This window comes from Solanum lycopersicum, chromosome 1, assembly GCF_036512215.1.
Source record: "Solanum lycopersicum chromosome 1, SLM_r2.1".
Lineage (NCBI taxonomy): Eukaryota > Viridiplantae > Streptophyta > Magnoliopsida > Solanales > Solanaceae > Solanum > Solanum lycopersicum.
In genome coordinates this window covers 79,588,230-79,696,480 of record NC_090800.1, presented here as the reverse complement: position 1 = coordinate 79,696,480, position 108,251 = coordinate 79,588,230, and the positions used below count along the sequence as shown (strand labels likewise).

The 108,251-nt window shown below is 34.1% G+C and overlaps 7 protein-coding genes across 11 annotated transcripts; 3 read left to right on the top strand and 4 right to left on the bottom strand.

Annotated features, from left to right (window-relative positions):
- Nucleotides 1–1,006: 1,006 nt before the first annotated feature.
- On the bottom strand, nt 1,007–13,339 carry LOC101249311 (protein SIEL). Of its 2 annotated transcripts, none has more exons than XM_010327043.4 (10): nt 13,131–13,339; nt 12,560–12,613; nt 11,748–12,447; nt 10,119–10,196; nt 9,286–9,519; nt 8,978–9,169; nt 8,378–8,518; nt 3,849–3,938; nt 2,645–3,168; nt 1,007–2,393 (listed from the first exon to the last, which is right to left on the bottom strand). In XM_010327043.4, the coding sequence occupies exons 3-10, from the start codon at nt 12,384–12,386 to the stop codon at nt 1,484–1,486; spliced, it is 2,808 nt and encodes a 935-aa protein (XP_010325345.1). In that variant the 5' UTR covers nt 12,387–12,447; nt 12,560–12,613; nt 13,131–13,339; the 3' UTR covers nt 1,007–1,483. The 2 variants fall into 2 exon arrangements, with proteins under 2 accessions (XP_010325345.1, XP_010325343.1); XM_010327041.4 differs by having other exon boundaries at nt 12,549–12,613; nt 13,131–13,337.
- An 891-nt stretch (nt 13,340–14,230) lies between these two features.
- Nucleotides 14,231–18,242, bottom strand: ADI3 (AvrPto-dependent Pto-interacting protein 3). The gene is made up of 3 exons (NM_001247682.2): nt 17,900–18,242; nt 15,951–17,230; nt 14,231–15,101 (listed from the first exon to the last, which is right to left on the bottom strand). The coding sequence occupies exons 2-3, from the start codon at nt 17,180–17,182 to the stop codon at nt 14,231–14,233; spliced, it is 2,103 nt and encodes a 700-aa protein (NP_001234611.1). The 5' UTR covers nt 17,183–17,230; nt 17,900–18,242.
- An 11,997-nt stretch (nt 18,243–30,239) lies between these two features.
- On the top strand, nt 30,240–54,357 carry LOC101257108 (protein VASCULAR ASSOCIATED DEATH 1, chloroplastic). The gene is made up of 18 exons (XM_004229697.5): nt 30,240–30,593; nt 30,794–30,853; nt 32,014–32,064; nt 32,242–32,307; nt 33,353–33,448; nt 33,557–33,655; nt 37,095–37,189; nt 37,263–37,447; nt 38,235–38,275; nt 38,397–38,484; nt 38,623–38,709; nt 38,795–38,849; nt 41,013–41,079; nt 45,847–45,946; nt 51,813–51,874; nt 51,965–52,007; nt 52,115–52,374; nt 53,799–54,357. The coding sequence occupies exons 1-18, from the start codon at nt 30,399–30,401 to the stop codon at nt 54,048–54,050; spliced, it is 1,902 nt and encodes a 633-aa protein (XP_004229745.1). The 5' UTR covers nt 30,240–30,398; the 3' UTR covers nt 54,051–54,357.
- A 3,082-nt stretch (nt 54,358–57,439) lies between these two features.
- On the top strand, nt 57,440–67,737 carry LOC101256805 (uncharacterized). 2 transcript variants are annotated; one of them, XM_019215742.3, is made up of 8 exons: nt 57,614–57,863; nt 60,694–60,732; nt 61,303–61,440; nt 62,014–62,150; nt 62,253–62,359; nt 63,238–63,332; nt 64,553–64,587; nt 67,019–67,737. In XM_019215742.3, exons 1-8 carry the CDS (start codon nt 57,723–57,725, stop codon nt 67,080–67,082), a joined length of 756 nt encoding a protein of 251 aa, XP_019071287.1. In that variant the 5' UTR covers nt 57,614–57,722; the 3' UTR covers nt 67,083–67,737. The 2 variants fall into 2 exon arrangements, with proteins under 2 accessions (XP_004229744.1, XP_019071287.1); XM_004229696.5 differs by lacking the exon at nt 64,553–64,587 and having other exon boundaries at nt 57,440–57,863.
- A 1,400-nt stretch (nt 67,738–69,137) lies between these two features.
- On the top strand, nt 69,138–70,490 carry LOC101249029 (phospholipase A(1) DAD1, chloroplastic-like). The gene has a single exon (XM_004231097.5). It carries the CDS (start codon nt 69,195–69,197, stop codon nt 70,488–70,490), a length of 1,296 nt encoding a protein of 431 aa, XP_004231145.2. The 5' UTR covers nt 69,138–69,194.
- A 178-nt stretch (nt 70,491–70,668) lies between these two features.
- Nucleotides 70,669–72,680, bottom strand: LOC101256519 (U-box domain-containing protein 35). Its single transcript, XM_004229695.5, has 4 exons — nt 72,008–72,680; nt 71,378–71,496; nt 71,156–71,271; nt 70,669–71,070 (listed from the first exon to the last, which is right to left on the bottom strand). Exons 1-4 carry the CDS (start codon nt 72,384–72,386, stop codon nt 70,830–70,832), a joined length of 855 nt encoding a protein of 284 aa, XP_004229743.1. The 5' UTR covers nt 72,387–72,680; the 3' UTR covers nt 70,669–70,829.
- Nucleotides 72,681–73,540: 860 nt separating this feature from the next.
- Nucleotides 73,541–107,077, bottom strand: LOC101256217 (glycine--tRNA ligase, chloroplastic/mitochondrial 2). Of its 3 annotated transcripts, XM_004229694.5 has the most exons (36): nt 105,325–107,077; nt 104,427–104,477; nt 103,905–103,972; nt 102,973–103,054; nt 102,773–102,836; nt 101,670–101,725; nt 101,351–101,428; nt 101,071–101,145; nt 100,621–100,691; nt 99,975–100,091; nt 99,769–99,870; nt 99,126–99,252; nt 98,702–98,785; nt 98,391–98,477; nt 97,436–97,537; nt 94,876–94,939; nt 93,213–93,268; nt 89,344–89,415; nt 88,775–88,857; nt 86,740–86,788; nt 83,491–83,553; nt 83,309–83,398; nt 83,146–83,232; nt 82,418–82,489; nt 82,268–82,326; nt 82,021–82,114; nt 81,035–81,253; nt 78,787–78,881; nt 77,728–77,818; nt 77,550–77,654; nt 76,749–76,787; nt 76,226–76,315; nt 75,819–75,920; nt 75,237–75,318; nt 74,969–75,054; nt 73,541–73,941 (listed from the first exon to the last, which is right to left on the bottom strand). In XM_004229694.5, the coding sequence occupies exons 1-36, from the start codon at nt 105,547–105,549 to the stop codon at nt 73,843–73,845; spliced, it is 3,186 nt and encodes a 1,061-aa protein (XP_004229742.1). In that variant the 5' UTR covers nt 105,550–107,077; the 3' UTR covers nt 73,541–73,842. The 3 variants fall into 3 exon arrangements, with proteins under 3 accessions (XP_004229742.1, XP_025887357.1, XP_010325310.1); XM_026031572.2 differs by lacking the exons at nt 103,905–103,972; nt 104,427–104,477; nt 105,325–107,077 and adding an exon at nt 103,593–103,803; XM_010327008.4 differs by lacking the exons at nt 102,973–103,054; nt 103,905–103,972; nt 104,427–104,477; nt 105,325–107,077 and having other exon boundaries at nt 101,351–101,431.
- Between the last annotated feature and the right edge of the window lie 1,174 nt (nt 107,078–108,251).

Genomic DNA, 108,251 nt, shown 5'->3' with positions numbered 1-108,251 from the left:
ATTTGTTTTATTTTTATTTTTTTTCTACTCCTTTCTTTATCCCTTTTTTTAAAAAAAAGAAAATAGTTGATTTTTACTCATAGGAGGCTTCGAGATCTGAAGGATATGTAAGAATCTTGTTTTATAATAAAACATTTGATAATAATGTTGGGTTTTATCAGTGAGATAGGTTTCTCTTTGTTTTTCAGTAGTATTAATGATGGTTTTTGTGTTTTGCTAATTATGTGTTTATTTGTTTTTTAAATTTTTATATATACTTTAGAATATTTTTCCCATATCTTGATGTTAATTTTTATTTTCTTTTTCTTTTTAAATCTGTTTTGATATGAAATACTTGTATCGAATTTTTTTTTGGAATTAGTCCCTCTATCTCCATGAGATAAGAATAAAATATGTGTATGCTTTCGAAACTTCATATTATCTAATGACCTCTTAATTCATTATTGTCACACATACCCTCCATCGATATGATCCAAGGTTACTATAGTTTTCCTTTCACTATATATGAGCTATGTAACATTATTGTCAAATGCTTCTTCACTAAAAACTAGTCTTGGCTAGCTCTTAAAACATGGAAATAGCAAAATGTTCAATCATGTAGTGTGACGTTAATTTTAATACAATAGTAACATGAGTTGAGCTAAATGAATTGAGATGTAATTTGAATCTAACTCGACCTCAAAAATAGTGCATGAAGTAAAAATTGTTCAAGTTCAAATAAGCAAATCACTGATCCCTTCACCAATCAACATCATAATCTAAATTTTGGAATAATTTAATGATCCTATTCTAAATACAGAAGCAATTTTCTGTATTTATTGTTATACCAACGACAAGAAATATTTAAACTACAATTTTCAAAAGTGTTATAACACCTATGCTTTTGACATGTTAGACATCATAAGTTTTGAAAATCTTTCTTCTTTCTTAAACTATGTGGTAATCCAATTGGTTCACTTAAATTGAGATAGGATGGAGTGTAATTTAAGAGTATCAGGCACAAAGCTCACTAGCAAAAGTTCTATTGGACAAATATTGGAGCTGCACTATAATTTCTTGTTCTTTTTCCTTTACAAAACTCATCTCATAATCTATCCATTCTGAAAAAGCTACATACCAGTTTCAACTTCATGTATACACTATACAACATGGGATCCTTCAATAGCTAAAACTCTCAGAACAATGTACTCGATACCAAGATGATCAAAATGAATACCAGTTTAAGTTCTGCACTTCACTAAATTCCTTGGTAGTGCCTTGCTACTCCTACTCCAGATCTGCAACCTGCTAAAAATGAAACACTCATCGCTCTACTCGCTTAGAACTCTTGGTTCTATGGGTAGGTAGTCCATGGTCATCACTACTTCATAAGGAGAAAACTTTATAAATCCAGCAACTGATTGTACCAGTATTTGACAATGAGCACCATAATTTAGAAAACTATAGCCGTCTTTGGATCACACTTGATCAAACTGGAACACAATTACCTGACTTGAACGGAAAAATACACTGCTTTTTCTTCACAAAGATGAACAACTTCATGCTTAGGACCTCCGTAGCCCCTGAACAACTGATCACTGTCAGATATGCACTCTAGAACAATACAGATCTTCAATGAGAAACAGTTTGCCTTGGGGGTTTGGTAGAAAGGTGCAACAAATGTGAATTTCCTCACTTCATCGTCTCCTTCGATCTCATGCAAATCAAGGAAAACAAACTGAGTTAGTTTCTCTTCACACCTCATTTTTATCCATAACCTACTCTCGTTCGAGATGTTATTGAGTTTGATGTCTAAAGATAAACCAACAGGCAGCCCAGAGATGAAAGGAAGAGGATTTTGAAATTCATTGCCTTGACACTGCAGTTCAGCTTCCATATATTTGAGATTCCCTGACGAAACTACCATTCTTGGAGTGAAATGCTCTAGAGACTTCAGAAGGAGATATGGATTGTCCAAGATTGAACAACTAGAGGTGTCAATCTCACTCAACGACTTCTGAACTTCAACCACAAAATTGGATGATTCAGTGGATCCTTCTCCACAAATATGTTCAATACAAGACATGACAGACTGTAACTTCTTTAGAGTATTCGCACAGGCTTCCATATTACAAAGCGTCAGTATACTGTTTGCAATTATTAACTCTAAGATAAGAAAATTGTCCTTTTTGGTTAAACCTATTAACTTATATCTCATGTCCCTCAGGCATCTGTCCAGTTTTTTCAAAGAACACTCCAATTTCCCCCATTTATGGAAGTAAAACTCCTTGGAAAACACCAAGTGATGCCACAAGTGTCCAAGTTGTTCCAAGGCATCTATATATTGCAAAGCAAACACTAACTCACCCCTATGATTGTGATCTGATCTCGTTCCCAATTCTGCCTTCAAACTCCTGCATAAACCATACAGTTGAGTAACATTAGCAACAGACATAGTATTTGATAACTTGACAGGAATATACCTAAAATTTACAACTGACAACAAGCAAGATACGTCTGAAAAGATTTGCCAACCATTGCAGAAGAAGTAAACTATGTCTATAAACTATAATAGGATCCTGCAAGTACTCAAAACAATAAAATGAAAGAAAATAAATAACAGTTGTATTCAAGGGTGGTCATATTGCTACTAGAGAATTGCTACCTCAGTGTGCAAGTTACTTCATTGATCAATCCAAGTTTCAATGATGGCCAAATGTCTATTACCACCTGAAGGACGATATTCACACAATTTCTCTCTTTACAATGCTCAACCTGGAAGTCCAAAAGCGAGCTTTCCGCTTCCTTCAGTTGTAATTTCCTCCAAATGTCGTATTCAGAGATTTCACATCTTTGTGTCAATTGCACATCACCTTCCTCTGGATGCTCTTCCATTTTGTTGTTTTGATGAGGTAACAGACGATGCTCTTCCATTTTAAAAAACTCTGATGCAGAAACAAATGTGAATCTACTGCAACAAGAAAGATAAGCCAAAAATGTTCTCTGGTCAACTATATCTGCGAAACTGCGAGAGACTCTCCCTAATAGTGTGACTGCATAAGAGAAAATTCTTGGTGGAATGCTGCAAGTTTGCTGCTTCATTGATACTGGAGCAGAGGTGGCTAATACTAGATATGAAGCTTTCCTCACATTGTCATAACCCAACTTGCCTCCAGAAGAGGGCTCTATCTGTGCATATATTAGATGGTGACAGAAAAGACTTGTATAAGTGAAATTGACAAAATATAAAGAACAAGGAGATTAACATTGGGCATTTTCAAAATTTCACAACACCAGAAAGAAAGCCTAAATTTTGACTGGAAAAGCTATGCATGACAAAAACATCTAAGCTCTTCGATTTCCTTACATGTGCAGTTAAAATGTCTAAGATGCTGGCCTTTAAAATGACCTATTGCACATTTCTCACCACCCAAAATAAGTTGTTCACCTAGACACATGTATTGTGATATGATAGGGTCATGCATGAGACTCCTCCTACCAAAGAACCTTACTTACTTTTCACTTTTGTTAGTTACGTGTATCCTACATAGAAGATATAATGGAGTCAAATTAAATGAAATACTCACAAAGTGAAAGATATGAGCTGACAGCACAGGAAGATCCTATTATATAATCTAAACTGCTAAAGTAAACAAATATAAATGCTCATGTTCAACATGATTACTTATTTAAAAAGTCTGGCCAATTTGTTGAAAAGGCTAACATATAGAACTCATAACATCTTAAACGCATAAAGAAGCTCAGCATACTAATAAATGGAAATGTCCATAAAACCATCAAATGGGCTAATGTACTAGATGTTGAAAAAAAGAGGTAATGTACAGGACGATACAGGGATCAGTACTTACCAGTTGGGAAGCTTCATTAATCAGTCTGACTAAAAACTCTCCGTGGTTTTGACCAATCATGAATAAAGCAGAAAAAACTTCGGCTTCATCCTGAAAATGATTTTAAAATCTTAGAAAAAACAGCAAATTCATAAAAATAACTAGATAACAATTGTATCCTAGCTTTTCATATAAACTATCTTACTAAAAAATAAAAAGGAAATATCATAAATGAAATCCCCAAATTGGGATTTCAAAAAAAAATCTGCTTATCCTAAAAAAGTTATGCAGAAGTATAGAAGAAATGGTGTACATATCCCCTCCAAATAGAACCCTTTTTCCAAAGAGATACTGGAACTTCGTGAGGGTCCTTGTATTCCCCCAAACCAGTTTCAAGTGATATTATTACCCCATTTCTCAACCAACCCCAACTTTAACAAGGTGTAAATCACATATCAATCAATGATTGATCATATTCCCTTTTATTTATATTTTTTCTTATTTTCCATCTTTTTTTGAAGAAGTAAAGAGTTGTCATTTAAAAAGCATCAGGCAGATGTTATGTGAGCAAGAAGATACAAAAGTTAATTAGCTCTGCTCCATAACATAATAAAGTCTAAAATAAAACCAAGGAGCTAACGAAGTCCAAAAAATTGTCAACCACTATTTACAAGGGAACTGAGTACCAACTGGACAAATGAACTTGACATCTAGATATTACTGACTGAATTGAAGTTGAAATCCCATAAAGCAGCACTTGTGCTTCCTTTCATTCCGTACATACCAAAATTTTCTGCTGGAATCATTCGCCGGATCTTCTTGATGGATTTCTCAGCTCTCCAAAAAAGACTCAACGTGTGAATGCATCCTTGATAGAATGTAGAGTCACCCACTGTAGACCAGAAATTGAAAGAAGAAAGTTCTAGATATCCGTTGCAAATGAGCAATGTAAAAGCAGATGGTTGACACTCTAAATCATGGAGGCACATATAGCATCTGTTGACTAAGGCAATGTGTCTTCTATTGAGATTGTCCTGGGTTAGAGTTGCTTCACTAAAAGCAATTCAAGTGAAACAGGTGACCTTTGAAGGTGTTATCTTCCAGACATGCTTCCAAGGCCACTCAGAGGATCAACTCAATAGGAGATATTCTTGAAGAAGTCTATATGGTGGCTACTAATATGCATCCATGAACACCACAGGCTGTGGGTTCCAAACTTGGCATCAATTACAGTCCTATATATTGTTGTATCTTCATGAGCATATCTCCATAACAATTTCATTAGCATGCTCTTGTTGTGTAGTCTCAAATTTCTGATTCCAATGCCTCCTTGTGCTTTTGGCTTTGTGACCTTGATCCACTTTACCAATGAAAACTTGTGAGTCAGACTTTTAACCTCCGATAAGAAACCTTAGTTAGTCTAGCTGCTTCAACACTGAACTAGGCAGTGTACGGTGACATGAAGTATGTGGGGATGCTATTGAGGACATAGTTTTCTTACTATTTGACTGCACCCAAGATAACTTTTCATGTCAATTCCCCCTCCTCCTTCTGCTAATCTCTCTCGCTTAACCCCATATTATTTCTTCTTTTTTTTTTTTTTTGAAATTGGTAAGATTGTATTCTTCAGCATTAAAGGCATGCTGGTCACCACCAAAAAGTGTTAGTTACAAGCATCCTATCAAAACTACAATCTCGTCTGTATCTACTATACGCAACTGTTTACAAAAAAAATGTAAGGATACTATGGAATTGGATCTACTTTCAAAACATCTATCATTCCTTTCCTTCCAAACTGACCACCAATGTTGTGAAAGGCGCTCGCCTTTCGCCTTTGGCTATAAGGTGAGGCGAGGCGAGTCATCTTTCGCCTATTTGCCTCGAGGCGAGGATGAAAATGGCGACCTTATGGCACGCTTTGGCGACTTTCTGCGACAAGGCTGGTGCCGCCTTTTTATTTTTTTAACTTTTTAAGGTCTGATTTATAATTAAAAGCCATAATTAGGGTTTTTTGGGAACATTCCACATTTTCGATTGCCTCCTCTTCTCCTCAGTCGCAAACGCTTCGTGTTTGCCTCCTTTTTGCAAACACCGACTTAGTGACCTTCTTCTTCAACTGACTTCGCGACCATCTTCTTCAACTGACTTCGCGGCTACTGCTCCTTCGCCGCTTCGTGACTGCTGCCATGTATGTTTCTTCTTCTTCTCTTATTATTTTCTTCTTCACTACTTTACGCACTATTGTGCTCGGTTTTCAGTGTGGTAGGAAACAGGATTGTTCACTCACTCGGTGTTTTGTTCACTATTAGTTTTTAAATTTAAATATTTGTTAATATATGTTATTGCTATTAAGATTTTGGATATTTATATGCAATTAAAAATTTTAATTTTGGTATTAATTGGCGCCTTAATTCAAAAGGCGAGTGGCGAGCCTCGTGGCGAGGCAGGCCCTTGTCGCCTTTTGTCGCCTCTCGCCGTCCAAAACACTGCTGACCACCACATACACGATGGTATTAACCTCCACCATCTCCTCTGACTCTTGCTGCCTCCTCTCCTTACCCAGTTCTCTATCAACTCTGATGTATGTTCTGGCATTTTCAAATTCAGATTTGAAATGCCAAGGAATAAATTCCAGACTTGCTTGGTAAAGTTACAATGCAAGAAAAGGTGGTTGTTTGTTTCTCCTGTCAAATTGCATAAAAAGCATCTGAGAACCAGTTGTCTACCCTTCTTCTTCTTCTTCCTTGTTGTGCACCCACACCATCCCACAACCACCTTCCTTCACCCTTTTCTCCATCACTAAAACATCATAGCCATTCATTTGACCCCAACACTACCAACCGCCACCACTCCTGGCTCCTTCTCCATCATATCTCCTCCTCTTCTAAAAAATAAGATGAGTACTCTTCTGTTGAAAGGGTGTTGGCTTTGATTCTTTCAATTTGAAGAAGATATGGGGTACGACTCCTATAATTGTGAAATTTTGCGACAATTAGATGTGCTTCTTTAACTTTTAGGGATAGTATTTTGTATCTAAGTACTCTTTAGTATAGTTTTGATGTGTATCGTTCTTGGGATTGAATTTGTAATCAAGGAAATGATTTTACGAAGGGGTGTATTACTTGTGGTGGTTCCTATGGAATCTGTTTAAATTAGATTGAAGGTGAGAGATGGAGGAATGTGGCTATCTCTATTTTGAATGAATTTTAGTATATACATGTGAACTCACAAGAGGGGGTTGTAGTTATGAAGAATGGATGGAGTTGTGGTGGAGATGGTGCCATCGAAAGTGGTGGTGGTGCAGTAAATCCAGATTCATGAAGAAAAAGAAAAAGAAAGAAAACAAATAATACGGAAAAAAGTAAAAAACCACTATAAAGAAATCTTGCAAAGTTTAATCGTTTTCTCTTTGTTCCTCCCACTCAATATGTCAAGTGGCCAACTTGGATCATGCAAAATTATCTCCATGTTACCTATATGTCACCAACACAAGTTGGGAGTTAGCCACTGATGTTTGAGTCAAGGTATGTTGCCTAATTAAACCCTTTTGAGGTGCGGCCTTTCCCAAGACCCTGCGTAAATGTGAGATGCTTCATACACCAGGCAATCTTTTTTTACAGTGTTGGCCTTGGATGAATTTAAACGAGGAAACATGTCAATGAGGAATCATTTGGCCAACCCATACTCATATGGGATTGAGGCGTGATTGTTGCAACTATATGAAGCGGGCATCTAAAGGGAGAGGTAGTATTTGCAAAAGGTGGAAGAATATCAATAAGCTGTATTCCTGTTTTGACTTTCAAAATTTCATTTATTTGGAAGGTATATAAGAGTAATGTCTGTGAAATGAAGGAAATGATCTGCAATGACTGTTCAAGAAAAAGGAAAAACCTGGGATGACAAGACTATTGTAATAAAATCATTAAATTTGTAGAGAAGGTCACAGAAGAAAGAGAGGTTCAAGGTTGTATGAAATTGAGTTACCGCTCATGTGTCTTAGATTCAGAATCAGACAAGCTCCATTAAGTCTAGGATCGGCTACCTGCATAGAGACTTAGAGGGGATACAAAATTTGAAGCTTCTAAGTTCACACAACGAACTCAAGTTGATACTACAATAATAATTGTGTTCAGGTCAACTATTCATAGAAACTCAGTATATTTCTAAATATATATATATATATATATATAGGGTTCAGGCAAAGTTTGTAAGCTATTAGGTTTGCGTGAACCCGTAACCGACCCTCTAGATCCACCCCCCATAGATATTACTTGGGTGCTTTCCAAAATGCTGCTCCTAGCAAATGGAAAATCAAAACATGCTACCAAAAATTGGAAAATTCTGGCGGGAGTTAATTTAAAGAGTAAATGGGATTCTCTTCTTGTTTGAATTCCCAACAAGGAGAGAAGCAGAAAGAATAAAATGGGTTGCTATTCCTTTGAGAATTTTGAACTTCATATTGAATGGCAATCGCAATTGGCACCCTAACCATGATTTTGGATTTAACTGCTCAGTGAATAGCAATGTGAAACAATCTTTCTGCAACATACCTGAGGATACAATTCCAAATCTCTTATAAGTCCATCAACACACATTTTGAACATACCCAAGCTCGGCAGTTCTGTCAGTTTTAGTACCTTCCTGGCTCTACATCTTATCAAGCTGCAACTGTCTAGTAGAATCCCAAGAAACTGCAAGATAAAAAATAAAAGTTCAAGAGGAAATCTCAGTGGACTTTCCTTTCAAATGAGCAAAAGCAAATAGAATGTAACATATTTAGACACTACAATAGTCAATACTTTCCTTATAAGTAGAAGCAAATACAATATAACATATTTCTACACTACAGTAGTTAACATTCTCCTTATTAAGTAGCTATAGCAGTTGAATGAAAAAGAGAAAAGCATCAAATTCCCGGTCTCTGAAGGGGCACAGCAAAATGAAGAAAGGGATACATCAAAACTTAACCAGACTGCGAAGTGAATGATCAAGACGAGAAGAAATTTTAACCAGTTTATCCCAACAACAGTTAATAAGTTTGTACCATGTTGGATTAAGCTGGAAAACAAGCGCTACATGCAGCAATATAGCAAGATATGGTCCAGGTGTAAAATTTGAACGAGATAGCAAGATATAAATCAAAGATTTACCATGTGCAGATGTGGTTGTTGAACCTTCAAAAGGCGAAACATTGTCAAATGATGCAAAGTATCTAAAGCTTGCAATTTTACAGCCATTGAATCATCATTAAGTATGCCCATCAACAAGTTCACAACCATATTAGAAAAATCAGCAGAATGGATTGCTAAAGATTGCAAAGCTCCACAAGCAGATACTCTTACCTTCAATTAAACAAAAGGGAGTTATAATGGCATATTCCTTATTGAAAAGTTTCTTAAATTAGAGAAAGAGAAATAATAATTGACTCTCAGAACTTGTCAAACGAAGAAATTGTTACCACATCAAATTCATCCTCCAGTCCATGTAGAAAAGCAAGAACAGCGCTCGCTGCTGGTATCCTGAACAATGTCTCAGAGTACTGGCCAGGAAAATTCATTTCTTTTGTTATAGATGAAGCTTTCTTAGATAGTGTTTGTAAGAGAATATATTCAGAAACAGTTTCAATCTTCCCAATGGCCTTAAAAGCTTCAACCCTGACCTTGACACTCATATCTCTCACCATTGAACATAGCTGCAAGCATATCATGTAGAATGAAAAAGGTCAGTCAAAAAGATATCTTGCATTATAGTTTATATGGCCATTGCACGAAAACAAAATCAAAAAATTATTTTTAACATCTTATTCTAAAGCATTTGAAGCATTTACCAGGTATAATTGAAACAAATTCTAAAAATGAGAAGGGAGAGAGAGAGAGAGAGTACACACTGGCTAATTCAGTTTCAAACAATTATGATTCACGAGATGTTCATGCCAAGACACAGACACCTCATGGCAACATTGTTGTTAAATTAATATGAGAAGTATCTCCAATGGTTTCTTCTGATCTCCCCTCCAGAACCTAATTCAGCAAATGCAAATGCAAATGACTCATTATGAATATTAAGTCTATAAAATTTTGTAGATTGTTCTACAGCAGCCCGATTTGGGTGCCATCTACCTCTACAAACATCAAAAATAATCATTAATTTTACTTCTTGTTTTCCTTCTTTTCTTCCATGTAGGTAAATACCATATACCCATTTTCAAGTGCAGGAAAGCAAGGGTGAGATATTAACAGAGATGACTTCCATGTGAAACCCAATTAGGCAGATGAGGAGAAGAAGAAAAACCTGCAGAAATAATGCATCAGACCAGTCCCCTTTACTTTCTTGTTTAGATGCCACAATCAACTGCCCGCATGCACTAACCTGGATAAGCAACAGGAGTAAAATGAATGTCATTGACTATAAATGTCCTCTAAGCAGGAAAATCAAAATCTTTGATCTATAATTTTCCTATAGCAGATAAAATTTAATGCAGCATTTTGTACGATTAAGCGTCCACAAAAATGAACCGGTTGGACAGCAACTCTGTGTTCTTAAAACAACTTCAACATTTATTTCAGCAAGAAACCTGTATGGGTTGTTTGGTTGCACTAGTAATATATTAATTTACATAATATCTTGAATGAGGGAGAAGAAAAAGTTATCACACAACCACTTTAAAAACTCTTTTTTTTGTCCAACTAGATTCTAGAGAGGAGATCTAATCTCCACACGAAATCCAGCATTATTAATGCAATGTTCGATTTGCTACTTTTGTTTTTTCTCCGAAATCATACTTGCATAAGTCATGTACGAATATATATATCTTTTATCCGGCACAGAATATGGAATAGGAATGCAGGTATTTGTAATAGGGGTGTACGGATTAAAAAATATTTAACTTTTATTTTGCCTTAAAACAAAACACATTTAAATTATAAAATATGAAATTGCAATATATCAAATTAAGCCTCCAAAAAAAGAAGATATGTACATTATATCCTTTGCATTAGTAATCACTGCATTGCAATCGCTACATTACTAATCCTTGTATACCCAGTGTCTAAACCAAACAACCTCTTAGAGCATGAGGAGCTTTTCCCAATTTCTCCAGCCACAGAATAAAAAAGGAAATTTTAATTCAAGAGACACCCGTCTCGCCCCAACCATCCCCCAATACTAAAGGAAGAACCTTACACCAAAAAATCAACCTTCAACGTAAAAAGTTACCAATTTCAAAAAAAAAAATCAAACTTCAACGTATTAATTGCAGAATATTAAAATAGTATAATTCATACCATTTACTTACACTATATGCTAACAGGTTTTCATCAGTGCAAAACCCACAAAAATCTTTGGTCAAAGAAATTTTATAAATCAGAGTTAAGTTGTCAAAAACTTACAACTTAACCCTCTCAACTTATTTCTAGCACAAAAGAACCAGTACTTGACAACACTTATTTTTTTCTAGTTCCTAGACACAACCAAAATTCAGAAACGCAACTAAATTAACCCAAGAAGAATATATAGTTAAGTTCCACTGAAAATGGCCAAGAACAATTCATATTCAATCACAAAATAACCTCTTTCTAGTTAAATCCTCATCATACTTTATAAAATATAAAATAGAAAGAAAACAATAGCCTCATCATAACCTAAAGTAATAAGAACAATTACATTTTTTTTATCAGGTTAGTGGCACTTACAAACAACTACTACTACTATTATGCCGCTATCGAAACTTACTTGGTTCTGTCATATAAGTCTTCAATATCCATTTCGCTCCATTTACACGTGTTTCATGCCAATAGTAAACAATTTGGATTCTTTAACACTATAGGTTCTCTATACCTTTCCTACTGACATACGAATAATACATACATTTCAAGTGGTAACATGTAAACATAGGACTTATTTAGCACTTGGAAATCTTACCGCATGAACTGCAGAACATCGTACCAAGTCCTCAGAATCAAACAGAAGCTCAACAGCTCGAAAATAGCAACCTTTTATGAGACTTTCATCTTCCACAATAATGCACTCACACAAATCAGCTAATCCACTCAAAGCAACATTTCGAATACACGGATAGGGGTCCTTTGTAAATCCTAGCAGAACCGTAAGCAAAACCGACGGCCGTATGTCAAATTTACTCACATTTAAAAGTAACCAATGACGAACAGAAACACAAGGACGAAAAACAAGAGAGAGGAATGTTGATTCATCATTAACGTTACTATCTGAGATGGAGAGACATGTGAGGGCATCAACAAGTAATCTTGTGGAGGTTGAAGGGAGGAGAGAGAATTCACGGATGGCAGAGATGAGGTTATGGTGGAGATGTGGACAGCGATGTAAAAGAAGAGAAAAGAGGCGGAGAATGTGATGGTGGATAAAACGATGCGAATTAGACTTAGGGTTCGGGTATTTCAGAGAGGTGATTAAGACTTTGGCAATGGATGAAAGTGTGGAGTCAGAGGTGGAAGGGTTAGAGATGAGAGAGAGAGCTTGTAAGTTAGCTTGAGGATTGTTGTTATCGTTGGTCTCCAAATTAATCCGAAGAAGGTGTTCCATAGGCCAATGGGCGGTGATCCGTCGCCAGCGAGGCTCCTTTTTATTGACTAGCAACTCCAAGCTATAGATTAGAAAGAGGAAAAGAAGAAGAAAAGGTAGAGATTAAAATAACAGGGGCCAAAAAATGAAACAAAGTTTTTAAAAAATAATGAAAGTTCTTGCCAATGATCAACCAATATTCTTTAGTAAAGTCTTCACCGGTTTCTACCCTTGTTCATTTGCTTTACCTACAATACCATCAAAATATCATTATCTATCAGATTTGATTACATAACATTTAAATAGAAAAAATAAGTTATATCGGTAGTTCTTAAAGTAGAGTTTGATTCGATCAAGTTAATACTAATTCAAGCTAAAAGATAAGAATAGAGTTAGTGATTAACTGAGCAAAGAAAATACACTTCCTTCTTAATATTTCAAACCCAGTTAGCAAATTACCGGATAGTTCTAAATACTTCTACATCAATAAGACAGAAAATTTCTTCATAACTTCAGTTCAGATGCATATAGCACTAACAATTAGCTATTCAATATTCACTCCAAAAGCTTAAATCGTCCTTCCTCAAAGCAGTAAGATAGGATTGTGCCAGCTCTTTGTGATTTCAAACACAAATATTATAATCTTACATAAATGTTAACGATTCTCTAAACAAAACTGAAGACAAATACTTCCCTCTCTTACTCAATAAACGCAAGAAAGAGAAAATTGAAAGCACCATATTTTTAAAAAAAAGAGAACATTACCAGAGAAGGGAAAAGGAAGGAGCAGCGAACAGATTCCAACGACAGCCTGTTGGTTCAGTTGGAAAGAAAGCCCACGCCGGATAGTTTGCCGGAGGGTTTGGTGGTCGATGCCGGAGGAAGTTTTAGGGTACAGTGTTAATTTGGGGATTAATTGTAAGAAAAACTATATATCACTTCATGTACTGAATAGTTGTCTAAATTTGTATATACATGTAATAATTGGGCGGGTGTTTAAATTATAAAAAATTGATTTTACACGTAATTAAAAAAAATAATCAAAAAAACTTTTAATCTTTGGTATGTGCGTGAGAATAATAAAATTTGAAAAAAACTTTATTTCATATTTAGTTTAGGATATTAATTAATTTTGAAATAGTTTATCTCATTATTTATATTAAAATGACGGGATTAATATCTCATAAAAAAAGTGGATTAAATAAACTCACGGAGTACTTCAAGTCATAAAAAATTTTTGTTTATCCCATCCCACATACCAAATAACTCCTAAGAATTTTAGGCAAATTGAAGTAGATCTTTCGAATATAACCTCTCTACCGAGATAAGAATAAAGTTTGTATATAATTTATCTTTTCCAATTTACACCTGATATAATTGTTGTCGTAGTTATTGGTTATTGCTATTATAAAAAACTACACATTGTACCGATGAACATAATCATTGCAATAGATATATCTATGAGATCGTTCAGTAGAGTGCTTATACCGATGAACATAATCGTTGCAATAGATATATCTATGAGATCGTTCTGTGGAGTACATCATGCATTATCTATTGTGTATTATTAGTATCTTATTTGGAAGAACTAAATATAACGAGACTCGCGTAAATAAGTACGGAGGGAGTATTATATATCCAAATGCTTCTTCATTATAGTCTTTGGCTAGCTCCTAAGACATGGAAATAACAAGGCATTTTGTTTCACCTTTCTCACACAACCCACTGGCCAGTGAGTTTTTCCCAGTTCTTGTGTATTGCAGTTCATCAATTGAACAAATGATAATAACTAGAAGAAAGCAGTGCTGACTGCTGAAGGATCAACTAATGTTATATTACTGATACAAGAATCCTATTTCCTAAAACTAAAAGAACTCAAAGTCAAGATATTTACCCCCAGACTTTGCATCTGCCCCTACCACTCTTTTACTGGTATTGCCAACCCCAACAGGGTTCACTTGCCCGTACTTCGCAGGGTAGTCTGGCTCCACGGGTCTTGGCACTTCAGGTGGTGTACTGCAACGTATTAGAGCCCAATTAACACCTTCAAAGAAAGGATGTTGCTTGATCTCAGTTGCTCCTCGTTTCACCCCAAGCCGGTTTTGAGGCTCTTTAACAAGCAAGCCACGTATCAGATCACGGCTGGCATAACTGGTTGCAGGAGAATCTGGAAATTTAAGTTGTTGGCCAACTACATTGAAAAGAGTTGCCCTGTTTCCTGATCCCTTGAAAGGGGTCTTTCCATAGAGTAGTTCATGAAGGAAAATACCAAATGTCCACCAGTCAACTGCACTGCCATGGCCTTCTCCCTTGATAATCTCGGGGGCCAAATATTCATGAGTCCCAACAAATGACATTGACCGTGCTGAAGTAGGTTCCGCAACTAGCTCAGGCATTGAATTAGCTTGAAACCCAGAATCAGCTCGAGGCTTAGGTGTTTTTTTCTTGCTCTTTTGAGGAAATAAACGTGGAAGAAAGCATGCTGGCTGCATGCATACAGTTGTGGGCTCAATACAGGCTGGCTGCACACAAAATGCAGCTCCTCGTTTAGAAGGATCATCAGATGAGATCCTTATGAGCGTAGGTGAAACTGCACATCTCAAGGAGAGGTCAAAATCTGAAAGCATAATGTGGCCATCGTCACGCACAAGAACATTTTCAGGTTTTAAATCCCTGTACACTACACCAAGCATATGTAGATATTCAAGCGCCAATAGAACTTCTGCTGCATAAAACCTGTGGCAGAAACCGGGGGGTTAGTTAAAGTTTGATTAAAGAACTCAAAATTTAAACATAAATGCAAAAAATTCTGAACTTTTTTTAGTGCCAATCTAGAAACTAAAGTTCTATGATCCTCACACCAGAGCGAACTAGAATAGTCTCTTTATTTTAGGGAGATCAAAATGAAGTCTATTCAGCTTTCGAATACAAATATCAAGTAACATGAACTAGAGATGATAATGATAAAGGATATAATCTAATGACACATACTTAGATGTCAAGCTAGGCAAGCTCTAACATTCTTACACCAGATTTGAAGAAAAAAAACAGGCAGGGACACAACAGGGACAAAATTTATACCTAGTACAGAAAAGACAGTGAACAATCTGAGCTCTTTGGAAGCTTAAATCACTGCTTCAACATAACTTCTCTTGTAAAACATAGTTCAAGGATTTTATCAGATATTCGACATTCTCTATTTGCCAGTACGCAAAAATTGGAAACGATCTTTTTGTTTTTTTGGATACGTGAAAAGGGGTGACATTCATTGTGGCAAAAATCATCTCCTTCCACCAATACACCCTCTATCCGCCAACACCAACCCACTCAAGAAAAAGAGGAAAGGGAAAAGAAATAGCCCTTTGTAAGCCAGTAAAGGTGCATTTAGTGGCAGATAAAGAATTCACTTAGGAAAAAGAGAGTTAATACCATATAAGGATTAAGGAATGTTAAAGTGACCAGAGGTTTATTGTGCTTATGTTAGGACTACATGTGAAAGCCTTTTATAAGAAGGATTATCTACCTGTTTTTCTTTGCTTAATATATACCTGTTGTATACTCTAGATAAGGATAACAATTCCATACCTTGCAGCATATTCTGAAAAATGCTTCCCAGGTTGTCGCTGTCGTAGAGTATGCAGATCTCCTCCAGGACAATATTCCATGACCAAACATGAGAAGCGATCGGTCTCAAAATGAGTGTACAATGTTGGCAAGAATGGATGGTCTAATAACTGTAGGATTTCTCTTTCTGTCTGAGCACGCGTCAATTTCTTCCTGCTTGCAAGTGATGCCTTATCCATCACTTTCATTGCAAAATAGCAGCGAGTCCCGCTAAGCTCAGAAAGATAAACACTTCCAATGTCTCCACAACCAAGTCTTTTGAGTAACTTAAAGTGGCTCATGCCTAATATACCATCACGTGCCCGAATTGCGAGAATAGCCTTCCATCTAGGATCATTTCCTTTGTGAGGCTTATTGGCACTGCCAGTGATGTTACTCCAATTACTATCATCACTAAGTCCACTACTGTCACTTGCTCTGCTAAGGCTAGTTTTACCACTTTCGAGTGAATCCCCTCGAATGCTCCCTTTCGTGCTCTCATAGTTTCTGTCCACACTAAGCATGCCATCACTCATAAGCACATCACTCCTGTACGTGCTTGTGCAACTGTTGACAATACTCATAGATCTCACAACACCAGTACTATCAATGCTACTAAGTGGACTCACATTTCCGCTTGGAGGCAGTGATGCATCCCAAATACATTCTTTCTCTTCGGAATCAGGAGGCAGACTGGTTTCTGTGTTTTGAGAAGGACGAGGAACTGTAAATGGAGAGGAGATTACACCTAGATCATTTGGCTCTTCAACCAAGCTCTCTGCCGGTGAAAGAAGGGATGGGCTTGGTTTCACATTTGGCATCCGGATTGAAAGATCGTCCAAGAAAGGACCCTTCAAAGATACGTTTTTCACCAGACATTTCCCATCTGCTTTGTTTTGACCAATTGGTACATACACTGGTCTCATTAGGTCTGTATCAACAGGTTCCGGAGGATGACTCGCCCCATGAAATGATGTAGAGCCACTATCTTCAAGTGAATCATCACTACGCTTGATTGTACCAGCATCGACCATCAGGTCTTCTTCCTCCTGATAGGAGGTCTTTCCTTTCCATGTTTGTATTGGAATAGCCAAGTCAAAATCTCGAAAGCCTCTAATACCGACCTCCTTCTTGGAGGTTGAGAAAGTATGAGCCACCTTAGCCCCTATAGGAAACTGCCTAGTTGATTCTCTAACTTCAGGTATCCTTTCCATCTCCAAATACTATATGTATCATCACAAGTACATCCCCAGAAGAAAACTCTGCAGAAACGCAAAAAATCAGTACCGCCTCCCCACACTTTACTATACCACTAATCAAGTATACTAAGACCATTTTGATGACAAGTATGCAAACACATCAAAGAAACTAACATCTCATTAAACAGTCACTATAACAAAAGGTTATTTTTCACCAACACAATCTCAATTAGTCACTATAAGATCTTCAGATATGGTAAGTAACAAAGGAACTTTATAAAGAGACATGCATGATGTAATACAAAAACACCCAATTAGGCAAATATTATTTTTACAATCACCTCAACATTCCATAATTTCCACAAGTTCCATTAATAACAGTATGAAATAACCCTCAACAAGCTCTGAATATAAAACCTTTAATCCCAAAGTGAGTGACAATCAACTTCTAAGAAACCCCCCCCCCCCCACTTCACACCCCCATCACATTTCACTATTTTTTTTAACACTCACCAACATGGAAATATACAAGAAAGAACCATGGGCAGATCTAGCTTCAGTTATGGGTGATAAAGAATTCAATATGGCCACTATAAATTACTGGGAATCTTTTTTTTTTCCAGAACATAGACACAAAAATGCTAAGAATAACAGAGAGACTAAAAAACCCAAAAAAAAAAAACGACAACCACATTACAGAACAACAAACAAATCAAGAAAGCAGAATTTTACCAGTTAAGCAAGAGATCTGAAAAAAATCTTCAGCTGGGTCGTTTTCTTTACTCTCTCAAGCCCTTGGAATGCCAAAAAAAATAAAACTTAACTAGAGCTCCAGCTACACACTTCTTCTCTTCTTTAACACAGTGGACAACACAGTGATTTCTGCGGCAGAAAATTGATTGATTATTACTAAATGCTGAAGCTATTAGCTCCTATAGCTGAATAGAAAAAACGATTAGTAGCAGTACTAGGTGGTGCTGGAGGAGGAGGATTATGGGTGATTTTGCCTTTAGCTTGTGTTGTTGTATTTGTGAAGGCTTTAGTCATGTGTTCACTGTACTATATCATATGAATACTGATGATATACAATAAAGTGAAAGTGTCATTCTCTGTTTTTTATTTTAGTTTTTTTGGTCCTGTTTTGTTTATTTTAATTAAAATAAGGAAAAAGAGGCAGAGAAAATGAATTCGCCTATATTTTGAAAATTGCACTCTGAAATGAATCGTGTAAAGTGTAATTTAAATTTAATCGAAATTTTAGTATGGGCTTCAGAAATTGTAAAAAAAGTGAACTAATGAGTTATTATCCATGATTAAACTTCTTTCACTCTATTGAAATATGAAGAAAAAAATTTAAAACATACTTAAAAATGTAATTTAATTCGATTCTAATATGACTATTCGACCTCGAAAAACACCTAAAAAGGTGAATGGGTGAACCAATAACAATAATGTTATTTTCATACTTAACTACTTTTTCCCGCGCCTCTTAATTAGTTGAGTTTGTTAATTTAAGCATCTCCATAGTTAGTTAATACTCCCTCATTCTATCTTATTGTTTCAATTTGTTAAACATAATTTTACTTTAAATTAAAAAAATTAAACTTATTTTATTTTTCTATTAAATACTATTTATTTTCAAAATTTTATCTTTAATATTTTTTTAAAAAAACTCATATCAGAAAAAAAAGTTTTAAAAACTATTCGACTATTTCAAATAATAATTGGGACAGTACATATTTGTTTCTTGTTTTATTTTGATAAAAATAAATTCAAAATAGGTGGTGGCAGGAAGAAAAGTTGCAAAATTACAACGACGGCCAGAAAGAGAATTGATGGCGTGATGAAAAGGGAGAAACTAGAAAAAGTGGGTGATCACGTTCCGTTTTAAAATTAATGTCATTTTCATATAATTTGAAATGAAAATTGATATATATATTTTAAATTACGCTTATATATTTATGAACGTGAATTTTTGTTAAGATGATATGAAAGAATATTTACTCTGTTGAAGGTTGGAATGTGGCCCACTCCCATATATATGTTCCTTCTTTAGAGTACACGTCTTTTCAAAGGAGGAAGAAAAAATTGAAAGAAGTGGGAAAATGTGAAAGCAAATAAGTCATTCTTTCTATTCTATGCCATGTCCATTTCTCCATCCTTTTCAACTATAAATACATATTTTAATTCCCCATTAATAACATTACAATGGACCAATGCAAATTGCATTATATATGCTTTTTATTTTAGTATGTTTAATCATTTTAGTGTTTACTTATGTGGTAGTATTTGATTGGTATAACAAATTTAAGAATGAAAGAAAAATTATTGAAATTTATAATATAAATGAAATTTTAAAGTGAAATTGTTATTTCTTTTGTTTCAATTTGTTAGTCAAGTTTTAATTGATTTGGAGTTTAAGGAATATAAAGAAGAATTTAAATCTTTACAAGTGAATTCGTATATATGTTATGTGAAAAATTAAAACTACAAAATTGTAAAATAAAAAAGAAACATTATTTTTTATATAGGTCGAAGAAAAAGGCAAAATAAATAAATTGAAATATGAGAAATAGTAAATTTATAGAAGAAAAAAAGAGTACCTCTTTTTTCAAATGTATTAATTAATTGATCTGGAGTTTAAGGAATATAAAGAAGAATTTGAATTTTCACAAGTGAATTCGTATATATGTCATGTGAAAAATTAAAATTATAAAATTAAAAAGAAACGATATTCGTTAGATGGATTGAAGAAAAATAAAACAAATAAATTGAAATATGAGAAATTGTAAATTTATAGAAGTAAAAAAGAAAAAAAAAATACCTCTTTTTCAAATGTATTAATTAATCTAGTGGCATTTGAAAAGCTTAAAATTATTTTTGCGCCTCAATTTCTTAATATTACCTTTTTTATATTATGTCATATAAAAAGTATCTGAAAAATCTTTTTCATTAGAAAAAATTGGTCAAAGTGGTATTTTTTTATATTTTTACATTTTTAACTTTAATACTTTTTAATTAAATATGGAAAAAAAATATTTTATTTAAAAATAAATAAATATTACAATTTTTTTATTCATGATAATGTTATGTTTATTTAAACTAAAGATATTTTGACTTTCATGTTATGCATTGACTATTGGTGTGTATTGAAAACCTAAACGTAGTAACTATATATAGCTTATAGTAAAAGTAAAGATAATTTGGCTTTTGAATTGAAACAATTTTCTCCCAAAATGTAACTACAAGTGGTGAGAAATTAAATACCTAAAAATGTACTAGTAAGATATAGCCTAACATTTAATTTTTTAGGTCACGGGCAAGTTTGATTAGAAAATAAGTTATTAAAAAATTAATTATTTCAAAGTAATTATTTTATTTTTTTATTTCCTGTTTAATATGAAATAAAAATAATTTTAAAATCATAAATTATTTTACGATTAAATTCAATTAAATAAAAAATTGTTTTTTAAAAAAAATTAATTAATATTTATTCATCGTATTAAACGAATAGCAAAAGTAAAAGAGATTTTAGGATAGCATCTGCCCTAATTATAGAAACGTGGACCCCATTGATAACAACACTATTCTAATCTAATGACTCTATAGTCGCACCACTATGTAGTTTCCATGTGGTTCTTAATTAAAACACGATTTGACGAGAAATTTCAATCGATAATCGATTAATTGTTTATTTTATTTTCAAAGTAATTAATATATCAACTTGGATTGTGGAAATACAAATATATATATATATATATATATAAAAAAAAAATTGTGAGCTGACGTTTTATTTCAGTTTTCTTTTTTATGTTATTTGATTAAGCATATTAATTTTTTAATTAATTTAAATATGTGATTTTTCTCTTTTATAAGCGGACAAATATTAAATAATTAATAGTATTTGTGTTCTAAAATATAGAAAGAAAGACCCAAATTGATTTTTATAAAGTCTCATCTTTTTATATATGAACTATGTTTTGCACTTACCACAAGTCTTCAAAGGGTAGTTGTGGATATGTCGTCTTGATCATTACTAGTAATAAATAACGGATTCAAATTAAAAAGAATCGTGATAGAGTAATAAGTATATTTTTATTTTTAATTATTTGTTTTATTTTTGAGTCTTTTGAGTATGAAATCGTCTTTGTCAGAAAAAACGTTTTGCCTCAAATGTAGAATTTTTCATTGTAAATTCAAATTTAGTTGAACTCCAATATTAGGACTTGTTTTGTCATAGATTTCTCAAGTAAAATTTGGCAAATAGTATTTGTTCAGATAATTTGTCATCATTTGGCAAATAATTCAAATTTCTAAGTACTAGAAAAAATCAGTATTTAAGTCAAATCTCATTATTTGAGAAATTTTAAAAATTCAAATTCCACACCGAATATTTATTTCTTAGCAAAACATTCTCTGTAATATTTGTTTGTGTTATATTACATAATTTTTTACGTGAACACCAAAACAGTGATTAATATTCAGTGAATATGAAAGTAATGATATGGTTGTTGATGAAAATGATGAACAATCAACTTAGTGTAATAAAGTTAGGATGTATATTATATGGAATGACGCTTGTAGCACTGAATCCAAACTATCACATTACGCTAATGTAATAGACGCTATTTGTTATTTGTTGCAACAAATATCTAGTTGACTTGTTGCAAAAGTCATATATCTTATTACGTCAACATTTCTATCTTGCTATGTAATACAAACCTATGGTTAACTTTGATAGTTTATAAAACTTATAGATTATAAATCATATTTATAAAAGAGGGAAATATATTTCACAAATATTATAACCAAACACATGGTAAAATATTTGACCAAAATTCACACTCAAATAATATTTAAATTTTTTTTTTATAATCAAACACTAATTTAGTATCGCACACACATAAGGTATAAATGAAATGACTCCCTCAATGTATTTTTCTCTCGTTACATTTCATTTTAGAGCTAAATTAAATTATAATATAATTCAATATTTAAATATCAATAATTATACAAAAATTATTTTAAAATATTAATTAAAAGGAGTTGAATAATAACAACAAATAAAGTAAAAAAGGAAAAGAGTGACACAGAAGAAAAGGACTTGTGAGCATGCATGCCCAATCACTATCTTTATTTGGTGACAAAAATAATCTGTCATTTATATTCTCTGCTCCCTCAGCTATTCTTTTTCTTATACTTATTTGGTTACATGTTATACTTCGATATTAGTAATTTTGATTCAAGTTCTATATTTATATATATATAAAAAAATTAATATAATTAAATAGTTATAAACATTCAAAGTATGCAGGGGTACTGAACCACCGTAGTAATTATAAGCTTATACGATAATTTTAATTTTTAACTCAAATTTAAGTTAAGTGTGTAGAGCCATAACTTAACACTATATTCGTGTTAAAAGAATTTTAATACATAGATATCCAAGTAAGGGTGGAGTCATAGTAGTGATTCGATAGAAATTATTAATTTTAGCTTATTTTCGTGTATATATATACAATTTATTAAAATTTAGAATTTAGAATTATGATATAAAATTTATAAATTGAATTGATACTCCGCCTTTTGTTTCAATTTGTTTTTTGTTTGGAATATCATGTTGTTGTAAGGTAGTAGTTAATACTTCAGTATCATGACTTAGAGTTGGAATTTTTACTAATTTTGTTTAGTTATATAGTTTTTTTTATTCCCCTATTATCTATATGGAAAAGAAAGAAAAAGAAGTTTTGCGTGTTTAAAAGTGTAGAAAATATAAATTGAAGAAAAAGATCATTTTGAAGTGTGTAATCACTTTTTTAAATAGATAAACAAATTCCTTCATGATACAACAAAACTCTTTATTTAAATTCAAGAGACTTTATATTCATAGAAACTTGAGAAATTAATTTTCATAAGAATCATAAATAAATGACTTTTCAGTTTTCATAACCGTCATATTCTTTCATAAACAAATTTACCTGTTCAATATAAAATTTTCGTATATTACAAAATATCTAACACTATATATACATACATCTCATATTTTTTGAATCTCACTAATAAAATTATGTTGAGAATATTATTGTGACTGTTGCATTTCGTTTTAATTAGCTAGGGTGTTTTTTGTTTGAATTTTATGTTTGCATTAAAATATGGCTACATATTGAATAATTCTGGAAAGAAATAATTAAAATAAATTAATAGTAACTAGTTGCCCATTGCTAAAAAAAAAAAGAAGAGAGAGAACCATAAGACTTGTCTAATCCAGTATTAAATTAGAATTAAGCGTAAAGAAAAAATTGTACAATGATGGCGCATATTACGCACAAATCTATGCACCGGTAAAATTTATTTGTATTGAGTATTTACACCAAGTCAATGTATACATGTCATGTATTTAAATTTATAATTTATTTTACTTCATTAAATCACGTAATAATGAAAATTGTATTGACATGATGTAAACACTCAATGCGAATAAGTTACTTCTTCATCCATCGCTATGGATTTCAGTGCAAATGAATAGAAGATGAAAGAGTATTTTAATAAGTTTCACATATTTTAAATTTGTTAAAATCAAAAAATTAAAAAAAATTCTTTATTTTCTTAAACTTTATATTAAGTTATTAAAATCAGAAAAATAAATTGGATCGGGATTATTTAATTTTCTTGAACACAATTACCATGGATTTATTATTACTAAATCTTTTTGCAAGCTACACATGTGACGTGTATGTTTCAGTCAAAGAATTAATTGTATTTTAACATTCTTAATTAGGTCAATTATTAGTTTCAATTAGCAGAGCTAGTATAATATCATAATGCTTAATTAATTTCCAATTTTCAGAGGCTATAATTTATTTTTAATGTTTATGTGCTTTTCATAGGCAGGATGATATTAATTAATTTTTTATTTTACTAGTGCCTAGCTACTTTGACTACACTGTCAATCACATGTGAGTTGCTAATTACACAACATTTTTCAAAATAAACAACTAAAAAGGTGATTACTGAAAAAAATTAAAAGATAATGCTATATTTGTTTTTCTTATAGTTTTACCTAACTTTGGACTTACATGGCAAGAGAAATTTATGGACATTATAAACAAATAAATATTCTATTTGTGATACTTAAAGTATAGTTTGGTGGGCATATTATTTGCTTGTACAGTAAGCCAATAAACTAAGAGAATGTTAGTGCAAATAAATATTAATAATTTAAAATTAACAAAAAGAAGACCATTTTGTTTAGTTATATTAAACCCTACCTATGAGAAAATGACAAAAAATTGTCTCTTTGGGATTACCGCTAATTTAAAATAATCTCTTAAATATATTTTATGAGCAATTTTGATTTTTTTAATAGTTAAAAGTGAATACTTAATTTGTTTCGATCAACTTAACAAAATTTGTATATTAGATTCGAAAGAATTATCAAAGTAATTTATTTATTAAAAAGTAACTTAAACGCTTCCATTAATTTTTAGGAATAATATAACACAAAAAAATTTCATTATATAAGTATCAATATTAACAGAAATTGCACTACACATAATAGATAAAAAAATTACACCTCTAAATTCATAAACTAAAATATTTCTTTCTTCAATTTCTCATCAAATTTAAGATACATAGATCTTAATATATTTTATGGAGACGAAATTATACACTTTTTAGCTAATTTAAATGTCCAGGATTGTTTTTCCAAAAAACATTTATAAGAGATTATATTGAATCTATCTTACATATAAGATAACATTTTGTTATTTCTCACTCAATATCTCCAAACTATATTGAAAATATATGCGTCACAGATTTATACTGTGTTACTATTTTAACAAAATCATGATAGATATCTTGTAAAATCAATTAACGTACGTAAATATCAATTTAAATATCACGATCATTAAAAAAAAAAAAAAGATATTATATTAGGATAAAGCAAGAAGTTATAGGATCCTCCACTCAAAACTCACAATTGTCCCTATTATTGACTGGTCAAAAAGAGGTACATACTGGAATCACAGTGAATTTGAAATCATCCTCAAATATGTACCTTGTGGGACATTATATTATAAAGTGTTGTCCCATTTTATTTTTATTTTTATTTTTCTACAAAGTGTTGTCTCATTTAACTTGTCCAAATTGGCACACTCACAAAAGGGGTTTTGAATCATATATTTCAAAAATATATTGAATTAGTGAACACAATTAAACACCACAAAATTATTCGTTAATTACAGTGTGATATATATTGTGTTGAATATGTTACTGTTCCTCAGTCTGGGAGAGTGTCATTTTTTTAATATTTCAACTTATAGTATATAATTTTTCTTTCTTTTTTTAACATTTTATGTTCGATTAAGTATCTATTGTATAAATTAAAAACGAAAAGTATATTTTAAAATTAAAAGTCCATAAATAATTTCTTCATCATTATTGTTTTAATAAAAATAGGAAAAGAAAAGGAATATCTAAATTAAATAAGCATATCATGAAGTGGCAATAAGTTGGTCCTTCACCAATCCCATAAAAGCTGAAACTTATAGTGATTATAATGATTAGCCTCAATATATAATTGTTTTTTGAGTAACAATTTTCAAACAATATACTATAGTTAGATATTCCCACAATAAGCTTAAAAAAGAAGTGTTTTGATTTTATTAAATCATTTTATTTTTTTTGTTGTGGGGTAATCCCATTCCACCTTGCTTTTTGAAAAGAAGCAAACATTGAGTTTGAAAGTTTTGAGTATTGTTTGTATTGGAATTAGGAAAAGGGAAAAAATAAAGTTAGGGTTGTTATTCTAAGGTAGAGATGATCCTTTTATATGATTCCTTTCTCACTTGGGTTTTTGGTCCACATGACCTAAAGAAAAAAATATAATTAAACTTTATTATAATATAATTCTCCTGTTCCTTGCTTGTGTTAGTTGTTAATCTTGCACTAACTAAGGAGCATTTCATTTACCTAAAAATAAATAAAAATTATCCTAGGTAAAAGATTGGTTGTGAAGAATGTTTGAGCCAAAATGGACAATATTTGTGTGAATTTGAATAGTGTTAATGTTAGGATCCAATCCACTCACACACACTTGATGAATGAAGAATACAAGAACTTTCTTGAAAAAGAGATGAGAGATCTAGAGAGAGAAAGAGAAATCAATATTTCGTGATAACACCCTGTGAGTAAACTTCCAGAGCGGTGGGGTATATATATATATTAATAAATCAGAGTATTTTTGGTTACAGAGAATAAATCAGAGCACTTTTGTTACAAAGAATAAATCATAATATTTTTGGTTACAGAGAGTAAATCAAAGTATTTTTGGTTATAGAGAATAAACAACTATATATATTAATAGGCTCTACAACCTAGCAGTTAACTATGAAAAATACCCTTGAGCCAATTTTCTACTTCTAATTCCACCTCTTGGAGTAAAAATTTAACATGTAACCTCTCTTGCAGTGTTTAATGATTTTGTACAGTTGAAGTACACACATTTTTTCTGAAAAAATTATGCAACTAACACTATATTAGGTACTATATCTACCGTTTGAGAAAATTATAATCTGTAGCTATAGTTTTCATTTGTATAATTCGCCTAGCTTATTTATATAAATCTAGAATATGTATAATTTGATTTCTGATGGTATAAATCCAGAATTTTGTATAGCATGCTTTACCCTAATTATTTGTATATGATTTATGTTAAACTCATAATAAATTATCCTATTTACATATTGACAAGAGAAATATACAAACACAATTCTGAAAAATTTCTAAAGGTATAAATACATAATATATATATATATATATACTTACCCTATTTGTATATTTGCAAGCGAAATATAAAAACCTCAGCATCCATAGCAAACATAACTATAGCTAATATAACTATAAAATCTTTTTATATCGATTGTATTTGTTTTTTCTGTAATTTTCTCAATTTTTTTAAAAAAATACTTGTAATTTAGTTTGAAATAACTGAGAAAAATACTTATTGCCCAATTGAATAAGTGGGACCAAGCCCAACAATTCTAGGCCCAAATAAATACAGGTCCACAATCCAAAGGGTCCACTTTGGGATGGAAGCCCATAAGGAATTATTGTGATTTGAAATTAGTTTGGACCAAAGACGAAACCAATTTCAAATTTCCAACTGCTTTGAAAAAGAGAGACAGTTGCACCATCTTTATTTTGATTCCTTTTAATGAATTGATCTTTAATTTTTATTTTTAAATATCAAACTTGTGCTAATTTTTGAAGAGCGAAACATAACTTGTAAATATTATTACGTAAAATATTTACTTATATCCCGCCGTAAAAAAGGTAATTATCTAAAAAAAAAAAAGGAAAAGTTTAAAGACCATAACAAATTATAAGAGAATTGTAAATGATGTGTATATATATATATATGATGATGAAGTATCCCACGTGATATGGAAAAACTACATTTCCTTTTCCAGTTTTAAAAATATTTTTCTTGCTATTTTGACTAATTTAGATTACTATAATCAATTAGTTATATTAATTATATGATACATAGATAGGCAATACTTGTGACTTGTGAGTATTGACTTATACATGGTTTAATTAAGATAAAAAAAAAATCATGATTTTTAATGAATTTTGAATACAATTTAATAATATTACTCTTCAAGAGTTTGTTCAACAATCGAAGTTTAAGAATAGTTTTATAATTAAATTAAAAAAATACAACTAAAACTTAATTACTTTCTTATTGATTCATAATTGTACATTGAACACTTAATATGAAACAAAATCATTGATTCAATTTACTTTGCATTGACAGAGAAATCAATAAAATCATATTGGTTATTTTATGAGAGACTTTATTAAATATATATTAACCAGAATTATTTATGATGATCATAATAGTTTAATATATATATTTATATATATATATGAAATTTGAGGAGTATCAACTGTCTTGTCTTAGAATTATTATAGACTATTAATTATAATTACTTAAGAACAAAAGAAAAACAAAAAGAGAAGTCTCTTTCCACTCAATTCTTAATAATACTCTGTAGTTTAATAATAATATTTCACTATTAATTTGATGCATTCCTTAAAAATAATAAATAATAGAGGTAATACTATTAATTTATCCTTTTCACTTTATTAAATTAAATGTTTTGAATTTTTTAGATGATAAATGATATTTATTAACGAGGGTAAAGTAGACACAAAATGTAAATTATTTGTATTTTTAAAATCGGACCACTATTGTTAGATATTTTAGTATAGTGAATAACTATTGTTGAACAAAAGGAATAAAATACAAAGTTAAATCTTAGAAAAGTAAAGAACTTTTTTGTGTGTTCATTTATTTATATTAAATTATAAATAAATAAATAAATATATACTTGGTACGATATTGTTATTATACAAGTAGAGGTTTTGACGAAGCTCAAACATTTTTGGAACAAATTATTACAAATTTTTTAAAAATAAAATTGACACAATACTAAATATCTATGTTTTATGATAGAGCTATGAAAAAATCTCACACTTAACAGAAGTCATGAAATTGTTTGAATAAGTTTAATCAAAGACTCAATTATACCATTAAGTTAAAATAAAAAGTTCGCATTGACTAATCACATTTTACATGAAACTGCATCATACATTATAAAATTCAAACATAAATTTTATATTAGATTGAGTAAAATTTATTTGAGCATGAAAATGTATAATTTGTTCTCTCGCTCCTTGCTGGAGGAGCGGCATACCGGAAAAAAAAGCCCTTCCTCGGATTCAAACCGATGACTTTCTTAGCCTCTAATATTAATAAATTATTTCTTTACCTTCTTCCTAATAGTCGAATAGTATATCAGGTTTTATAAATTTAAGGTCGTTTGATAGTTGGTTTGAAAGTGTGTTATGTATGTATTAAGTTCGGAGACTCATATAACTACTACGTGTTATACTATGAATTATGAGGGAACTTATATACGCCCTATGTCTCAATTTTTGTGACACATTTCTAATTTTTGAGATTTAAACAAGTCTATGTTTGATCATAAATTTATCATATATTATTTAAATATTTTGAATTGTCAATAATTGTGACTTATAATACTTTTTACATAGATTACAAATTATAAATTTTATTTTTAATAATATGAAAATTCATGAGAATTTTTTTTATTAAACTTAAATCATTTGACTCTCGAAAAACTATTTATTTCACATAAATTGAGATAAATGAATTATTACTTTATGCAGAATAGAAGATGGATAACAAATACATGAATAACCAAACTCACATAACTAATACATATACGAAACAATACATATTTCTTTTATCAATTAATCCATGTATTACTAATTTTTACGTAGCTACCAAACCACCCCCTATGTTCTCAAAGTCAAAGCTATTTGATTATTCAACAGGGAACAAAACAAGGCTAAGATCCAATCTGTGCTATCAATATTATGATTAAATTAATTTTTTTAAGTGAAAAATTAAAGACTAAGATCGATAATTTTATGTCCTCTTTTCGCCCGTTTGAATTTTTACCTTTCTAAAAAAGTGAACTTACAAAATCTACATATAAAAAAAACAATAACTATCACATAAGTCCGTGTGTATTGCATAAATTAAAAATACATTTCTTTACTAAGTTTCAACAATTCTTTTTCTTAATATATACTTTACTTTTTTCATTCAACCAATCATATACCTTTTTATTAAAAAAAGTTCCAACCATCCTTAATATCTACTTTACTAAGTGGTTTTGTTATTATATTTTATATCTCAATCATGTACTTTAATTTCGTAATTCACGTACCTAACTCTAATAATAGTGATCTAACCATTATTTAAAGCATGTTCGCATTGATTTATTTTATATACTTTTAAATTAAAATAGATTTTGAATAAAATTTAAAATATTAAAAACTTATTAATATTTATTTTAATTTAAATTCAAAATATTAAAGTAAATCAAAAGTTATATATCAATTTTTTTTAAAATTTGAATTATAAGTTAAAAATCAATCGAAACGTATTTATAGTTGAAGATAAAAGGAAGCAAAAAGGGTCAAATATAGGCATATTAAAATGATCCGGTAACAAAACGACAACGCGCTGGGACGTTGATGTAACCGACACGTCAACGCCCGTGATAAAATAGCCGTTTATACTTTCTTTTGACTCTTCGTTGGCTTATAAATTAATTTCACAACCACCATCACCGTCATGGCTGCCGTCGTCGTACCGGAGAAGATCATGTCGCCGTCGCCTCCGCCGTCGCAGCATATGCATCTCTCACCTCCGACTTCCCGGCGCAGCACGGACACATCCTCTGGCACTAACGCCTCTCCCGATCGCCGCTCTTCCCTTGATCTTCCCTCATCTTCCACCTCTAGCCCATCACGGTTGTCTGATGCTCAGGTTACTATCTCAATTGATCTTCTACTTGACATTGCATTTGAAGTTCGAATTATTAGTATAACGCTTCAGAGAAAATTTCTTCTCTGATTTTGTTCCACTCAAATAACAACGTTCAATTTTCAAGATTTTTTCTACTATGATGAGTATGTTTTAAACAATTTTCCTTGTTGTGGTTGCTCGATGGTTTGACTTTGTGACAGAATCAGCTAGCTTTGAAGAGTGAAGAGTATCGACTACTTTTTCGTTTACCACCTGATGAAGTGAGTGAAATTCTACTCATGTGCTTAGTTTCTTGAACTGGTTATTTCCTAACAAAAACTATAATGTGCTTGTAAATTTGAGGGATACTCAAATCGTTTCTTTAAATTGGATTCTCTGTGAATTTCCTAGCCTTCAATTTGTTGTAGTTTGTTTTATGGTTATGTATCAAATTGCTGTACTTTACTTTATGGTTATGTATGCTGTAGTGTGATTCACTGAGGGATACCATTTGTTCTTGTTTACTTGGTATTTTTATGTCTTTAGAAGTGTCGGTATTTCTAATTACCAATTCTTGTTTGGGGCATACTTCTGTAAGTCTAAAAAACAAGTATTCATTTGGAAATTTACCGAAAAGCTAATCATAGGTTCTTGCTCCCGTTGGACCATTTGTATCTATATGCATCAGGATCCTGGATTTTCGAATTGAGAGAGATACTAAGAAAGATCAAGAATTCTTGACTAGAACCTGGATTCATGTATTCCTTTTTTGGTGGTTATGGAAAATAAACCTCTCCGGTTATTGCCTATATATTTGGTTTAAATTTGGAATGAAGTAGGACGGTTGTGCTAGGTTGATGCTAGTGTATATTAATGTTGGATTATTCTAACTATGATCAGACCTCTAGAACTGAATGGATATAAAAGATTCGTATGACCGAGAACTTATTCCGGGTTGAGTCATAAACAGGATATGTTTCTGTTTGAGATGTCCGCATGCTTAAGAAAATAGTAGGTTGTTCACTCAAGTAAATGTGGTCCTAGTGCTTATTGGGGAAAAGTTATCTTGAACCGTTTGCTTAAAAAAAGTACTTAGATTTCATGTGTCAAAGTTATACTTGTATGTGCACCCCATATGTGTCAATTTATCAAGTTCATTTGTTCTGCATCTAATCTTTATGTGACTGTTTCAAACTAGGAATAGATATTATTTTTTGACCTTTTCTAGTATACATTTCTTCACTTGTCAAAGTGGTTGATTGAGCATGTCTGATGTAATCTCTGTCTCATCTGTATAAAGAACATACTTCTGGATCTTCTTTCGTGTGACTGAATAAGCTTTCAGATCTACATGCTAACAGATATTTTATGTTTATGTTCTGATACAACCACCACGCCTCCCATACAGTTGTGTCTGATCTTCCTTATAAATTCTTCATAGGTCCTGGTTCAAGATTTTAATTGTGCGCTGCAAGAGAATTTTCTACTTCAGGTAACCTTAAACTGTATGACATTTTATATCCCATAGACATTAGGAGAAATAGTCTAAGCTATAGTTGAACTTGTTGCTACTTGAACCACAATCATATTTCTTATATGTAACATATTTTTTTCTTTCTTTCTAATTTGGTTTACAAGCTGTTGTGAGTTGGTTGTACTTTTGTTGCAGGGTCATATGTATCTCTTTGTCCATAGTATTTGCTTCTATTCCAACCTCTTCGGCTTTGAGACAAAGGTTTGTTGTTTTGTTTTTTTTTATAGTTTGATCTTTTATAAAGCCTAGAGTTGATTGAGGTAGGATTTCACTGCTAATAAGGTGTTCATCGATTTTGTCCACAAATATAGCTGAGATTTATTAGTTCGATTATGCAACTGTTTTGGAATTCTTATTAACACAAAATATAATAGACATCACGAGGTCGAGAAAGAGATTTCATGCCAGTGTGAGAAGGAAAATGCAATATTTTATCTTTTTGGAATCGTTTGTGGTGCCCTTCTTGATTGAATTTCAAATGAATCCCTCTTCGTAATTCAAGGTTGAAAGAACAGGTAGTATCTGTAATTTAGAACTGGATATGGCGATTGGATTTGCATAAGATACTTATATTCTAGCCATTTGAAATGGGTGCTTCAAGAAAGTGAAGATTCTGAGTAACACTAAATAAGGTTTGGTTCACATGTTTGGACTGATATAACATATAGAGGAGGATTTAGGCAAGGGCCGCTATGATATCATCTCATGTGTTAGTGGGAGGTCATCTGGAAAGAGAGATATAAAAAATGCTCATAGAGGGATGCTGTATTAATATTCTCTCTAAGCAGTTGCTTTGAGAAAAGTCTTGTGATCTGAAGCCTGAAGGTGATGGATATTTGAACACAAGGGAGACTCTCTTTTCTATGTCTTCCTTTGTATTTTCCCTTTTATTTGTTTTTCAAAATGGGCTTTATAAATATGTATCAATTTTATAATTTTTTTGTTGACTTCGTGCTTGTGTGCTATTGAAATACTTTGGACTTGATGCATAAAATCGTTCCTGCCATTGTTGGCAATAGAAGGGTACATCATCATGAGGTCCTACTGAATGTGTGTAAAGAATTTATTTGTATGTATGCTTCATAAAGCAGTTGATTGTTAAGCTTCTACGACTGACTAATAAGCTCCATTGGACATTTACTAAGAATTTATACTGCATGACCTATGATGTCAGCTTATGTCCTATTGTTTCTCTTTCTCTTTCATTTTACCTTGATGCAGACTAAATTAATATGTTCATCTGCAGAAAATTATTCCTTTTCATGAGATAACGGCAGTACGAAGAGCTAAAGCTGCGGCCATATTCCCGACCGCAATAGAAATAGTAGCTGGAGGAAAGAAGGTGATGTCCTTGATCTGTGATGCTATGTTACCGTGCTATATGCCTGTTCTCGTCCTTTCAGATTACTTCTTACATGGCAAAGTCTTGACATGCCTTTTGTTAATGCAGTACTTTTTTACATCTTTCCTTTCCCGAGATGAAGCTTTTAAGCTTATCGATGATGGTTGGCTACAACACAATGGTGCAGCTAAGGAGTCTGCGGATCTGGTGTGTTTGTAACTCATAGCTTGGCCATTTATAAAATGCATAGTCATGTTGCAATATGAAGCATTCCCATGTCATTTTTCCTAGTGCTGGCAACTTATGAATACTCTATTTGCACTATCTTGGTTACTCAATAATCATCATGATTAGTTATTCCTTGTGTAGCCCTGCATTGATTTATTTGCCAGTTACTTAAAACCTTGTAATGGTTTTTGTTACTTTCAACTCTGAAGATGAGTGAGAAGAACATAACTTTTCTAGGGATATAAATTCAAAAAGAAGGATGCTGCAGCTTGGGGTGGGTATAGTTTAGGCCAACCTGAAATCCAAACTAAAATCCGATTCTTTAGGTTATCTGGATTATGGATTGGCCTTCAGATTTTTTTTTATTTTAAGAATTTATGGATTTTGGATTGGATGTTGGATTTAGTTTTACGGATTTGCGGGTCTTGAATTTTTTATACCTTATATTCATTCCTACCCATATTATATGTGCCAAATACTAATAAGTCCAATTCCAAAGGTCCAATAGATAAGTATCCAATGACCCTCTTAAGTGCCACACGACATGAGAGGCAGAGTAACCTCAATTCTTGTTAATGGTACAGAGTTATACATTCTAATGAGCGAAGTATTAGGTAAATTGAGGTAATTTGTAATGGCTTGCCTTTAGGCTCAAGGTCAAAACTGAAAAACTGAACTTAAAAAATCTAATCCCATCCGAGCTTATTTTGATTGAATAATGATTGTCGTTTCTTCAATCTTAAAATTGAATATCCTAGCTGGAGTGTGTATGTAATGACCCAAGGTAAACCCCTAGGCGTAAGCGTATAAGACCCCGACAAGTTCCATGAAAGCCACTTAGTATACATAATAAGAGATAATAGAAAATTGAGAGAATTTAAAAGACAATTTCAAAACATAATAAAATGAAGCGGAAGTCTAACAATGTCTCAAAGCCATCTAGTACAAGGGAGTAATCGGGACGTAGCTCGTACATCAAGTTCAAAATTTGAAATGTAAAGAAAATACGAAATAAAGGCTTGGTCCTCGGAACATGAGAATTCACCAATTTTCAAGCTAAACTAGAAGATCCCTAGCCACGGAAATGCGAATCTGGAACTTCGGACCCTACATTTTTATTAGAAATGTAGGCAAGAGTATGCATCAGTATGAAAATTTACCTAGTATGATAGCAATGCATAAAACATATTAAATCATGTTATATGGAATGACCAAGTTAAGACATGAATTAAAAAGAGTTAGAAACATAAGTCATAAAACACATTGTCTAAGCAAGGTAACATCTTTAAAACATTCATGAGTTCTAAAAGTAACCTTAGTTCATTTTTGTGGAGATTTGCCTTTAATCGACATGTAAGATCATGTGGACTATTAACATGGAATCTGATGTCTACCCCACACCAAAAAGGGATGTCTTACTTGCCAAGGTAAGAACATGAACTTCTAGCTTATGTGAATCTAATAGTTAATGTCTATCTAGACAACCTATGATGACACATAGTTTATGGGACATGGGTAATCGCCACTTGTCCACTCGGTGCTAAGCATAAATCCCACGGAATATTGGGTTATTCTTAACGTTTTTATCATTCATGAGACACGCGTAATCGCCACTTGTCTTAGCATGGGAGGTCATGAGTAATCGTTGCTTGCCTCATTATTAGAATAACTCCTTAACTTTGATTCATTTTATGTGAGAAAACCTTTTACATTCATATGTATATGAGAAATGCTTTCACAACACAACAACAACATTGATGCTTCACTCTCAAAGCATCCTTAAAACATTTACATCAATTTCATAAGAACATGCATAATTTCATAAACTCATCTTTCATAGTTCAAAACTCACATTATATCATCATAGCTTGGAAAACATGGGTATGCATGGGTTCATGAGAATTCATCTTAAAATCATGGAATTTTCTCAAATTCATGCATAATAGTTCATAAAACAATCAAATAAATCAACATGGAAAGGAACCCATGACATGGGAGAAAAGCTTAACTTCAATTGGGGATTTCTAACTTCAAAATTGAGAAATTTAGGAACTCTATAGAGAAAAGGGTTCCATAGATGAATACTATCACGCCTTAATGCCAAAAGCTTGACTTCAATGGAGGAATTGGAGAACTGACTTGAAGTTTGAGAGAATGAATTGATTTGGTTGGAACACTTTGGGGGTTAAAACTTTTATATAGGCTTCTAATAGAGGGAAAAACGACATAGTATTATACTAGAATAATTAGGAAAAGACCCAAAAGCCCTGTCAGACTCCCATCGACGGCCCGACCTACGGTTCGTGGGTCCACCTACAAACTGTCCTGATCGACCGTGGATGGGTTCAAAGACCATGATTTTTGGACCCCAATGACGGACCCATGTACACTTTGTGGGTCACCTATGGGCTGTACATGCCCAGTCGTGGGTCTCAACTTTGACTCCTAAAATTTCTCCAAGTCTAGGACTCACCTACGAAACCTACCTACGACCCGTGCACTAACCAACCGACATTTTGGAAAACCTTTGGACTGCCACCCACGAAATGACTCACGGACTGTGTGTCAGTCCACGGTCCGTGGGTGGCTTCGTCGGGACTGGCACCAGATCCTGCAAAAAGCTGCAATTCTACCCTTTTTGAATCCGATGTGTTAACAATGTAAGGATGTTGAATTGAATATTCCAAGTTGAATCTCTATTACATGTTTCCACGTTACTTTTGGATTTATTTCCTTCAATTTCTTTTAGTTATTATTGGTTGAATTTCAGATGAAAGTAATTAGAATTTCTTCTTTATCGATATTTTTCACCGTGGAAATGAAACATGATATGCAACCAAAATTTAAGCAGTTGCTTGAGGGGGTGCTTTTTCTTGATAGTCTTATCTATGGGACTATGACTTGCATTTTTTGCATGAGAATACCTGATAGTAAAATGGATGGGATTCAGCTGTACCCTTCTTTGATATGGGTACTAAGGATAGTTGTCCCCCTTAGTTCACAACCAAGCACATATAATTTGGAGTTCTGATGTGAAGACCTTTGGCTTACTCGTTGCAATGGTGCTGATTTCTGGCTAAGTTGCGTGTCAAGTCTCAGATATTTGGGTCATGTGCCATTTTGATGCTTCACTGGCATTCTTTAAAGTTGCTTGTAAGAGCATTGGCATCATCTCTCTTAGATTGTTTCCTAACCATAATGGCTCTGCAGAAGTTCTCTGAACTTGGAAATTTTACTTCCTGGTTTCTTCTTTTTATTGCTCTTTTATTTTGCAAAGAGAAGTTTGAGGATTTTCCTTGTATTCATCTTCTGAGGAATTTCTGCTTCAATCCAATGAAAATATTTTTGCTTACCTTATGTGCTTTTCTGAGTCTTGTCATTGCAGTTGTAACTGTTTTGAACTTTGCTTTGATGTCAGGAACCACAATCTGATCTAACTTTCCTAGATAGTGGAATAGTAGAAGGAGCAGATAGTTTCAGGCAGGCTACGGAACGGGTGGAATGCCTAGAAAGGTATCTAGAGTCAAGTTAGGAATCAACTGCCCTTTTTCTGGAGTTATTTCAGTCTGTTCATACATGTGGCCAGGAATGAGGACAATATGGTACAGGAAGACTCAAAGCCATTAGTCAATGGTCAGTTTGAAATTGTATCAAACCCTTCACGAGTGCAGGACAACGTGGAGGAAGAAGTGGTTATTGTTCAAAATACTGATTGTTCACCATCTGAAAAGTCCTATGGTTTGAAGCAGGAGGATTCAGATGCACCTAGGGGTCAGTCAAATGTCCTTTGGGCTTTGTTATTTTTCAATTGTGTTCAACAGCCTTTTCCATTCAATTAATGAATAATAACTTCTGCTATTTAAAGAAATGATGCTTATTCATAAATGACTGACATGTCGAGATTATCTGCCTCTCCTGTGACAAAAGTATGCTCATGTTGCCTTGCCCTTGCACTTAATTTCTTCATGAACACAAAGAAGCTGCAGTGAGACGAGACTTAAACATGAAATAGAATTAAAGCTAAAATACAATGAGGCTTTTAAAGCTTCGCTGTTCATTTAGAACCTTCAACTGGGAGGGGCTGCCTTTTCCCTTCCCTTGATAATCTATAGTGCCCTCTCTTTGGTTCGGTTTTTTAATCCTATTTCTGTGCCTCTGTTTGCTAAAATGGTGGTGGACATGCTCATCACAATGTGAGAGTGTTCTGCTAGGACTTCCCTTTTTTGTGAATGAAGAAACATTTACTAGGCTTATGAGCAGGTTTACTTCCCTAGTACTAGACACAGATGCTGTCTGGTATTTTCTTCAAGGGTGGGTGTCTATTCTTAGAGTTCAGTACAGGTTAATGCTTAAGTTTTATTAGGCAGATGAATACCTTTAACCAGAAACAATATTCTTTTTGGTTCTAGTATCCATAGGTCGAAAAGCGTATAAAGGCTTAAAGCAACTGTTTCTTGGACTCCACCAGTGAAACGTTCCTTTTTTTATGCCATCTTATTCGTTGTTTTCTGTTAATAAATTTAGCTTAATTGCTTCTTTTATTTTTTCCTTCATGCAGTCCCTGAAGGGTTTACACTTGTTGCAGAGGCAAAATTTCCGGTGATATAACTTTTTGTCTTTTTTCCAAAATCTTTCATTTGTTCTGAATCCCTAGTTTTCTGTGTGATGGACGTGTAATGACTATAATTGGACTGATTTCAACCTAGCATGTGTGGTGCAGGTTACGGTTGAGAAGTTCTTTGAACTCTTCATTTCAGATGCCGGTGTTGCTTTTCAGGAGTCATTCCGTAGAAACTGTGGTGATAAAGGTTGACATCATTCATGGATTTTTCTGAAGCAGATATATTTCAACATATTATGTTAGTTAGCTTTAAAAACAATGAATCACAATAAACTTATGAGTAATTATGCAGTTTCTCACCTTAACCTGTGGTCTTGTTTTTCAGATTTTAAGTGTACACAGTGGCGTCCTCATGAAGAATTTGGGCACACTCGAAATTTGTCGTTTCAGCATCCTATTAAAATCTATTTAGGTTTGACTATATGCCTCTATATAACATGGACTCTCTCCAATGGATTTAAGATATTTTTTTTATGACTAATGTAAGGTTTCATTAGGTCCAAAATTTGGTGGCTGCCACGAGTTTCAGAAGTGTCGTCGTTACAGAAACAGGTAATCTTTTTTTTGTCCAGGAGATCTGTCCTAACTTCTACTATCTTGCGACTGTAACTCATTGATCTTTTTTCCTACCGATACTGGCAATTTAAGTTCTTTCTCAAGGCTGTAATTCTCTGTGCTTCTCCATGCACCAGTGTGTCTAATAAATGATAGAGTTCTTCTATGCATAACATCATTTTTGTGGTTATGTTTGAGTTTCTCCAAAAGTCAGAGGGGTTTGAGCCACCTATAAGTTAATCAGTCAACAGGCTTTGGTTTGTGCGAAGTTGTCTAGCTAAACATTGAGTGTGCTATGGATTCTTTACTTTTATATGCATCTTGTATTATCAATATCAATAGTCTATTTGTCTCTATAAAAAGATAACACTTTGCAAAGCACATGCTTCTTTAAGATCTGTCATTCATATACTACTTTTGGTGTATTCATGAATATCCTCAAGGGGCCAAGGACATTCCTGGTGTTTTAGATTATTTATGACGTTTAGGTGGTAGGTTTTGCTCATATGACTACTACTTGTAATTATTACTGAAGTACACCTTTGGTGTAGTACTTTGTTTATTATAATATGTTAACTGCTAAAAAAAAGGTCCATCATCCATGTACTTAACGAAACCTTCAACTCTTCCTTTTTGGTAATTTAAGATGTTTGTCACATAAAAACATATGTCAAGTACATTATTACTAATGTTTTTCACAGCTAATATATGATTGAGACACCCGGTAATCATATAGGCACAAAAATTTAGCAAATCGCGAAACAGTACGGTAGTAGTTTGGTTGGCTTTAATATAGTGTCCCCAGTAGCAGCCAGCTCTGTCATCTGCCAAACAACCATGTTAATAATAGCAAGTCTGCCATCTTTCAAACAATCATGTTAATTCAGAAATTATTAGGCAATCACGCGGTAACAGTGGTCTAACATCTAGTATCAGCTCTTGTTAGCATACCTGGCCATCTCCTGGCAGAAACAGAGTCTGGATAAGATCTCTGACTTGGGGTTTTTATGTCCGTATTTCAGTTTGATGGGTGGTTGGGCAAGCATTAGGTTTGTGCGACATAGTTTTTTATATTTTACATGGTAATAGTGAGGAGTTAATGTATGGGGCCAAAATATAACAACTTATTATTCTATAAGTTGCAGCCTAAAAGTGCTACTAATTGGTAGAAAAAAATTGAAAGAGAATATTGTTTGAGGTCTAAGTTAAGTGATGAGAGAAAGAAATAGATGAATGGAGCAGTGATTTATTGACAAAAGCATGTAGGCTGTAGCCATGTACTAGCTTTTGGCTCTTAATTCCTTGTTAGAAGAGATGATTCGCAAAAAGAGGTTCAGAAGAAGAGACATTTTGATGTTTTTGGGTTGACTGATGATAAAATTTAATAAAGAAACTTTATGTGTGTTGGATTTTATGCATCAAACTACGTATAAATGAGTGCTACATGTGCAAAAAAGATGAAAGAGGATACCAAAGGCCTCCTTATACATACCTGTCTTAATGTTGTAGAATCTGATACCTAAAATTCTTTGGAATTCGTCAACATACCCCAGAATTTCTCATGATGCTGATTGGAAGCTGGTATTCTTGTTCCTGTTAAAGAACCTTTAATTTGGTTTAAAAGACAAATTATTTGGCATTGGAATGAAATGGACCTGAATAGAGAAAGAATAAAATGATACTAATTTGTTTTGATTGAAGCATAGTTGATTGATTCTATCTTTTTTTGGTATAAACAGTTGATTGAAATTCATTGATTTTTAAAATTCACTAGGATATCCCAATGAATCAAGTAACCTTCGGAACAATGCCGTTTGGTCCATAAAAAGAGTTGAATCTTTAAGGAAATGGCATGTATCCAGGCCTCTATCCTCCTCTTAAATCCCCCTCTTCCATATATGGCTTCAAGAGAGAAGAAAATCTATTTCATTTCACTACTGTAATGAGAATCTTTTTAGTTGCAAGTTGGTAAATTCTTTAGACACGTAATTGATCTATTTTCTTCCTGAAGAAATGTCCCATGCCTGCATATGTCGTAGACAGTTTGATCTTTTAGACTCTCTTCTGTTTTCCCTATCATTTAGAAATGCACAGCTTTTAGTGTGTTGATTTGCTATTGATATGTAATGTTGTTATTTTAATATGCTACTTTGATTTCAGTCACCTGGTGATTGAGTCATCACAAGAAATCAGTGGTGTTCCTTTTGCAGACTATTTTCGAGTGGAGGTATGAGTTTTACTTTTCCTAAGGTCTGATTTCTCGTTAGAAATAGTACTCCCTGCGGTTATCTACTTCTGGTTTTGATTAGAATTTATTTCAAAACTGCACTTGCCTCTTATCGTTAGGGTGGTTCCAATTCATGCTAGATGACTGATACAGATATTGGTTCCAAGGAAATACCTCATAGATGGAAACGTAAAAGGTAGACGTTGACTGAAAGCAAAAAAAGAACCTTACCCCCCCCCCCCCCCCCCCCCCTCCTCTTTATTTTTTCTTCCAACTATGCCACTGTTTTTCCTCCTTCACACATTGCTATCATGTTCGCAAATGACCATTGCTACACTTTTGTAATCATCAGTCACTCCATTGCACACCAGCCTAAGGGGTCATTTGTCTGGAATATACGGGGCTAGATTTGGTGGAATAAACTTGTGTAAACGTTTGATGGTTGGTCTTCAGTGCTTAATCTAATTTTCAAGGATCCACTAGATTTAGGGCTTTTTGGTATTTCCCGTTCTCTCTCCCACCGTCTCACCTTGGTGGCTTTTCACTGTAATTTTGTGTTCCATAGCAAATGCTCCTTCGATTTTGCTTTGTTTTTTTGGACTACATTCAACCTTATTTGGATATATCGACTTAGTGGTCGTATTGTAAAGATCTAATAATTGTATTTAAGTGTTACCTGCTACTTGATTAAGTGTCTAAACTACTAAAAAAATTAATGGGGGCTATCAATCACTTCCATTTATTGCTGTCATCCCTAAAAGGAAGAGGGTGATAAATCTTAGGGATTATAGACCTATTACTCTAATAAGGAACTGTGCACAAGATTGTGGCCTAAGCACTAGCAGAGAGACTGAAGGGAGTCATTGGCAAACTGATATCAGAACAACAAAGTGCTTTTCTTGAGAACAAACAAATCACAAATGCATCCTTGATTGCTAATGAGGTTCTGGATTGGAGAATCAGAAGTGGTGAACTAGGTCTACTTGCAAATTAGACATTGGAAAGGCCTTTGACCACTTGAGTTGGCCCTTCCTAAAAATCCCAAGACAAATGGGATTTGGAACTAGGTGGATAGAATTTTGTATTTCAAATGTGAAATACTCTGTTCTGTTAATAGAAGCTTTAAGGGGCAATGGAAGGTCTCATGCAGATGCTAAGTAAAGCAAAGGAGCTTCAGTGGATAAAAGGTTTTCAGGTGGCAGTAATCAAGTTGACTCAATCAACTATATGCAGATGATCACGATATCTTGTGATGCTGAGCGGTGTCAGGTTATAAATCTCAGCCTCATTCTACTCCTCCATGAAGCTTTAACAGGCCTGCACATTATCATGCTCAAGATTACTATCTATCCCGTCAATGAGGTTCAGAATCTGCCTTTTGGGTGCAACATTCAGATCCACAGTAATCTGGAATGGAGTAACAGAAAGAGTGGAAAAAATGGTTTGCAATATGGCAAATGCTATTGGGTGGGTGGGGTGGGGGTGGAGCCTGACTTTGATAAGTAGTGTGCTAGATAGCATCCTATGCCTACTTTATGTCATTATACTCTATGCCGTCTTCTGTCTTAAAACAACTGAACTGTTTAAGGAGGAGAATTTAATGGGAAAGCAACAGTGAGACTCGCAAATGCCCATTGTCCCTCAACAAAAAGTTGCTGGAGGATTTGGCATCGTGAATCTTGTACTACATAATGAAAACTTGCTAATGAAATGGTTTGTAGTACCAGATAGATGCTAGTTACTATAAAAAGATCATTATTGTCAAATTTGGAGCTTAGAATCATTGAGTCCAAAGGGATAGCACATGTCCTTCTGGTGTTGGCCCCTGGAAGCATATCAACAGCTTCCATCAAGCCCTATATCAGAACATATCCGGTAAAGTTGACAATGGTTTGAATGTGAAATTCTGGGGAGATAGGTGGACCAACTAACACTTGAGGACTCTTATTTTGGCTTATTCCTTATTGCCAGCAACCAGGATTACAGGATTCATCTGTGGCTCAAAATAGAGAGGAAAACATATGGAGACATTATTAGGAAGGAACCTAAATGACAGGGAGATCATTCTTCTGATAACTCTTCTAGCCACTTTGTATACTTTCACATTCACAGATCAGGAACATGATAAGCTCTTATGGGGAAGCTCAAAGTAGGGGAATTTCACAGTCAAATAAGGTTAGGATGTTTTGTGTTCTCAAAATGGTGTTCTTGAAGAAAGTCGCTGGAAACACATCTGGAGAACCAAAATGCCACTCAAAGTCTCTTGCTTACCTGTACAGCTCTTAGGGATGCAGTTTTAGCTCAAGACAATCTTTGTAAAAGGAAATTTGCTCTAGTTATCAGATGTTATTTGTGCCATCAAAGCCTAGAGATTGTCAATCACTTACTTCTTCACTGCCCTCTTACTTCTGAAATCTGGAATTCCTTCCTCCTCAGATCATCAAGGAAGCTTTACACTAGCTTTATTTTTGGGAGAGTTGACAAAACCATCAAGAAGGTCTGGGAAATGATTCCTTTAGTCATCTTTTGGGTTGTGTTGAATGAAAGAAACCACAGGTGTTTTGATGGGATGTCAATTCCAAAGCAAGCCCTGAAAGCTTGATGCGTAGTTGTTTTGTCTAAGCTGGAATTTTCTTACTCCTGTTAATAGCATGGACATTTTTTTGAACTTACTTAGCTCCATGGTACTAGACTACCACTAGTATAGCTTTTTTGTAATAGATGCTAACTGTTTTTTTTTGCTTCAAAAGGCCACTGCCTAATTCTTTTGCAATTTGGGACCTTCCAGTTGCCATATATCAATGACTATATCTTATTTCATCTAAAATGACCCGGGTATTTTGTACATACAATTCAAACACTAGTGGTTCATTCCTCCCAGCTATAAGACTCTCATACCCTGAAGGGCCAAAAGTTGGCTATCGTTTTTTTTTGGAGGCAGGTTGTGAGGTTGATTTGTTGATGGGAAGGACAGATTGAGTTGTTGCTGTTCTCTCACTTCATTTATTTTATTTCTCGGTCTCGGGGAGGACAGGGGATGGAATAATGTGACAAGCGTGATGGCTGTTGGTTGTCTGCACCGTTCTGTTTTGCTTAGGACAAAAATGCTACTTTCCTTGATAAAGTATTGAAAGGATTTTTATCTTTAAGTTGACCCATAAGGGTAATTTATCTTTCCAATCCCAAAACAAAGAGAGTTCGGCCCTCTTTTTTCGCTCATTCAGATGAAGAAATTCCGTGAAGACGACCAGAGATGCCGCCTGCTCTTTCCGTTCCTTCTCTTTAGGAGCGGAGCACTCCTCTTTGTTCTGCTCCTTTCTAATATCCAAAAGGGGGTTAGCCTGCAGAGCTATAGTTTAAAATTTAAAGAACCAAGGTAAGAGCTAGGCCCCTAGACGAGAGCCTCAAACATGGAATAGGCTGTGCAAGAGTGTCTAATTGCCACTTGACATTTGACTCGGTAGGATTTGGAAGCAATTGCATGAGTGCGCAATGTGAGTGTTGTCTTGGGCTAAGTGCTCTTGCTGACACTTGGGCAGTGCGGCTGCACCAAGGTGCCTGTGGAAGGCAAGACAGCCTTGGGATATTATCAAGCAAAAGAAGGCCTGGCATCAAGGCAAGTAAAAGGCATGCGCATGTCGGTAAGTGTGAGGCAGGCGTAGCAAGATGTGTGTGGCATAAGTGTCAAGGCCTTCTCACTTGGCGCCAAAGTGAGCATATTGTCCATAAGCATACCTGGCATATGGGCAGTTCCAAGCAAATATTATTCTAATCCTTGGTTGCACAGTCTGAATGCGGGAATGTGTCAAAGTGCCACAGTTGCACCAGATGGTTTTTGCTGGATTGTTGAAGAGCCTTAAACATAGATGAACAGTTGGGGTCCTCGGGTATGTCAACAGCATGATAATAATGTATTAGCATCTTCTAAGTGTTTCCTCGTCCCTTGTAACTTTCATTGGCTACATAATGGCCATGTCTACTTGTCCATTACGGCAGTTAGTGTTGTATTGTGCTGCAGGATGAAATTTGGGTACTCGTAAGTTCCTTTTGTGTTGGATTAAAACGCAGTTGGGAGTATTTTCTCGTAATCAGTATGCATATACATTTCTTTGTTCTTCAATTTAATTTAAAGTCTTAAATTAAAAACTATAAGTGGAAGGTTGGGTCAAGTTGACTAGATCGCCGTGCAAGATTTTTTAGAGGTCCCTGGGACAGTCAGATTATTAACAACTTTTATCAAAGAGAAAATATCCCTGGTACAGTAACTGTAGTTTGTCAGCTCATTGAAAATCTAACTGAATTTTATTAAAGTTAATTCTATTTGAATAACCAGCTATTTTTATGGAATTGCCGATTCTTATATGATGCTTGAATATGAATATAATAGTAAGGATATAACCACGAGAAAAAAATATCTATGAGCGAAGAAGAGCAGATACTTTTCCGCTGAGCATTTATTCTTGATAACTGTATTGAGTCTACAGATCTGTGTAATTGGTGTGTATTTCACATCGAAGCCTATTCTGCTGCCTACGCAAATGTAATCCCCAGTGTTCTGTCTGCCCATTATATTTTCTAGAAGTATTGTAGGCTGTCAAACAATGTCTTCTTTGACCACAATTATTTTGAATATGTTTATGCTTTAGGATTCCTTTTGTTATAGGAAGGGTGTGTGTGTGTTAGGGAGAAGGGGCTTATCATTGTTTTTTTATGTCCAAATTTTCTTATTTATTCTTTGGTGCTCATAATCTCTGTCTTTTACATTAGGCCTTTTGGGATGTAGAAAGGGATGGGGATGGACCCGAAGGAGGCTGCATTATGAAGGTGTACCTAAATCTGGTATTTACAAAGAAAACTATATTTAGAGGTGCACATCCTTATTTTATTCCTCATATACCTTCTTTAAGTTTTAGTTCTGTAGTTTCCAAAAAGAAATAGTAGGTGTGATATTTTATTCCTCATGTACCTTTTGAAGTTTAACTTCTGTAGTATACAAAAAGAAAGAGCAGGTGTGATCAAATCTTGCTGCAATGTTAGGAGGCACTGAATTCTGGGCTTGGCTATCATGCTTTTATTATCCCCTCCCTCCTCCCTCCCTCCCCCACCTCCTATGCAGGGTTTTTCTCCAACTCATCAATAAGTTATTAGTTTCATGAAAACAAACATCTTTCCTTCTCCTCATCTTCAAAAAACTGGAGCTTTTGGTGATAAATTAAATCGAATGCTTCTTCTATATGCTTATAGGCCTCTTCTATTCAAATGGCTTCTTCTTTATATCTCTATATTGATTTATTATTTGGCTCATAAGAAAATTTTGGTTGGAGCATGAGAGGATGACGATTATATAAATCAGTAAATAGAGAGAAGTAGTAGAAAACAAGAACTACTGGTATCATAAACTAAAAGCAACTGCACTCAAGGGCCACCTACGGGATACGAGTGCGCGAGACATTGTATTGAGTCAATGTTGAAATTGGAAAGAAATGACCTACGAGTGTGAGATATTGTATTGTGTCAATGTGGAAGTTGGAAAGAAATGCTTGATTGTCGCACATTCCAAATTATTTCAGAGACCATTACGATCCCAAAAGACGTTTTTCCCATATCCTGGGCTCTCCTTATCTAGGAAGATGTGTCTAGGATCTGGTAATCTGTGATTGCTTCTTTTGGTCGGCTTGTATTAACCTGTGCTTTAGCAGGCATATTATTTGACTTGATATTGGGATCTGGTTCTTTGTTTTCTAGAAGAACAAAATGTGGTTCCCTTTTACTTTGGATTCTTCTTGTCATAGTCAAATTTCATGAAGCTGGATAAACAAGACACGCATTGCCTGTTTGTCGGTGCTTGATAGATTAGTCAAATGATTTCATGTGGTTAGTACACTTAGATAGATTAGTTAAAATGTTGTTCCATAGATGGTACATAGGACTTATCCTTCCTTCAATTGAACCTTTGTTGTGTTTGGTATATCTTTTTTAGTAAGTGATTTCCAAGAGTTTATCTTATAAAGTAGAGGAATTATCTCACAACTTGGGAGCATCTCAATTGAAAAAACACATAGGCATCACAATTATATCTTTGAACAGTTAATAGTTTTGTATATTAATAACAAACTACACAAACGTGTGTAGTCCCCCATATTTACATCCAGATGAGCAGAAAAATGAGTTCCTAGTCCTTAATGTTCTCATAAGGAATCTAGTACATCAAAAAAAGAAAAGCCATAAACATTTCATCTTTAGTTTCTTTATACTAATGGCTTTGTCTTCAAAACAAACTTGATTTCGTTCTCCCCCACACAGTCTACCGACAAGCTGGGACAATTTTTCCATCCCTCTTTCTGATTGGAACACTGTTCCAGCATTGCAGCACCTCAGAAGGCTGTTCCTGGCATAGTCCAGCTAATGCCCCTCAAGTAAATGAAAATCTTCCACAACTGGTCAGTACAACTGCAGTGAGGTAAGAGATGAGAGATTGTTTCTGCTTCCTTACCACAGAGAAAACACGTTGAGCAAAGTTTATCTTTTATGAGTACAACTTCTTTAGCTAGCAACCAAGAGAAGTATGAAACTTTGCGGGGACCTTCCAGATCATCTTCCAAGGCCAAGTCCCACTCTGATTGTTTGAGGTTGTGAATACCATGGATGATGTTTTCACTGTAAATTTGTTTTGCTTTCCTTAACCATATCAAGCAATCTATCTGGCTCAGTTGATGTTCCTTTGAACTGTTGTAAAGTTCCAAAAAAGCTTACTAGTCTATCAATTTCCCAATCATTTAAAGCTTCTGAAACTCAAGTTTCCACCCCATTTCACCCCAAACCATTTCAATTGTTGAGTTCTCTTGTTGATTGAGGGAATATCTGTCCTTGTTCTATCCACTCATCATTCCATGGATCTACTTTTTTTCCATTACCAATGCTGAACATGGTTTTTGTTAGCAATTTGGGCCTCAAGTTCCTTGTGGATTTCCAGAGATCGACTGCATATGGACTATTGCTCATCTATTGCTCACTTTGGTAGTTTATGTTCCATCCAAAACCATATTTCTCCCTGATTACCTTCTTCCGTAATGGCTGGTCATCTGAGTTGAAGTTCCATATCCACTTCATCATTAAACTCCTGATTTTGGATCTTCATATTCTTAATTCCAGCACCTCCATTCTTCTTGCTGGTTAGACAAGACTCCCAATTGACAAGGTGTATTTTATTCTTCTCACTGTTCCCCTCCAAAAGAAGTTCATTCTTAAGGAATCCAACCTTTTCATCACAAGCAAGGTAAGGGCCGACGAAAATGGTGGGAATGACCAACCACCATGTAGATTTTGCGGAGGTAAGGTCTTACAATAACCCCCTTCCTGTATTGGATGCCAATATCCGTGTAGGGGTCAACGCCTGACCCCCCGCCCTCAAAGACAACAACAAAATAAAGAATTCTGAAACAAAAGAAGATAGAAATAGGGGTTGGACCGTTGTCTTATGTCAAGATGAAAAACTTCGATAGATGAAGCATGGGAAATTTCCTTTATTTCTGATATTGATTTGTAAGAATCTGAGCAGGATACAGATATTTGCTGGCTATCTTCCTTCAGCCTTAGTTGTGTTCTATCAGATTATGTTTCATCTTCTTATCATCCAGTGTATGTCCTTCAAGAAGGAATTATCTGTTGGCAAGGGTTATTATGAGGATCAAAGCTATACTTTTTGTTGCCCAAGTAGGAGTTCAAAGTGGGGTAATCTAAAGATTCCTCATTAGGATCTATGATATTATAGAAATTTGTGTTGGGTTAGGCTCTTTGAAGTGTGTTCCCATGCCCTCAAACTATTGACATGATGGAAAAACAGATAATGTTTCATCACATGGCCTGACATGTAATGATGGAAAATGCAGCAAGAAGTTTTCACCTAACGACATGACATGTATAGCAGTTTTGGCTATTGAGTATTGACATATCAAAATTTGAGCAGGGTGAGATACGACAGTAATTTCTGGAAATGTTGTGGGTTTGATGTGCATTTTACTATACTTTCGTGTCCTGTTGGTTGTAATTCAGAAAGTTAAAATATGAATTAACTTTTTTTAGAACAGGTAAGATGGTGTGTTATATATCACAGTATTATGGAAGTCTGGGACTAAGCTAGTGGCAGGATAATTTGCAACCCTTCTGTACCAAAACTAAAAGAAGGTTTCTCTGGAATGAGCTCCTATTCCTGTAGTGAATCTATGAACCTAACATGTAATTTTCATCTTTAACATTTTTGCATCTTGTAAATTACATCAAAAGGCCATAAGCCATAAGCAATTGGATGTAATCTTTGGAACAGTCTTCATTTTCCGTTCGAGGAAGCATCCTTCATATAACCCAGCAGAGACAGTGTCTGACATACTTTTTGCACCGAGTTCTGTAATCCTTCAACCCCCCAGCTTGTCAAAAGATCATTCATGGTGAACGCCACGACAAAATGAACTCTAAATAGATTGATAACGTGCCCAAATCAGCCTTGAGGCAGGCACTGTATAAAAAGACAACTGCTGCTTTCCTCTGCACTGTTACTCAAAAAACATCTGCGGCAAATATATAGTCCTTTCCTTTGGAGGTTTGCTTGAGTGAGACAAGCATTATGTGAGGCTAGCGACAAAAAATAGCTGACTTTATAGGGCAGTTTCAACTTCTATAATTGCTTCCAAAGCCAAACTGTGCTTTCCTCTGCACTACTACACAAAAAACATCTGCGGCAAATATATAGTCCTTTCCTTTGCAGGTTTGCTCGAGTGAGACAAGCATCATGCGAGGCTAGTGAAAAAAAATAGCTGACTTTATAGTGCAGTTTTAACTTCTATAATTGCTTCCAAAGCCAAACTGTGCTTCTGGATCTCTTCACTGTTGAGAGCCTTGCAACAGGAATAAACTGAGAAGTGTCCAGTGTTTTCTGTGTCATCCATAGTATAGTGTCAGATACTTCTTCATTCAATGGTACCCTCTCCAGATCATGCAATAGTAGAGCTGTTCTAGTAACTTCCCAATCATAACAATTTCTGGTAGAGCTGTTCTCAGAGCTTTTCAATCAAAACAACTTCTGCAAAACTCTAAGCACTAATTATTTCCATTCCAAGAATCTGAGACTAAACTACCTGCACTTGAAGGAGCCTGTCGATATCTTAATACTTGATACTGAGTCATTAAGGGTGCGTGTCCTATTCAAGCGTCTTGCCAAAATCTAGTGTGTTTACCATTACGAAACTTGATCTTTGTTTTTACAACAAAATCAGACATAAGCTAGATATATGCTTCCAAAGGCCTAAACCATGAGAATAGTTAAATAGGACCAGTCAACCGGATGCTTTGTTCTCCATATTTATCAGATATGACCCTTCTCCACTAGCTCTCATTTTCTTTTCCATGTCTCCATTGTCATTTCATCAATAAGCATTGTTATGGACCTTCAAGTTTCTGATGGAGAGATCGTCTTTCAAGAATCACATTGTCCCACTTCATCAAAATAATAGATCCCTTATCTTTATTACCACCCCCACAAGAAACTCCTCCCAACTCTATCCAATCAGTTTCTCTCACCGAGTGGTAAAGGAAATAAGGACATAAGACATGTAGTTAGAGAATACAAAACACTATTGATAAGCACCACCCTACACCTAAAAGATAAGTATTGTCTTTTCCACATAGCAAGTCTCTCTTCACATCTCTCTCAATCTCTTTCCACTCATGTTTCTCCTTATACCTAGCCGCCAATGGCATTTCCATATATTCTATGGGTAGTTCGCCAATCTGACAACCCAAAACATTTCCTAATCTAGGTAAGTTTTGCGCCCATTTACTGTGAACAGAGAGCTTTTTTCCAGATTTATCTCAAGACCAGAAATCATTTAAAAAAGTAGTAGGATCATCCCTAAGATATTTCAATTGCGGACCTCCTCAGTCACACATAATATAAGCGTATCGTCTGCATACTGTATGTGGGAGATTTTCACTCCAGTTGACACAATGATATTGATTACTGGACCTTTTGTCTGAACACTTCTGGATAAGACACTCCATTGATATCGACAGCTGGTAAGTCTTCATGCTTAATGGACGAGTGTCAGTTTCTGATCTTTGGCACTTGAAATGTAAGCCCCGACTTTCCATTTCGCGACCCCATTGAAGAGTTAAAAATTGTTACGGGAGCGAAAAAATGAGGGTGGGGAGAGGGTAGGTATTGTATCTAGCACGTATCGTGGGTAGCTAGCTGCAGTGTAGTCAAAGGCGCGCTTAAGCCCTAAAGCGATGCTTAGAACGTGTTGAGCGCTTCACCTCGCCTTATGTGCGCTTCAGTGTCGCCATCAAGGTTCTAAGACAAAATTTACCTTGCCAACGAGCCTCTTCTGAAGAAGTGACACTAAACAATTGAAAGTTCATTTTATTATAAAAGCTTCTATTTCTTTGGTCATATATTTTTCATTCATGTTTATAATTGTTAGTCTTGGACTAAACATATATATTTGTAATTTTTCTCCCTTTGCGCCTTTCTCATTAAAACCCACGCTTTATTTGCGCTTTGCGCTTTAAAGCCCCAACAGACCTTAGAGCTTTTTTGCGCTTTTCTCTTTTGATAGCACTGGTAGCTGTATATCCTTGTTAGTTTCGCTGCTTAAGCAGTTACAGAGAAAAAGGTAATTTATGATGTTCGCCTTACGAGAACTTTTGTGTCGCTGCTAATTGCTTGGGAATCTCTGCAGGGAAGATAGTGCAGTCTACAATTGATGAATGTCGAGCCTTGTATGTCAAATGGATTGCCCTTGTATATTCTTCTTCCTCTACAATTTCTTCTATTTTCAGTTTGCATGATCTTTACAGAAGATTAAAAGATTGACGTAGGTTTTTATTTCAGGCGCGTGAACTGTTGAAGCAAAAGAAGTTAGAGAAGGAAAAAGGTAGTGCTTCTGGAAACCTCTTGTATAACACCTTTGGTTATCTTATATGTTGGGCTATACATTCTTTGGTTCCAAGCTCATGTTATCTGATTAAATTATTCTGTCAGCTGATTGTCTAGCTGCTAATGTTGTAACAAGTGCTCAGCCAAAAGAAAGTTATGAACATGTAGAGAACATAGTTGAGACAAGTAAGGAAATCAGGTCACAAATACCGCCGCTCAACCAGCAAGCTGCAGATAGCAGTACTGTGTCCTTAACTTCCTCCTGTAGAGACTTCATGCTCAAGTGTTCAGCGTCCTTGAAATCTCAGAGCCATGTTTCCATTCTTATAGTGATCACCATTGCTGTGATACTGATTCTAATGCAGGTATGTTTCTCAATTTGTACCCTCTATATGAGAACTATGTTTTAACGAATTGTTAACACAGATTGTTCCTCTTATGATATTAGTTGTTGTTAGTGTTAAAAATAACTGAACACTCGAAGCTTATTTTTGGTCTCATTCTTTTTCTTGCTTTTCTGTTTAGCATCAGATACTCTCTGTAAACTAGTCTTGGCTCAGTGGAATTCACCTTTCAATGTTTAAGATAGCAATGCAGACACCCTGTCCTTACCATTTTAATTGATATGGGTTGACTTTCGAGGTTTTTACAGATAATTGTATTGGTCTTGTAAAGGAGTTAAAATAATTTGAATAGTGAGGAAGTGTGAAATGGTAAAACCAAATTAATTTTTGAAATAATGTAAAGTAGCATTTTTTGGCTATGTTGCTTGAATCTTCAAAAATGTCATTGGATGTGTGTTGGATCCTTCAAAAATAGTGCATTTCTTAAGGATCCGACACGGGTGCGGCAACATTTTTGTTGAGTCCGAGCAACTTAGTTTTTTGGCGACCCAAAGTATATGACCTAGTGTTCAATGAAGTGGGATGAGGACAATGAAATCGCGGGTTCAAATTCTGATGGAGGCCAAAAACACTGATTCCGCATTTGCCTTAGCATTGGGGGATAACTTTTCCCAGTATCTATGATGGGTGGAGGTAACACGTCCTTGGTGAACTAATTGAGGTGCGCTTAAGCTAGCTCTAACACCAACATCATAAAAATAAAATAAAATAAAATAAAGTAGCTTTTATTGAAATGTTACTTGCACTTTGGTTACTTCTTTTTCTGGATTGCTTTGGAGTGTTTTTCCCTGAGCAGAGGGTCTATCGGAAACAACCTCTCTACCTTTGAGGTAGAGGTAAGGTCTATGTGCCAGTGTGTATGTTGTTGTTATTTGAAGTGAAGGGGAAAAAAGTTAAACATATCAAAGTTTGAAATTATTGTTTTGACAAATGAAGGTAGAAACTTGGTCGATAAATTGAGACGAGTAAAGGGAGTGTAATAAGCTGAATTTTACAGCCTTACAGAAGTGTAACAACTTTAGTTTTCAAAAGTATGTTAAGGGCCCAGTTTGAAGGGAATGACCAGGTTATTTCTAGTATATATGCTTGGTTGCGTTGTGTTTATATGCATTTCCCTTTTCATTATGCCTTATTGGAAACAGGTCAAAAACTAGTATCAAGAGCTTCAAGCCCAGTCTGGCTTTTGTTTCAGTATGTCAATTTTGGTCATTGCTCTATTTTCTTTGTTACATTGATTTTCTACTTGATTTTATTTTTCTGTTGTGAGTTAAGGGGTTTCAAATGTATGATGGATCTGCAATAAATTGACCCCTTGATTGTGCAGTCAAGATAATGAAAAATAAATTTGCTGATTAGTCTTTTTGTCTCGTCAAACTTTGTCGCAGATGAGCATACTCGTGTTATTAGGCAGACCACAGCACGTCCAAGTGATATCTCAAGGGGACTCTGCAAGTAGCATGTATCGACTAGGAGAGACGGGTGTTGATATATTAGGTTTTCTGGATAAAAAGATTAATCATCTAAAAGATGAGATGTTTATGGTCGAAACACTGCTTGGCAAAATGCAGCAGGAGCATACACTTCTAAAGACACAACTAAAAGAGTTTGAGCACCTACGGAAGCTGCAGAAAGGATAAATGAGCTGTGTATATATATATATAGATGCTGCTGCTTCTTTTGTCCATTTTTATTTTCTTTCTTTGGTGAAAGGCTTGCATGCTGTACATTTTTTCTTATTTTGTGTTCTGGACACTCATGTGCATCTTCAATTACCACGTGATTGTACTATCTACGTAAAGTAAAATAATTGTAATTATGTAACAAATACAAGCCCCCTAAGAGCCTTTGTATCATGAATTGAATAATCTTTTATTGAGAATGGTAAAATATCCAAACTATGATTTGAATAATTATGGAAGTAGGACATATGGGCCTATTTGGAAAGTCATCTGGTAAATTGGATTTGGTATAATTGAGTGTACGTCCTATTTGGTTGACCATGTAATTATATGGTTAGAAGGTAATTGAGTGGCGTAACATAGTCATTCACGTTTGTTACTACGTAATCTTGTATCTAATACGATATAGTGTTTCAGTTTGAATAACTAATAATTTTGAACCTGCTCTTCTTTTTCTTCTTCCTCTTCTTCTGTTTTTTCACAATTAAATAATTGTATACTTTGCTCCTGTTAAGTGTCTCACTGATACCATTATATATGTTTCAGATCCGGATAAATAATTAGATGTAAAAATTTTTATTTTTCTTTACATTATTAATGTTTGTTACTACGTAGGCTTGTATGTAACATAATATACTGTTTTAGTTTTTATTTTTTTATAAATGGTGTAAAGTAATATTTATAAATTTTGTGATATTAAATTCCAGCGCGAGCGTGGGCAATTTTACTTGTTTTTAAATTAAAGTTCATTTTTGAATAAAGTTATGGACTTACATTTTTCGTTTCTTTTTAAATCAAATTATGTATGTTATGTTAAATTTTTTTTTTGAATGTAGAGCTTATGTTATATTATCAGTTTCATTGTTTTATGAGTATTGACTTGATATTTAACATTGCAATTTTTTTAAAGTTAGATTTGATAAATTGTCTTTTTGTCAAAATATTTTTTATTTTTATGACATTATATTGATAGTATCAATTATTTTTTTGTCAAAACATGCATTTCATGATGTTCATAAAAATTATGTACTTTTAGTTTTTATGATTAATTTAATTATAATATATTAAATTGAAAAATATAAATTTTTTATGACATTAGTTAATGACATATGTTTATTTAATAATATGTTTTCAAAAGACTATATATATCTTAATTATTCAATTCAATATCATTTATAAGGACACTTTTTTGTAATATAAAATTTTAATTTTAAATAGTTAATTTTTATTTTTAAAATTCAATATAACCTTATGATTACACTTGTTGATCAAGGATAAATTACATGAAATTGTACATTTTAATAAATAATTACTGATTTTAGTGATACTTTTTATTTATTACTATTTACAGCATTATTTTTAAATTAAAGTTCATTTTTGAATAAAGTTATGGACTTACATTTTTCGTTTCTTTTTAAATCAAATTATGTATGTTATGTTAAATTTTTTTTTTTTGAATGTAGAGCTTATGTTATATTATCAGTTTCATTGTTTTATGAGTATTGACTTGATATTTAACATTGCAATTTTTTTAAAGTTAGATTTGATAAATTGTCTTTTTGTCAAAATATTTTTTATTTTTATGACATTATATTGACAGTATTAATTATTTTTTTTGTCAAAACATGCATTTCATGATGTTTATAAAAATTATGTACTTTTAGTTTTTATGATTAATTTAATTATAATATATTAAATTGAAAAATATAAATTTTTTATGACATTAGTTAATGACATATGTTTATTTAATAATATGTTTTCAAAAGACTATATATATCTTAAATATTCAATTCAATATCATTTATAAAGACACTTTTTTGTAATATAAAATTTTAATTTTAAATAGTTAATTTTTATTTTTAAAATTCAATATAACCTTATGATTACACTTGTTGATCAAGGATAAATTACATGAAATTGTACATTTTAATAAATAATTACTGATTTTAGTGATACTTTTTATTTATTACTATTTACAGCAATGTTATGTTAAATCTGCAATATATATATATATATATATCATAAGTTTGGTAAAAATTTGATACATTGTATCATAAGTGTATTAAAATGTGTAATAAATGTATTATCCATCATTAAAACTTGAATTATATGTGAATAATAAACTGTTCTTTGTAATATGTACTAAACTTGTATTATAAATGATTTAAAAGTGATCAAGTGAAAAAAATGTTATTGCTATAAATAATAAATTTATTTTATTATAATATATTTATGTAAGTTTCCCTTCAATCAAAGTGTAATTACCATGAAATTAAACTATCACAAACAAATAGATCAGTGTAATTGCTAGACTGTTTACTACTCTAATAATTACATCAATTTCAATTATCAGGTGACTTTCCAAACATGTCGCACATAGGCATGAAAAACATTTAAGTAATTGTAAAGTGTAGTCTAGTCACACAATACAGGGGTGAATAATTTTGCATCTTAAATACCTAAGCGTGAAAATTATATGTTCTAAACGGTTAAAATTGTTAAATTTGTCCTTATATTGTATAAAATTGATTCGTGGTTGTAATAAAAAAAATATAATTATGAGGTTAGTTAGATAACAATCTTTCGATTTCTGCTAGTTTTCTTCTTGTTGTACCATGTACATGACGATATCAATGGAGTGTTGTCAGTGGCGGCTATTGTTCATAAACAGTCAACAATGACTGCCGTTAAGAAAAGATTCAAGGTATCGAGTAACCCAACTTGATGAAAATGTCGATCATTTGAATGTACAAATGTAGACTATGATAGAAAGCCAGGAAAATTCAAAATCATTCGACTAAAACGTTAGACCTCAAGAAATTTTTTCATGCCTAACTTTATTTTTCTTTCTTCTCCACGAGAATGAATGTAAAGAATGAGAAGAAGAATTTATAGAGAGATTTCTCGTAAAATATAGTTTCAGGAAAATAATATTTTGTTTGGATGATTATCACCTATTGTATTGTATTATTAGTTAAATACAATATTTGTTTTGATTGTTAGTTAAATTTTATTGTATTATATTGTTAAAATTTATTGTCAGATAACGATGAAAAAATTTGAATAATCAATTTGGTGTGATCGTGTTATTATCATGATACTTTCCCCCCCTTCATTATATCAATATTTCTTATTTAATAATCACATTCCGTCTTTTATCTAACCTTTCATAATAAACTCTATTCCATATTCTTTTTTTTTTTAATTTTATAAAATAATCATTCAATTTATAGATGTGTGATATTATACAATAATAAAAAATAATACAGTCTATTCAAACATCGTACTCATTAAAATAATATAATATAATACAATACATAATGAAACAATACGCAGCGAAAAGGTCCACTTTCAACTCTATTTTTCTTTACTTCATTACATGCAAGTTTTTTAGTATCTGAAAAAAGTTCGAAAATACCATAAAGAAAATTAAAACCTTCTCTTTTTAAAAAAGAAAATTTTAAGTAGCTTTTTGAAAATAAAGGGTTAAATACTGAAATTAATTTAATATGGACTAAATTTGTCTTTGTTGAAAATAAAAAAGTATAGTTGAAGGAGCTCCACCATGTATATATATTTTTGTGTACAAAGTTAACAACGCTCACCACCGCCTTTGCCACAAAGCCAAACATGGCGGAAGAAGAAGAAATAGTGGGAGAAGTAGAAGCATTACAAGCTGTTTATGGCGACGATTGCTTACTCCTACAAACTTATCCTCCTTCGTTTCATCTTCATATCAAGCCTCGTACTGCCGATGACTCTTCTCAACAGGTTCTTTCTATTTCCAACCAAAATTATTTACCTGATTGATCTCTGTGCTGGAATCTTTATGATTTTGTGCTTGCAATATAATTTTGTTGTGTTCTGGGATGGGACTTTTGTTATGAGAATTGGGGAGTTGGAGGCAGCAGATAATTTTTTGTTTTTGGTTTATGAATCTGGCGCTGATTTGGTAATTTTGATAGGAGAATGACATTTTTTAATTGAACTTAACTATTGAGCAGAGAACTGAATGTGTATAAACCCCAAATTGAAAACTGATACTTCTCTGTCATTCTTGCATTGTGTCCTGGGATGGGACTTTTGTTATGAGAATTGGGAGTTGGGGGCAGCAGATAAGCTTTTTTTTTGTTAATGAATCTGGCGCTGATTTGGTAATTTTGATCGGAGAATGACATTTTTTAATTGAACTAGCGATTGAGCAGAGAACTGAATGTGTATAAACCCCAAATTGAAAACTGCTACTTCTCTATCATTCTTGCATTGTGGCTACACTACAAGTCCGATCCTTCAAGTAGAATCTCCTAAATAGAGCAGCAAAAAGATCCAAAAACAGAATTTTATAAAATAAGGAAAAAATGTATGATGGAAAAGGAAATTCATGAAAAGATTTTTTTTTTGGTATGGAAAAAGTTCATTCATAATCAAAATAAAAAGAAGTACAAAAGGGAAAAGATCATGTGTCATCAAGACCGGGGAAAATTATGAAGACCTCCAAAATATAATAGGAGGATCGTTCTCTTCACTCTGTTTTAGCTAATTTCTAGATAAGGATAAAGTGCTATATAACAACCCAAAGAATGGGCCCTGGGGGCTAATTCCGAAATATTAGGAAGTACAATAAGTTATCTTCCACTTAAGCTACAAACACCTTGGAAACTTGTAGTGGAGTAGTACCGGTTACAATCGTTGTGCATTGATGGTAATATGCCCCTAGTGCCCTTTCAATTCAGATTGCTAATTTGTCATTACGTGTATAGTTTCCCGTATAATATATCAATGTTTTCTCCAAAGTGTGAAGCATAAAAACACTACAAGGTCCACGGGTCTTGAACCGACAAGCATTTATTGAAGTGAAACCCACATTTTTTAGAGATTTAAAAGAAAAAATGACAAATATTATTTTAGTACAAAATAATCGATTTGCACTTAAATTAACTAATTTTAATGTCCCAATACCCCCAATATTTTTCAGCTCCTTAAAGCTGAGATTCAAAGAATCAACCTCCTTCCATTTGGTCCAGATTGCTAGTCATTATTAGAAGTTCAAACTTCTTTAAAGTTACTGGCTTCACCTATAAAGCGATCACCTCACTCATCGTCGGCTAAAAGTGACAAATCTATAAATTTAATAAAACTGGCTTTCTCATTAATCATCAGTTATTGGTGTTAATTTCAATACGTCTCTATCAATTTTTTAAGGGGGCAGCTATCTGAGTCTATTTAATTTTGGTCTTCATTCCATCACCTCTTACAATTGGTTTCGCTTCTTTTAAGGTTAAATTATGTTCATTTCTCATTTCTGTGCATCCATTGGAACTGTTCCTTTAAACATTGAACCTCCTAAACTTAAATTGCTCCTCCATATTCTTTCATAATTTAGTTTCAATTCCTTCCAAATTTGTTGTCGCCTTGTCGGTCACCTTTGTAAGAAATGATATGTCAATTGGAAGTACAATGTGATCCAGATATATTGTTAATTGTGGGGAAATAAAGGGGAGAGGATAAAGGAGATGTAACTTGTCAAAAAAAAAAAAAGGAAAAGAAGAGGAGGATATGTCATAGTTCAGTTAAGGACTCCCATATTCTCCACATGTAGTTACCGCCTACCAAAATGTTTTATTTTTTCCGCTGTTGCATGGAGGCAAGCCTACATGAACGCCTCATACGCAGCACTGTCAAAGATGAAAAAACATTGAGAACTGCCTAAAGTTTGCTGGTCCAAGTGCAAAAAGCTATTAAAAGAGGGATTTAGAAAAAAAAATGAACAAAAAGAAAATATAATGCAAGAATAAATAATGCTGAACACATACAACATTTATACGAACAAGGTAAATGAAAATCTGACATTAAGTGAAATCCTGAAGTAAAAGCACGTAATTGAGTTCAAAAACCAACACAAGGTTTGATGCTAAAAGAGTTCTTAATTCTGGTCAAGTGATTAGTTTCTTAGATTAAAATTTTAAATTTACTTTTTATTAAATGCAAGTCTGTCTTTTTACCTGTAATTTTAATGTTTATATGAAGCCCATAGAAATAAGGCACACCTCTATGCTGAAGTGTGTTTAAGCAAGGCAACGTGGTCATCTTGAGCATCAAGTAGCTCAGGTTAGCATGTGTGATAAGTCTTTGACAACACTACTGCAACAACTATGTTTCAATCCAAAGAGAGACGGAGTCAGCTATATGACCTGACCAGCTTTCCATTTCAGCTCGTTATAGATAAGCCTTTGACAATAATACTTTATGAATCGCCTAGATTGGAAGGTTAAAGCATTAGAGAAATTTTCATGTTTAGTCACAATTTCGATAGTGTAAGAAAATGCAGAGGCGGAGTCTGCTAGAGAGATTAATGGAGGCATAATATTCTATACAGATGAGGTACACATTTTGAACACAGTGACGAAGAGAGAACTGGTTTAAGAATAGTTCGTGTTTCCTAAGGCTGTCAATCTTTTCTGATAATTTCAATGGATCTGATGACGTGGCGTTATACTTGATAGTTCTTTTTCTTCTTTAAGTTCATGGTTACTTTTCCTATTGATTATGTTGTAGTTGCTATAGAAAATAGTTTCTATTTTCACTTTCTCCTGTGTTTCAGTTTGTGGAAGCAATCATAGGAATCCAGGCTGGTTCTAAGGTACACTGTGATCTCTCTCTCTCTCTCTCTCTCAAATGTTTACATGTTATATCATCAGCACCCAAAAAGAGCTGATTTAATATTAACTAGGACAACCCCCCCCCCCCCCTGTAATTCTTACAAGGAGTCAAAAAAGTTGATCAATGATTCAGCATTCTTGATTAAAAAAATGTCCATCCATGATCCTGCATCTTCTAAGAAACTGTTCTTTACAACAAAAAATGAAAAAGAGAAATGCCTGTTGATTTTCTGGGTTGAGCTGCTCTTGCCTTCAAAATGTCTTGCATTCCTCTTCTTTAAAATTGTACACAATATGCATGTTTGAACATCTATCATTGTGATTTCTTTTTGGGGGGTGATGATTACAATTTGGACCTTGTCGTCTAATTCATCTGCATTTGTGTCATCAAATTTTATGTGTTTTTCTTTTCATCTGATTGCTTTCTGCAGTCCAGATACACTTGTGTCCCATTTTTTTTGTCTTGGTTAACTAGTTCATGCAATAGCCATACTTATGTGATTAGACATGTTTCATATTTCTTTCCTGCACTGATATAATTATTTTGGCAGTATCCTGACGAGCCACCCGCTATTAGAATTATCGATTCCAAGGGTCTTGATGAGCAAAGGCAAAAACAATTGATAAGTTGTATTTCAGAAAGGGCCAGTGAACTTTCCTCATGTCTAATGCTTGTAGCACTTTGTGAGGTAACCATTGCACTGTTGAGATCCAGTTTGGTGATCAATGACAATCCTAGTTAGATTATCCTCGTTTAATAAAACATAGATCCAGAATCTCAGAACTCACGTTATGATGAATAAGAACAACTATATACTTCGGATCTTTTCTTTTATGACAATATAATTCGGATCTTTTTGTCCTCAGTCAAATGAATTCAAAGAACACACTGATATTTTTGCATCCGATTAAAAGCGTTAATAGAGAAAGGAGCAAAGTAGATGTAGAATAGAGTATTTATAAAAGTTCAGGTCTTCAGGATATTGAAGTTTATTAGGTTACAGATGCCAAGTATTTGTCATTTATATATATATTTTTTTAATAAAGATCTGTCATTTATATGCTTGATTGATCCTGGGTTTTCTTTTAGCTTTATGCTAATAAAAATTCTATTTTTGATTTTATGAATAAGAATTTTCAGCAGGGACTCACATTTATGAGCTACGACAACAAAGGCAGTGTTGCTAAACGGTCCAAATAATTTTAGAATTTCAGAAGTGGATTTAATTTCCAAAAATTTAATGCTCTGAATGTATCATTAGGAAGCAGTGGAGCGGCTTTCGAGTATGAATCACCCTGATGGAGAGTGTCCGTTGTGCTTGTATCCGTTAGTTGCGGAAGATTCAGGGAGCTCTGAGCCATTTATGAAACTAATGTCTTGTTTTCATTGCTTTCATTGGTAAATTTTGTTGCTAATACCTTTTTATTATGATAACTTCGCCCGCTGGCTGAAAGATGTGTGGTAGCAACTTTAAACTCGTTTATTTTTCTTACTGTGCAGTGAGTGCATCATCAGATGGTGGAATTGGCTTGAACTACTAAAAGAATCTGATGCCCCTACAGCTTCTGGTTCTGCTTCATCTTCTGGAAGTATCAGGGATCAGGATGGTCCGTTGCAATGAAATTGATGCCTTAGGATTTGAATTGTTTTATAGCATATATTCCTCTTTCATTCTATTCTCCTGCTCCAACTAGATTTAAAAAGATTAACTGGATTTTATTGGGAAGCGAAGGTCTTTAGGATAGTTTTCATCCACACACAAAAAAGAAAGAAGGCAAAGAAAGGAATAGGATGACAGATGCGTAAAAAAGTTGTGTGGGGCCAACCAGCTACTTGTGTTGAACCATGTGCCTGTCAACTTTTCCCAGGGACTTGATCTTTCTTATCCGATTTACTTGACTAATGAAATTCTGTAGAAATAATTCATGTATTCACATACTCTCTGCATACCCCGTCTAGTTGCAAGAGTAATAGCACTTTCACTTCATTAGAACAAGAGTTTGCATCATTTAGTCTTAAGAGGCTCTGCATCTACTAACCCAGGTGCTAAGAGGTCTCCTGTCTCTTCATTCTGCAGAGAGGTTGAGGTTTTTATTTGAGCCTTGCTTTTGTCTATATATCATGATTCAGTGAATCAGCTTATTTCCTTCCATATTTTGCTCCTATATCACTGACATTGGTTATATATACCAAGTGTTTCTTTTGGCTCGCAAGCTAGGTTGTTAAGGACTAACTTAATAATTTTGTTTTCCATCGTAAAATCCCTCATTTTTTGAGGAGCGGGTAAAGAAATCACTGAATTTTTTATTTTTATGTTTAGGTTTTAAATTAAAATATATTCCAGATGAGTGTTAACAAGTTGGAGGTTTTGGGGGACCCAGGGTGAATTTTTATTTTTACTGTGTCTTTTTGTGGACATAATATTCCATCATTTCTAGTTCCATAGCTCATAATGTTTCTTGCTTGGTGATGTGTGATTCAACAGAAGAATCTAGGAGGAAGTGCCCAGTTTGTCGCAAATCTTTTCTTGCAAAGGACATTGAGCATGTGCTTGACTTTGTGAAGACTCAGCATGCTGTGGTAAGTTGCACAAATATCTTCAGTTATTTACAAGTCAAGTCATATCTTTTCTCAAATTTTTAGGTAGGGGAAATACCTTGATTTGCTGAAATATTGTACCAGCTGCTCCTATATATGAATACTAGTAAATTATCCGCGCTTCACGCGGGAATACATTTATAAAATAATACTTAAACCTATCACTCATTAAAACTAAAAATGATATTATCACATACAATATTACGTAGTAGCGAGCATTAATAATCTGAAGGAAAAATAAAAATTATAACATCTTATCATTTATTTATCTTTAATAACATAAACATGAATTAATGACAGTAAAAATACTTATCAGGATCTCTAACATAAGCAATAGTGTCAGTAAACCACTCTAAATAAGAAAAGTACACAAATATATAATTGTAAAGGAGAAGAAAAAAAAAGAGGTTCTGAATTTTTGTTGTTAGAAAATTTGAGGAAATCCCTCTATTTATAGACAACAAAGGGTAGAGTGAACAAATATTTATTATGCCTTATCGGAAAGGTTTCAACTATTTGAAAAAGTTTCAATCCATTGGAAAGGTCACAACCTTTTATAAGAGTCACAACTTTTCATAAAAGTCACAACTCTTCATAAAAGTCGCATCTCTTCATTGAAGTCGCAAAATTTCATAAAAGTCACAACTCTTAATAATAGTCATAACTTTTCATAAAAGTCACAACTCTTTATTAAAGTCGCAGCTCATCATATAAAAGTCTCTTTTAATAAATTTCACAACTTTTCATGAGAGGGGAAGGATAATTTTGTAAATAAATAAATTAAAAGGGAAATTTGGTTTGTGGTAGTGCCATATAGGCGGGCTTAAGGTTCTTTTTATTGTTGAAATCAGGAATCATCATATGTATATATAAAAGAGTTCTTCTCCCTTAGTGGGGCAAGGAAACTCCTCACTAGCAAAAAGAATAGCGAAGTGTTGTATAAAAGTATTAGAACTCCTTGTTGTGAATGTATTAGAGCATCCAAATATAGAATGTCAACATATTGGTGGAGTTACCTAAGGCCTTTATAACTCTTGTGGATGTTCTTGTGTATATGATGTGATTATTATTTATCTCTAACAACCTCCTCTCCAATTTTTATTTGATGAAAGACTTTTTTTTTGAGAACCAAGTGTTAGCTCATTGATTAATTTCCGTATCCTCCTTTTTCTTATTGTATTGATCTTTATAAAACTGTATAGGAATTGTTGGTAAATAATGGCGAGCAAGCAAGAAGGTATGGGATTGTATGCAACATTTGCCAGAGAATTGAGAAATAGAAAAGAAAATAATTTGAGGAGTTAAGCTTGACTTTGAGTCTCTAGTTGTTACAATTTGAAATCCAATAGGTTGGTTTCTAAATCCACCTTTTTTTGGTTGATGAAAGATTTTTTTGAGCACGAAGTGTTAGCTTTTTAATAGTGAAGATATAGTCTCATTCGAGGTGAATTGCTTCACTCTGCTAAACATGATGCTTTTTTTCAATTATGTCATCCTAAAATTTGAAACGTCTGGGTTTCTTTTATTTGAGGGTGCTGAATAAATGGTAAAAATGTCAGAGACCTTGAGCCAGCAAATAGGAATTTAATTGCATCCTGATCCTGGGAAATGATAGTGTTGATGATAATGTAATCCTCTTGTAATAACTGTATATAAGTAATACATCGATTTGTGTTGCAGTAGCATCACAATCTATAATAAGTTGTTGTATTTGATGGTCACAATACTTTTTGAATACAGCATTATTATAGAAATATCTACTCTTGCCTTTCTGTAAAAGAAAGACCCTATTTGAATTTTTGTGCTTAATGGTTTTGTGCTCTGTAGCCAGTGGGAGCTCTGATAGAGCACGAGGGCCGATAGACAAAAGTTCAAGAATAGAAATAAAAGGCTGATAGGTCTCCATATGTGTAACCACACTTATGGTTTATGGGGATGATAATGAGGATGATAAGTTAAGAGGATGAGACAGTATACACATCCTCAGTTTTGTGTGTGGATTATGGCTCTTGTAAACTCTTTTTTAGTGCGACTGTTTATGCAAGTTTAGTTTCTATATTGAGCTTTGAGAAGTCAAACTGTAAAAGCTTTGCCTATAAAATATGGAACAAATAAACTAGAGATCTGATATGTGAGACCTGAAACAAAGTACAGTTGGTTAGTAACCCTGGATACTAAATAAAGGGGAGAAGGGTCAAATATGCCCCTAAACTATTTGAAAAGGTTTAGATATACCCTCCGTTTAAAGTTTGATCCATTTATACCCTCGCTGTCCAACTTTTGGTCTACATATGCCCTTTTGGGCGTTAGTTGATCAACTCGAAATATCCAACTCATTTTACTTTTATTTAAATGCCAAATGGATTTTTCACGTCATTTTTATGTATTATCACTTGACATTTATATTTCAAGGGAAAAGGGTCAAATATGCCCCTAAACTATTCGAAAGGTCTAGATATACCCCCGTTTAAAGTTTTGGCAATTTATACCCTCGCGTCCAACTTTTGGTCTACATATGCCCTTATGGGTGTTAGTTGGTCAATTCGAAATATCCAACTCATTTTACTTTTCTTTAAATGCCAAATGGGATTTCACATCATTTATATATATTATCACTTGACATTTATATTAAAAGAGAAAGGGGTCACTTATGCCCTAACTATCCGATCCAATTTTAAAACACATATACGACCGTCTTTTAAATGGTTCAATTATGCCCCTAATCCGACTCATATATGTGTGAATTATTTTGTTATTTACGTCATCATCGCCTGCTGCAGCTTGCAGTTGTGTCTGTAACGTTGTTGCGGTGAACTCCTCTGCTCTAGTCCTTGCCTGCCAGGTTTGCGCCTCCAGCTCTGTGTTGCGCCAAAACACTTTTCAAACCTCGACTTCCTTTTCCTTTAGTTGTCGTGCCATTGATTCCTCGGCGGTTCCAATCAGAGTACGATAGTGTTCGCCATTTAAATGGTTCAATTATGCCCTAATCCGACCCATATAGGGTATTTAAAAAAAAGGTCGGGTTGTATAGATTATTTAAAAGACGGGTCGTATATGTGTTTTAAAATTAGGTCGGATAGTTAGGGGCATAAAAAACCCCTTTCTATTTTAATATAAATGTCAAGTAATAATATACAAAAATGATGTGGAAAATCCATTTGGCATTTAAAGAAAAGTAAAATGAGTTGGATATTTCGAATTGACCAACTAACACCCATAAGGGCATATGTAGACCAAAAGTTTGGACGCGAGGGTATAAATTGACCAAACTTTAAACGGGAGTATATCTAGACCTTTCGAATAGTTTAAGGGCATATTTGACCCTTTTCCCTTGAATATAAATGTCAAGTGATAATACATAAAAATGACGTGGAAAATCCATTTGGCATTTAAATAGAAGTAAAATGTGTTGGATATTCCGAGTTGGCCAACTAACACCCAAAAGGGCAAATGTAGACCAAAAGTTGGACGGCGAGGGTATAAATGGACCAAACTTTAAACGGAGGGTATATCTAAACCTTTTCAAATAGTTTAGGGGCATATTTTGGCATATTTGACCCTTCTCCCCTAAATAAAGTGTTTGTTTTTTGTGGTGTTTTAATGTTTTGTTATTTATATTTGAAGTAGTCTGGAAGATCTGTTGATATCTGCTCACTGTTTGAATCCAGACCTCCAGCAGATCTGAAGTCAACAATGAGGACAAGATTCTTTCCTCAGTCTCGGAGAAATTAAGAAGAGCAAAATTTGATGCAATCTTGAAACTCCAGCAAGAGAAGGGTGGTCTAATTGAAATAAAAAAGCATGAAGTGTTGCGGCCAGGTATTTATCTTCCACAACCTGCTGCATTACCCTCAACAGCATCCACCGAGGAGGCAAAAGAGCAACAAGACAAAGATCTGGCAGCCAACTCCAGAACAAATTCTAGTGGTTCCACAAACAAACCTAATACCAGTAGAGCAAGGAACTCCAGCACAAAGAAACACCAGGGGCACAATTCAAGAAAACAAGTTGCTCAAAGTTCAAGAAAACAAGTCACTCAGTGGGTTAAGAAAGAAAATAGTAATGCGACATGATACGAAATCCTGTTTCTCTTTTTTTTTTTAACAAAAAGAAAGCTGGAAGGAAAGAAAGCCATTGTTTCTTGTCATTATTCATCGTTCAGCTGACATGATAAATTCTAATATATCAATGTCAATCAGGGTTAAGTAGTGGCATAATTTGGGAAATCAGGGAAGTTGGCTGAAGGCGGCATCTACTGTTTATTGTGCTGAGTGTCATGACTGGAAGTGACAAGTTTTCCATTTGTAAGATTTCTGTACCTTCTATGATATCTTTCTCCAGGACAAAATATATATATATATATATATCAAAAACTTCTCGAGAACAATTACTTCTGTCTTGTTCCAGCGCTTCACTGAGTCTTGAGGCAATTCTGTGCTTTCACTATAAGTTTTATTGTGTTGATGTGACTGGATATATAAGTACGACTGCAGCTCTTCCCACAGATAAAGTATATTTTGTAGTCTTGATTGGTGATTTATTGTGTTCGTTTGCACTGAACGTTCCCAAAAAGGGAACTAGTGGGTTAATTCAATATAATGTTGGAATGTTAGGTAGTTCATACCATCCTTTGGGTTGATTTTTTTGCCAAAACACTTGGAGTGACACTAGCAATTTTATTTGTGGCTATGTAGTTATCATTTCATGCATGTCTAATTAGGATACTTGTAATGTCTCTGTGACAGGGGATAGTATGTATATATCTCAATGATTCTCAATCTCAACTATAATCATGCATATTATGACCAAATGTAGAATGATAATACAAAGGAAATTCGAAATATTCCAAATTAGTATAGCATAAGATACAACGAAGATTGAAGAATAATTAATAAATATTCAGCATCTTTGCTTTCGGTAAGAATAGCATTTCGAATTTTATCCCTGATTAATGACTAAATTTAAGTACTATCAAGTCTAAAATATTTTAGATGACATTTAATATAATTATGTATAACGTAGTTAACTTAAGCCAGCCACTTCAAATTATGTTTAAACTTATCATGAAATATATAAATATATATATATTAGAGTCCACCAACTTTATGGGGATAATTAATCCAAAATAGCAGCCTTAGGGATATTCCTACACAATCTTCGGAGTCTCTGTGTGAATTATTTCTTTACTAAAAAGGACCTTATGCCTATCCCTATGTCGATAATTTCATTACCATCTTATCAAATGATTGATGCCTTCCGATTGTACATTATATATCAAAATATTCTCTAGTTATATATTAGTTGATTACTTTCTTTTACACGAGAATTAAAAGATCAAAAATAAGAAAAAAGTTTTATCAATTTACCTCTTAAAAAACTTCTAAAGAATTTTACACTGTGAACGCTTTAAATTAGTGTGAGACAACTATTTTAAGCAAGATCATCAACTGATATGAGACAAAGGATGTATTAGACTATTAGTTATCCTTGTGAATTCAAATATCTAATTAATCCTTAAAGATATCCTAATATTTTAATCACAAACTTTAGTAGTTTAATTCACTTCCCTTTTTTTAAAAAGAAAAAAGAAAAAGAAGCATTGTACCTTTCGAAAGGCTATATTTACTACACTTTGATTAAAGGCATGATCCTTTGCAAAGTTAATCATTTAAAAATGATAGATATGTAATATTATTGTAAATGCTGATTTTAATTAAATCGAGTCAATATGGCTTGGTGAGGAAGGAGGGAATTTTGTGATAGTTACACTAACTATAAATTTATGCAAAATGTAAGTGTATATATATAGTATACAAAATGTACAACTAAATTATATACATAATAATGCGCTGCCCAAATCAACTATTTCTAACCAACAAATATTTTGGAGTAGTATTGCCTAATACTTGGCAGTACTATTCCGCGTCTACTCTAAATTTGAGTACTATTACTCATCGGATCATCAAAATAAGTAACTCCTGCCACCTCGGTTCGAGTCATTGCCTTGTTTTTAACGATGAAGACAAACTCGGAAAGAGGTGGATGGAGTTTCAAGGAATCAATAATTGGGACGGTTTGCTTGATCCACTAGACGATGATCTCCGCGGGGAGATTTTAAGGTACGGAGAGTTTGTAGAAGCAGCATATGGCTGCTTCGACTTTGACACGTCATCAGCCACGTATGCAACTTGTCGGTACCCAAAACGTTCGATGCTGATGCAGCGGGGACTAGGACGGAGCGGGTACAAGGTAGTAAAAAACTTGCATGCCACGTGTGCTGTTCAAATGCCACGTTGGCTAGAGAAATTCCCTAATTTGAAGTCCCCGCAATCCAGCTGGATTGGTTACGTGGCGGTATGTGATGACATGGACGAGATTGCCCGGCTGGGTCGACGTGACATTGTGATTGCTTATAGAGGTACTGTTACTTATTCGGAATGGCTTGAAAATCTACGTGTCACATTGACTTGCTTACCAGATGACATGTCTCCTAATGAAAATAACAAACCAATGGTACAAAGTGGACTGTTGAGCATGTACACTACAAAAATTGAAGGTCACATGCCAAGTTTACAAGAAACAATTAGAGAAGAAATTATCAGCATTCTGAATAATTATAGTGATGAATATTCTCTAAGCATAACAATTACAGGACATAGTCTTGGAGCAGCCTTAGCTACACTTACAGCATATGATGTAACAACAAAATTTAATAACTTGCCTATGGTGACAGTGTTATCATTTGGTGGGCCTAGAGTTGGTAACAAGAGCTTTAGGTATCAATTGGAAAAAAATGGTACAAAGGTACTACGAATAGTCAACTCTGATGATCCCATAACAAAAGTTCCGGGAATCGTGATCGACGATGATGATGTGGCACATCGAGGGGACGCCATGGTGGCAAGACTGCCAAGCTGGCTTGATAAGTACATGGAAGATGCTCCATGGGTGTATGCTGAGGTGGGGAAGGAACTTAAGTTGAGTAGCAAAGATTCAATTAGAAAAGGAAGTGTAGCTAAGTGTCATGATTTGAAGACATATTTGTATTTGGTGAATAATTTTGTTAGCTCATCGACGTGTCCCCTAAGAGCCACAGTAAGAAACTACTCCTTTCGTCTCTATTTACGTAACACTATTTAACTTTGACACATTTGATCCACAGTGAAGTTGCTACCTTTTACCTTTAAGAAAATTCTCTACATAGAAGGAGAAGGTAAAAGGTAGCAACCATCATTCACTTGGGCAACTATCATTTCATAAGAGTGACCAACTGTCTATACTCAATGTTACTTACTAAGACCTGAGGATATATAGTTAATTCAATCAGGGTAAAAAAGAGAACTTTACATAACATATCAACGATGGTGTGTATAATAACTGTTTCTCAATGTACAATATATAGTTACCGACTTTCATGCATATGTATGATATGGTAAGTCCTTGAGCCTTGAATTTTGGGTTTGATGCTAATGCAGATTGTTAGACTCTGGCTTTGAAGCATCCACATCCAAAGGATCCATTCTGAACTTGATTTTGATCTTCGGTATGGCTCTGAATTGGCTTTGGACTATTACCAGTAGTGGATTTGGGAGAAGGAGATTCAAACATCTGCAGCTCAACCATTTCCTTGCCTTCACATATTATCTTAACCTCACAGAATTCAGGTGCATTTAGTAGTATCTGATCCGCTGTTCCACTACCTTTTCTCGACTTTAGTTTCCTTAAGACCCATCAAAAGGAATTGAAATTAACAAGATCAAAATAATGAGGACTATGCATTCTATTATACAAGTGAGATTTCATACTTGAGATTGGCTTTAGAGGTGCCCAAGATCAGCCTTCTTATGTTGCAGATGGGCATAAGGTCCAGTATGGCTTTTGCTTCTGTATCGCTCTCTATAAGTATGGTGTCGACTTTAACCTATTGTTCAATGTGTTTCTTTACATGGTTAACCTCATGCTCTATCTTTGTGTATCAAGAAGGTATGCTATGCTAAGATGAATGAGTAGCCAATAATAATGTGTACCTTTGTAGCTGCGCATGCATCATAATACTTTTGAAGGAACTGCCGCCTCTTGCCTCTTTCTTGAGCCATGTGGTTCTCCTTTTGCTCTGCACTCACTTGACCTACTGGAATCAATCCCACTGTAGTAACCATAACCCACCAAGTAACGACAATTAGTCGATCAATATTGAAGTACTACTCTTAGTAGATTACAGCAAATTACACATCAATAACAATTACTCAAGCATGAAACAAGGTAGCTTCGTGATTCTGGACTGACTGATGCTAACTCTTTACAGGTATTAACTATCACAAACAGCCCTTAACCCAAGCAAGCTGATCCTGAATATAAATCCTGCTGGCCATTCAGTATCGTATACTCGATTGGGCATGTGATTTATCGCTAGAACTAGATCGTTGAACGGTTTCATAGTTTAGAATCATTTATTGTTAGCTAATCAAAACTAGTCTTTACAAATATCTTCATACAACAACAACAACATACCCCAATGGGGTCTAGAGTGTGTACACGAACCTCATCAAAAGCAGAGAGACTGTTTCCAGTAAACCCTTGTAGCCAACATAACAAAATAAAGTACAAGAAACAAGTGATAGATAAGTAACGAAACTCAAAGGAGAATACGATCTTACAAGGAGTAGGGATGTACTTTGTCTGAGGATAGATATGAATCAAGAAAACAATAGTAGAAGAAGGATCGACCACAACATTTTCGAGTGTCCAAAGAAGAGCATCCATACTTGTCTCCTTACTAATCTTATTACTATTCCCAACAACAACATAGACAACAGCATTCCCATTGTCATGGAAATCAAATGAATATAAAGTACTAGTTTCAACTTCATGGCCTTCTTTAATTGTTGCTAACCCTCCTCTATTATCAATCTCAAACAACTCACTTGCCCGAACATAACCATCATTAGTCCCCTGTTCCTCTTCTATTTCTTCAATTTCATTCTCTAAACTACTACTTCTTCCTAGTACATCATCGTCACAACACAATTGCTTCATCGCATTGAATGAATACAAACCTCAATTTAATTTCCTTTTTCAGGTTGTAAATTTCCTTGATTCAGACAGGAACAAAACCTAAGCCCTAATTTGACTTTTCCATTGATGTGGTTATCATTATGGTACAAGGATGCATGATATAGTAATTTAATGTCTGTATTAGAGAATATGCGAATACGTACGAGTATCTCGGCGTTCAAATTCAAACATTTTTATTTGACTACGACAATATAATCAATCATATACCCGGTTGCTATTTATGGGTCAATTCTTATATCTGCAGTTGAATCACGTGAAACAAAAGAGCGAATCATTCGGTGACTTTGTATTAAATTCTTTAAAAAAAATTTATTATTATTATAAAAAAGTATAGAAATTTCTACTTTTTTTTATTTTCGGATAAATCATTTTTAAGCAATGTATAGAGACATACATGATGTATTGAGACACCTATAGTCCTTAATATTTGTCATTTCCTAAAATCAATGCATAAATAATACTATTCTTTCTATTTTATCCTTACGAGTTATTAGTCTTTAATATATACATTTGACCGGCATAGAAAAACTACAAAAATAATGTACATTGGTCAAATTAATTAGTTCATATTCATTGATTGAAAAGTTGATTTTTTTTTAAAAAAAAATAAAGATAGAATAGTAATCTTACGTGGTTTCTTAATGCACGTGAAAGATAAAATGGTGAAACATAAATAAAAAGGAGGAAGTATAATATCTCTTTATTTTTTCTTCTATGTAGGAATATAATTTTTAGTGCTTCTACGTGGGAATTTCCCAGGCTTGGGTTTGAACTTAGGTATGGATAAATTCTTGTTAGGAGCACTATATTCTAATGAGCTCTTCAATCTGCAATTTGAATTTAGTCGGGACTTCAATGCAAGCTCCAAACACCGGGAGAATGTAATCGAGACAAAATATACCACATTTGTAATAACTGAGAATATCTTAAGAACATTATGTCTTAAGAAGTTTATAGTCCATTAGATATTATATTATTTCATTATATCTTTACCATGTTATGTTCTAATATAACAAGTAATTTGCATTATTCCTGGTTAACTAATTCAACAGTAGTTTACGAAGGTTACTTGTAATTATTTTTTTAGACCATTTATTCATTTAACCAAAGTTGAATTTCTTGAATAACTTAAAACAAAATGATATATATTCCTCAGACAATGTGAACATACAAGCGATAGTTCATTTTATTATTCATTCACTTGTTACATACTTGTACAACAGTCAAAATTATGACATCGTTACCAGATTTATGTAACAGTTTCTCCTCTAGTTCGCTCTGTTGTGGTTGTAGCTGCCTCCGCGGAAAAAACATTAGTCTGTTTACTGTTTTCTCCTCCGCTTATGGGCAATAGCTGTTCTTCTTTGATGCCTCAGATGATAGTATGGCACAAACTAAGCGGACACTGGTACATACTTCAAAATCCCGGTAAAACTGAAAGATCTACTATTCCCCTTGGCAAGTCTGCTATTTTCTTCAGCAGTGCAAGCCGATTTGTTCTGACCCGTTCGTCATCCTACAGTATGCATAAAGAACAAGTAACATAAGAATAGGAGGTTCACCGTATGCACTATAGTTGTATCAGCACTAGAGAATCAGGTGTAGATTTATGTTTAACCAAAACTTTGAAGCTACTTTGGTTCATCAAAGCATACATTAATGATTTCCAAGTGTGAGAAATGTGCATGTCATTGAAAACCATATGATAAAACACATACACGCGTGGAAGGAAAAAGTTCTAAGTAAGTCAAGAAACAAACTGCAGTGCAGGGAAGTATCAAAACGATCTTTTTATGGGGATTGAGGTGTAGTAATAGTCAGTATAGTGAAGTGCTACTGGCATAGGAATTAAAAATATCCCGAATTTAATCCAAGAGAGTGTGGCTTCAAGTATAATATTGGGTACCAAACCTATCAGACTTTATTTGAATTATTCATAAATAAAACTACGTAATTCCCAACTGGTGGAGGAATATGCAAGCAGATGTCTAAGCTAAAATATAACAATGTCTAATTGCAATTGGTATATAGGTTCGGAATATGCAGCGGAGATGTCAAAGGTTAGAACAAAATCAATAATTTAGCATGAGATAGAAGGGCATAATATACGTCATAAGCCGCAAAAGAAACATGAAAAACTGTAGAGCAGAGCTCTATTATGGTCACGAATTTTTTTCAAGAATTGAAATGAAGAAATAACTGGCAGTAGGTAATTATAATTTGGGCTATCCTGCTAGTTTTAGACATTATGAGACAAACTACTCTTCTTTTAGATCAGAGAGAAACTGAAATAGAAAAGAAAAAGCAGATTGATGCAAGCACCAAACAGGAAGGCGTTCAATAGGAGATAAGAAGAATAAACTTAACAAAGAAAACATGATACTCTATACGATGCATTTCCATCTAAGATAGGAAAAACCATGGTAAGCAGAGCTATAGGCCTATACTCTGTTGGATGTGCAGAAATCAAGATTATCTAGTCAATGCTTTAGAACTATGAAGTTTTCAGATGTAAGAAGTAAAATGAGATCAGAGGAACATACCACCATTACAAAGACCTCGTTGAAAAAATCCTCCAGCGGTTCTACAAGTACTGATGATGCTTCAACAAAATCATCGACTTCCATGTCTGCAAATGAACATTAGTCATACATGCATGCTCAATTGTATAATATTTGGTGAAAAACTCAATCCACCAATAAACAAGAAGCAGAAGTTGAATGTATTTACAATGTAACCTCAATGTAACAGACAGCTACAATTTTTTTGAATATATTACGAAAGGTTAATCATCTAGAGGTGAGGCAATACCTGGATGTATTTTACTTTTTAGTGACAAGAAAGTGTTCCACAAAGCTTTCTCTTCATTTGTTTCAAAAGCTTGATCATCCACCTAATTCATAATGAAAATATGTTTTTGCTAGATAAGATCAATGAATGCAAATAGACAGCCAACTAAATCATTCATGTTGCAGAATTGAGCGTTTCAGAGGCGTAATAAAAAAAGAAAGGATCAATTTATGCTCAATACTCTGCCAACTATCACCAGTGGCAAGAAGAGTCATGATTCTTGACTAAAAAGGGAACCCCATTGCTACATATTGTAAGATGTCCATGGAGCTTGACAATATTAACAATTGTATTACCAATTCAGCAGAGGAGATTTGAAACAATTTTTTCCTAGTTGTCAAGGAGAAAAGCTTCTACATAACACCAAAAATGACTTTTATATCAAGAATGCGATTTTTCTACAGGTGCAACTTACACGCATAGCTATTCTATAAAAGAAAATTAATGGAACAGAATATGTTCAGAACCTGGTATAGTGGAGTATAATCACAAAGAAGATTTATGTTACAGAAGGAAATTTGCTGAGTATAGAATAAGAGGCACCTCCACATCAACATTGGCATCCTTCCCGCGAACAATTCTTGTTGGACGTGAATATGCTTCAACAACCTTAGGCAAAAGCTCCCCTTTGGACAAGGACTCCATCTGAAAATGCCGGTAAAGAGAAAATACTCACTAGTGCATTTATGAGTTCCCCTACTTTATATATTTTAAGTGGACCATAACAAATTGGACAGAGAAGAACTCTTCTCCATAGAGCATCATAAGCTGTGAGCCTCTTGGATATAGGGTATTCTAACTTTTTGTTGATAAAAATTTTAAAAGATTATTTTGAATTGCCATATGGAGTAGAAAAGTACTGCGGCTTAAGACATGAAAGAGGCAAAAATATCAGCATAGCATAATAAGAAATAATTAAGTGCACAAGCAAGGAGAAGGATGGTAGTTACTTTGTACACTGACTTAGTCGCCAAACCAGGTCGTCTTGCACGCTCGGAAAGAACAGACCTAACGACTTCTGGGCTTATACCTTTGTCCATCTGTAATTAAAATGCAGCAGACATGTATCAATTTATATGTCATCATTTGTCTTAAAAGTCGTCTTTTCTTTCCTTTTGGAGGAGGGAGTTATAGAATGGCCTAAAGACTGTCAATAAGCAAAAGACCATACTCCTCTTTACAAGGATAATTCATAAAAAATAAAAATAAAAATTATTGAAGAGATCAAAATTTATCAAACGATCTTCATATGCTGAAAAAAAAAACCTAGAAATAGTTCATGCACTAAGATGATAATATATGGAGCCTAGAGGAGGCAAAGTCAATCCAATTTCTCCTTCTCAAAAAATAATCCAATTTCTGTGAAACCAAGGACATATTTAAAAGATTACTAACTGTGGAAAGAAGAAAAAGAAAACCAGCAGAACAAATTAACAACAGCAGAGTATTAGTGTGCATGAAAATGGAACATACCAGAAATTGTTCTAGTCTGCGTGTTACAAATTGATGTACCTTAAATTGAAAAAAGAAAAAGAATATCATGTCATATTATGATTCCTGAAGTTGCAAGAATAAGATATAAGAGAAGACTGCATACAAAGGACGAAAGATTACCAATTTATATTCCTCCCCCCGGTCCCATATTATTTGTCAACATTATTTAAATTATCCATCCCAGAATGTCAATTTCCAAAACCAAGAAAGAATTAATTAAATAATTGCCATCTTGCCCTTAAAATTGATTGTTTTAATAAAGTAAACTTCACAATGCAGAAATATTGTAAATTTGAATAGTTCAAAAAAGTTATCGGTAACCTTATTCCTGTACACAGTTAGTCAAAAGAGGGAACTACATATGCATTAAGGGGTCGTTTGGTTACTGGTTAGAGTTATGCAAGTATTAGCTATGCAGGGTTTAGTTATGCAAGTATTAGTTATGCAGAGTTTAGTTATACAGGTATTAGTTAAGCAGGATTTAGTTATACAAGTATTAGTTATGTAGGTTTTACTTATGTAGGTATTAGTTATGTAGGTTTTACTTACGTACGTATTAGTTATGTAGAGTTCAGTTATACATGTATTAGTTATGCAGGTATTATTTAGTTATGTAGAGATCACAATACATAAATTATTAACGAGTAAATGTTGAATTTATTGTAAACTTAACAGGCAACTGCAAGGGGGCATACTTACCCTACCCAGACCAACGGAGATAGAATCAAGTCACTACTTTCGTAATCATCTAAACTAACTAGGGAAGGGCAGCAATCTTACATCATTGATTGTACTGACATCAACTTCAATGGGTTGCACTGCAGCAGCAAGTTCTAAAGCCTGTCGTAAGTCCACATTTCTGTCAATTTCAACCAAGAGTTGCACCTATGAAAAACAAAAGCAAGTGTTACTTTTACAATTGTTCAAATGAACCAGGTTGTTCAAGATTGAGACATACAAGACCGTAGGAGATCCGTCGCAGGCCAAATGGATCATTACTTGAGCTTGGCTGACAGCCAGCAGCAAATAAGCCAACAATGCTATCAAGCCTGCAGTAGAAATGCACTATCTGAGAGGCGACAAAAATTGGTAACTACAATGCCAAGAGAATAAAATTTAAGATAAGACATTCATCATAATATCGCAAGTATAAGAAGTGCATGCAGCACTGCAATATAAAGAAATTTTTGCATGCACTATCAGTGGTAGATAATCTCTAGGAACAGCCTATTAGAGGCAAGCCTTGACACGAAATCAAGCTAAGGCTAACCTGGTTTAGTAGATTACATACTACCAATTAGAAGATGATTATGAGTACAACACTTTTTGGTGCATACGCAAAGTTCTCCCTTAAGTTAATGCAAAACACTTGACATGTCTCAAATATGAATGTAAGGAGACTGGTGAGGATGTCGGTCATATTTTGTTACATAGCAACTTAGACTCGAGAGTTGAGGTTATGAAATGATATATTTACATGGTTTGGCTTCACTTGGGTAATGCCAAGATCTCTGAAGGAGTTATTCAGTTGGAAGAATGGAGTGAGGAGAAGAAGGCACAAGGTGTGGAATGTTATTACTCTAACTCTAATGTGGGTTATTTGTAAAGAGAGAAATAGGAGAGCTTTTGAAGGGATGGAGAGGAGCTTTGCTCAATTAAGGAGTAGTCTCCGACCCCTTATTTTACTTTGGTGCACCCATGTATTTCCTGTTTGTATAGAGGATTTGGTGCCTTTCGGAGAGGACCATATTTTGTACGTCTCTCTTTTTTGGTATACTCATGTATACGGCAATTTGGCCTTGTTATTATCAATGAAAACATTACTTGATCAACAAAAAAACGAATCATTCAATGCTGATCTGTCTCGAAAATATTTGCAATACAAAAGATGTTCATATTTTGTTTAGACCACTTGAAGCAGTTCATCTGACACAGAGTGTCATGAACCGTACATTTCCATAATCCTAATGATCATCTGAAAAGACCTAAACTGAAAGATAGCCAGCACTAGTCATACCTATCAGTAATAGCCAAAACAGACCCAACTTCGGTCTTTGGGAGCATATCTCCAGAAAATCGTGGAAGTAAGATCTCAAACAAAGCCTCTGCAATCTGTAAAGCACATTACAGGAAAATTTAATGTAGTCAGATAACATGAAAAGAACATCAATACATTGAAATAAATCACAGAAGTGCGAAACTAAAATTTATTTTTAATCAAATATGAGAATTTGCGTACAAAGTTAAATAGCTAGCAGTTATTTGAAATAGTGAACCTTAGTTTCAAATTAAATAGCAGGCAATTCTTTGAAACAGTAAACCTTCGCTTCGGCCTTGGGCCAGGTGTATGATTGGAGACGTAATTACATAATATTGGTACTCCAAAGTAATTGAGTGATACATTCAAAAAAATACTCAACAATATTCAGCATCAAGCTTGTATTTGACAAAGTACATCACAACTTTCTCTGTAAACAACCGAAATTGCACGTCTTTACCTCATGAAGCTAGCGACAGGAGTGCATAAATCCATGTGAATGCAAACATATAAGCCAACAGAAGAAGACACATTTATGTGTTAAGGAGGAACGAAGACATCCTGATTTCTGGTTCATTCTTTATGATATTCAGAGCATAACCTGAAAAGTTAAAACTCTAGATTTTGTGCATTCGACAGAAAGTTAGAGGAGGAACGAAGACATCCTGATTTCAGATTCCTTCCTTTATTGTCTTCAAAGCATAAAGCTTGAAAATTTAGAATTCCAAGATTTGGTGCATTATTCAGAAAGTTAGAGGAATCTATCGAAAGGCATATTCAACTTCACAAAATATCAAGGACAATAACTCAATTCTGGACCTATTAGCTACTCCAAGATTGCATCCATAGAAGGTTATGGAGGTCGCAGATTAGGGTAGAAGGTTAGTACGTAGTTGAGCAAAATCTCATTTCTTAGCTGGATAGGCTTGGTGGTATGGTTGGTGCATAGTACCTGTTTCCCTGTCTATACTAGTGGTAGTAGCATTTTTCTCGTAGTTGCATGTCATACAAATTTTGATACTCCTCGTTATTTTTACTTTTTGAAAAGGGTATTTTGTTTCATATTCAATTAAAAGACTAAAACCTACAAATCAGGTGTTGAGGATTACTGTTACATACACAGAAGGATCATGGGAGTGCTTTGTCTATCTAGTACTTTCCAAACTATCTATAAACTCTACCATATCCCCCCCCCCCCGGATCCTGTTTACTCAAAAAACAAGGAAGGTTGAGGCAGTTCATTCTAATTTTCTGGACAGGATTGATCTTGTTGTCAAAATGTCTAAGGTTCCTCTCCTTCCATACAATGCACCATATGCAAGCTGGGATACTCTGCCACCAATCTTCCTCTACATTTCTTCTACCAAAACTCCTCGTTAATACTGTGCTTCAGTTATACATTAGTTGGTTATTGTTATTGCTCCTCTTTTGAATTATGTTATGTTTTCCTTATTATTTTCTCTGTCCTCTTTACTTCTGTATTTCTCTTTTAGCTGCTTTGACGTTCGTTACCCGAGCCAAGGGTGTTTCGGAAACAACCTCTCTACCTCCTTGAGATGGGGGTAAGGGTCTGCATACGCTCCACCCTCCCTAGACCCTGCTTATGGTACTACACTGGGTTTCTTGTTGTTGTAAGTTCTTTCATCAACTATATGCTGTAAGGCTATAGGCCTCTTTCAGAATTTCACTCGATTTATCTTCAGCAAAAGTGGAGCGCACACCATGCCCCTAGTTTAATTTCTCTAGCCGGCAAACACCTGGTCCTCTTTTCTGTACTCTTCTTTCAATTTAAAAGAAATTCTTGTTGTATTCTAAACAAAAGGATAGAACAAAGAATTCTCTTAACATTCTAACATATTTGCTACGAAATTTCCCATCTCTTTGAAATAAAACTCTTCTGATGTTTGATAATTCCCTGCTAGAACACGAATTAAATATTGATTCCTTCGGAATTCAATATTATTGAAGACGCCTCTTTGCAGTAGTACTAGTAAAGCAATTAAATCACAGATCAGATATACGGGGATGAATTTATTTATTTATTTAAGATAAAGGCAACTGTAAAGGTGATGACTATAAGGGGATGAATATTTAGAATAAACACAATATACATATGAACAGTTGCAAATACATTTAGAAGATGATCAAAACAAAAAACTAGGATCAAGTGACAACTGAATACTCAACTAGTCACAAAAGTATCCATAAAAAATTTGATTCTCATTACCTCCGTTGAATAGCCATCTCTAAGTGCATAGTGGCGTGCCATTGTCCCTGAAAGAGAAGTGAACTCTGTAACAACTGCAGTTGCAAGATCCGCCATGGCTAATGAGGCTGCATCTTGGATGACTTCGAGTTTGTCTTCACTTATTCCAAGAGACAATCCAACTTCACTAGCCAAATTCTGAACTCGTGTCATCTTATCTAACATAGTCCCAAGCTTCTCCTGTACAGAGGCGTTATCGTTTAGCGAAAACTACTACAGATCAGCAGAAATTATGGGCTAAGAACTAACAAATTTGCAAGAATTAGAGAAATTATTATTGTTGTTGAAGAGTGTCACATTGGGCTCTTATGGGAGAGAAGGTCTCTTTGTATGGTTTAGGCTATCCACACCTCTTGAAATAGCTTTTGAGGTTAAGTTAGGTCAAAGGTCCATTTCTTTACATGGTGTTCAGAGCAGGGCCAATTCTTGGTTTTCCGAAGTAGGGCTCCCAAAAAATTTTGTCCACGCTCTGATTTATGTCAGTCGTAGGCGTGCCAGGGAGTGTTGAAGAGCCCTACATCGCCCAATTATGGAGTGGATGGTCTCTTTATATGGCTTAGGCAATCCCTCACCTCTAGAGCTATCTTTTGAGGTTGAGTTAGGCTCAAGGTCCATTTATAGAAATTTTGATTGACGCACTAGTCAAATATACCTTATGAGATAACAATTTCATAATTGATATATTTTAAATAAAAGTAAAATTTCACTGATTGCACAAAGCTTGTATGTACATCAAAAAGACTAATTTTAGATTAGATAACAATCAATTCAGTAAAGACTTACAAACAGAATAAGGATTTCAATACTTCAACTTGAAATTAAATTTAGCTATAGATAACAATTCCCCAATTAGAGACGCCAACGAGAACTAAAGTATTATAGAAATTTGAAGTGTCAAAGCATAACAGGAAAAAAGAGGGCAATCAAGATGGAATTCTAAGACTTACATGGAAAAGAATCCCTTTCAGTTGCGTACGAAATTCAGAAAATTTTCTATTTGTGTCCATTGCATAGAAAAATTTTGCATCTTCAAATCGAGCTCTGCAATGTGTATGCAGTTCACATCTTTAAGGATATACCAGTTATCATAAAGTAAGCTGATAAGGAATCAAGTAAAATATAAAAAGTGCAAGTAGCACCTAGATCCAAAACTTTAGAAATATGAAGGAAAGAGACTAACTAAAGGAAAGTAACCTTAGCACAGCTTCATTTCCTTTTCTAACTACCTTGTTATCAATTGATCCATTTGCAACCTGAAAAGTTAAATCCATATCAAGTTACCATTACAAGCTAACATCTCACTTTAAGCTAAGCAGGTAAGAGTTTGCCACAGAAACAACTCACTGTGACAAAGTATGGCAACAGTAACCCATTCTCATCAGTCATGGCGAAGTATTTCTGATGCTTCTGCATCACCTGCATAACGCAAAAGAAAAATTTACCAACTCTAACATAATAAAGAGCTTCCCTGCACATAGAGGGAGCTTTTAGTGCACTGGGCTGCCTCCTTTCTTTTAACATAATGAGGGCTTCAGAAATACATATAAATGACATGTAACACAAGGAAAATGACAAAGAGGACATTATGCTTAACCAGCACCCTTCAACGACCCAGCAATCAAGGCCATGCTTGACAGTCACTGATGATAACCAATATGAATGGATCCATGATAGTCCATTTATATTCCTCCACGTATTGCAATGGTAAGAAGTTTTATAGGAATTATGAAATTGGTTTTCAGATAACCAAAAGAAAGAGAAATAGTAGGATATTATTTTGGCCAAGAAAAGGAAGTAGACACAAATAGTGTCTAGCCCCTTAAAGAAAAAGTTTGTATAGCATTTAAGCCTACAGTACCAGAAGGATAACGTTACTCCCAGAAACTGTAAACATCTAAATTTCTGATTGAGAGAGAGAGAGAGATGGGTTAAAAAGACATAGTAAACAAGTAGAATATCCATGCTTATTTCCTTCACCCAAAGACAGTAGCATCTTTTGCTCAACCTTATAATATCACAAATGAATACAGAAGAAAAAAACAATTGAAGTTCCAAATAATAATAGAGTTTACCATTATAAGTAGCTCCTTTGGAAGCTCTAAGAAGGACTCATTGAATTTGCCAAGTACAGGGAGTGGTGCCTCAACAAGATTCACAACCTAAACATAGAGGAAAATGCTTAAATACTGTTCAGTCTGACAATTGGCTAAAAAAGTGTGGAACATCAAGCATTACCTCATCAAGCAAATCACTCTTCATTACAATATGTCCATGTACACTTTTTGCTAAATCATTTGATTTCTCTGTAATTGTTTTCTTGCGATGCTGATATTTTATGATGGTTAAACGTCAAAAAGATCATCAACAAGTATAGTAATAGTAAGTACAAATGGAAGTTTATGCAGAACTTGCATTACCTCGACATCAGCAAGAATCCCAGCATCCTGCATTACATTTGCATAGGCTTCTGCATCCAATATCTGCAGTATTTTGTAGAAAGAATTTATCAGAGATTTTGTTTCCAAGGATAGAGGAAGTATAGCAATTCTCCTTTAAAGTGAAGCAATGAATCACAATAAAATATTTAAAATAGAAAAAAAGAAAAGGGAACTTGAATTGAATCAAATACTAACAACGTATATAGGACTATTGGACCACGTAAGATACGATTATCATCATTTATCCTCTACACTGGTAAATATTTCTTCCTAATATGGTAAAAAAAATTATTTACAGTTGGGAGAAAACTCATTGTTAAGAACATTAAGTTTGCGACTGACTCAACCTCAAATCCTAGCTCATGAGGTGGGATTGTGCAAGATTATCTAAGGATATGATAGCACATTCTCAACCAATGTGAGATACTTAATAACTGCCCTCCCCCACACGCTCAAGACCGGGCCTCTGGTAACAATAACAACAACATACACTGTGAAATTCCACAAGTGGGGCCTGGAGAGGGTAGAGTGTACGCAAACCTTATCACTACCCCGTCAAGGTAGAAAGGTTGTTTCCGAAAGACCCTCGGCTCAAGAGCAGCAAATTCAAGTACAAAGAGAAAAAAACAGTGCAGAAAACATAGCATCTGGTGCATAGAGAATATAAAAAGGGAGCAAATATTAGGTAACCAAGGAATAGGGATGGAGATGGGAATAGGGATGGGGTTGGCTCTAATACCATGTGAAAGAATTGAAATACTCAACTCAAGAGCTTAAGGCAACGAATGATAAAAGTATGATGGACTTTTCGAACATAGAGAAGAGTAGGTCCAACAAGCTAAGAAGTAACTTGAAAGGGGGGAAAGCTTACAGATAAACGATTAATGGCATTGCCTAAGTTAATAAACTTGTGTATGTCTGGTTACTTTAAACTTAACTTCAAAAATACGTGACTTACAAAATCTGCGTCCAAAGTAACAAATTGTGCCTGAAGTTTGGCGCGAAATTCAAACGTTATTGTCTGAATTTTAGACATCTGCCACTAAAGTTTGACTTGTCATGCCATACTCCAGATATACGCAACTGAACTTTGAACTATCAATGTCTAAAATTTCAGACATGTTTGTCTCAAATTGAGAGTGGTTTTTGTGCTCCATGCTATCCAGCTCTAATTGTGAGACCAAAACAATATATCACCTTTAGATACACTCTAGTTAATCAGAGTTAACAATGCGAGAAAAAGTGGTCAGTTTGAACAATCTTTTTGTCAATAGTTTATTGGAAAATAGTACATATTGATGTATTGAAGATTATGATCTCAAAGAAACTTTCATGTTTTTCCTATTATAATTATGAGCTTCTTGATTAATTCGGATCATGAACTTTGGGCATTTTAGAGAATTCACATGATCAAAATTAGTTTTGAGGAGGAGAAGAAGCAGGGGGCAGGGCAGTTATGCTTTTCTTGAAGTTAGCCAACACTATGTACCAGTTAAATAATTTGGGAAAACCTAAGTTGCTTGAACTCGGGTGCGGGTTTCTGACGCAGATTCGAAAATAAAGTCAGATTCGGAAAAATTTAAATTTCAAGATTTGGGGGACAGATCTAGGTATGGATAAGGGTGCAGGGATTTGGCTGAGCAATCCAAAATTATAAAATAGAGATATAATGATATTCTAAATTTCGAAAGACCCCAACTTCTTCTTTCACACTCTCTGGTTCTTCCCCTCAAAAAAACAAAAGAAAGTCATTCAAGGCCTTCCACCAACTCTCCTTACAGACTGCTGCCACCGTCTACCAAAAGTCAGAACACAAGTTCACAGCCGCTTGAATCCTTAATTTCTCTCTGTTTTGCTTGAAACATGAGACAACGAATATTGACCAACAGGAAAAGCTAAAAAAAGAGACAAAGGGACTATAATATTTAAGGTATGCCATTTCTCATGCTTAAATCTATTTTATCTTTTATCAAAATCTTCCTTAAAATTTGTCCATGTACTCTGGTCAAAGTATCCAATGTGGGTTGACTGAATCCCACACGTATCCCGCACCCTCACCGTCTCATGTCGACTCAGGTGCAGCAACAAAAATGAAGAGTCCGAGAACTTAGGGAAAAACTAGATATAGCTTAAATAGCAAAGTGAAAACTAGCTAACCATTCTTATACTTGAAAGAGTAAGTTTGATGGGCTACATTTTTTTTTTTTTTTTTGTGTGTGTGTGTGTGAGAGAGAGAGAGAGAGGAAAGAAAGAGAGAGAGAGAGAGAGATGAGAGAATCCCAGAACAGCCGATAGATTGAGTTGAGAGAGTATCCTAAAGCAATGCAGTAGATAACAGAGAAGATGATTGTTCAATGGGCTTACCAAAGTCCAGCTTGATGCCATGTTAAGAAAATGAATATTAAGTATAACCTCAAAAGCTAGCCAGTACTTCGAGATTAACCAAGACACAAAAGGAGAGAAAACCCTACTCTCTTGACAAATGTGAGACATGAAACGCTCGTGAATACAAGAGATATACCAAAAAGTACAAAATCAACAAAATATGATTCTCTGCTTAATACACCCGATTTTCTCTACTCACTAAAATCTCATGTGTGCAGCCAAAAATTAGGAAAGATAGTTTACTTATCAACGGTATAAAAAACATATTTTATCCCTTGAAAAGCTCTCATATTCTTTTCCTCTTTAGGACCCACATAAGTACAAGTGGAGCCACACTCATGTCCTTCATTTTCTCCACCATTCTCTGAAGACCCAGCCAAATAGTGCCCTACTCTACGATGCCTGGAACCATTTCAGAATCTCCCACCACATCAGAGTTGCTACCTACATAGAGAGAGGAGGCCATTCATGTAGCTTATGCCTGGTGTTGTGCCTTAAGTGTACAGTCCACACTACTGTCCCCATGCCACTTGACCCAGATAACTTCGATGTATACTGCTTCTCATAGAATATTCCAACCAGACTTAAAAATTCTACGACCTCCAAATACTGATTGGACTAGTACACAAATTAATAGACGTTGGGGAAGTACTACTGGAATAGTATTGTCAGAATAGTACTCCTTGAGTATTACCCCTGAGAAATATTGCCTAAAAAAATTGTTTTTGCACTATCCTAAGATTGATCAAGCATGATCTCCTGAGACAATCGTTCTAATATTTGAGCATGATGACAAGAGTGGAAGAGCTTCCAAAAGGTAAATTTACAATTTTTGTAACAGACCTTAACTGTAGCTGATGGAGTATTGCGTAGACCATGAGATACATTTCCACTGTAGCAAAATCAAAGAAATACAGTAGTAAGAGACGAACGAGAAACTTTTAAACCAGTAAAAAGGAAAAACAAACACTAATCACATAAGAGCAGTAACACTATTGATATATGCACAAAAAATATATGCACTCCAACTCTCCAAGTACTCATCCAAAGACATGTGCTCCCAGTGCGTATTTAGAATTGCACAGGGCTGTAGAACAAATTCAAGATATTGACTTCCATTAATGAACAAATTCGGTGAGCTCAAACCGGGTGCATTCTGAAAGAAGGTTATTTAGAAAATGAAGATCAAAGCTGGAACTCTTGCAAATTTCAAAAGAGAAAAAGTTGCAAGTGTAACATTTCAATAAAAAAAAACTTACAACTGTTGCAGCCGGATGAGAATGTAAACATGGAAAGACTGGATTGTCAATCTATATAGGGGATACTATTAGAGGTTTTCCTTTCTTTTGCATAGTCAAGAAACTATTTAATCAGAGTTTTGAAGAAACAAATCAAACAAATTCCATCTCTCAAAAGCTCCTCTTTTACGTGACATGGTATCGAAGCTTCAAGAATCACATTTATTTCCAAGCCCTAAAAAACCATTGATAAACATGAAGGAGCCCGTGTATCAGAGGCAGAAAGCTGATGCAGGTGGAAAAAAAAGGGAAGTAGATAAGGCTTAATCCTTTTAATAGTGAGACCTTTTCATGAAGTGGTGCTAGAGAATAAAGGATCAAAACAGCTCACCACTTACAGCTTATAAGTTGCTAAAAGTTCCAAGACCATAGCAAGCTTGTTTTTATTAAGTAGATACAAAACATCAAAACTGGGAAGTTTCAAAGAAAGAAAAACAAAGACAAGCAAGTGTATGACAGTCAACTTCAAGAAAAACTGTCCTGCAAGTTAAGTGCCCCAAAAAAGTAGGACATTGAAGAAAGCTGAGATCAATCATTACTTTCTTCTACTAAACATTCATTTTCCATTCAAATAAACACATCTAACAGAGATTTTTTCCTTCTACCTCGACAGTTACTGAATTCCTTGAACACAAATTATCATGACTAAGTTGGAAGCCTTCAGAAAGACCTTATGAGATCACTTAATGAAGAAGAAGACAGCCTGGCTGGAGCTTCAGAGTTTGCTAAAAATGGACAAAATCGATCAGGTTTATCTTTTTGGTCATAGCTCAATGTCTATATCCTTATCTGCCGTTTTCTCTTATTCAATAAACTAGTGACTGAACATGTGCATTGCACGTGCATTACTATGCTAATCAATAGAAAGAACATTTTAAACTGGCACAATTAATATTTTAATGTGTGCGATGATGTACAAAATTTGAAGAGAAAAATACATGCTCAAACTAATGAAAGGTGACTGTATCTGACTGGTATTTATCGTCAAAGCAAAGCAGATATGTACAAAAAATTGCTTTTGTATGAATGTAAAAGACTAAATATCCCCATTTTTCAAGTCAATAAAAGTTGATTTTTGGGGAGAAAAAGGTGTTTCTTAGTTAGTATTTTTTTCTACTTCAGTCAATTCGAGTATAGTAGCCTTTACTCTTGCACTTCTTTCAAACCGCGTTAAGAAAAAAAAAAAATTTTCTTGAGCAGAGGATCTATCGGAAAGAGTCGCTCTACTCCACAAAGGTAGAGGTAAGGTCTGCGTACACCCCCACCCTTCCCAGACCCCACTTAGGAATATACTGGGTATGTTGTTGTTTCTTGACAATTGACATAAAACAGAAAATTAACTTTATCACCCACCCCCACCCACCGCGTCTCTCTCCCCCTTTTTGTGATGGATGGGTGCAACAAATGGAGATAAATCATTGCATATATAGTTTTTTTTTCGTTTGAAAGAAAAGAAAACTAAGAGTTGAAAAAGTACAGAAACCTCAACCCTCCAGTTAGGCGCATGCGCAGAGTAAAAAAGATAGTAAAGAAATTACTTTTGAACAAAAAAACAAGAGCAGGAAGTAGCTAAAACTTGCCTTACAACTCCAGCATACATGAAGGGAAGAACTACACCTCCATGAAGGGCCAAAATCCAACGAATGGGTCTGCTGAATGCAACCTGCATGGATCTCTCAATGCACGTTATATTCATATAGAATTTGTGCATTTTCAAGCAGTTATAGAATTTAAAAGTACTAAGAGCAGTGAATAATGAATTGAAGAAATAAAGATGAAGAAGTTTGAACAAAATGCCAATCAAAGCAAAAATAGCACCAGACAATGAAATAATTTGCTTCTGGGAACATAAGCCAAAATCACTACTTTGTTGTAGTACTAAAAAGGATAAGAAAGAAAAGTTGAAAAGGACACCATAAAATATATAACTCAGTCAAGGTTGATTTACTTTACTTTAATATAGTAAGCTCGATAGCAAGGTAAAATAGGAAACAAATTATTCCAGCTATAGATAAATGCTTGTCACATAATTTCAAGGATAAAGAAAAAGGCAATAGACACTTAAACTATAATAAACAAACTAAAAAAGATTAATATGGACACAATTCACACATATTGCAAAGAAAAGGGTCAAAGTCATGGCACATACATCAGAGTTCCAACGCATTGACTTGGGGAATGATATGCTGGCAATTATATCAGGTAACTCTTCAGACAAAACCTGTTGATAGTGATTCAAACAATGAGATCTAGGAAAACAAAAGAATTAACAAGAAAACATATATTATTCATTTGTATAGAGCAACAGAAGAACTACGTGTAGCACCTTTTAAGAGATTGTGCAGGTTGTACGTACTAATAGTGAGGAAGGCATAACTAAACTGCAAAATTTAACTTGAACAAGTACAAAAAAGGCTAAATATTTTGGTGTCAGCTAAAGATAAAATTAAAACTAAAATTCAGACCCACGGACATTTATTTAGGTCCTTGGACCAAAGTCAGTCCAAGTCGAACAAATAGCTCTTCGTAGAGATTCACTACCAAACTCTCCATCCAATTACAGTGACCTTTTCTATTATCTTTCTTCATAGAAGCTGTCCAGCAACTTCACATGGCCAGCTAACTGCCACATAAAATCACCGAAATGTGTTGCTAACTGACCAATAAAAAAAACACCACATGCCAATATTAAGACAGGGATTCTTCATAGAAGCCGTCCAGCAACTTGACATGGACAGCTAACTGCCACATAAGTCACCAACAATATGCTTGTAACTAAGTCATGTCTAATAGTCTACACATCCAAAAGAAACGTGAGGCCCATATTACGAAAGAGATCCTCTGCCTAACTCAATTTCAAAAATTAGTTTAAGTATTGAGGTTTATCAAAATCTATAGAAGAAGACCACAATCCATACACTTAAAACAATGTGGGATTCCATATCCCTTGTCCCTTCTGCCACACTAGCAGGGCTGAACATCTTAAGTGTGGAGTAACATAATATGGCTGACCAGGTATAAGATAACTCAACATCAAGAATATGACTTTGATACCATATTGACGGATGTGTCTAACTCTTGGAGTTAAGAGCTATTGCCCTAGATTCACGTTGCATGGAACGAATCAGGCCCAAGGCCGTTAACATGGCATAACAGTAAAGTCTTCATTCAAGTCTACACTGCCATCCATTATCAAAAAAAATTCTCACGTGCTTGACTAGATTATGTAGTTGCGCCCGAACATGATGGAGTGTATTATAAAACTAAATAAATAAATGAATGCCATCTGACAACATAGAATTCTGAGTGACATGAACAAATTCAACGGCCAAAATGATGATTAGATGATAACATCGAATACACATAACACAATAGGCAAGGCAATTCAGAGTCAAATAGACATCATATATCAGTAACAGTATAGTGACAGCTGACTAGGAGCTCATCCTAGAAATCCATTAGCATTGTGATCACCAAGACAAAGGTAATTCCAGAAAACCTGTAAGGAAACATAGTCTGCAAGTCTCAGCGTCAGCACTCCACTAGCTTTACCTTTTCAATCGCTCTTCTTCACTCTGGTTTTTAACTAAAAGAATATTATAAAAGTGCATGGCACTCGTACTATCTCTATGAGACCCTCCACAAGCTGCTCTGGAGATAAAGCTTCAAGAAATAAGTAATTTGACCCACAACCATGGTCCTTTTATCATTCCGACCATCTACGTCTTTTTTGTTTATAAAATTATAATTTATTTCTTTCTTGATATAAGAGGTCAAATTGAGCATAAAATTTACACCAAATATATGTTCCTCCAATCTGTACAGAAGTACTTTTAAACCTTCAGCACTTCAGTTTCTTCTTCCCAAAGAGTCCACAACTTGCTTCTCCTTGTCCTTCAGAATGCCCAGCTTAGAAGATGTTTTGACAGTGTCTGGCATCACCGGTTTAGTTTTAAACAAGCACCAGACTACTCCACAGCTTATATGTCACCAGACAGTAAACTAATCTGGCCCAGTCACTTACACATGACACACCAACTGATGTGAACTACAGATTTAAACTGTAAGACTGCGTTGCAGTACTGCCAAATCTTTCTAGTTAATCTGGAAGACTGGCACCCCAGGTTGGGGAGTGCGAAAACCATGCCCTTTCTTCTTCAAGATAAAAGATGCTAAAGTAACCTGTGAAGAGGATGTTGCTTTATCCCTCTTATATCCATATATCCTGATTCATGATTGAGATGTTCTACCTGTACATTAGCTATAGGAGGTGCGGAAACTTTTCCATTCGAGACCCACTAATTACTTCTAATCATGTAGCAATGCTTGTTATCTATTTAACATAAAATGCTGAAAACTGTAGCGAAAGCATTTGCCTTGGAAGTTGATTTTGGCTATGTTGACTACTTTGAAGCTATGTTGTTGCAAAACTTTCATATCTTTATAATAAAACTTCAAAACCCTCCCCTATATGGCATATGGATCTAATCAGTCCTCCAAATGCGATTCTTACCTCTCATATTTTTTTACTATGTCACTTCTTTATAGCGCTTAATCCAATTATTGAACTTCAACCATTTTCCCCACCGAACAGAGACTACTAATTCTCATCTCCAAGCCAACATCTTCTTGGGAGACATGATACATCCAATATATCAGCCAGTACTTAGGTACCTCCTCATTGGTGCAGACATGATCTCCGTCCAATCTATCAACCGGTACTTACTCACCTACTCACTGGTGCAGCTCAGAGAAATCACTTTCAGCTTTCAAATATCTCCCACGCCTGCAGATATGGGAACCAGCGACATGTATGTACATGGAAATACTAGATAGAGTACTTTCTAGCAGAATCTATATTCCTTAAATACAAATATCTCTTGCACCCAAGAGTGTGGACTAGTGGTCAATAAGTGGAGAACAGGTTCACCAGAGACAAGAACTACGGTGATTTCTTCCAATCTAACCTAACCTTAGTGGACAGAGTTACCGTAACTCTGGTACTTAATGTTAGTGGGAGGTGGCAGGCATCCATGGAATTAATCGAGGTGCGCAAAAGCTGGCCCGGACACCACAGTTATCAACAAAATATATATATATCTTCTCCCATCCTACAGATCTTTACTCGGCTTCCTCCGATCACAAAATCCCTGCTACACATTTCTTATAGGTGGATCTGGTGGTATGCCCAGGTACATTGTTAAGACTGATCCAACCTTACAACTAGTACACATGCAAAAACTTTTCAATGTTCTATAACTCTCCTCTAGAATAACTGCACATTTCTTTATATGGATTTTAGACCTGAAACTGCCTGTAATTATATCACTATGTGCTTGCATGTAGTAGTAGAGCCACCTCTGCATCACAAAACACTGACATAGGATGAAATAGAATATGATGAGATATATATATACTTCTTCTATGCATAAGCAATTCGTGAGGAAACATAGTGTTGCATTCTCTACTCCAGCTATTTAAAATGATAATTCTCCAAGTCCTATGACCTTGAGTTACTGCAAATCACTTCCCCAACGAAGACTAACAATAGTGAACTTCTTTAGTAAGGTGGGCCTCATCCCCGGACAATTCAAGGTGATAGAAGAATTATGAGTAACAGAGTATCTTTGGTTGCATGGTAGCCGCTTATGCTAAAAGGCCTAAAGGCAGGAATTTGACACTCATACAGACAGAGAAAGTTCAGAAAATGAGAAACCACACCAGTTTGATAGAGTGTGTTGCCCAAAATAACATTCTTATGGTTACATGAGGAGCGCCAGAAACATTTTTCATTCAGTTCGCTTATGTGGAATTAATATACCCATATATGTTATCCTGTTCATAAAATTAATCTTTACCAAACACAGCTGAACTTAATCACAAGGAATCTCCATGACTAACTTTGTAATTTATAGCAGTAGCCTTGTTCATACACCATACTAAGGTTAGCTTGTTGTTGAAAAGGGAAATTTTACTATTACACGAAATAATAAACAAAACACTTATTTTTATGTGTACCTCGAATGCAAGCCGTGCTGGCTCCACCAAACGAACATAGACATATTCTGTTTTCCCTGCAATCAGAACCAAACAATGAAACACAAGCATTTGTAGCATAGACAACCAAATAAACAATCAACATGCAATTATGCAAACAGTGAACCAGTGAAGCATTTAACACTTTCATACAGCTAGCTTATTTTTGCCAAGTAAAAAATGACATTTTGTACAGCTAATGAAGATGGTGCTATATGAAAAAGGAACATCTGTAAAGATGAGAAGTGAAGAGCCTTAAGGAACGGTTGATACATCAAAAAGAAATGTCCCACACAGCTGAACAGTGAAATGCACCATGTTTAATTTGTTTCAGTAGACACCTGTAGTAATGAACCTTACTGTGATGTTACCCATTAGATGCATGTATCACAAATAAGGACTGGAACTTTGTCATCCAGAGCAAAATGAGTCAAAATTCACAAGTAGAAACTCATAGAACATTTTGGTCAACAGTGATTTTCAAGGTGCTCTATGTTATTGTTTATAATAATCTATCCTAGTATGTTGTTTAGTGTGTTTCGATTAGGTCACTATGTTATTGTTGTTTTGCTCCTTTCTAGTAGGCTTTGCACTACTAACGTGTTACTTGCTATATTTTCTTCACTGTCTCCTTCTGTGTACCAGGATTTGCCGTCAAGGGTCTTCTGGAAACAGCCTCTCTACCTCCACTAGTAGTGGTAAGGTCTGCGTACATTCTACCCTCCCCAAACCCCACTTGTGGGATTTCAGTGGATATGTTGTTGTTGCAGTGATTTCAAGGTGCATGGTGTTTTGTAGTTCTTATTAGCAGGAAAATGCTGAAGAAATATCTACTCTCCTTATCTTGCAGTGTCAGACATGAAATATATAGAAGTAAGAATCGCCCTCCAATTGGATCCGTTTGGTAAACCTACATGTGTTTGAAGCATATGTGACATTGATAGAAGAATCTGAACAGTAGAAGATTAGTTGAATCAGTACTTGCCCTTGTTTGTAAAATTTTATTGCTTGATTGAAAAAAAGGATTAGTTGGACCGGTAGTACTTCTCTCCTATTAAGATGCAATAACCTTTGGGCAACAGAAAAAATTAAACATTGATGTTTAAATTTCATGGTGTTGAATAATAAAATGATGACGAAAGATATGTACAATGATGCATTTAGGCTACAAGTATTCTGTTTACACTAAGAATAAAAAGTAGGTCTTTACAACTCTTTAAGTTAATATTCACTACCGTGACACATCCTCAAATTTCTTTTAGTACAAATCGTCCAACAATGGCAAAATGAACACGATTGGTTAAAGCCATAGAAACAGAAGACCATAGCACTGATTCAGACAAAAATTTGAAAGAAAAGATAATAAGGAACAGAAAATTTCAGATATTATTGGTAAGAGTAATTTTCAAGTTTTGTAAGGGATAACAAATTACATATGAACAACAACATACCTAGTGTAACCCCACGAGTGGATCTAATATCAATAACGAATATCATATCAGATGTCAAAAAACAAATCCAAGTAGTTTTCCACATTCAAGCAAAAGAAGTTTCTATGATTAGCATATGATAGACTAAATCAAACCCAGAATTCACATGAATAAACACAAAGATAATAAATAAGTGTTCATCTGACGTAACGTACCTTCGGCTCGTCTGTACATGGAGTCTAAGGGCACATTATTTCTGCGACAAAAACCTTCAGCAGCCTGAAAGTTGTATGAGTTGATAAATCAGAACGACTTGAGTTCATCAAATACAAAGGGAATTTGGTTAGAGATCAAATTTGAGTTAGCAAACACAAAATGCTCCTACATTCATCAAATAAGGAACACGAGTAAAGCTCAATTTAAAATAAAATTAAGTCCAGCATACAAGCAATATATGGCAATAGATTTCTCAAGACACATTGAAATAAGGAACAAGACAAATACTACACATTTTCTTTTTTGATGATATAATTTTTCTACTGTATGTTTTCTATAAGGAAAAACTTATTAATATAACTTCCAAGAGTTATCATAGTGTGTGATACAAAAGATAGATGACATTCACTGCCTCTATATATTTGAAAAGCAGAAATTTAGGGGATAGAATTGCTTGATTATATTTCAAATTTAGAGTTTAAACAGTGTTTACAAGCACTCCAGAAAAGGAAAATAAACCAATTTAAATCACACAAATATATGATTCTAGACCTTTGTCATATTTATAAAAAAATGGACATAAGTCCTAATATTTAACTCGCCCTCAAGTTGGAATGTATATAGTATGCTCCTAAATTTCAAACTTGCCACAAATATACCTGATTCTGTGGTCACAGAGTTATTCTGTAAGAAATTTTGCTAACTGATCATTTTAGTTGATGAAACCTGTCATAATACACCCAGACTCAATCTTTGGTCGAATAAAAAGACAATCTATTTTCATATGCTTTGTTCTTTCATAAAACACTTGGATTCGAAGCTGTATGCGTTGCAGCTTGATCATTTTTCATAACCGAGAAATTCTCGAGAGCCAACTGGCATAAAGTTTGGAACTTTGTGGATAGTGGACAATTGCAAATTGATTGTCACATATCAATTTCATGGGTATAACTGTTTTTTTAAAATAAGGAATTTCATGGGTTTACAGCTAAACTCTTGGAGAAGTTGATTTTAGCCATCTAAGCTCACATGCAGCCAAAGTCATTGGTCAGTATTGTGACTCTGTACTAGATCTAGCAACTACATTATTAGGACCCTTTTTAAATTCAAGTGGAGAAGTATACTCAAAAGAAGAATAAATAGACTGACCAAAGAGATCTGTTAGCTGGAAAGAACTGATCAAAATTGTACTCAAACAAGGAGCTCTTGAATGACCAGAAAATGGGGTTGGCAGTACAAGGAAAGTCTGTTTGCCAAAATATTTACCAGAAAAAAATTTCAAACACTCAGAAGGTTTGGGGGAGCTGAAAGACTTGGATGGCATGTCAATGGATGATAATAGGCGCTCGACAGTGAAGATTTGGCTGGAAAGGTGGACTGACCTCTTGGACTGGTGTTCTTGTGGTCAGATTGCAGTGGAAATTGGACAATAGGCTCGCTATTAGGAGAGATTCCCATAAGAGAAGGAACCTCACTGAAAATTTCCTCGGAGATGACAACGCTGATGCACAAACAAATCTCACCGATAAGTTCTGACTCCTCCCAACCCCTAACAGCTCAGATGGGTTTGTGGCTTTATGAGTTCTTCTGGCCGGAGGATTTATATCTATAATGTTGGTTGATATGCAACACCTACGAGAAGTACAGCATCCCCAGCCAGTTGCCCCCGAAAAATTACACAATCAAGCTTTCTTAAGCCTGACCACACTTGTAAATGCACAATGACTAATATCTCATATATGCCCTGATACCATGTGAGAACCGAAGCAAGGAAGAGAAGAACATTGAGAGAAAATACTGTTTCATTAATTCACACTATTGGATGTTTAAACAGTGGGTCTAAATGTTCTCAGGAAAAAAGAAAATCAAATTACACAATTACATCATCTAATCAACTTAGGTTTATCCTTATGCATATGCACTAAATTTACAAGACACTGACAATACTTACACGATCCAAAAAATACATCTTGTTTTTTGTTTTTCCAAGTTATTAGATTTTCTCCAACAGACGAGATGATGTTCATATCAAAAACTGAAAATTTTGAATTGAATCCTACTTTTGAACTAGGGATGAATTTGGCAATTTACCTAGGGAAAATAACTCCTAGGGCTTTTCTTTTGTGCGGATTTCCATGCTACTTAAACAAAATTAAGGGCACTTTGTATGGCGAATTGTCATCAAGACCTAAATGATGTGCATATTTTATTTTTCTTCAAGTGTTTCCCTGAATAGCAAATAGATAATAACAATATAAATACAATGCTGGTGAATGATACTGATAAGGTATAACCTGTTCACAACAAAACCAACAACATTTAATTATACATTTCTTATGTAAGGTCTTTAATGTTAGAAAATATAGGACTTCTTGGTCCCTGATAATTAAGATAGGAGTTTAAAAATCCATGACTAGGGGGGAAACAACTTGCTAATAATTTTCTTGTCAAAAAAAAAGAAAAAACTCTTGTGCAATAATGCATGTTATAGCAAGTAACTCAAATGGTGCAGTTTCAGCAAATTAAATTAACGAATAACTAAAATTCAATTCACTCCACCTTGGTAGGATTTCCTTCCGTATCAAAAGCTTTAGAAACAGGAGGTCCACGAATCTCTACCTCATGTTCAACTTGCTTAGGGTGTAGCTTCTCAACACTAACCTGCAAATGATCTTTATTAGCATCTATAAGGCGAAAAGAAACCAGCGAGTAGTGAGAGTTAGCAGGAACTAGGTTTACAGGTGGAAAGACCAAGGCCTGCACAAAGTCCATGGTGCAGTTTGAAAAGATTCAAATGTGTTATAGAGATATGTTAATTACTTTAATCAATTCAGTTAATATAGAAAGAACTCAGTTAAGTTGGGATTGGATAGTTAAAAACTACAAGTAGGTCTTACATGTTATTATCAAATTAACCCAGTGAATTGGGACAAAATGCATCAACTAGGAGAAAGTGAGAGCAGAAACCAGAAATCTCAACCTATTCATGAACATGGAAATTTGTCCACTTCAGTGAACCTTTCCAGAAGGCCTTATGAAGTAAGAAACAATTATGTAACGCTGAGCAAACTTTATAAGTATGGTCATTTCTGAAAGTTCAGCTCAGCTAGTTCATGGATTTTTCTATCCAGACATTTCATTTTTGGGGGAAAAAGGAATTTGGTTTTCGTATTTTCTGGAACTCGTTCCACTCAATAAAAAATATTAGAAGTTCCCACAAAAACAAATGTCAGAGTACTGGCTTCATACTATTAAGAAATCTGGTAGCGTTTACAAGATTTGATACTGGCTTTGTACTTGTTGAACAACTCATGTAACATACAAATGACTTGCCAAAGATTTTTCTACGAAGTTGCAGGCATTGGAGCTGCCCTTTCCATTTTTAAGTTACATGGATCTGAGAATAGTTATAGAAAGTACACTGAGAATGGTAGATCATGCACTCTCTTTCCTTCGAAGTAACCAGAAAAGCAAAATTTGTGAAGGAGATCAACCATAACGAAACAAATCCTACCACTACTCTACGTGGAGTGCCATGTGTTTGTACTTCCCCATGAAGCAACCTTTGTTTGTCCAGTAACTGAACAATCAGATCCTTGAGCTGCAATGACCAGCACAAATAAAAATCAGATTAAACAGAGCAGTAATACAATCAACTAAAGCTGAACTGCTTACTTGGGAACTCACTTCGTATGACATCAGGAACGAACTAAAATAAGAGAAAACACAAACACGCTTCCCTTACCATATTTACAGTATAAACTTCAGGAACAGAGACTTGCAAAACAATAAGAATGAATATGATATGAAAAAGAAGATGTATACTTGTTTGCATGCACTTGATACATCATTTGGAGGTAACTCCTCAGTCCCAATTTCAAGAACAAACAATCGTGGCTCTGAAGGCACCTGTATGACAGGAAAAAAGGTGTGCCAGAAAATTAACCTATGCTTAGAAACAAGTAAAAGTTACAAAGAGAATGTGAAAGCAGACTGAAAGAGTGGGAATATCAGAAAAGAATGTAGAGTATAAAGAGTGAGAATATCAGTTTCTTTCCATTGTTTGGTTTGGCAGGAACAATAGAAAGGAAAGATATTGTTCATTTATCTTTCTTATTGAACTAAAATAATGCGGCCAAAAAAATGCTTCCTATTATTCTGTATACAAACCAAGTAAAGAGAAAGCAAACTTTTAAGATATCCGTACTTGCTCTAGTATCCAAGCAAAGGCTAAAGTGAAAAGACATACCTTTCCCGTTGCTTCCTCCGAGACTTCTCTTTGAACAATAAGATGATCACTATGAGAAACAACACCTAGTGGATGGCCAAGAGACTCCCTTGTCTGCAACCAAAGTTGTGCGCATTGACGAGCTAAACTGCAAATGGGGGCAAAAAACAGATAAAAAATGAACTTGAGACTTCCAGACTAATCTGGGGGGAAAAGTTTTGGCACCAATATATCTGACTTCACTTTATAGTAAGAAAGATGTACTTCCTCCATTCCATTTTACATGGCAGTGTTAGATAGGCACGGTGGTAAGGAGAAAAAAGGAAGACCTGTGGCACCTATCAAAAGTACCCTTTGAATTTGTGGTATTAAGCATGTCTTCTCTATGGTTCCAAGAGCACGTATTTAGAAGTAAATAGGAGGTACGCAGTTAAAGAGTTCCCAAACGTAGAAAGGTGTAATTCTCTACAGAAAAACCTAAGTAGAAAGAGTGTAATACAAAATGAAACAGATGGAATATATATTAAGCATGATACTAGCATTTGGAACTTGCGGGAAAAAATTGTTACATGCGCCCAATAAGGTAGACTTCTCTATCATCAACCGAACTTAAAAAAACCCCGACTAACTCTCTGGCAATCAAAGAAAAGCTAAAAATGTCTACCTCCGCATACGCCCAAAATAACGAGCACGTTCTGTCACCCCAACAAAGCCTCTCGAGTCTAAAACGTTAAAAGCATGAGAAGTCTTCAAAAGCTGATCATACCTAGCACAGTGTAGGGAATAATGTTACTCGATGTAAAGTTAGCAAAAGATTTATTTAAACATCCATCCCATGAAGAAAAATAGTATGAAGGTATAAGTACATACGCAGGTATTGCAAGGCCTAGATCAAGCAAACGGCGAGCTTCTGCTTCAAAAAGATCAAAATGTTTATGTATATGGTCAACACTAGCATGCTCCAGATAATAAGCACTCATCTCCTTCCTGAAACAGAAGCTTAAATCAGAATCTCTTCCCTGAAAATGACAGATTTATCAAGCATATGTACTCCTATTTTTATTTACTTTTTATTTTTTCAGTAAGTGCTCCTAATTTAATTATGATACAAAAAATTCAGAATTTTTCCAAATTAAGTTGGAAATAACAAAACCTTTGGAGACGGTCTGATTTGCCTCCATTGAAAACAGCAAAAATTTAGAGATTGTGGATCTTATCATATGCTATGTGGTATCCATCTACAACTACTGCTTTGCCTTCTATACAATTATAAATACGAGTTTCATTTTCTAATACAGTTAAGAAATGGAACTTGAAAGCAATAATTATGCACAATGACAAGAACATGAAGAGGAAACTGTTAAATATCAAAGATAGTTTGAGCTCTAAGAAACAGCAGATTATAACATTTTTCAGAAACCATAAGAAAATCTATAAGAAACAAAATGATTTATCTTATATTAAGGCAATCAACAAAAAGAAAGGACAAAGTTCTCTGGCTGAATTAGCTATTTACTCATTTTCCAGAAAAAGCTCTCCATATGTAATGCCATCTGCATACTGAATCTTTTTAAAATGATCAACGCCCTGCAGATAAGTAACAATGATTAATAACAAACATAATATTGGAGAACCAGAAGAAAAATGCAGGTAGTTTATCATCTTTATATTCTAAGAATGGGCAGTGATGACCTCAAGGGTTTCTGCTAGCTAATAAACATAGTAAATGTTGAGATCATGCTGGAGATTCTGGTACAGAATAGAGCAGTAAGAAGTGCTTCAAACAGAGTATGATCCAATTAAAAGAGTATAACAGCTACCAAATGCCTTTTTTCCCCTAGGGAGAAGAGAATGCAAAATGTATCCAATAAGCCTCATATTTTGTTTGAACAAGAAAAAAGTCAAGAAAGAAATCATAAGAGGAGAAAGAACAAGCCTGAAAGTGATCTCAACAAGCAAATTTAACCTGAAGTGACATAAGGATACGTTCAAGCCCATAAGTGATCTCAACAGAGACTGGCATCAACTGAATACTTCCAGCCTGAAAAATTAAAAGTTAATGACCGAGCTGATGGTTGGATGTGCTCAAAGATAGAAAAAGGGTCAAATAGAAAAGCAAAAAAGACAAGTTCTTCCAAGTCATTAGTAACCAGTAAGCAAATAAAGATTTTAAAAAACTTGTTCGTTGACCAAAGATCAGGATTCTAAAACTTCTGTACACCTTTTGTCTAAAGAGAGAGAATAACCTGCTGGAAGTAGGTGAATTGTGTGATTTCCATTCCATCCATCCATACCTCCCAGCCCAATCCCCAGGCACCAAGCACCTACTAGTAGTTCAAGCCAAGAAACATTTAACAATACAGCTCTGAGATACACAGGGGGAAGGAAGAAACATTAGTGTATGTCAAGTTAGCAGAAAACACCATTCATGCAAATCCAAACAAAAAGATGAAAATTTACCTGAACAGGGAAATAATTACAAAAGAAATGTTCTGTTCATGAAATGTTAAATGTGAATACATACAAAACTTAAGTATCCCTTATCAAGAGAATGATTAATCTTACAGGGCTCTCCCAGTTGTCCTCAACAAACCGAATATCATGTGCATTGACATCAATACCTGTCAACACAATAAAGTAAAAGATCAGCCAAAACAATTTTTAGAGTGTGTGTGTGTGTGTATATATATATATATACACACAAATATATACACGACACGAAACATGTAGGAACGTCTAAGAACAAGAAGAGGAAAAATAACATACACTTCTTTTCTTTCTATGAAGTTTCTTTTAATGAATTTGGAAGGAAAACTGTGGGATACAAGTCTTGTAGAACAGTAGAGAACCTATTCAACGATATGGTTCTCTACAAATAACATTCAATCATCTCTACTAAGGTAGGAATGTCACGAGTGAACCAAAAATTAACTAGAACAAAAGAAAAGAACAGCCTCTTCATCATAAGTAACAAGTTGTTGTATTCTGAGACCTGGTAATTGTGTTCCCCTCAGCATTAAGTAACAAACTGTTTTTAACTTTTGAGTTCCTAAAACTAGCTTCTATCAAAGGCTTTTTCCTCAGCTCCCTTTTAATATATTAAGGTCACCATATAAAGCAAACTAGCAAAGTATGTTCCTCTTTTCCCCAGATTCAATGTTATATTATGTGGCTAATGAACAAACAGAAAGAAACTCTGCTTTCTTTGACCGATTTCAGCAAGCATGATCAATCATGTATATTGGACACGTTTCCTTAAGTTCATCCTAGCAATTCTTCCTGATCACATTTTCCATCAACATATTCTTCTTTGCTTGAAACTTACATTATGTTTAATCCTAGTTCTAACACTAGATATGCTCTATCTCTAAAAGTAGTTGTCATGAACGCCTTTTAGCAAGCAGATCATACACACCCAAATTCCGTGACCATGGCATTCTGGTCACAGAACAAAAACAAAAGATTAGAAATCATGGTCCTGTATTCCAGGCTTCAAAAAGCTCAAATATTGGAAGAATTTGCAAGCTTTTGTTATTGGTAGGCCGTGCAGTCTTTATTACTTACCAAAAGTACCAAATGGAAGAAGTAATTGCAGCAGTTACAACATAAGTTATTTTGAAAGACAAATGTAGGAAAAATAAAAAGGAAAGTAGATATCAGCTGCAAACCTAATGCTGACAAGCTACGGATGAACAGGTCCTGCGAGTTTCCTGGATCAGGCTTCAAAATCACCTGAGTTTCAGTTCAAACAAGAAAGACATCCAGGAGAATTAAGTTGGAAGTACAATTATTGCATATAGGGCTTAAATAGTAAAAAGCAATCAACTGTACTTCAGAATTTTAGACAATAAATTGAAGGCAAACTAACCTGAAATTGGGTATGCCTTTGAAGCCTATTTGGATTTTCTCCATAACGGCTATCATCTGGACGAATACTAGGTTCTACATACCTGTCATCAGACAGTCATATTGATAGCCATACATGAAAATATAGTAATGTATTCATTTCATTGCAAATAAACAACATCCTCCATTCCCAAGATCAAGAGTATGGTGAACCAGATAAAATAATATGTTCGTCCATAGAATTTTCCCTGTTATTGCGGTTGAGAAGCCTCAAGCTACACCCCACCTAACTAACTCAATAAATTTGTTTTTAAAAAAAAAAAAAGAAGTCCTTTTCTCTTTGAAAATGTTTATTGAATTCTGAAGAAAGCGAGAAAAAAAAAGACTAACTGGAAAAGAAAAAAAGGACAAATAGATGATAAAGTCTGAGAAGTAGCTAGAAAGAAAGAGACGAAGAAAGACGAAAAAGGAAAACAGATAATAAAATTTGAGATGCGGCGAGGAAGAAGAAGAAGCCACAGCAAGTGACTGCAAAGAAGAAGCAGGGAACAGTGAAAACCTGGAGCACAAATGTAGAAGTCCCAAAAAAGAACAAAGAAACAAACACTAAGCAGCAGCAACGGTGAGTATGAACCTTCTCACCTCTCTTTTTGTCTAAAAGGCCTCCTTCTCTTTTTCTTCACTTTTTCTTCTAAAGAGGTCATTGCTTCTCTAAACCAGTTGAAAAAGCAAGCGCTTCTTGCTAGTTTAAGGGATGAAACACTTGCTTTTAACAACACTGACATTAACTGAGTAACAATGACTAAGATTTTACTTCACATTAAAGAAACTGTCTAAGATGTGGACGACTTATTTGCGCATTTCCTTTCTACTTTAGGAAATTCAGGTCAAATATAAGGATGATAATTGTATCGGGAACTTAATAAATGAAATGAACCTATCAGAAAATCTTACGCAACATTCCACGGTTCTGGCCCGAGAACTCTTAAATATGTTAGAGGATTCATAGTCCCAGCTCCAACCTGGGCATTAAACTTAAACAAGTTAGTTAAGAAGATGAGAAAAACTCTAAAGATTAAAAATCTAATTTAAACGCTCAAAGATCTAATATAACCACTAAAAGTCCATTCATGTAATGGCTACACTGCAAAGCATATTTAATCAAAACACATGCATACAATCCAGATTCAGTGCAATACACAGTACATATAAACATGTCCTAAAGCATTCTAGGTGAATATGCCCAGCATCTCCTTTATGCCGATATTATAATAGAAGTTACACATTACCCATCAAAAAATAAAGTATGCGAGAAGAAAATACTTAGTTCTTGCTACTTGAACATCACAACTTATGACTTTGATGGGATATCAAGACTCATTAAAAATAATAAGTATCAATTCAAGCAGAAAAGCAAGTTCATTTTTTCCTGCTATGTCCTGTATTTTGTAAGTACTAAAAAGGATGATATCATACCTCAGTATTGCTGCATTGCATCACGGCACATCCTACAGAACCCCAATACTCCTACCATGTTAAAAGGATTGGTTAATCCATAGATAATATTAAGATAGATATGAAGCATATCTATATCAAGTGGGATGGTTAAAACTGATTAAAGAGTGTCAATGTTAATCTTTGCCAAAGAGAAAGCTAAGTGAATCAATATATATGTATCCATCAATTTAAACATCATGCAATGCTCTCAAATAAGAAAGAACTACTGCAAAAAGATAGCATAAGGTAGACAAAGCAACCAGTAACCATGCATACCACATTCATTTATCTCTTTTAGCAAGAATGAGAATAAGAAACCAAAGCATAACTAAATTATTCTTATACCAAAGAGAATAAGAACATAGATTCATTTATTTTCTTGAAATCTCAGAGAGAAGAATGATATTCCTATATCTATCTCTATATGCAGTGTACAAGAATCCCAGAATAGGTTTTTACTTCTCTTCTATGTCATCATTAATTCACAAAAAAAAAAAAAAACATGTTTCTTGGTCAATCTTGATAGGACCAATAAAAAAGAATTTGTGACTTCAGATACAATCTTGAAACAATAAAGAGCAATTTGTTGCAAGAACATAGGTTCCTTTTACTTTCTTGAAATCTCAGAGATAGAGTGAAAATAATATGTCTCTATGCAGGGTAACAAAAATCCCAGAATAGGATTTTACTTCTGTTATTAATTTATCATCGTTAATTCAAAAAAAAAAAAAAAGTTTCTTGCGGCAATCTTTACAGACCAATATAAAATATTATGAATTGAGATAGAATCTTGAATTCATAAAGAGCAATTTGTCCAAGAAAATTGAATGTACATTTGTTATTTCCTCAAGAAAGTAAACTTTAACCCAAAAAATACCTGAAGCCTTTGAATGGCTTGTTGGAAAGTTGGAACAGAGGCTTTCTTTTGATTTTCTGAATTGTGAGACACATGAGAAGAAGAAGAAGAAGTAGACAGTGCAGAGACAGTGGAAGATTTAGAAAAGAAACGCCTGTGAAGAATGATGGGTAAAGGCAGAAAGGAGAAGTGAGTTTTGTGGGGTTTGAGAATTGAAGTAATCAATGGGAGTACAAGAATCGCCATTGTTAATTCAAGATTTGGAGAAACCTCAACAAGCTCTTCTTGCTCTCTGGCTGGGGTTTTTCAGAGCCTGTTGATAAAAGGATTACGGAGAACGGCACTTATATATACAGATAAAAATAAATAAAATTCACTCGGAAAAAAAAAAGGAAACACGGTTTTAAAAAAAAAGGTACTTTTATTAGAAAAAATATTCAAATTTATCCTTAAAAAAATATATATATTAAAAATAACCTTGTTCGAACTATATTTTATATTTTTTACAACTACATTTAAATTATAGATTTTTAATATAAATAAGGTGTTGTGACCTTTTTTTATGCATAATATCTCTATATATTTATTTTCTTCTTTTCAGATTTTCTAATTCATTATTCTACTAATCATTATAAAAAGAAATATAGCAATCAATCCAAGTAAAGTAGTGGTAACAATAGGTTACCAAAACAGGTTATTAAATGATATTTCAACTTTGATTTTTCTCACTTGATTTACTACGTCAATTGATATCGTTAATAGGATAAGTGATGATCAATTATTATTAGTCTGAAAAGTGTAATTTAGACAAAATATTTTCTCTATAAATTTTTCAAAGTTAACCTCTAAAACATAATAATTAAGATATAAGTTATGTAATTGTCTTGTATGTGTTGTAAAATTTTAGATTAGTTAATTTACATTTCGAAAGATAAGAGCTTTTAATTGACGGCAAGGTTGATATTTCCTCCACAAATTTTTCAAAGTTAACCTGTAAAACATAATAATTAAGATATAAGTTATGTAATTGTCTTGTATGTGTTGTAAAATTTTAGATTAGTTAATTTACATTTCGAAAGATAAGAGCTTTTAATTGACGGCAAGGTTGATATTTCCTCCACAAGTTTTTCAAAGTTAACCTGTAAAACATAATAATTAAGATATAAGTTATGTAATTGTCTTGTATGTGTTGTAAAATTTTAGATTAGTTAATTTATATTTCGAAAGATAAGAGCTTTTAATTGACAGCAAGGTTGAGACTAAAGAGGACGGCAAGGTTGAGACTAAAGAGAAAGGCGTCCAATTTAGCCGTGATATGATTTTAACCGTAACTCCTTTTATTAAAATGCACGTTTCATTTTTCACTAATATTTTTAATGATAACATCAATTACACTTTTTTTTATATTAAAAAAAAGTTGTGCAGTGTTTAATTTATATACTCCATGAGAAAGAGGGAGTCATTTAATTTGGATGGTAGTAGTAATATTATGATTACTACCAAGATATTAAGTGTAGGTAATATACTTCATTATTTTATTCTTCATTCAAATTATTGACAAAGAATCAAATTTATCATTATAAATGTTGTGATTTTTATTAAGCTAAGTATGTCGAAGGGTAAAATCAATTCATGGATAAAGATTATCTTATTAGAAAAACTCATCCACTTTAGAGCATGTGGCAAATGATCATAATAGTTTTTGTTAAAAGTTTGAGATATACTCATGTCCAAATATAGTTAAACCTTATGCTTTGTTAAGCATTCTAGAAAAAAAAAATTTAAAAATTTTCAACAAGTTGACATATTTGATGTAGTGCCATTATTAATATCAATATGGTGAAGGCAGGAACAGATATGAAAAAAAACGACTAATTGAAAAAAGATGATAATTCACTCAGAATATAAAATAACATTAATTGAGAAAAAATAACAAAAAATTCTTAAGTTAAAAAAATATATCACATAATCAATAGAATCAAATTAGTCCAATAAATTTTCTTGAAAAAAAAATATCACCACACGATCACATCAAATATGTAAACATATATTTTTCTTATATTACATATACAATGTAAAAGAAAAAAAAAGATGATGGATGAGAAGAGGATAAAATAATGGATGCATGTAAGTGGAAAGAAAAAAGAATGCAAAAACTCACTTCAAATTGAAGGGAAAAAAGTCAAAAAACAAGAAGAAAAAAGAGAGATAATTGTTAAAAATATACCTCAAACATTTTTTTAATTTCATGTCTAAGCTATTGAGAGTGTAAATTTTGTACCTAAATTATCACGTATTAGTTTGAGAAATACACTTCAATAGTGTGTCATATACTTTCTTTTTTATTTGAAAAAAAACTTTGACACATGACATTCCACGTTAATAAAATATTTCATTTTGATAAAAATTAAATAATAAATTATTAATATTAGTTAAAAATTAAAGTATTTTTATCCCCCTGAAAATGATTATTTTTAATGATTAAATTTAAATTATTTTTCTTAACCCACTTCACCACCCTCTGCCCGCAATATTTTTCCGTCCTTTTTTTCTTAATTTCTTTTATATTTTTTTAAAAAAAATCATATTTCCCCACCCCCAACCCCACAAAAAAAAATCCACCCATTTCCCTAAAAGAATTGATATTATTTTATTTTTAAAAAATAAAAATTCTGCCCACTTTATTTGAACCTCTATTTTTTTATTTTTCCTACATTTTTCTTGTTTTGTGTTAGACATGTACATATATTTTTAGGATTTGTTTCTACTTGCGTATCGGATATAACATAAATTAAAAAAAAAAAGTTTTACGGCAATAAGTAAAAATTATTTTTGATCTGAATATATCTAATATAAAACGGAAAAAAAGATTGAAAGTGTGGGGTTAGGTAGAGTGGACAGAATTATTTTTTAAAACATAAAAAACATTTAAATTAATATTTGAAGGA

Bases quoted from the DNA above. Each gene is read 5' to 3' on its own strand.
- LOC101249311 (XM_010327043.4), bottom strand. From the start codon at position 12,386: ATGGAACACCTTCTTCGGATTAATTTGGAGACCAACGATAACAACAAT. The intron at 10,197-11,747 runs GTAAGATTTCCA...TTGCTTATCCAG, and splicing joins GATGTTCTGCAGTTCATGCG to GTTAGTGCATGCGGGCAGTT. The intron at 3,169-3,848 runs GTAAGTACTGAT...ATATATGCACAG, and splicing joins TTAATGAAGCTTCCCAACTG to ATAGAGCCCTCTTCTGGAGG.
- ADI3 (NM_001247682.2), bottom strand. From the start codon at position 17,182: ATGGAAAGGATACCTGAAGTTAGAGAATCAACTAGGCAGTTTCCTATA. The intron at 15,102-15,950 runs GTATGGAATTGT...TTTCTGCCACAG, and splicing joins TTTTCAGAATATGCTGCAAG to GTTTTATGCAGCAGAAGTTC.
- LOC101257108 (XM_004229697.5), top strand. From the start codon at position 30,399: ATGGCTGCCGTCGTCGTACCGGAGAAGATCATGTCGCCGTCGCCTCCG. The intron at 32,065-32,241 runs GTAACCTTAAAC...CTTTTGTTGCAG, and splicing joins AAGAGAATTTTCTACTTCAG to GGTCATATGTATCTCTTTGT. The intron at 38,710-38,794 runs GTTTGACTATAT...AGGTTTCATTAG, and splicing joins TCCTATTAAAATCTATTTAG to GTCCAAAATTTGGTGGCTGC.
- LOC101256805 (XM_004229696.5), top strand. From the start codon at position 57,723: ATGGCGGAAGAAGAAGAAATAGTGGGAGAAGTAGAAGCATTACAAGCT. The intron at 62,151-62,252 runs GTAAATTTTGTT...CTTACTGTGCAG, and splicing joins TGTTTTCATTGCTTTCATTG to TGAGTGCATCATCAGATGGT. The intron at 63,333-67,018 runs GTAAGTTGCACA...GTTTGAATCCAG, and splicing joins TGAAGACTCAGCATGCTGTG to ACCTCCAGCAGATCTGAAGT.
- LOC101249029 (XM_004231097.5), top strand. From the start codon at position 69,195: ATGCGCTGCCCAAATCAACTATTTCTAACCAACAAATATTTTGGAGTA.
- LOC101256519 (XM_004229695.5), bottom strand. From the start codon at position 72,386: ATGAAGCAATTGTGTTGTGACGATGATGTACTAGGAAGAAGTAGTAGT. The intron at 71,272-71,377 runs GTACACATTATT...ATTGAACAATAG, and splicing joins ATGCATGCGCAGCTACAAAG to GTTAAAGTCGACACCATACT. The intron at 71,071-71,155 runs GTATGAAATCTC...ATGGGTCTTAAG, and splicing joins ACCTCTAAAGCCAATCTCAA to GAAACTAAAGTCGAGAAAAG.
- LOC101256217 (XM_004229694.5), bottom strand. From the start codon at position 105,549: ATGGCGATTCTTGTACTCCCATTGATTACTTCAATTCTCAAACCCCAC. The intron at 101,146-101,350 runs GTTATTCTCTCT...TTAATTTTTCAG, and splicing joins AATTCACCTACTTCCAGCAG to GCTGGAAGTATTCAGTTGAT. The intron at 83,399-83,490 runs GTAATGCAAGTT...ATAAAATATCAG, and splicing joins GGATTCTTGCTGATGTCGAG to CATCGCAAGAAAACAATTAC.